Source organism: Thermobia domestica, chromosome 8, assembly GCF_964235325.1.
Source record: "Thermobia domestica chromosome 8, izTheDome1.hap1.1, whole genome shotgun sequence".
Taxonomy (NCBI): Eukaryota; Metazoa; Arthropoda; class Insecta; order Zygentoma; family Lepismatidae; genus Thermobia; species Thermobia domestica.
Genome location: NC_137461.1, coordinates 134,146,256 through 134,290,434, shown reverse-complemented (window position 1 = coordinate 134,290,434; position 144,179 = coordinate 134,146,256). Strand labels below are relative to the sequence as shown.

General features: G+C 35.4%; 2 protein-coding genes across 2 annotated transcripts; one reads left to right on the top strand and one right to left on the bottom strand.

Moving 5' to 3' along the window:
• Positions 1–33,234: 33,234 nt before the first annotated feature.
• LOC145693221 (uncharacterized) lies at positions 33,235–118,273 on the bottom strand. Its single transcript, XM_081769012.1, has 3 exons — positions 118,170–118,273; positions 72,314–72,378; positions 33,235–38,263 (listed from the first exon to the last, which is right to left on the bottom strand). Exons 2-3 carry the CDS (start codon positions 72,348–72,350, stop codon positions 33,408–33,410), a joined length of 4,893 nt encoding a protein of 1,630 aa, XP_081625138.1. The 5' UTR covers positions 72,351–72,378; positions 118,170–118,273; the 3' UTR covers positions 33,235–33,407.
• On the top strand, positions 106,945–121,327 carry LOC145692309 (uncharacterized). Its single transcript, XM_081767606.1, is given in 5 exon segments — positions 106,945–107,173; positions 120,612–120,745; positions 120,748–121,063; positions 121,066–121,164; positions 121,167–121,327. Coding segments are annotated over 5 exon segments (939 nt in total).
• Positions 121,328–144,179: the final 22,852 nt, after the last annotated feature.

The following is a 144,179-nucleotide window of genomic DNA, read 5'->3' as shown; positions in this document are numbered from 1 at the left end:
ACTGATTCGAAATATTATATTCGTGCTCAATAGACGTACAAATCCTATGAAGAGCATGTGCCAAACAACATACATGCTTTAACTTTTGAAACACTTGTTTCAGTTTAACTGACAAAACCATATACGGAACCTCTAGTCCGTAGCTTTGTACAGTATTTGTATTGTTTTTTTTTTTTTTCATTTATACACTTTTAATAACATTGGCTATATTTCTTACCTGAGAAAGAAAACATCATAACGCTAAATATATACAGGGTGGCCCAAAAGTAGGTATATAGTACCATATTGATCAGTTCATTGTATTGTATATAATTTCTTATTGTTATCCATCAGGTAGACTTAGTTTCTTTATTATTTGTTCTTAATGTGTTTTACTTATATCTTAAGCTCGGAGCAGCCGAAGCAAGTAAAACCATAAACTAGAATGTTATACTTGATCAATGCAGGGATGTATACCTACTTTTGGTTCACCCTGTATACACTATCTGTCTGTGGTTTCATTCAGTGAGATTCTCATACCCAACAGTTTCTGAGTACTTGTTTGTACAATTTCCAGGTAGATGGCTCAACACAATTCGTTGTCTGCTTAAAATACTCTCATTGGGCACCAGCATTCATGTTATTTTTTTTTTCAGAAATTCTTTGAAGATTGGATGGTTCACAGAACTGTAGCCAAGCGACGGGGGGCTCATCGGGGCCAGGCCCCCGAAATGATTTCCTGTCCCCCTTCCCCAAATGACCAGCTTTTAGAACATAATCGTAAGATTACCTCGCTTCAGTCATTTAAAAATAACAAAATTTATATATAATTAATAATTCACGGTAAAATAGTACGGAAAATACGATTTTATCATATTGGTCTAATAATAGTATGGTATCTCTTCCTTATACCGATCGGAAAATAGCATGGCATACTTTTTTGTGACAGCAGATTACACAATTTACTACGATTTATGTATATTTAACAGATTGAAGACAAACAAGGTACTATAAATACTACCATAAAACAATACTACTAAACTAATTTGTAAGTACATTATATCTTTATATGCTCTAACTAGTGTTTTAGAAAAACATATTTTTTATCAGATGGAAAATTTGGTGAAAAACAACTTTTTTACTCAGTTTTTTAGTTTGAATTTCATTCTGTTTTTTCTACTTCGTGTAAAACAGGATGTGAGATATAGCTGTTAATAAAATAATTATAATTTTTAGTCATGAATAGTAAATAAATATTTTTCAGGAAGTCTTAAAGAAATTAAGTGAAATTTCAAAGAAAGGTAAGTTCTGTGTACAAGGGCTTAAACTGAAATAGTTATGCACAAAGGTATGTATAACGTTTGGTCAGGGGCAGAGTTCTTGGTTAACCCTCGAAATGAGAAACTTATTTCATAATGAATAACCTTGCGATAGTTCATAATGACAAAGTGAGGCTATGAGGCATGTATGTAGTTTCATTTACTATGCACGCTGATACCTACAGGATTATAATTGTGCGCACGCACTTGTTAATAATCTATTCATGATTACCATTATTATAAATAGTGTTTACTCGTTTCTCTGATTATACTTCACTTTTAATAGTAAATTATAAAAGTTAGCAATATGTCACATAAAATATTGTATAATGGTTTGATATATACACAGGCCCGTAGCCAGCCCAAAAATGTAGAGGGGGCCCGGTAGAATTTAGGGGGGCCCGAGCCAACATAGTTCATCAAACAGTAACATCAGCAATTCATCATATCTGCTCTTGAATGTTTAAGTATTTTGCTTCTACTTAATTCTATTATCCCCTCTACACACACAAATTAACATTCTGTAATGTACATGAAAAAACGTGAACTTTATTGAATGGGTATTACTAACTACACGAACTAGAATTAAAATATAAATGTTTTAATAGTCCCACACGTAATACTAACATTAAGATCAAGAACGAGAGATGATCTACTGTGAAATAAGGAAATTCAACTTTACTTAGGGTCTTGTTTAGGGTTAACTTGCAAAGTTGCCCTTACGTTTTTATCAAAATTTTGAAAATTTACCTAGAATAATTTGATAATTTGATTGCTTGTGTGCTTGATTATATGTAAGTGAAGCGTAATTTATGTGTAATACCTTTTGATAAGCAGCTATAAAGACGGAACTAATTCGCAAGTAGAGGGAACTACTTGTTTCTAGGTTCAGGACGGTTGGATTGTGGATAATTTTCGTGTAAACATGCCTGCAAGTGTACAGGGTCTTTGCGCTGGATGTGAATTGACAGTACTAACATTTGTAAACATAATGTTGATAATGAGGTTAATCTTTTGAATATTCATGGCTTAATTAGTGAAAGAACAAAGGCCACCAACAATCGTTCACGAGTTTCTGCTTGAGATAGGAGAACTCTACAAACCTAAGTACGTACTAAGGTAAGTGCGAAGTAGACATAACCTAACCTAAGTAACCTAGTAGTGCGTTATCCCACCTTACTTCGGCTTCTCGCTTCGCTCGTTCTTCCCTCTCAACTCCGCACTCTCCATTAACTACCCACAACCGTGCTTCACGCGGGCCGCCAGTCTTCCCTTTAGGTTAATAATGGATTTCCATATGCAATCCATTATTATGCATTATTGTGGTTCCTCCCGTACTCACATCCTCGAGGTAACATAGCAGAACATAAAATGAGTAAAGTTTAAGTAGAAATTAATGATTGTAGATTTTATTATGTTTTTTGTTGAAAATTAGGTGGACGGGTAACTTTGAAGTAATTCCCTTGTTTACAATTACAGTTGTATTTTTTTTTAAAATATTTTTACTAAGTTCTTGTTTAAAATCTTAAATTAAACTCGTTTTATATAAATGAACCACCTGCACACTATACCAAGAAAACACATACCAAAACAGCTTAAAAAATACTATAATGTTACTCAAAGCTACACGGAGAAAAAAATGTATGCGGCATACGTAATATCGTAGATTACATTTGTAAATCCTGTAGTTTTTGGACTTAACGTACAACAAGCGTATAACTGAAAACATATGTTTTATAAGACTTTCTGTATAAGTGTTCCATCTATACATACTTTCCGTATGAAACAATATAGGCGGTCAGGATCTCACATACAAATGGACGTATATAACATATAGCTGACGAAGGTAACCTAAATATATGTATGTACTGTTAGACATCAAACATCCTGCAGCGGCATGATGTAACACCTAAGGGCAGTGCCTATGTAGCATACGGATAACGTATGATCCGTTCTGATTTTTGTACTAAGCAATAGGATGCCGTATATTTGTACAATATACCACTGTGTGAAGAACGGATTTTTCTCAATGTAAGTAAAACGCTACACCCATCTAGTATCGAGTAAAAGCATCACTGCTTCTTTCATGTTGAATTACAACATTATTACGCGTACGCGGCTAAGAAATAGTTCCAATTTACAACGTTTTTATATGAAAACTAACTACTTCCACGGGATCCCCCACCCCAAGTACAATACAAAACATTTTGCTACTTAATTTCTCCTCTAAATCTTGCAAACTTTTACTAGTCCTGGCTCCACAACCCGGAATTTAATCCTTAAACTTAAATGTTAAATATGTTCACTTGCTCAGTTACTAATCTAATTAAGGTAATTTTGCTTAACTTTATTCTTCTACGAGAACAAATATATGAAAGTCTTTGCAACCATTACTTTTTCAGTGAATGTGTCACCACAGTTCTTGTTTTACATATCACACCACAGTAATTTGGACCCTACTAGAATCAATCGCCTTTAACGGAACTCGGAACTCGTAATTCAATTCACAACTAGTTGTTCCACAGTTAATCTAAGGTTTGCTGTTGACGAGGATTTTGCAATGCATATATGTACTACAACTAGGCCCTACACAATAGAATAACAATAACCTACAGCCGTTACTGCAATCGACAAAAGATAAACGTTTCGTTCTTGCTCCTGTTTTTATGATTTGTCTTGCAGCAAGCACTTCACACTTCGTCTCATACCTTCCAGATCGCTATTACAACTGTGGCATGAAGTATTATGAACATTTTCCTTCTTTTCGTAAAAACTTGCTTCAATATGTATTGTGTCATTTCATATCGAGATTCAAGAAGACTGATAAACTTTACTTTAACTCCTTTAAAATATGTTTAGAAGTGTTCATCAAATAGTTAAAATGGAAAAATTCTTGGAATAATCTCTTCTATATTGCATTTTATTCTTAGTGTTTACACATAGAATTAATCGAGTTTTTTTTTGCAAGCCTTCCATTAAAATTTTAGGGGGGCCCGGCCCCCTCTTGCCCCCCGTGGATATGGGCCTATATATATATATATATATATATATATATATATATATATATATATATAGTTTAGAAGAACCTAAAGTTAATCACTCACAGAGAACGATTCACTTTTTTTGACAACATACACAAATTCTTCTCATCTTGCTGAGCTGTTTGCAGACATTTTTCTTAGATATTTGGAATGTTTGTTGTTGCATTCTTGATTTCTTTTTCGTATCACACACATGACACCTTCTATGCTTCTAAGTGATGAGCAAATGCAAGACCAAGATCAAGACCCGGGTGGTCTTTGGTTTTGGTCTTGCACTGAAACTTTTGGTCTTGGACTTGCACTTGAACCCATGGTGTTGGTCTTGGTCTTGCACGCCCAGTTTTGGTCTTGGTCTTGATCTTGCTTGCAAGAGTCTCGCAAGTCTTGCTTTTAAGAAATCTTATGCTTTTCATAGGTAAATTTTAGTCTGGATATAAGGGATAATAAATTCTATAATGCGTCAATAGTAACGGAAATATAATGTATGTTTCTAAATGTAATATGGTTTATTCGCGTAAGTATGATGATAGTGTACGATATAGGGGATGATTTTTTTTTTTTATAATGGGTGCCCACGCTTCACTACTTATAAGATAAATTACAGCGTTCTGTAATATTTTTATAATTTATTTGATCCAATACTCCACTGGTTCCCAAACTGGGGAGGCTACCCCTGAAATGCATGAAAGAAAATCAAGACGGCTACTGAAATACCATAAATTACAGAATTATTTTTACACTCCAAGAGCGTAAGATTTTTTTTTTCAACCAGGATTAGCTAATCTTTGTATTGAACAAACTTCCAATTAAAAATTGAGATTTTGTTTTACTGATTCCAATATGTACTCTATGGGGCAGAAACATGGACATTAAGCAAAAGTGCTAAAAAAAATGGACGCTTTCGAAATGTGGGCATGGAGAAAAAAGGACAGAATTAGCTGGGTTGAACGGAAAACGAATAAGGTGTTAGAAATAGTAGCAGTAGGGAAGAAAAGAAAAAGTTTAGATGCAATTAAGAACAGGAAGAGGAACTGGTTGGGATATTGGCTAAGAAGGAACTGTATGAGGGACGTGCTAGAGAGTATGGTGGAAGGAAAGAGATGGAGGAAACGAAAGAGACTAATTGAGGAAGGTATTAAAACAGAAAATTGCTACCTCAAGACGAAGAGACTAGCTGAGAACCACCGTATATCGAAGCTTCTCAATGCAGTAGCAATATTGGCCAAAAGAAAGAGAGAGAAAATTAAAATAATAATGATAGTAATCAAACCTCTTAATATTTTAGTATAATTTGAAACTGAAAAACGACTGAAAACTACTAATAAACTGAAAACGACTCAACCGTCTATGTTTTTTGTGTAAACTCAATTTATATAAATAATTTTGACCTATATTAGAAATACAAATTAACGGCATCGAATTCCAAGTTATTTGAAATAACTGTATAAAATCACCGTCACATGTGAATATGGATTTTCATTGTTGTATAATGTTATATCGTTCAATCCCGATGTGTCGTATACCTAAGGAGGCTAAAAGTTATATTGATAAACAATTATTCAACGTGTAAGCATCCTGTCATGAAACCAACCTTGCGGTCACATGCACTAAGTTTTTGTCGATGTCGTGAAAATGTAATGTCGATATTAATTTTATGAGCATACATTAAAAATTTCCAACGGATGCTTGATATTCGGAGCCAAAGCCATATTCATGTAGTCGGCACCTATGGTGTACGAAATTACCGATGTTCAATACTACATTTCACTTTGGTTTTGGAAGAAGAACACCACTAATATGTTTTGAAATGAAATGAAATATCTAGTTTAACATCCCACGATTATGTACCGAGGCTAATGGAGACAGTGATGATAAAAATGAATGAAATGGTGGAATGAAGAAAGTAGGAGGTAACAGAAATATCGAGAACGATGTTCGTCCATCAAAAAAAGCTCACATGACGCAAGCTGAGATCGAACCGGAGACCCCACGCACTATAGGTGAACGCTCTATCACCAATCCGGTATTTGTGCAAGACTCTTGCTCTTGCTCTTGCACTCCTTAGTCTTGGTCTTGGTCTTGCATCGGGATTCCTGATCTTGGTCTTGGTCTTGGTCTTGGTCTTGGTCTTGGTCTTGGTCCTGCACTCCTTAGTCTTGGTCTTGGTCTTGCATCGGGATTCCTGGTCTTGGTCTTGGTCTTGCACTCCTTAGTCTTGGTCTTGGTCTTGCATCGGGATTCCTGGTCTTGGTTTTGCTCTTGGTCTTGGTCTTGCTCTTGCACTCCTTAGTCTTGGTCTTGGTCTTGCATCGGGATTCCTGGTCTTGGTCTTGCTCTTGCTCTTGCTCTTGCACTCCTTAGTCTTGGTCTTGGTCTTGCATCGGGATTCCTGGTCTTGGTCTTGGTCTTGGTCTTGGTCTTGCACTCCTTAGTCTTGGTCTTGGTCTTGCATCGGGATTCCTGGTCTTGGTCTTGGTCTTGGTCTTGCACTCCTTAGTCTTGGTCTTGGTCTTGGTCTTGCACTCCTTAGTCTTGGTCTTAGTCTTGCATCGGGATTCCTGGTCTTGGTCTTGCTCTTGCTCTTGCTCTTGCTCTTGCACTCCTTAGTCTTGGTCTTGGTCTTGCATCGGGATTCCTGGTCTTGGTCTTGCTCTTGCACCCCTTACTCTTGGTCTTGGTCTTGCATCGGGATTCCTGGTCTTGCTCTTGCTCTTGCACTCCTTAGTCTTGGTCTTGGTCTTGCATCGGGATTCCTGGTCTTGGTCTTGGTCTTGGTCTTGGTCTTGCACTCCTTAGTCTTGGTCTTGGTCTTGCATCGGGATTCCTGGTCTTGGACTTGGTCTTGGTCTTGCACTCCTTAGTCTTGGTCTTGGTCTTGCATCGGGATTCCTGGTCTTTGTCTTGGTCTTGGTCTTGCTCTTGCACTCCTTAGTCTTGGTCTTGGTCTTGCATCGGGATTCCTGGTCTTGGTCTTGGTCTTGGTCTTGCACTCCTTAGTCTTGGTCTTGGTCTTGCATCGGGATTCCTGGTTTTGGTCTTGGTCTTGGTCTTGGTCTTGCATCGGGATTCCTGGTCTTGTTCTTGGTCTTGGTCTCGGTCTTGCACTCCTTACTCTTGGTCTTGGTCTTGCATCGGGATTCCTGGTCTTGGTCTTGCTCTTGGTCTTGCTCTTGGACTCCTTAGTCTTGGTCTTGGTCTTGGTCTTGCATGCAAGACTCTTGCACAAACTACAAGACCAAGACTTGCGCTTATCACTAGTGCTTCTTTACCTAAGCTTGATTGTCACATATCTGGACACTCCTGTAAATTACGGCAGACTTCCATAGCCAATTTTGTATCATTATGTAATCTAATGATCCTACGTCGATTGATCTAAGGTTTTATCATTGCTTTTGCTTCTAAAATCAAAAACAGACATCTTTAGTCGATGGTAGTTACATTCCAGTTTGGGTGGCTGTTAGTCCGTACGTATGCAGTCACTCCACAAACATTCAGAGGATTCATAAAATAAGCAAAATGATATCTATTCGTTTTCCTCCTGCATGTATATTTGTGAATCATCTAATCGAAGGAATCAACCAACCTTTTTGTTTCGTTGTAATATACAGGGTGTTTCAAAGTAACACAGACAACGCTCTGGAGGTGATTCCTGACACCAAGATAAGACGAAAAGTAAAGACCAACCTGGGTGCACAAATGCTTCCTTTCGGAGTTATATGCTGCCAAAAAGGTGAAAAAAATGAGCTTTAAGGGTCAATTGTTCCAATGCTATGGGATCTACCGTGGTCGAATCAAGATTTAATTTAGGAACTACTAGTGCCGTATCCAAATATCCATGTTTCAGATTTCTGCGGTATTTTCGCAACAATTTTTACAGACGTAGTTGGTAAAGTAATACCACATGAAACGTGCTGATTGAGTTTTATGCCAACGATTTAATGTTGAAAGATACTACTACATGTATTATGAACTATATAAATCCACAAGATAAAAGCTGGAACAAAATTAGATGTTGCAGAATATTCTAAATCTTAAAACTGTACCAAAAACACTGGATAAATGTTAAATGTCTGTGTGTGCATCCAACCAACTATGATCTTCCACTCACACTTCTTCTTCTTCTTCTGTTCTTTTTTTGTCAGTGTTGCCAGTCTTCGAATGCTAAACTAGTTACAACTAAAAGAAATTCCTAACAGTTGGTGAGTGCTTCAAATTATATGCCCGCAGCCAAACTACGTCTATAAAAATTGTTGCGTGAGTACCACAAGATTCTGAAATATGTATTTTTGGATAGCAAACATATTAGTTCGTAAGTCAAGTCTTGACCCGAATACGGTAGGTCCCATAGTTTTCGAGTTATGGACCTTTAAAATTCATTTTTTTTATATTTTCGGCAGCCTATAACTCCGAAAGAAAGCATTTGTGGACCCAGATTGGTCTATACTTTTTGTCTTATCTTGGTGTCAGGAATTACCTCGCAAACGTTGTCGGTATTGTTTTGAAACACCTTGTATAATAATATCTGGCTTATTATTCTTGTGTTGATGAAATTTATTGTCGTGATCAGTCGTTCTTTCAGAAAAAATGTTCCGGGGGCACACGTAGTATTCCAGGGGGGCACTGCTAGTACTATTGAATTTATTATTATATTATAGACGTATTATTTTGGTGTTGTCCGGGGGTCGCACTCTCAGAGCTCTGGGGGACAGTGTCCCTCAAAAACGTGTCTGGAAGAAACACTGGTCGTGATGCATACTGGATAAAAGTACAACTGTAGAGATTTCCTTCGAAACATAAGATACAAGTGTGAATTTGTCATTATACTTATACACGAATAAAGATGTGTGAGGCTCACTGTGTTGCATGAAATAAGGCCACAATCCCATAGGTGAGAAAAAATATACTAAACAGTAAACACTGAGATATAACCTGGATTTTAAATAACCTGTACATAAAAAATAAATTCACTGCAATAAGTTCACCTGCCAGTTCTGTCATCCAGTGACCACTAAACATTGTACTAATGAAAAATTTAAAAGAAAAGTACTGACCTTTCATTTTAGCCTCAGAGGCTCACTTTGTCATGATTAACTAGGAAAAACAAAAAAGAGCCGAAACAAGTAATTAAAATATCATTCAAGCTGAATGAGGCATATCACGGAGGAATATACAGAAGACGATGTGAAAATTCATTAAATATTTAAAATCTTCAACTTTCATTAAAGCAGCTTTTTAATAAAAATGGTGGTCATGTGCCTCAAATGCTCATTTTGTGATTCTAAGGTTAAACATAATAAAAACTATCTGGAATATAATTTATGGGGAAAAAGTAAAATAAATAAATTAATTAATTAATAATAATAATAAGGTAAAAAAACAGGAAACCAAAATTTTCCGTTTTTTTTTTTTTTCAGATCTCAAAACCACTAGCTGCAACACAATGTTATTGGCTTTGTACATTGTAGCTGCCCCAAACCCTCAAAAACGACGGGCACCTCCTACATAAACCTGCTGGCTACACCCCGATGGTTCACCATATTGAATGGAAGTCTAATTTGTTTTTGACACTTCGGACAGACAGACTTTTATGAATCACAATTAAACTAAAAATTACGAAAAAGAATCAATCCTTCACATTGCCAGAACCACTATTATTGCAGATACAAAAAGCAAGAGCAAAGCACGCTGGAAAAAAAAAAAGCAGGGAAGGAGGACAAGAAGTGCTTGTTACGCTCATTGGCGTAGACGCACGAGCATGTATGAATTTATGTATTTTTGAAATAAAAAATCTATATTTAAAATGTCAATTGTTGTCAGTAATAAATACTGTGTTCAAGTTAATTATTTATATCTTAGGAGCTCTTTTGATTGGTAAAATTTTAATTAATATCAAAATATTTAGTTCCCCATTATTATTATTATTATTATTATTATTATTATTATTATTATTATTATTATTATTATTATTATTATTATTATTATTATTATTATTATTATTATTAAGGACAGGTATGGCTATTAACGTTCGCTCCGAACCACGGTGGGAGCTTGAATTCAACACAGTTGGTGGATGCACGGATCACCATGTAACATGAACCCTCACAGTGTAGGTCGTTCCTCATGACAATGTCTCATCTACTACAAAAGAGTTGAATTACACGACCACGTAATACTCACGGATTAAAAAAAGTTAAATCAAATGAAATATTTCAATTAGTTTATCACAATTTTGTCTTTAATCTAAGGGAGACGTATAATTAAGGCAAGCGAACGATGCTGAAAAAACTGGTGGAATGAGATTGTTGGCGGAAATGAGAGTACTCCGAGTAAACCCACGGACACAATGTTGTCCTCACAAACTTACCTGGCCGAGGATGGAACCAGTGACCCCATGCACGAGAAGTGAGCGCTTAAACACTGTGCCACCGTGTCCCCAACTAACATTTCCGACTGAAAAAATACATTTTTTTCTTCTTCGAAACTTTAAAGTCATAACGCAAAACGCTTCAAATCAAGAATTATTCCTGAGTAACATTTACCTTTGTATCTTATGAGCATGCCCCGGCTTCCTCGTCTTGTGATTTAACCCTTTACTTTAATGTGTTTGGAGCTCTTACTTTAATGTATTTCGAACATTTACTTTAGTGTGTTTAGAGGCTTTACTTTAGTGTTCATGGAATCGTTACTTTAGAGCAGGGTTTCTCAAACTGGGGGTCGCAACCCCTAGGGGGGTCGCGAGAGTGTTTCATAGGAGTCGCGAAGATAAGCGGAAGAGAGAAATATAATTAGAATTTAATATCGGATAATATTTTTAATTATTTTGAATTTTGTTCTGATAGGCATATAGTGTATTTATTTTTATGCATGCTGTTAAGAATAACAAAACAGGTCTGCTAAACGTTTTCAACAGGTGCAGATTGTTTAAAAACCAATTTAAATAAAACAGATATGATATGAAACTAATGAGAACTGCATATTGAAGTACCAAAAAAAATACAAAAACAAGAAAACCTGCACATTAAAATACAATTAAAATTGAAAGCAAATGAGATATCTGAGTATGGTGTGATTTCACTTGTGCGGCAATGTCCAGTTCAATCTTCGTGACACATATTATATCAAGTCATTTAAAATACTTAATATTTTTTTTTAAAAAAAAAACAACTGTTTTTAACCAAAATTAGAAATTACTTTATTTTTTTTTTATCATATGACCCAAAATTAAGGGAGTTATGAAGTTTTAAAATTTTCAAACGGCCTCCATTTTGAAACAGTATGACGAATCGGTTTCGATATTTGTAATATGAAAGAAATGAACAAATTTGGTTTTAATCCATTCGCTTTAGGGAAGTTACTGTATTCATTATATACAAGAAATGGATTCTACTATTTTAGAAATAGATGGATATCTTGAGATCTTCGTACAAGGTATATTAAAAATTCCACACAAGCTTATTTCAAACCAGAAATTAAAAGGGAATCGCTGGCAGGAGGATGTGATAAAATGGGGTCGTGATAGGAATTAGGTTGAGAACCACTACTTTAGAGTATTTCGATCTTCGCATTAGTGTCCCTGGAGCCTTTCCTTCAGTATGTTTGGAGTCTACTTTGGTATGCTTTGTATACTTTATTAAATATTACATTTACTTTAGTGTCCACGGAGCCCTTACTTTAGTGAGCTTGGAGAGCCTTTAATTTAATGTGTTAGTTGTTTTTATTTAATGTGCTTGGAACCTTTACTTTCGTGTCCTTGAAACCTTTATTTTAGTGAACTTGGATCTGGGAATGGTTGGAAATAGGGTTCTACAATTATAATTTTGAGTATCTTCTTCTTCTGTAATTACAATTATTTTCAACTTATTAGGACTTTGAACTTAAAAATTCCATTTCATTTCATTTGAACTCAGTAAACATTCAAGAATAATAATACTGACATTTTAAATATATTGGGATTACATACCAATCTAGAATATGAAATTTATTGCCTTGGGTCATCATATTTCAGCTTTCTTCCACATTCAAGTATTAAAGATATGCTATGTATTCTCATTAGAAGAAAATTATTATTGCTTCCTTTCGAATGATGTGTTAAAAAAAATGCTGAAGTACTAATTTTATGCAGCGTTAGAACGTGGCGTAGTTATCGATATTACAGTATTTAAAAGTATCTATTAATTAATAAATTGCACTGACGCAATTTTGTTTTTTTAAAAAATGAGTACAACTAACATTGTAAAATTAAGAACATGTAATTTCGCTTTCAATAGTAATGAAATTGTAATTTCCGATAGAAAGTTTTTCATACTGTGATTCGACCTTTTCCGCTAATAAACATTTCAATCGGTGGCTCTGTGTAAAAGGCGCATTTAGAAATATTTTGGCATCAAAATGAGAAGGTTAATTAAAAGAAAAGAAGAAAAGAACGCGTCACAGTATATCATTCGTATATAAATATAAAACGACAAGGTGGAGTGAGTTAACTAACCTTGAGGATTTTATGACGGAATTGAGACAACACGTGTACGACATTGGCTTTGTTGTGTTCTACCGTTACAGTTAAGAGAAACCCCCGGTAACGAAAAGCAGTTTACTTCTTATTACATAGATGGAGATAGCGTTGCTTTGGCATTCAAACTTAAATCCCGATTTAATCTGTGCGAACAGCAAAACGATTATCCAGATTGTGTTCGAGAAACATTCAAGGATACGTTTCATAGAAAACAGACTATTTCTCTCTTTTTTTTCTAAATTATTTCTTCGTTTGAAACATTTTTTTGCTAATCAAGGTCAGGAATTGGAAGGAAGAAAAATGAAGGAAATATATTCAATGTTTACGATTTCGTAGGACAGTACAAGTTATAAAACTACGAAAAGGAAGTTCCGTGTAGGCGTGAAATGTCTTATCTCAAACATAAACCAGAGCGTCACGCTGCGAAGTTTTAATGAATCGTGTGTTACGGCGCCAGAAGTTCAACTATTTCCTCAAAGGAAACCCCAAGTTTCAAATACTTGGAATTCCTTTTTAAGATATTCAATATCTTACCGTTTAATTAATATCATCTTCATTACGTACCTGTTAATAAATTACAGAGTTCTTAAACTGAGTCAGTGTATATAACATCTCTTGCATACTTACATATATGCATATATTTATCTCAAGGTTAGCTACTTTAAAAATAATCAAACCTATTAAAGTTTTGATTGCGGCAATTAATTTCTGTTCCTATAAAAATAGCTTTAAAATAGCTTGAGTTTGTGTTTGCGTGAGAACCAGCAAGTAAAGCTGTTTTTTATATTGTTTGAAGTTATCGTGGTTGATACTAGATGATAACGATATTCAGTGATGATTACAGGAAGTGATTCGGGGGGATGAACTAACCCCAGGACCATATATCCTAACATGCTTAATGAAGATTCCCAGTATTTTCGTAATACTTTTTTTCACTCCCAGTATATTGGAATCCCCCTTCCCCCGAGAAAATTTTCTGAAATTATCACTGATGGTATTAGACATGCGGAACTGAGATACAATACTGGTACACAACGTATAATTCCCTATCCATCACAAGAATCATTCGTCACCATTACTCAAGAAGTATTGTTGAAACGTATCTTGGCGCACAGCAACAATTGTTCATGAATTGAACTGTATGAGCCACACAATCAGATCCATGAGTTCTATGATCAAGCTGTTGACAATATAATGAACGTATCGATTTTTTATTGTCTTTCCAATGAATGTTCCTTTCTAATCCGAACTAGTTGTTCCGCCCATGCCTTTGGCTTGCTGTGCACTATAGGTTAAAATCCAGATTTATAATCAATTCTAATGTATAGCTATATATAAAAATAAAATTGAAATGTTCGTGACTTCATAACTCATGAACAATCCGACCGATCTCGATCAAATTTTCAACATAGATGAGGTTCGGGCCTGCAATGGATTTTAGGCAATGGGTATCACTTTGACGATATAACTTAAGGGAGAGGGAGCGGGAAACATTTAAAAATGATCGAAAATGACTAGTGTCGAATTCATAATTTTCTGGGTCGCTCAAATGAATAGTAACACTTCCGATGCCGTTTAAATCAAAATTCAGTCCCACAATTTTGGGGATGTGGGGGTCTATTTTTTAACAACCGCTTCTATATGTATATAGGGTATGAACCCCAAATATGAGAATAGGCACCTAAATTGATACCCTTGCCAATCTTATGAAGCAAGAGCTGCAATCTAGTGGAAGCGAGCTAAAACAAAAGGAAATAGCCCACCACAGCACCGGAAGTCACGTGAGGTCGTTGTGTGGAGAGTTGTTAGTATAGTGGAGACTGGAAGAAATTGTGTCTCTACAAAACTTTTTAACGTGCACACATCAGGCGCTGAAAATGGAGAAGGGAAATTGATATTCATTTTATCTTTACCTTCTTTTATACTAGTGAATATGCGTATTGTAACATTTAATAAGTTACCGATTTTCTTCCAATTACATTTGAGATAACATTAATCATTTGTTTATCGGTCTTATTATGAGACCTTTAACGGGTTCAGCCAGGGCTGCTAAATATGCGATTCGAACTGGCATTAGTCGCTGGAAGTGTGACGTCACGCGGAAGACAGGAAATCGCGTCTTCTGCTTTTAGCATATACTTTTTGTATACTCCGAGCATATTCTAACTTCATTTGATCGTTGAAACTACATAAAGACAAAAATATTACTAATTCTAACACTACAAATACGCAGGGTAAATTGCTAAATTATAATAAATTTATATTAATGTTATCATCCACTCATTGTTGATGTTTTATGAATATTGATAGGAAATGTTAATGATAATTCTAATTGCAGCCCTCAGAAGTCACAGAGCCCGGAACACATTGATTGTTTTTTCCTTGCACTGTGTTTCTTCATTGTTTGGGATTTATTTTTTTAGGTTGAGATTGCTCAAATAAATGTTTTTGTTTTTACGTGTTTCTTTCTACTATATTTTGGGTTTAGTTCGCGGAAAATGTGCTCGAACGAAATTCGTAAGCGCGAGTGCCAGGAGGCTAATAACTGCAAGTCTCATTAAAGAATCTGAGCCAGAACTCACTAAGCACAAGCCTGAATGAAGGATGAGAGCCCAAGCAAAAATGAGTACAAGCTCTACTAACGCCAGTGAGCTCGAGTCCCACTGAGTGTTGAAGTCTGAGCCCAAGTAAGCGCTTGCCCGAAAGAGATCAGAGAGCACGAGCTCCAGGGAACCTAGTTAGTGCAAGCCTCATTGAAAGATATGAGCCCGGGGCCAAATTAGCACAAGTTTCAATGAGAATAATAAGCACGAGCACACTAAAGAAAATGAACCTGATCCCACATTAGTGAAAACTCTGGTATCAGAGAGCTCGAGTTATATTGATGGTACTGAGATCGAGCCCAGCTGACAGAAGTGAGCCAACACAAGTGAGCACGAATCCAATCCAGATTAGTGTGCCCGAATCCAAGCAAGTGCGTGACCGAAGAAGACTAGATAGCGCGAGTTCCAAGGAGCCTAGTGAGTTCGAACCTCATTAAAGAATGTGAGTCCTAGACCAAGAAAGCTCAAGCCTCAACGTGAATAAATAGCACGAACCACACTGAAAATATGGAACCCGAGCCCGCATTAATACACACTGCTGTCAGTGAATTTGAGCCCCATTGATGAGTGAGCTCGAGCCCAGTTGACGGAAGATAGCACGCGCAAGTTAGCAAGAGTCTAATTAAGATGAGTGACCCCGAACCTAACTAATCGTGTGCTCGTTCAAAATAGATTAGGGTGCGCGATCTCCAAGGACCCTAGTGAGAGTGAGCCTCACTGGAAGATGTGAGACCGAGACCGAGTAAACGCGAGCCTCATTGAAGGATATGAGCCCGAGTTTGAGTAAGAGAGAGCCTTAACTAGAATAATGAACGCTTTCCCCACTGAAAGTAATAAACTCATTGCAAGCCCCACTGACGTCATTGAGCACGAGGTCATTAATGGTAGTGACCCTTACTCTAGTTCAGATTACTAAGCCCGAGCTTTATTGACTGTAATGAGCCCAAACCCAATAAACGTGTACTCCAATGAAGTTAAAATGAAAATGAAATGAAATCTTTAAGTTTTACAGTCCCTTAGGCTAAAGGAGACGGTGATTATGAGAAATGAATGAAGAAAGTGGGAATAACCGGGAGAACCCCGAGAAACCCACGAGCACGATGTTTGTCCACCACAAAGTTCATACGGCGCGAGCTGGGGTCGAACCAGGGACCCCAAGTACCGGAGGTGAACGCTCTACCACTGAGCCACCACGCCTCCACCCCAAATGAAATTAGTGAGCACGAGCTCCCGGCAGTCTAGTGAGTGTGATCAGGGCCGGATTTAGGGGGTGCACCGGTGCGCGTGCACCCTTCTTCGTAAATACACACTATCTAAAATGAGAAGCTAGCAGTGAAAATAGCAACACTTTCTGAAACTTCTTGCCTTATTTTTCGGTTTGGGGCTTAAGAGAAAGCAGAGCTTTGCAAAAGCAATACATTAAGTCGATTTTCTGAAGGTTGAAGGGAAAGGATTCACAAAGTATAAACAATATAGGGTCTAACATTTGTCAAGTAGGACAAAAAACATGCAACCATCTTTAAAATAACCCCCCTCCGTCCCGTTCTATGTATCAGCGTTGTCAAGGGTAAAGAATATTGTCACATGTCACTTTGAAGAGTTTCAGTGTGATTGGTTAGTTTGGTTATTATTGGTGCACCCCCGCTCAGAAAATCCTGAATCCCACCCTGAGTGTGATCCTTATTGGAGGATGAGTCCTAGCCCAAGCGAGTACGAGCCTCAATGGAAATAAGAACGCGAGCCTCATTGAAGGTAACGAACACGAATCCATAAGCTGCACGGGTAGCCATTTTAAACGTTCAAGTGAATATTTAAATAAGAATAAACGCAATGAACACTACATATTGGCATACGGAAAACCTAGTTTTGAGCGAGCATTACTGGCGGAAAAGAGAGCAGCCAATCAGGTTTGTCTCGATTATTTATTTATTTTCTTATTTATTTATTTATTTATTTATTTATTTATTTATTTATTTATTTATTTATTTATTTATTTATTTATTTGGCTTCACCGAATTATGGGGACAAAATGGGCAAATCCTCTTTTCTAACATTTTTACTCGTCCTACAGGATCTGCATCCATGACTCTAGTTATTTAAATTTCTACAAGTTCTTCAACTTTATATGTTTGAAAAATAAATTATTTTCTCTTAACCTTTTACTTCTGTTCGTTCTTAACAATTCCATGAAAATTCGATATATGCACAGAAGAAATTGCATGAGGGCGGAACTTTTTTTCTTACAGGTAGCTTATGAAGTTAGTGTTGTATGTCTGACTCATAATAAATAGAATAAATATTAGCATTGTTATATCGATTATGTCTGCGCGTTTACACCGAGAAACTCACTGTCGCTGTGTGAACAACATTTTAGGAAAGGGGTGCTATGTTATACATGGAGTCATCCTTTCTCAATTCGGACATATTGAGATATTACGTCCCAAAAATGAGATATTACGTCCCAAAATAGACATCAAAATCACAAATTTCAACTTTCGGACCCACATACATCTACGATGTCAGTAGTATCATAGCTGTGGATATTTCTGTTGACTCTTTACATGCAATAGTATTCAGCACAAAATTTATGAACTCCCCACTATATGCTATTCCAAAATACAGCCCCTTTAAAAGTGTAATTTTCTGTACTTTTACTAGTGATTTCATGTATTGGTTTTCAGCCCTGTATATTTATTTAGAAGCAAGAGTGTATGTTCTTCGTGTACCTCAGTTTGTCCTCTAACTGTAGTTTTCGTAAATGCTTTCAAATGCAAAAAAATGGCACTCCATCGACAACAAAGATGGTCGCCATTCAGAAATATTTGTACATACGGCAACGTGAATGATGTTATTGACCTTCTCATACACAAGGTTCGTCACACTGAAAAGGCCGAGCAACCACATCTGGACCACTTCGTATGGATTGACCCACATGTAAAACGACTGTTTAAAAAATAACTAATCATTATAGTGCTCAAAATGGAGGGCTCAAAATGGAGGTCTCAAAATTGAAAAATCCGCAAAATATCGTCTCTCTATGACTTACGATTTCCGAGATATGGCTCCTTAAATCTCCCGAAATCGGAAATTTTTGACCAGTATCTCGGGAACAGTAAGGGTGATGCGAAAAATTTCATCACTTTCTCAAATATTTTTTGATGATTTATCGAATGAAGGGTTCAAAATTGAAAAAATCGCAAATAACAGACAGACAGATACAAACACATAAACAATTCAGTAACAAACTTTTTAAGATCGTTGATTGCTCTCACAACTACACTCATGTTATCCCAGTTCTCTTTCTTTTGTATCTGCGAATTTGAGATTAAGAAATAAACGCTTATATCTTGTTCTGTAAAATCATATGTTTAACCCCGTTGCTATAAGAATTTAAAAAAAATTAAATTTAATTTACTGTTTCTTGGTATAACTGGGTAAAATTTACTGTTATGTCTGAGTATAACAAACGGTTCTTCAAACTCAAAATATTTTAACAACCGGTTCTTGCGAACCGGCGAATAGCGCCACTGGATATTGTAAGGATCCCCACATCAGGACAAAAGCGCATGTCAATACAACACGGGTTATTGAGTGTAGCAGACGAAAATCCGACACGGAAGACACCGAGGAACGCCGAAAGAAGACGGACCTCACAAAAGGACCCGAAGAGGACAGATAAAAGTCCAACCACCGACGGACCTGGTATCAGTCGACCAACTGATTGCTTAAAAATTACCTTCCTATGTCGCAGTGTACTAGGAACACACCTCTTCCTTTACCCTATGACGCACTGGACTAGGGATCCCATCTTCAACTGAAAACCTTGCGAGGCCGCCCTGAGCTGAGGGAGTTATCCCAATCTCACCTACAACCTGCTAAGTGTTCTGGAAACTGCTATTAGTGAAAGGGACACCCAGCAAAACACTGATATTCCTTCACTTGGTCACTAAGGAAGAGACACTAAATCAAAACATTACTTTACTTTGTTATAAAATTTGGTGAAGGGAAATGTCGCCCGGACTATCATCTACCTATAAAATTCTTGCTATATATATATATATATATATATATATATATATATATATATATATATATATATATATATATATGTATGTATGTATATATATATATATATATATATATATAATGATTGAAAATGACTAACATTAGTGCCGAATCTGTAGTTTTTGGGGCCGCTGAAATGAATAGTGACACTTCCGATGCAGTCTAAATCTAAATTCGGTCCTTTATGTCCAAAATGAAACCTATTCTCCCCGTGCGAAAAACGAGTATTCTACTAGTTGTTTGTATTTAATAAATTTATTTCTTTTTAGTTTGCCCAACAACCACCCCTAATTTCATACCACATTCATTAATTTATTCAAGGACTTGTTGCATAGGCAAGCGATAGCGCAAGTAGTGACACCTAGTATGAATGGCTATTATTAAAATTTAGCGTGACACACAGACTGAGATGTTTGTCATTTATGATTAGGAACCTGCCTATTCTAGTCTTGGATCAACGTATAACTTAAATACAAATTAAATCTGACCAAAACAAACATTTATTAATACTACTCTGTATTATAGTTTAGGCAATGTATCAGACATGTTATAAAAGTACAATCTTTGGCTTCAGCTTATATATTTATGAAATATGTAAACTGTAGCATTAGAGTATACTTTCATAACGTGTGTGATGAAGGCAATGATAACTTGCAGAAGCTGTAATAGAAATGTTTCCTTTGATCAAATTTTATTTTTATCTAAGCCCATTTTTAAATATTTTCAAATTCTACACAAGTATTATTAGTTTATCAAAGGTACCAAAATTGATGAAACACGAAGCTCATTACTAAAGAAGAACTATAATTCAATCTCATTATGTATTCGCTTTTGGCAGAATGTTAAATTAACTGATTCTGGGGACAAAGACTACAATATATTCCTTCATCTACAAAACTAAATAGCATGTTTCATATATAACTTGCATCAAAATTATAATAATGTCTTCTATTAATGACTTTACATTCCAATTCTAAGTACAGTATATAAGGAATTTTTTTTCTTGGCCACCATATTTCAATGACGTGATTGCTCAAGGAGAATCTTGGTAATGACCTCTAACTCCATGCCCGCTGAAAAAGCCTAGAAAGAGGTCTGCATTACACAACGAAAAAAAATGGACCATAAACAAATTCCCTTGCTTCACTCCCTACACCAAATCATCTCCGTCACACTACAGCAAACATGATGTCAAAAGTTTACGGAACATTTATTCCGAAATGTTATCGAAAAATTATTAGTATGTGTTTCATATCCTTTCTGTAATCCACATCTGCTAGTAATATTTTTACAAGGAATGTGTCCTCTGGTCAATTTGTTTTATTAGTTTCTAAGTAAAATAAACGTGAATACTTTTCTTTTTCCATTACACATCAATAACATGCACTCTTTATTAAAAAATTATTGTACAGTTAAGGTTTATAGTGCCCAGAAGAAATGTGTAACTACAATATACGTACATGATCTTTTGCTAATAATTTTGATATTAAGGAATCATTTTGTGTATATATAGGATTACTGGAAGCCGTTTTCACATTCTTAAATTCGTATAGGGGCGAATCCCTGACTTCTGTTTTCCTATCTAGTTGACAAAAGTTATATTGCTTTGGTTAGTGAATCCTTTTCCTTTAAGCTTCAGAAAATCGACATAAACTATTGCTTTTGCAAAACTCCTCTTTTTGTTAAGCCCCAAACGGAAACATGATGGCCGAAAGTTTCGGAAAGTGTTGTTATTTTCACTGCTAGCTTCTCATTTTAGATAGTGTATATTTACAACGAAAGGGGGTGCACGCATCTTGCATCACCTAAATCCGGCTCTCACACACACACACACACACACACACACACATATATATATATATATATATATATATATATATATATATATATATATACATATAAAATGTAGACGTAGCCTATGATATTGAAATTGGCTATATAAAATATAAAGTCAATGACGGTATTGTTATCTGATGAACTTGGGTTAGGATTCTTAGGGGTAGGTTTTATACGAATAAAAAGAAGGGAAAAGGTGCTTCAAATAAAACATGGAAAAGAAAGAGAAAAGGTGTTGCAAATAAAAGGTGGAATGGAAAGGGAAAGACATATAAGTATCAAATTCATAAAATACACTCTATTTATTTATTTGCCATGAAGCAATGTTGCCCATAGACGAGTTTTAGGACGTAAGTTTCGTCCATGATTTTATTTAGAGGAAGTGGGACATAATCGTTTTTATTGAAAATTGGTACAATAAAAACTAGAGAATGGTAAATTTGGGAGGTAGGAAGTATATGTTTGGGGAGAAATAATAAATTTCAATGAGATGTGTAAATTTAGGAAGAGAATGGAAATTTGTGGCAAAAGACTTTTGCACCCAAGTCCTTGGGAAGATAGGCAATTAACTCTACCATAAAGATTTTAATAGAAGTTAACATCAATTTTAAGCCAGATTATACCAGGGAACACCTCCAATAGCAGTAACTGTGCTTAATTCTAAATAATAAGTGTATTACCATGTCATGAGCGTCCACTAAAATGTGTCGGCAATCAAAACCCAGTCAGTGGTATAATTTATAATTGTATGAGTGGATCAAGTGATAGTCATATGTATATTTCTAAAAATATATATTCTTTCAAAAATGTATAGTATATAAGCCTATACTTAATGTATGAGTATATGGGCTATATACTGGGCTCCGGATTCGATCCCTTATCGATGAACAGGGTTTTGATATACATTCAGCATTTCGGTGTAATATGCAAATTATTTTTATTAAATGGTAGTAAACTTTGATCTGAGAAAGTCAAAAAATAATGAGGTTGAAATCTAGTGAAATCTACCGGCATTATGTGTGTGTTAAATGTGTATCTTCGACTGATCATAATTTTTCGAAGGATGATGAAATGCTAGTTTTCTTTTATTTTCTTCTTGTGTAATTCTTAAAAATAGTTCCAACTTAATGAAAAATAATAATTGAATTTTGCTTATTATGTTTCTAAATAAGTAAAAAGAAATAAATATTTTTATGAAATTTGTTTATTATGTTTTCAGAATCAAGTAAATCTTATAATTTATAGGTGTCTATTTCTATACATGATATCTTAAAATTCATGTATGATGTCTTCAGATGTTCTTCTATTTCCCCTACATAATTAATGACTCAACAACAGAGATCATTTATCATAAAGATTTACTGGCAACAAACTGTATGTAACTTTCTCAATATCAAAAGCGTTACGCTATTAATTATTAAGTTATGAGACTATATCTTTTCCCCTTTCATCTTGCACTACGTTCGTACAATTGTCCCTTCTTATAATTGTTTCCTTATTTTTTGTTGTTGTAATTTGTTTTAACGAAAGTTATTCATTAAGTCTTTTTTTTTAATTTTACCAGCCGATCATTCGTTTTTTATTACTAATATTTACGTAATAACCAGACAATTTTCTGAAAGTTGACAACAGGTTATGGTTGAAATTTTGCATAGTCGAACGTGAGAAAGTCACACCTAGTGTGAAAGAGACAGACAGAAGAGGCAAAATACTGTAACGTACAACACCTCAAAGTCCAATAAGTTTCAACACTGAAGAGGATGTAGATGCCAGTTCAATTACTTTTTTCTTCGTCTCTGGGATAGACACGTTGATCTTGAAGATATCCACAGCTCTTTCCCAGAAACAGAGACTGAATAAACTACAGCTCCAAGGAAAAAAAGTTAAAATAATATCGAGATGCCTAGCCAATACATGCACCAAACAGTTTTCAGAGAATTTTAAATGACCTAACAACAGCACTTGTCTATCTTGCTTGATCTCGACAAACATCATGGAAACAAACCATTGGAACATTTGAAACACTTTAATGAATCAAAATTTAAAACGAAAAGATAAAAAAGTTGCATCATGAATATCATGTATTTGCGACTATTTTTACTCTGAAATGAAAATGAAATGAAATCTTTCAGTTATACGTACCACTATTATGCCCTATAGGCTAAGGAAGACTATGATTAAGGCAAATGAATGATTATGGAAGAATTGGTGGAATGAGAAATTGGAAGAAAACGGGAATACCCTGACAAAACTCATGGATACAATGTCGACCACCACAACTTACTTTGCCGAGGACCGAAGAAGAGATCCCATGCACCAGAGGTAAGCGATCTTCTACCGTGCCTACGTTATATTCAGAGTCTAGTCTGGTATAGCGAACAGACTATTCCAGAATATCCCGCAATTAATGTTGTTGTAGTTGAAATTCAGCTTCTCTTTGCAGCACCGAGGCTATATGAGACGTATATTTACAGTTTAAGGTGGAATCCAAACCAATGTGGTGCTTTCAAACCCTCTGGGATCGAATCCGAAACCACGTACATCAAAGGTTTGCACGCCAGTCACTAGACCAGTGAAGAAGGCTATCCTGTAATCACTAGTGTGTTTAATTAATAGTTCATACCTAACTGCTGTGGTCGGCTAAAGTTCTGGATATCAAAAGACATCACCGATATTCACAAAAGTTTAATCCTGCTTCCGTGCCGTATCTACTAGTATCAACGTTTTAAAACAATAACTGTACGATGTCCACGGTTTCGTGGAGGGTTCTTCCCTTTTGTCCCATAATGTTACCACCACCATTCCAATTCTTTCTAATAATTCGTTTTCATAAGTTTCCCTTAGCTTACCATAAAACTGGAACTTTATCTCAAATTTCCAGCTTATTTCAGAGAAAGAAATGAAATCTTTGAGTTTTACATCCCACGCTTATGCCGGTTAGGCTAAAGGAGACGGTGATGATGAGAAATGAATGAAATGATGGAATGAAGAAAGTGGGAGGAAACGGGAGAACAACGAGAAAACCCACGATCACGATGTTTGTCCACCGCAAAGTCCACACAACGCGAGCAGGGATCGAACCAGGAACCCCAAGCACGGAGGTGAACGCTCTACCACTGAGCCACCGCGCCCCTTATTTCAGAGAAAGAGAATTAGAATATGATTTTCTTTTATAAAACTCAGTTTTGATTAGTTACGCAATTAGTAAATTTTATTTCACATTTATGAAAGGAAACAAAACACACTACGAGTATTAAGTTCAAAGTACATAATTAAGACTTCGCTTCAGCTGTTATCAATTAATTAATTTTATTAATTATTCTGAGATATCTGTGTATTTGACCAAAACACGTAAAATATTTTTAATTGATGGCCTTTAAAGTGTAAAATAATTTATCAACACGCATCCTTAAAAGGTGTTTAGATTCTTAAGATTCTCCCCACGTGTCACTTCCCAGTGGAAGGCTTGTCTGTTCACTCTGAAACTTTTGGCTGTTGATGCTTCTTCATGCCACCACGTCTGAATTTGCCCGTTGGAGCTTACCGCTCTATGAATCACACATGTTCACAGCATCTGAGTGAGTTATATTTATAACTCTCCCCATCAGTTTATTTGATGCATCGCGTGTTTAAACATAAGGGTCGTAAAAAAAATATATGTATATGATCCATACCACGAGTCAATGCACCAACCGTCATTCAATAAAACTAATTCTTGTATAGACACACTCTTATACACATCCATTATTCCATATTTTTGTGATTGTTTCTTTATTTTTAAAAAGGAAAGAAAGAAGATATTACTAATGAAATTTAAAATGAAATTTTAAGGTTTGCGTCCCGCGTTTATGCCCATTAGGCAGAAAAAGACGGATCATTAATGAAAAGGATTTTTTATGTAATAGTTTATATAAAGAGAGTGCGGAACACGACGAGAAAACCCCGAGAAAACTCACGAAATTGATATTGTTTACCGCAAATTCACATGGCTTGGAATCTAACTCAAGGAACCCTTGCACCAAAGGTGAGGTCTCTATCACTCTTTACTTTTAATAGTAATATAAATTAACTATACGGTAACATGATTGCGTAATGCATTGCATAAAAATAATTAATGTTGAAGTAGTTATACAGTAGACTTAATTAATATCAGGCCCGAAACTAGCCACATAGATTTCGGGGGGGGGCATGAATATGTAAGGGGGGCAAGTCATTAAAAAGTCTCTCACAACTATCTAAATTATGATTTTTGCATTAATAATAGCGTTTTGTAATGACCTCTGGGGGGCACTGAAAGTTTAGAGGAGCCAGGCCCCCCTAGCCCCCCTCTGATTGCGGGCCTAATTAATATTGAAGAATAATGAAGGAAACTATAATAAGTATTGTTGCTCACGAGACGAGACGAGATTCCCCCCTCGTCTGCTAAGTTTTTGTAGAATTCTCGTCTCAATTTTTGAAGAATTCTTTCTAATCTCGTCTCGATTTTGGGAAAAATTTTCTCGTTTTGTAAATTTATGTACAAAATTTAAGCCCTGATTTAAAAAAAAAAATCATTTCAAAGCTATCAGAATTCTTCCACATCACGAGTGGTCCACGAACAGTGTGACGGAGTGGTATATCAACATTTAAACCATATTTATTATTGTAGTATGTCGTGTAATGGCTTGCGTTTCTTTATCAAAACGCACGACAGTGCGTCAAGCTAAGTTGTATGGCTGGAGTACACCATGTATATATTTACACAAAGCAATTTAGGTTTTTTTTTTTTTTTTTTTTTTGAACATCCATAATTTCGCTTCTCATAAAGATAGCGCACTAAAAATTGGCTGCGTCAGTAACCTGCATCAGACCATTTCCTATATAATATTTCAATGTTTTAACTCAAATCGTTTACGAGATAGAGAGCCATGAAATTTGCAAAAAAAAAAAAAAAAAAAAATCAAGTTTGGTCACTGGCTGACATCAAAACCTATAGGACACTTCCTGTAGCGAGAAAACTTGAAATTTGGCACAAGGTAGGGAGATTTGAGTTACAAGTAAAAGAAAAATTCAGAAAACTGGACATTTCCTCCACCATGAATAAAAGTTAGGGAGTAAGACCAAAATTACGTCACTTCTCCCTTGAGGAAATTTTCAGTCCATTTAAAACTTATAGGGTACTTTCTGTAGACATAAAAACTTGAAATTCGCAACAAATGTAGGATTTGAGTTACAAGTAAAGGAAATATTCGGATACTGGAAATGTCCCTCTTCAAGGGGGGAACTGTGTGGAAAGAGCAAAATTACGTCAGTAGATTCAAAACCTATAAGCTAATTCAGATAGATATTGAAACGAAATTTCGCAAAAATAAATAAATAAATAAATAAATAAGATTTGAGGTATAAGTAAAGGAAAAATTCCGAAAGCTCGAAATTTCCTCCTCCAATGATAAAAATTAGGGGGCAAGGGCAAAATTACGTCACGTATTTCTAAACCTTTAGGGTACTTTCTTTAGACATTAAAGCTTGAAATTCGGCACAAACGTAGAATTTATCACACAAATATAGGAAAAATTTAGAAAACTGGAGGAAAATTGAATGGGCAGGGGAAAACCTATAGAGCACTTCCATGGAAACTTGAAATTTGGCACAAATGTAGAATTTATAATATACGTAAAGGAAATATGCCGAAAACTAGAAATTTTATCCTTGGGAAAATTAGGGGGAAAGGAAAAGTAGCATATAGCTACTTCACCTCATTCAAAACCTGTAGGTACTTTCTGTAAACATGGAAACTCAAAGTTTGGCCCAAAAAAATGTAAGATTTGTGATTCAAATACGGAAAAAAAAAGTATGAAAACTGGAAATGTCTCCATCCAAAGAGGAAAATTAGGGGTAAAATAAGATTACAGTTACGTTATTTGCTTAAAAATCTATAACGCTCTTGTTGTAGACAATTAAGCTTGAAGTTTGACACAAATATACATAGTATCGTACTACTAAGAAAGGGAAAAATCCGAAAACTCGAAATGTCTCCGTCCATGGAGAAAGCTTAAGGATAAATGGCAAACCCTACAAATGACATCACTTAAGACAACGATTGGAAATCTAGTTCTTTCTGTAGGTATGTGTATAAATTTTTAATTTGACGCAAATGTAGGTTTTGTGGTACAAGTCCGAAAACTTTATTATTGTAGCGTACATGGCACTTGTTTTTTTTTTTTTTTTTCATGCCACAAATTGATTGTAAATATTTTACTGGATTTTTGCATTTGTACCCTTTTTGCTTGATCTTGTTATATTTCCAGAATAGTGACTACGGACATATCAGAATACTTCCACAATTATATATTCAGAAATCATTTCAGTGGGTTCAGAAGGTTAACTAAGAGTTGTGTTTGAAAGGTGTAATATAATTGAGTTATTAATCGTGATTGTAGGAAGTTTGTTCAATTCAGTTCCGTATATATTGTAATACTACTGACTTTTGTTAAATAATATTTATAACCTTGTTTTAGAACTATGAGGGAATATACGTTTTATTCTGTAAGTAGTTTTTTGATTAAAAACCTCAAAAGATAGAGTACCAGGTTGGTGTAGGATTTGGGATTGACTTACGATTAGAACTTTTTAATTTTTAGTCTCGACACATGGTACGTAGCTTAGCTTCAGGAACGGAATGAATCCGAACCCACGCGCGGGAAGATCGAAGTAATTTTCCTTTCCAAACAATTAAAAGGATTTGAATACATTTCGGGTTTACTCGTGACAGCATATTTTTATTATCATTAATTGTAAAAGTCGGCGAGTGTTCGAAACCCCTCTTATTGTTGCACATTCCATCCTTAGTCAGAAAGAAAAGTGGTAGTGTCTTGAGGTTAGAGTGGAAGTAAATCTATATGAATTGAATTAATGTTAAAAAGAATATATTGTGTAATTTTTGTGTAGATGGCAAGCTATATGCTGTACTCAAATTTGAGGATAATTGTAAAACGTTATATACGTGTTCCACTGTATATAATTTATGTAATCATCATTCTGGAGATGTTATTATCAAAATCATGATATTTTGAGATTTCCATAGATGCTATGGATTTAAATCAAAAGTCAAAGCTCGAGTCACCCTCGTTTGTCGAAGTGGAAGAGGAGCTGTGTGCGGCCATTGGATTTTCAAGTAGAAAATGGTCGCACTTTTAATATTAAACAGGCCTCAGTCAAAGTTGGTGAATTATAAGAGCATAGTCCAATAAATGATCTGACTAGTGCATTGCACAATATTTCCCTTAACTCAGCTATAGACTTTACAACATTAAGAAAAAACTTAGAGAAAGAAAAGAAACCAATATTTTAAATTCAGTCTTGATGACTTGCAATCCTCAGAAAATGGGAACAACCTATTATGAAATGTTATTAGAACGTCAACACAGGTAGGTCAGGTAAAGAGATTACGCAATGTGTGTTCCTGTGATCGAGGAGAATCACGTGAACGCACAGCCATACAACTGCTGTGATGTTAGCCCGCAGAGATCTAGTTATGTAACTTCTGTACCTGTTGTTGAGAAAGGTCAGTGGTAGTCGTTGGAAAAAAATATATAAACTAATAAGGCAAGCAGTTGTTGAATCTTTTAACGAGCTTGTCAAAGAAATTCCATTTTGCGACGGTATTATCGAAATAAAGATGTTTAAATTTTTATTACAAATTTATGTACGAGAATGATAAAAGCAAAGATGTTTCCTTTTGAAGGCTTGTTGATCGGGTCGATGGAAAGGACTACCGAATGACTACATAAAGAATTATTCAAATTAGTGTAAGGTCATATAGATTAGAACTGTGTCAATAGTCATCTCAAATAGGCATGTGCACTGTAAGATAATTTAACTGAAAATCAAACAGACATTTTTCTTAGAGTTAGAAATTAGCGAAATAAAGATACACTACATCGAACGAATAAAGAACCATGGAGAGAGTATAGTAGAATATTTGGAAAGTGAATTTCAATGTAAATGTTCACTAGGAATCAAATATACATTTCCGTAAATTTGATTAGATGTGCTTATCCCCTCCTATGGGTAAAAAATGGTCAAAAATATAAACGTAAACAATATGTCGTACCATGAGGTAGGTTATTGACGTAATATATCTTCTTTAATGAGGTTTTATCGCGCTATGTTGTTATATGGTTGAACACAATGGTATGTATTCTCTTTTATAGAACATGGATGAGGCGCGATGGCTCAGTGGTAGAGCGTTCACCTCTGGTGCTTGGGGTCCCGGGTTCGATCCCAGCCTCCGCCAAGTGAACTTTGTGGTGGACAAACACCGTGCTCGTGGGTTTTCTCGGGGTTCTCCCGTTTCCTCCCACTTTCTTCATTCCACCATTTCACTCATCTCTCATCATCACCGTCTCCTTTAGCCTAACCGGCATAACCGTGGGACGTAAAACTTAAGATTCCATTTCATTTTCATTTTCATGGATACATTGGTGTTCCAGTCACAAAATTTGGGAGGATGCATAGAACTTCCCCTTAAATCTAGAAATTGTCAAAAAAAAAAAAATAAGACTTGGTAAATGTTCTCTAGGACACTAATATATAATTCTGTAAATTCAGGTGGTCCTGCTTAACTCTTCTAGGAGTAAACAACCACCAAATATTAGTATTGTCACATGATTAGTTGTTGATCTATCTTTTTAAATGATGCTTTACTACAATACACAATTATATGCTTAAGTATAGGGTCTATCATTTTGCTTCTTTACAAATATCTATCTATCTAGATAGATAGATACAGAAAAATATAAATATACAGGGCAAGGGGTGCAAAGGTGCACGTGCACCCCTCCTCCCCCCTTCGTTGTAAATATACACTATCCAAAATGAGAGGCTAGTAGTGAAAGTAGCAACACATTACCAAACTTTCTGCCATCATGTTTCCGTTTGGAGCTTAAAAGAAAGCAGAGCTTTGCAAAAGCAATAGTTTAAGTTGATTTTCTGAAGATTGAAGGAAAAGGATTCACCAACCAAAATAATATAGCAATTGTCAAGTAGGGAAGAAAACAGAAGGCAGGAGGAGAGAAGAACATTTTTGTCCTGCATTCCAATTGCGACCCTCTCCTTCGTTCTATGCATCAGTGTTGTCAGGGGTAAAGAATATTGTCACATGTTACTTTGAAGAGTTTAAGCATGATTGGTTATTTTGATAGTTATTGGTGCATCTCCCTCAGACAATCGTGGATCCGGCCACACACGCACACACACACACACACACACACATATATATATATATATATATATATATATATATATATATATATATATATATATATATATATATATATATATATATAATCCTAGAGAATATTTACCAAATTTTGTTTTTTTACAATTCCCAAATTTAAGCGGTGAGCGAATGTACGGTACATTTCCCAAAATTTAAGAGAAATACATCAGCGTAACTATGTCTTATGAAAAAGAGGATTGAACCTGTACTCAACCATACAACCAATTGTTGTAGTAAAATCTCATCTAAAAAGATAAATTAAGTCAATAGCCACCCATATGATAATATGAATACTAGGCAATTTTTTACCCATAGAACTGGATAAGAATGACTACCCAAATTTACAAGGTTATAAATTTGAGACCTAGAAAACGTTTACCAAACTTTGATTTATGAAAATTCCTAAATTTAAGGGATGATCCAATTTATTCTTCCTGAATATTGAAAAGTAGCATTATTGTATATACCTTTGTCTTATGAAAGAGAATTGATCCCTGTATCCACCTATATAAGCACATAGAACATTAAAGTCTAATCAAACGTGATATAATAAATCAAAAACCTCCAAATTTTGAATTTTTTAACAATTTTTTTTATCCGCAAAAGGAGATTAGCTGGACCATCCAAATTTACAGAAAAATATATTCGAGTCTTAAAGAACATTAACGAAAATTTTGTTTTTTCACAATTCCTAATTTTAAAAGTGGGCTTATGTACCCTCCCAAAAGTTACGATGAATACATCAATATATCTATGCCCTGTGAAAGAGAATAGACCTTGTACTCAAGCATAATATAATTATGTGTTATAGTAAAACATCATCAAAAACCACGTGGCAATACTACTATTTGAAAATTTTTTACCCAGGACTACCCGAATTTACAAAATTATATATAAATATCCCAGAGAATATTTACCAAGTTTCATTTTTTAACAATTTCGGAATTTAATGGATGGTTCTACGTATCCTCCCTAATTTTGAGAATGGAGCCTTGTATTCAGAAGAGAATAGAAGAGAAGAGAATAGACCCTTGTATTCAAGCATATAACAACATAACGTGATTAAGCCTCATCAAAGAAGACATAATTTATATTAGGTCAATAACCTACACGTGGTACGATGTATCGTTTTCTTTATGTTTTTGGCAATTTTTACCCATAGTAGCACGGCTAATCAAATTTACAGAAATGTATATTTGGGTAACATTTACCAAATTTCGTTTTGTTGACAATTCGCAAATTTAAGGGGTTTAACAGTCGTTAATCTTGAGAAAAAATCATGAAAGTACCCATGTTTTATGAAAGCGAATATACACCTGTACTCAACGGTGTAACCACATAACCTGTTAAAAACTCATTAAAGAAGATAAATTAGATTAGTAACCGAACAAATGGCAATACTAATACTTGACAATTTTGCAGTGGGTCCTAGAGAGCATTTATCAAATTTTATTTTTTTAATAATTCTCAAATTTAAAGGGTGGACCAATCTACCCTTCTAAAAATAAAAGGAATATATCAATATACTCATGCCTTATTTAAAAAAAGAATGGACTCCTATACTCAACTATATAGCCGTATAACGTGATAAGCCTACATCACAGAGGAAAAATTCGCTCAAAAACCTCTTAATTTTGAATTTTTGGCAATTTATACCCATGAAAGGGAATCAGATTGACCAACCAAACTTACAGTAGTATATATTAGGGTCCTAGAGAATATTTATCAATTACTGTTTTTCAACAATTCCGAAACTTAAGGAGTGGTTTTATGTACCCCTCCCATAATTTAAGAAGGATGTGTCAATGTCCCCATGTTCTATTAAAGAGAATTGACCCCTATACACTCCCATACAACCATATAATGTAATTAAACCTTATCAAAGAGGATAAAATAGTTTTAAAACCTGTATTTATGGCAATTTTTACCCATGAAGGGGAACAAGATGGACCATCGAAACTTAAATAGGTATATACCCGGTCCCATATTACCATGCCATATCTTTTAAATTTGACAATTCTCAAAATTTAAGGGAATGGTTCTCAGTCTCCTTTCCAAATTTAGAGGTTAGTCAAGGTACTTCTGACAAAATCAAGAGTGCATTGCCTCCTATGACTTCATACCACGTTATCAGGTCATGTGACGTCCCTCAGCCAATCACACAAAAGTTTGCCCAACTGGTGTCCTTACTACTGCATTCAATTGGAAATGACTATTGTAGGTTAAGAATGGTCAAAAAACATCTTTGCAATATAAGTACGGCTTGATGAGATGTCGCTGATGAAACAGCACCCTCTTTCTCATGATTCGTAAACTAAGCCACTCAAGCCTGTCTTGTAGAAAAAGTGTGCCAGTAACAACTCTTAGATAACATTTTGAATCCCATTAGCGAAGGATAGCTGTAGATATGAACAGTGGTGTACGCAAAGGTATTCCATATTTTAAACCACTCTGTCTTTTAACAAAATATTATGGAAAAATATACATTTACTATATTAAGATATATTTTAGAAAGTCCTGAAATGATATGAATTTGGGAGCTTGAACTTTCCTCTTGGTAATATTTTGTGTACATCACTGGATATGTAAACAAATTGGTGCTTCAAATGTATTACAATTTACCTAGGTACAAAAAACTTTATTTATCAAACTATATTAAAAGACTTTTACAGAAAACAAAATGTAAACTACACAATAGAATTAATGAATTCCTCATAGCAATACGCGAACATGTGTGCTAAAAATATATAACGATTATAAAATACATGATATTTACGTTAAGAAAATTGTACAGTGTCATAAACGATTCAAAACTTTTCCTTCTCCCACTCTGGTCCACTGTCTTCCTGCGTTTTCTTTAATCGGTTTGTTAATTACTTTTATGGTACAACAACTATCAGTAAAACAAAAATCTTTCTGTACTGCTGGCTTCTCAGAAAATCGTTTCATTGCACGGAGACGGCTTTTCCTCAAGTGTTCCAAATATTCCGGTGGCAAAGATGGTTTTCCAAGACAGTTTTCGTTTTTCGTTATACCCGGTTTAGCCAATAAATCAAATGCAGAACCATTAACTGAATGATTTGTTGATGGTTGGACACTATTAGTGTACCCATCTGTATTAAGCATGGTGGCAGTTTTCTTAGCAGCAGTTTCGTTCTTCTCCAAAATACTTCGCGCTAGGCTACTGTCACTTTCTCGGGTGTGCACAATTGTTTTGTAAATGCATTTATCTGTGAACAATGAACCACAAGAATTGCACGGAGCAGTTTTACGGATCGCATTCTTATCTTCATTAGAAGCATTATGTCCGTTTACAGTTGTGTGAGAACCTCTTTGGAGTTCTTCCTCTTTTGTTTTAGTATATTTATTAAACAAATTATCAATATGCTTTGTTTCCTCACTGGACATCCAACTTGGTTTCCGTGGAGTGATTTTATCTTCTACTTTGCGGTAGCAAAGATGATCGCCATTGGCACTTGAACTTCGTTCAACTTTGCAAGAATTAATATTTTTCGTATTTTTTGTGGCGAAGGAAACACGGTTTTCCTCTCTTTTTTCAATCACATTCTTTCTTTTAGGAGGGAAAAATACTGGCGGCATTTCTACACCTTTAGGAGGACCTGCCTTGAGGAGTTGCATAAGCTTTTGTCCAAAAAATGGAAAGGGCAATGATTCTTTTCTTGAATCATTGTCAATTTTAAGTTCTTTATTTGAGCAACACTGGTTGTGAGATGTGTTATCTTCTGTTACCATCGTCTCGTTTACATTACGGTGACTACAAACTCTAGATGATGTAGTGTCTTTCCTGGTATTGTTTAGGCATTCTGAAGGAGAGTTCGTATTGTTTGTATTAGTCTTATGAGATGTACTCCAGTTTTGTTGTAGATTTTCAGCTGAATGCAGGCTTGTGAACTGACACTGTTCTTTTGCTTTCACTTCTATTACATTATTTCCTTGTTCAGTTTCTTTAGATCGTTTTGCTGACATTTCCTGTTCCATCCCCATCACTACTTCATTTTCAACGTTTGTTCTGTCTCCCACATAATTTTCACTTTTATTTAGGCATTTTTGGTCAGATACCTTTGAGTTTTCAGTGGTACCGAGTCGTTCTGTGTCCAATGATTTGGACATAGCGGAATGTACATTATCCTTGTCTTTGTTTGAAATTCCATCATTTGTACCATTGCTGTTCTGATAAAATGATTCCCCATTAAACATATTATCTTGTTTTGCACTCAAACTTGTCTTGCTTATGTTAACTTCCAATTCAATCCGGTCTAATGGTCTATTGACTTTTATTAATTTCAAAGAATTTTCTTCAAGAAATTCAATCATTCTATTTACACATTTACAATTTTCCTGAAAGAAATCAAAAACTATTTTACTTAAACTCCTGTCTCCAATAAACAATGTCATAAATCTTTTATAATCGACCTGACTCTTTGAGCTTTTATCTTTCTCAAAGGATTCGGTTTCTTCAATTTTTACCATTGGAAGATAATTAGTTAATTCCTTTTGAGGGCTATTTTTATCACAATTATTGTTATGCTTTTCAAAATGTTTATTCTCTCTATCGTCTTTAGCACTACAATAATGTTTACAATATGTTTCCTTCTCATTTGAAGTATTAACACTGCTTACATAATTTTCATCTTCTCTTTTTTGGATACTATTCTCGGTATTGTTTTCTACTTGTTGGTCTGTGTAATTGTTGCTGTCAAGACAGATTGGTGTTTTTGGTATAGCCTCGCGTGTTCTAAGTGATGAACAGCCGATGTTTTTCTGCAGAACTTGTTGTTTGGTATCATGAGAGCGCATTTTATCACCACAATTATTACAAGAAGCACTTGGCATTGTTTTTTCTTCTGTACTGGGAGATTGAGTTGTACTGTCATAATTGTTGTCAGAAGCACTTTGTATTAGTTGTCCAGTCGTACAATGAGTATGTTTTTTAAAACCACAATTGTTACCAGGAGCACTTGGCACTAATTGTTTATTTACACCATGAGTATGGACTTCATTACCGTAATAGCTATTTAGCATTAATTGTTTACGAGTTACCTCACACGTATTACTTGGAAATGCTTTTGAATGAATGATCATATTGCTTGTATTACTAACTGAAGATTTTGCTACTATTTTGTTAGGAGATATCGTAAAACTTTTATCGTTTTCATCTTCAGGCTTATTATAACATGTAGTATTGTCAGGTGATTCCATAATAAAATCCATGTTAATATTATTATTCTGATAAGTAGCTTCAATTGGGTTAATAATTTTTGACCTAACTTTATAACAAGATTTCTCTACATTTCCTTTTTTAATTACATTCCTAACATTTACGTTGCATGTATTATAAACTGTTTTCTTTACTGTGTTGCTATTGGGCTTTAACATTTCCATATTGTTAGCATGATCCACTGCTGAACAAGTACCTTCTATTTTGTCAGAAGAATTTGTTGGTAATGTGCAATTACCCCAATAATCTGTACATTGTGTTTTCACATTAGATGTGCAAGTTGGCATTGTATCTTCAGTAAGAATAGAGTTTTCCGTTTCTTTATAACCGTGTGATTTTTCTTTGTAATCATTACTATCCGTATTATCTTTTATTTCTGTTTGTACCGCATTGGTATTTCCCTTGACATGTTCAACAACAGATTTGCTGTCATCGAATTCATATTTTGCACAATTCTCTTTAGTTTGATTATCTTGCATATTCATGAACTTTAAGTATACCTTTGAACTACTGCTAAAACTTTTACTCTTATTGACTCCATTTCCCTGTCCATCAGAACTGCTAATACTTTCAACATCAGAGCATGGTCTTCTAGCAAATAAATACCTTCCTTTAGGACCTCTTGTGCGAATATATGTTGGAATTTTCTTAACTGGAGCTCTATTATCAAGTTGCTGTATAATCTTGCTGTCAGCTTCCTTGAATTTGCTTTGACTTCCAGTTTCAAAAGCAACTGCAGTTGTATTCTCCTCACAGCTAATTTGGATTAGATTGTCGGTAGATGAACCACTACAAACTGTTGCATTTATATTTTGTACTTTTCCGATTGTTTCCCCATGTGTTGTTGTAACATTGTTTATAGTTTCTTTGTAAATACTTATATTTCCTTCATCCATGATTTCACATTCTTCTCTCGTTGCATCTCTCACTTTATTACCCTCAGACATTACTTTAGATGGACTATCCTCAGCAGTGGCTTCCTTCAACTCCTTTGGCCTGTTTTCTACTCCATTCCTTCTTCCGCACGAAACATTATTACAATTTACATTTAAAGCACTTACTACGTCTGCTTTCGAATGATCTCCTGTATCATGTGAATTGGAATTAGTGTAAAATTTCTCAGCATAATCTTCAACAACCTCTGGTTTTTCTTTAAATGACTGATTTTGTACATCTATAAATTGCTTTCCTATGCTTTTTCTTTCCAAAATCTCTGCTAGGAAAATTTCACCATTTGTATTCATTTCCTCATTACTAAAATTTTCTTGAAACTTTTCGTTAAAAACATTTGTACTGTTCTTGTCATCAGTTTCATATGAATTTTCCTTATCGTTACAGCTTCTTTCCTTATTATTGTCTAGAGTAGATCCATTGTTTTCGTTATTAATTTGTTGTAACGAGACCTCTGAAAGATTTTGCACACTATCTACATAATTTGCAGATGTCATTACATTACTCGTAGCTTCCAATGATTTAATGTTATTTATTTCTGTGTACTTTTGGTCAATACTGAGTGTTTCTTGACAAGGGTCACACTGCAAACATTTGAAAGTATTATTACAACTCACAAGTTGCATCTTCTGCTCAATGTTCTTCATAACAGTAATGGTGTCTTCACCATCTTCATCATCCTCTCCTTCATCTTCAACATCTCCATCATTTATATCTTCTTCATGAATACTTTCTTCATCTGTGGTGTAACCATCTAGCGATGAATCGTTCCCGCTATCTACTTCAGACTCCTCAAAGCTCGACAAGTCATTCAGTGAGGGCACTTCTTCTTCATCCCACTTAAGAGTGACTGCCCCCAGTTGAGGAACATTTTGGTTTAATTGTTGCTTTTCCTCTAATATAAGTTTCTCTGATTTTGTTTTTCTTCGATTTTTGAAAACAGATTTCACATCTTTTATAAAATTTTCTTCGTCACTGTTACTATTTTCACTGTCGTTATTGTTAAGTATGTCCCGTTTGTTAAATTCCGCACTTAGTTTCTCTCTGTATACTTTCGTTGGTTTCTCAGAATTTATATTTGAACAATCGCCACTAGCTTTCAGGTTTTCTGCTTCTCCTGTGGTTTCTCTATTAGCTATTGATGGGTACGATTTATGTACCGCTAGTCTCCTTCGAGATAGAATTTTCTTCTCAAGAAATTTCCAGTGCCAGAAATTAAGAATATCCAGTGCCATCCCTTCCTCCAAGGAACTTTTATTAGGTTTATTCATTGTATACCAAGATGGGATATTTCTATCGGAAAATAAATCACTTCCGCTGAGAGCCTGTCGTGTAGCAAAGCCATCTGTCTCAAGACCATTCAGCAATTTACGTTCATCGACTAAAAGATTTCTTGATGATTTATCTGTAGTCTCTACCATTGTAGAGTAGTGACCAGTAGAAACACCACAATGCAACACATCTACAAAAGATATTTTTTTAAAAAATTAGTAAATATTTAAACCTCACATGTTAACATTTAAAATAATAATCAAAACGTCTGTGTATATATGTGAGTGTGTGGGTGGGTGCTTGTCAGTTGTCACAAGTCAAATTACATTTTTTAAAACTTTCTGATTTAATTTAATTCATAAATGTTATCGTATAATAGTTAATTCCTTAGATGTTCACCTGAGTCACTTAGACTTGGATATATAGGGAAGAGCCGGACAGGAAGTTAAAATTTGATCAATTTCTATAAATCTGTAATATTTGTCAAGCATCGAATATTTTCGAAACAAAACACAATATGTTAATCTTACTTGCACAGGGATTAATTTGGTCAATGATATTTACCATTTCATTTTTGAGTAGTACCTGATGTGGCTGCATTCCTATATATGTAAGTTTGCCATATTTTGTCTCGTTTCTAAAATGTTTGTGGTGAGCGTTAAATGAAAATCTTGTGTGTTCATAATTATATTACAAAATATGTCAATATATAAACATTACATTGTCTCAAAACTAGAAAAGCAAGTTCTTGTGAAAATGAGCCAAGCTAATGTGTACTTTATACACTATATCCTAGAAGGTAATAAACAAAACTTGCATTAATCTTTAGCGGAAGGTTTACCCGTGTATCACAATATCAATTCCCGTATAGTACGCACACACTGTCAGTTACGTATGATAAACGTTGCAATCTTTGAGAATCATAATGTTACTGAAATATGATTAGATGTAGCCTATACTATACAAAAGAGTTAGGCTTCAACAACCTGAGGAAATGCGATTCAGTACCGTCATTTCAGATTTTGCTTCGGGGGAGACTTTCACTACAAGTAGTTTCACGTTTTTCGTTAGTATATTATTATACAGGGTCCGGCAGAAAAACCTGGTGGTGTTTCAAATTGAGACTGTAACAAGACTGATTATTTTACACATGGCCTTTTATTTCATAATTGATCTGCAACTCAAAGCGTTTTGCTCATAATAATTAGTTACGAAATATACCGCACTTATCCTTTGAAAATTACATTTGTGCATTTATTAGTTGTTTTCTCATGTCTGAGAGCCATATTCACGACTAGCGTAACTGAAAACTTTGTTCTTCCTTTTCTTTCTTTTCCTCAGGCCAATTCTGCGTAGGTAGGATTGTTGACGTTGACCGTTGAGCAAACTCTTTCTGACATTTTAGTCGCCAAGGAGTGTTAGTGCGTTGGTCAGCAGAACATCAAACATTCATCTTGGAGATGTTTGAAAAAAGCAATTGTCAATTATTTTTACTTAGCTTGGATTTTGCCGGCAATTCAACATTCATCACAATCACAGTGTTCCAAGCCGCAATACCATAGTATTTTTGAGTTAGAAAATCCAGGAAATAGCTTGAATCGCAAAGAAGATACCTTAGGGAAATCAGTGTATCGTTCGGACTCTAGAGAATATTGAACATGTGTGTCGCTCTGTTCTGCAAAATCCATGATGATCTGTAGTAAAGCATGCTAGTACCTAAGGAACTCCTGACCAATCCACACACAGAATATTTCATATGGACCTTAATTTCATCCCATAACAAACGGGTGTAGTTAAATTTACATCACAGTTGCACCATTCTATCTTAACGTAATTTCCAGTGATAGTTATTTCACTTTGCACACACAACTGTATTGATTTTTAAAAATTGGTTTACGTAGGTTACGAACATAACTGAGCAAGCGTTAGCGAGCGAAGGAGTTTAGAACTCCGCAGAGCTCGTTTAATTCTATCTTTGCCCCCTTGATGATACCACGTGACATAATGTCACGCTTGGGTGATGCAACTTCGATCTAAATCTAACCTTACCCTATACAGACTTGTGGTGCAACAATTGAGTGCCGAGGATAAGAGAAATCACACTATATGTTACAATGGCATTTGGAATATTTTTACTGGGAAAATAATTTGAAAGATGTAATTTTCCAAAAATAAGAAGAATTTGTTTCATACCTGAATGTTGTAAACAAAATATTCTACTGAGTTATAATTCAATTTGAAAATTTGAAAGAAATAGTCATTCTAGTCACAACTTCAATTTGAAAATCATCAGTTTCTTCTACCGGACCCTGAACTATTGATATATATACATATACATATATATATATATATATATATATATATATATATATATATATATATATATATATATATATATATATATATATATGCTATCCAGAATTTTCGGGACTGGTGCTGCCATCTGGAAAGTAGTAGTAGTAGAGCTTTGAACCGATAGGTGGCAAGACTAGCATGTCTGATGAGTGAGTCAGCACAGTTTCATGCAGCTGGGTTGATGTGTTGAGTTATCACAGTGCTTTTCATGATACTCTGTGTGTATATGGCAATTTTACGATGGATCAGAGAATAGAACAGTGCGTGTGTATCAAATTCTGTGCGAATCTCGGGAAAAGTGCTACGGAGAGCTTTGCAATGATTCAACAAGTGTTTGGGGAACACATCATGAGCCGTACGCGTGTGTTTGAGTGGTATGCTCGATTCAGGGCCGGCCGTACAGACATCGAAGACGATGCCCATACTGGAAGGCCCGTTAGCCGCACAACGCCAGACATTGTTGCCAAACTTCAACAATTGGTTCGTGAGTATCGACGTTGAACCATTCACGACCTTGCTGATGAAGTGGGAATTGGTTATGGGACATGCCAACGAATCTTGACTGTTGAATTGGACATGCATCGTGTCGAATCAAAATTTGTGCCAAGGATCTTGACTGCTGATCGGAAGGCACAGCGTGTGGCAGTTTGCACGGAACTTCGTCAGACCGCATCTGTTGATCCAATCTTCTTGTCAGGGGTTATCACCTGCGACGAGAGCTGAAAAGCAAGTTGAAAGGCCGTCGGTTCGACACACTTGAGAGGATTCAATAAGCATCGCTGCTAGTGCTAAACACCCTCAAAGAACAGGACTTTCAGGATACGTTTGTTGAAGTTTGGCAACAATGTTTGCCAAACTTCAATGGCGCTCTTATTTCCCCCTCTAGAGAACCAAATGATTCTCCTGATGTGATCATATTTGATTCTAGCAAGTTTTGGATTCTATGTATTTAACAAATTTCTAAGATTCTGTAGCTGCAGCTTTGACATTGTAGTTGACTAAAACTTTATAGCAATATTAGTCACGTTTTAGGCAATGACTCAAGTAAGTTTGCCGGAAATGACTCGAGCAAAAAAAAAAACGTAAAATAGTATGAAGTTTGACTGTTAAGATATCAGATATCTTGTTAAGAATATAAATATAAAATAAATGTCTTTTATTCACCAGTTTGAATATTCACTGAAGACGCAACAGGAACACTAGTCTTCTGAGCACGTTTTCTAAGCTTAGTCCTAGATTGTTTCTGTTGAAAACAATTTCATGTTCAATATGAATTTCTTAGAAATTCACGTGAGAAATTTCTTTTGTTTTGCTTCTCGTACAACAAGATTACAAAAGACTTCCCGTCTTTTGCTTCTGTTCATCACTACGGTATGTTTTCGGTTTCTTTTCTTTTCTTTTTTTTTAAATCTCGAGTGGTGTCTTTGATATCACATGGGCCTATACTGCTTCCTGACATTGTGTTGTTTTCCACAAAATATATACTACCCACATACTAATATCTGCATTATAAACAAATAAGTTTCGAAGTTTTCAAATGTTCTTTTCCCGTGAACGTATTTGAGTAACGAAGGGATTTCAAGAATCGTGCTTTGCTTAGATGATATTAATGCTCAAGGCTGCCTTATGACTCTTGCAGGTTTTAGGGCGCAAGTTTACTTGGCGAGATTATTTGGCTTAGAAAATTTTTCATTGAAAATGATACAATCAAACTGGAAAATAGTAAATTTGGAACGAAATGGTAAATTTTACGGCAGAATTGTAAATTTTGGGGAAGAATGGTAAATTTCGAAAAGGGAAATAGTAAATTTGGAAGATTGCGGCCAAGGGGATTTCGAAAAGGGAAATAGTAAATTTAGGAGATTGGGAAGAATAGGGTACTCTGCTCATGACTAAATAATAAGTATTCTGTCTTTAGGGTAGGAAATTTGTGCTCGATTCCAGTTAGATTCCACTATAAATAGTATTAATATATGTTAATAGAAAGTTAAATTCCAAACAAATAGCTATATTTTAGAGCCTCTTTCCGATTTTATTTTTTAAAACCTTGAAGGTGATATTAAGTTTGTCTCTCTCTCAATTAAGAGGCCTAATCACTGCGAAATTAAAATACCGCTAATTTTACAGTAATTATGTGATATCTTCAAACAGATAGAAGATAATCGAAATGTAGAACAAGAGCGACCTAGATAATATTATTTCACATGAGGTACCGTTATCACGAGTCACCTAGTAGCTTTCCGTTTGCAGCTATTTAGAAACGCTAAAATAAATTCCGATTTTCTAAATGGCTTGGAAATCGAAAGCGGACAAGTGAGATGTGATGACGGTATCTTATGTAAAATAATATTGTCTAGGGAGGTCTTGTTCCACTTTTCGATTATATTTTATCTATTTGAAAATATAACATAATTACTGTAAAACTAGCGGTATCTTAATTTTGCCGTGATGGGACCTCTTAAAGAGATAGTTCAGAGTTTCGTATGCATACCCGAAGTAATCCTTACTTGTATCAATAGGGGAATAACGGCGGAGATTAAATATGTTCTTAGGAAGCTGAATCAATATTTAAAAACTCACTTCTTTCTATCTCTTACCATTTTTACTTTGTGCTTATTCAGTATTGAAACCCAAGGTGGTAAATCTCCACAATTTCAGATTTTCAATCGAAGAATAAATGGGGTGATGGAATCTATTCTTTCGACGCAAAGTCCATATCAAAAATCATTTATCGCTATCTTTGCCTTTCGATAAACGGGCATTCGGACGAATGGAAAGAATTATTTTTGAACAATTCCCACAATTATTCATAATGTAATTTGAAAGTCCTAAAAAATTACATTTCTAACATAACTTTTAAAAGAGGGTAACTTCTAATTACGAGCACTTTATCCAAAAGAGTTGTTTGTGAATGGAAAGAAGATTTTTGTTGTTAAAAGAAGAAAAAAAAGCCTGGAGTGTAGCCATAGCCAAAGAGAGACGACGAAACATAAACGAATATAAATCTTGCAGCGCAACAGCTGTTTTGAGTTTCTGTTGCACCCACGAAAATCGGAAGTCAAAATGATAAATTAACAAATTCCATTCTCTGACATTAATCTTAATCGCTTACAATTACACATTCTCCAGTCATGAATTAAGCACCCAAGCTCCGTCTGGGTGACACCACTTGGCAAAAGATACTAATTGGAAAACTGATTATAAGAGAGGTTGGACAAAGAGAAACATGACATATGAACACTCACATCCATATCTGTATTTGAGAATAGAAATAGGAGAATAACATTTTCTACAGTGGAATACCCTTATTATAAATTAGGCATCATGCTTATTGTGATGTTTTGAATTATTATTTTTTTACCTCTGACATGCATGTAATATTTTAAACATACTGCGGTGTAAGCTCTAATGCTTGAAATACATGAACTAAGGGCAAGTAGCATTTCTTTATATCATCGTTGCGTTATGTAACTTAGGTTAAGTTAGGTAAATAAATATTACTATACATCAAAGAAATTTTAGAAGTAATATGTGTGTCACTGTTAGGAGTATGTGCATCACTGTTAAGTCTGTGTGTGTCACTGTTAGGAGTATGTGCGTCACTGTTAGGTCTATATGTGTCACTGTTAAGCGTATGTGCATCACTATTGTCTATGTGTGTCACTGTTAAGGTAAGTATGTCACTGTTAGGAGTATGTATATCACTGTTAAGTCTATGTGTGTCCCTGTTAGGAGTGTATCACTGTTAAATCTATGTGTGTCACTGTAAGGAGTAAGTGGATCACTGTTAGGAGTAAGTGGGTCACTTTTAGGAGTATGTATGTCACTGTTAGGTCTATGTATATCACTGTTAGGGGTAAGTGTGTCAATCTTAAGAGTATGTGCATCACTATTAAGTCTATGTGTGTCACTGTTAATGTTATGTGTTACCATTAGGAGAAATCAAACAACGATAAATACAATCTAACTATATATTTTTTCATATGTAATACATAAACAACTAAATAACCTATTCCAGCAGAATAAAATGTATCAGCTAAATCAGATTATGAACGAACGACATACTTTTTAATGGCATAAAAATTCGTTTTTCCTCAATTTTCTCGAAAACTACTCATTGGAACTTAACCTGAGATACCATTTTGTATAGTTTGATGTGGTCTAATGGTTGATGTGTGTCTACAATATCGTAGTTGAACAAAAACAAAATAAAGTTTAAAATTTAATCGTAATTTTGGTCTACCTCTCATCAACTATACGACATACTATCGCCTGGCTAGTAATCGTATTGTGAAGCTTGATTAGTGTACTCTCCAGTACCAGTTTCATCTTAGGCAGTGTAGTTATCATATAGCATCCACTTACAAGAAATTAGTTTTCCTCGTAAACTGCACATTCACCCATATCATTCTCTTCAGCTTAATAAAATCTATTGATTAATATATAGAGAAAAATTTCATATCTACCTATGGCGAAAAGTGCATAGTTTCAGAACTAGGGCTTTCCAAAATCACAAAAAAGCCAAATTTTCAGAAGCCCTAGTTCGAATTCCAGAAGCTGGGGATGGTGGTCCTTATCAGCGTAAAGGAAGTCACGCATACACAATCCAAAAGTGTATATTTCATTCATTTTCAATAGGTGTACAGAATATTCCCCACAGGATGTAATTCTCAGATGTGCCCTCAATAGAGTTTTCAGATATACCCTGATTTCAAGGGGGGTTCAAAGTAGGCAGGAGATAATCCCTAACAACAAAGGACACCCAAAGCTTGGGAAGGAAGTCGGAAATGTTCGGAACCGGCAGCTCCATGTTTCTTTGTGTTCGGAATAATGTGTACTGCGATGTATTTCGTCACGGTATATTTCACGTTTTCTTCACTAATAAGCGTGAAAGAAAACATCGCAACATGCGTTTTTGCAAGTACAACTTTGTCGGTATAGTTCATTAACATCCTGTATATACCATCTTTGTTCATTTGTTGTTGTTGTTGTTGTTGTTAAACGCTAGTAATATTGTAACATTACATAATTTAAAAAAAAATGTACGTAAAATCTATCAAATATTTCCTATTGGAGTACTAATAGTTTTTGGTAGAGAAGAAAGATGGAAGATGAAGATGGACATTGATTGGACATGGAGTGAGAGAAGATGTACGGTGAAGCGAAGAGTGTCACAAATATTTGGAGTGTTGTCAGCGAAGTGTCCCGTCACCGTGGAGTGTCTAATTTCTATAAAAAGAAGTCCCAAGTGAAAGAGTGACTGACTGATCAACATCCAAGCCAAACTACTCAACTCAAGCTATGTACTTGAAATTTGGACATGGCATAAGATTTGTAATGTAAGGTACTACTAAGGAACTGTTTTTCCTGGAAATTCGACTGCAAAGAAGGAAAATGCGGCTGGCAATTATTTATCTCCGAATTCCTGAGGATGAATTAGATATATGGTCTTCTCATTTAAAATAATAAGATTTGTGTTTCTATGTTCTTTTTATTTGTCCTTGAAGAGAACCAAATAGGAAAGAATAATTTACAATTAGGCCTATTATAGTAATATGTCTATATCTCGCAATCTCTTAAGGTTAGAGAAATGAATTTGAAATTTAGACTTCTAATTTAAAATAATAAGACACGTTTTTCATTTTTTTTTCAAAATTAACCTAGAACGAAAGAAAATGTTGTGAGAAGAAAATTGATGCGCATATATAATTATTATGATAAGAGCCTATAATTTGGAATCTCTTAAGATTAGGAACATGAAATTTGGTATTTGGAGTTCTCAACGAAAATATATAGTCACGTGTTTAATCGTTTTGGCTATTTAACCTAAAAGGGAAGAAAATGGGGTAAGAAGGACATTTGTTGAATGTCAAACAAATGTTAATTCTGATCTATTTCATACAATAAATAAAATTGAGGATTCTTGTTGGCCGTATAGAAACAGTTTCCCGTTAATGTCTGCATTTTGACATAACTGTACTCTTCTTTTATATTTCCCATTAGTAGCAATTACTTTCTCCTTCTAAATTTTCCTTCTGGTCAAAATCAGTCTGGTAAGTTGTTACAAATAGCTAGTCTACATTTTACAAGCTCCCTCATTAGCTTATCTTCCAGTTTTATATGTTCTTCTATATTGATGACTTTTCCTTCTATTTTTCAATATTCATCACTACTTTCCTTTCTCACCGAATTATTTTTGGATTAAAAGATCCAATATATTTCAGGCAAAAATTTTCTTGTAGGTCTTATATCTCGAGAACTACATATAGTGTACCCAAACCAAAACTAACAATTTACTCAGTATGATGTGGTCATTCCGTGAAAAAAAATGCGAAAACTCGATTTAGGGACAATTCAAATATTTTATAGTCCCTGATCCACAAAATTCAATATATTTCATAAAATCAAACGTTTTCTTGTACGCCTCATATTTTGAGAACTACATATAGTGTAGCCAAACCAAAACTATCACTTAACTCAGTATGGGGTGCTTATTCCGTAAAAAAAAAAAAAAAAATGAAAATTGGATTTATGGGACGTTTAAAAATGTTGTGGCTCCTGATCCAAAAAATTCAATATATTTCATTCAGTCAAACAGTTTCTTGTACGCGTTATATCTGGAGAAATACATATAGTGTAGCCAAAACCAAACAATCACTTAACTCAGTATGGGGTGCTTATTCCGTAAAAAGTACGAAAACAAAATTTAGGAGCCGTTCCAAATTTTTGTGACCCCTGATACAAAAACTAATTATTGGCCAAGATCGCAATCTTTTGATGCAATTTTTGGATCATTTCTAAAATTCTTGTTCTCTATTCTAACTTGTTGAGACTAGCCATCCTGAGTGATGTTTTCCTCATTCACACCAGGCAAATGCCGGGATGACACCAAATATACAGCCCCAGCCGCTTCCTTCCTTCTCATTCCTCCGATAGTGTGATCACCGACGGACGTTATCCCTCATACGTGAGGGGCAAACATGGCCATAGATGCCGAAAGCCCAGAAATCTAAAAATCCTAATTCTAATCCACATTCACTTTTAAAAAGCTATCAGATGTGTTCCATAAGTGTTCCATTTTTCCTGAAGAGTTAAATATAGTACTTGAGTAAATTTTCTCTTTCCTCATTAAGTAGTGATTTCCGTACTAGGAAAGCGTAGTTTAGAGGGGCACGGAAGATCGTTTTAAAAAAAAATGTGAACCGTATAGGTTAAAGAAAGAGAACGAGTGAGATATGAATATTTCGATCACCATCAACTGAAATCAACTTCGATATAACATGCACCAAGTCACGTATGATACGTACCAGACCAGGGATAACCTACATAACCCACACGTACTATTAGTGGCATACTTCCTGACACATTTTAAAACTATTTTATTATTGAAAGTAGAACATTTACTTGAAGTTATTGAAAAGTTAAGATGACAATGTCTACAAGCTTAAGATACTTGAGTTAAGTTTGACCTCAATCTTCACTTTTTTTTTTTTTTTTTTTATATATATATATATAACAACGATACAGTTATGAGTGCCTTTGCCAAGTTGGAAAGTTTCGTAAAACCTTTACTCATGTTAAGCATCCTGTGCAATTTAAGATGCACCTACTTTACTTTATTAAAGTGGCCATCCAGCTTGAGCTTAATCTACGGGAAAAAGGAAAAGTTATAGAAAGGCGATTCCGACGAGTAAGATAGGTGAGGGCAGCCGAAGTACATTCTAATATTATCTCCTGTTTCTTACTTCTGACCTAGTCTTGCAAGTTTTCGTGCCACTTCGAATTGCTAAGCAAAACTACAGAGCAAGAAGTAGCAAAATGAAACCATATAACCTAACTAGATACACATATACTGTTCTTCTTTCTTTTTCTTGTCTAAGACGCATTCGCTTATCGTCAGTTTCGTAAAAGTAAAAGGAACCATAAATTCAAAAGTTCATTTGTTACATTTATAGAAAATGTGGCACATGTTATACTGAACATAGGCTACCATTGTATAAACCCAACAATGAAAGCAAGTAGTTTGCAAAATTTTACAAACGAGCTACCAGATATACGTAAAAAGACTGGAAACCTTTTGTCCTAAAGGCTTAATCATTCCTGTTAATACATTTTTGTTTCTGTTTTGCATTCCTTAATTTCACTAATGATACCAACTATGTACGAAAAGTGGCCCCGTGTGGCGTTATCGCTAACTCTCTCTCTTTTGGTGGGAGCGGTCCAGAGTTCGATTCCGGTGGGGATACATCGCTCGAAAAAGTGTAACAGCTTTTTCAGGCCAGCCATCTTGAGTGAGGTTTTTCCTGGGTTTCTTTCATTCACAATAGGTAAATGCCTAACATAATGGTCCCAGGCTGCTTCCTTCCTTTCCCAGTCCTTTCTTCCTTTTCTTCCATCGTATAGTGTGCTCGCTAAGGGACGTCATCCCTCATATACGTAACGAGTTAAATGGCCTTAGGTGCCGACTGCCCAGAAATCTAATTCCCAATCCTATATAAGAAACTGGTCATCTGCAGACTAATTTGTTGCAATTGCCATTGCTTATGTCCTTTCCACGTTTATCGTTGATCCATATTCCGTTCTTTTATTTATTTATTTATTTATTTAGAGTACCTGCATAATGTCATGTTCGTTATCGGTTCAGACCTTGCAAAAAAAAAAAAAAGAGCTATGTTGTCTGTAAAACGAAACTGTTCGCAAATACACGTTCAACCCAATCTTCTATCATTTACCAAAGTATTATCTTTCCTACATATAGTTTTTTTACTATTTCTTGTAAACAGATATATTAAATAGTGATTTTTTATCCTAACTCTTATATTTGTTGATTGCCTCATATGCTTCTGATGGGTCTCCGAGCGTTCAATTCTACCTCAATACTTCCATTAAAATATTGCACTTCACTTCTCTGAAGCCTGCTATACACTAATAAACCCTTAGCACACCTACTTTCAATATATATATCTCAATGACTATTTTCCTTGCCAATTGTTATTTTTTTTAAAAATATGGTACCTCACCGTGCTTATATATTAAAGAAATCTGACGGTACAGTTCTGACTGACATGGATAGCATCTTAAATAGATGGAAAGATTTCTTTGACGATTTGCTTAACACGCAAACAAAAACTAGTGTGCGTGGAGAAAAGGAGATAGGCACCGCAGAACCGTATATTCCAGAACCCAACCGAATAGAAGTAGAAACCGCTATAAAGAAATTAAAGAAATACAAATCTCCGAGTGTAAATGAAATTCCGGCTGAGTTAATTTTAGCTGGAGGCCAAAACTTGTGGAACAAAATACACAAACTCATTCTCCTTATATGGAACAAGGAAGAATTGCCACAAGAGTGGAAAGAATCAATCATTGTTCCAATTCACAAAAAAGGCGACAAAACTGACTGTAATAATTATCGAGGAATTTCTCTTCTGTCAACATCCTATAAAATCCTTTCAAATATTCTATTAGCAAGACTGACCCCATACGCAGATGAAATTATTGGAGATTATCAGTGCGGATTTAGACGAAATCGATCAACTATCGATCAAATATTTACCATTCGCCAAATACTCGAAAAAAAAGTGGGAATACAGTAGCCCGGTACATCAACTATTTATTGATTTTAGAAAGGCGTATGACTCGGTTAGGAGAGAAACATTATACAACGTTCTTACAGAACTTGGAATACCGAGAAAGCTAATTAGATATGTTTAAATGAATCCCAAAGTAAAGTCCGAGTAGGAAAATTTTTGTCCACGAGCTTTCACGTCGAAAATGGCCTGAAACAAGGAGATGCGTTGTCACCATTATTATTTAACTTCGTTCTGGAATACGCTATAAGGAAAATCAAAGATAGCAACCAGGGCCTAAGAGTTGAACGGTATTCACCAGCTTATGGCATATGCTGATTATATAAATTTAATAGGGAATGATAGGAGAACAATAGAAAGAAATGCAGAGATCTTATTAAACGCTTGCAGGGACATGGGTTTAGAAGTAAATGCAGAGAAAACTAAATACATGGAAGTGCGTCGGGACCGGAATACAGCAAATTATGGATGCATTAAAATATTAAATAATACTTTTGATAAAGTGGATAGTTTTAAATATCTAGGATCAATATTAACAGAGGAAAATCATATTCACGGAGAAATTAAATGTCGACTGAAAGCAGGGAATTCGTGTTACTATTCGGTTCAAAATCTCTTGTCATCGCGAATTCTGTCGAGGAATTTGAAGCTTAAAATATACAAAACGATAATCATATCTGTTGTTCTGTATGGCTGCGAAACATGGTCACTTACTCTGAGGGAAGAATATAGACTGAAACTATTTGAGAACAAGATCCTGAGACGAATATTCGGACCTAAGAGGAACGGGAATGGGGAATGGCGGAAACTTCATAACGAGGAACTACATAATTTATATGGTTTACCCAACATTGTCAGGGTCGGCAAGTCTAGGAGGCTTAGGTGGGCGGGTCATGTAGCTAGAATGGAAGAAAGTAGAAATGCTTTCAAAGTCTTGACTGGAAGACCAATCGGAAAACGACCATTAGGAAGACCTAGGCGCAGATGGGAGGACAATATTAAGATGAATCTCGCAGAGATTGGAATACAAAGTAGAAACTGGATGCAGTTAGCTAAGGATAGAAGTCAGTGGAGAGCTTTTGTGAACGCGGCATTGAACCTCCGGGTTCCATAGGCCATAGAGTTAGTTAGTAAGTTATGGTACCTCACATTTTGGTGCACTCTTTAAAAAAAATCTACAATATTATTAGCGCTAACCGGGGGAGGGGGATGTTCGAAGATGAAACATATATCGATAGACTTTACTGATCTCAACAAAATTATATGGATAAATGTAAATCCTCTTATGTTGTTTCCGAGAAATCAAAGATTTTGTTATTTTATTTATTTATTTTATAAACCTAAATATGATGTATGATAGCTACGCAATACACCGTATATTTTTGAATGTAATACAACTCCAAATCTAAGACAACCCCCACTTTTTAAAAAATAAAATATTGCAGTACAAAAAAGAAATACATTTACAGAACTCACTATAGACCTAAGTAACTATTTAGGAAGTCTAATGTCCTCGGACGGAAGAAGTTAAAAAGACGTAAATTCAAGAATAGCGCAGGCTAAACAAGAATTCAATAGGAAAAGAGGACTGCTAACATCAAGAAATGTGTTGTTCGACGTTCGAAAACGATTTATTAAGACTCTGGTATGGAGCATGGTGGTTTATGGGCCGGAGTCATGGACATTGAGAAAAGCTGGAAGCATTTGAAATGTGGTATTGGCACAGAATATTGCGCACATCATGGACCAAAAGGAAAAGGAATGAAGACGTAATAAAGGAAGCTAATGAAGGACGGCAGACCATGAAAATAATAAGAAAAAGAAGAAACAGCATGCTTGGCCACCTTATTCAGCACTCCGATTGCATCTCCGTGTTGATAGAGGGAAAGGTAGAAGGAAAATCAGGAAGAGAAAGACTAAGGATAGAATATCTAGATGCAGAAGTTACGAAGAAAATACCTTATCCAAGTATAATACAGCTCTCCCAAGGGAAAGAAAAGTTTTAAAATGTCCATATTGCTCACCAACCTATGGTTGAGATGAGAAGGAAGGGAAGGACTATAGAACTACACTAAAAATGAAATTAGATACAGGTCTCTCTTAGTTTTCCGCACTATTGAATCTGCGAACGTTCAAGGCAAAAGCGGTAGGCAAGGAAGAAAGTAAACTTAGAGCTTAAAACAGGATGGCACACCCACGGTGGTGAATCCTCCTAACATCTTAACTCGACATATATCATATTTCTAAACTTTCTTAAGAGAACTATTGTCGCTCTAGAGGATAAATGGTTAATGTACCTTAAGGATTTGATCTTACACATCATCTGTATTCTTTCTTTTCTTATAAAAACAATTTAGTTTTATTACTTTCTCAGAATATAGGTGGCAGCACTTTAAATTTACTTATCGTCTTATCAGGTGTAGAATAATACCAGTTCAATATTACTTAGACGTAGTGACTACTAGTGTTCGACTCCCCCCCCCCAACTCCCCCCCCTACACAAATTTTTGAGTGTGCGCCTGGCTTAAAGGAAGCTCGTGATTTTATTCAGTAAAGAAAAAATGCATACCCTCGTATGTCGCAAAAGCAAGGTGACCCCATATTTTTGGGCACGAACTTCAGGCGAAAAAAAAAACTCTTTGTGCTCAGAAATATACTGTATTAAGACATGTATTAAGACCAAATTGACACTGAAATATACCTTCATCAAGAGTTATTAGGGAATTAGGAATTAGATTTCTAGACTGTCGGCATCAAAGGCCATGTAGCCCATCACGTATGTGAGAGATGACGTCCTTCGCCTAGCACACTATCCGAAGAAAGGATTGAGAAGAAAGGAGTTACATCATGTGTTATATTATGAGACTTGTGAGACAACAGTAAACAGACTATGATTAATGATATATAAGCTAAAATCATTATTAACTTTTAAACTTCATTCTTGTTTAACAATTATATTGCCCAGATAAAACATTTATGAATCCATAGGTAATATTGAGCTGAACAAAATGAGGTACTTGAAGGTAAATTCTCATTTGTATTTTTTTTTTTTTTTTTTTTTTTTTTTGAAAAAGGATTTTTATATTGATATGAAGTGTGTCGTTAGTTAATAGTTGAGAGTTTCTATTCTGCTAAAATAATTGTTTTTTTCTATTTATGTACTGTACAGTCATGTCCAAAATGATTGTCGCATATCTATTACTGTCTTCTTGTAAGAATATAATTTGATAATGACTTTGCAGGGTACTTTTAATACTGATACTATGTGTATAATCGGGAAATGTATATTTGTGGTAAATTTCATAGGAAAAGAATTATAAATACGAAAATTGGAATAAGTAAAACAAAGTGTTGCTAAATGGACAAGAAAGTTTTATTTTCTTTTTATTGTTCTTATTTACTGCTCTTTAGACATGAAATTTGCTACATGCATGCCTTTGCCGATTATACACATAGTAACATTATAAGAAATACCGGGCGAATTCATTATCAAATTATATTCGTACAACAACATAATTACATGCATACGACAATAATTTTGGACATGAGTGTACATATGAAAAAAGAAAAAGTAAACTCTGTTAAGAAGCAGATTATATCTATTGTAGCTTCTCTTCTTGTAACGCTGACTCATACTTTTAACAATGACACACATACTCTGGAGTAGTCGGTCGTATGCCGTTCCGATCGTTTGACGGTTTTACCTTATAAATCTTCAAGAAAATGATTGTTACTTAATACTGCGTGATTATAAGATAATGTATTTTTTATTATTATTATTTCAATCGTATGCAGGTAATTGTTTTCGATCCTATGCCGTGTCGGTCCTGTGCATATAACCCCCCATCTTTCCCATGGGATGAGCGCTAACGGGCCAAATTTACCATTCATCCTCCCCGAAGTTAACATACTCCCGACATTTATCATTCTGGCACCAAATATACCATTCTCCAGTTGGATTGAACCAAAGATTCATCCACAGGGGATTCACCGGGTCCGAGCCTCTCATTCCGCCCCCCCCCCCCCATCAAAAAACTTCCTAACTCAATATACGGTTGTACACTTTCCCGATAAAACTCACTTATTTAACAAGGAAATGATTGATGTAGCATAAAAATTTGATCTTACACTTTATCTGTACTCTTTCTCTTATAAAAACAATCTAGTTATATCGTTTCTTTCTGAAAATATGGAATAGGTTGGAGTATTTTACAATTACTTATCGTCTTTTCGGGAGCAGAATAATACCCGTTCAATACTACATTGATGTAGTATTGGAGCCCCCCTCCCCAAAGTTTGGGTACCTCCCAACAAAAATTTCTAGGTGCGCACCTGGATTGAACTATTTTCCTGAAACAATCTCATAGGTGCAATCTGCACCCTAAAACAAAACAAAAAAATATGCCGCCTGAGGTCAGTACTGCGCATACTACTTCTAAATACAGTAATTGATTTTTTATGCTATTTTCGACATAAACATGACCAAATTCTTATGCTAAACTTGGACTTTAGACTTTAGACTTTATATATTCCTTTTTTTAAAAAAAGAAAGAAAGAAACAAATAAAGAAAAATATATATACCAGTACTTTGAAAAAAGATAAATATACAACAACCTTGAACGAAGATAACGTATGTTTTTCTTCCCTGTCTGTCTGTAAATTTTTAATTCGACGTCTCTCATGAGTCAAAACAACGCAAAAACCAACCTATAATTAAATTTCTCAGTTTGTGCTTGTTTAAATAGAGGTAATAATAATAATAATAATTGTAGTAGTAGAAAGGGCTTCGTTTTTTCTCCTTTCTTTCCGTTAATTAATTACCTGCTTCCGTCCGCGGCAAGTCAAGTCAATGAAATCAGTCTATCAATGACGTTAAATGAACGAGGATCACATTTCCTGGACGTAATCAAATTTTATTTAATACTTTATGTATTTTATCAACAGAAAATAAATTTTGGGAAAGAAAACAAAACAAAAACCGGATTGAACATTCACTGCCATGCAATTGTTCACGTGATCACTGGGACTTTATATATATATATATATATATATATATATATATATATATATATATATATATATATATATATATATATATATATATATATATATATATATATATATTTGTCTACTTACTTTGAATCATCTTTGTTTGTATTCTAAAAATTGCCTAACGAAGTTGGTTAAAAATAGAGGAAAGTACTTAGATACATATTTACCGACTAATTCGTTTAATATTGTTTTACACCAACCAGAAGACTTTCTTCTTGCTGGTAGACCAACGAAGACACTTTTTGCAAGAAAATAATAGTAAAAGAAAGAAATTAGAATTTGATATTTGTTGTTTACAATTCTATTCTAAGATTGTTATTCCGATGGTATAATATGACATAAACGAGAACTTCGTACTTTTCTCTCTCCCTTTTAAAACGTAGGCTATATTGGGTTCCAGTTAGTCTTTCTCCGAAATAGATGACGTTTGACGTCATAAGTTCATTATCTTTTTTCTTTCTTTTATCGACGCCACTACACTTTGATGTCATCAGTTCTTCACGATCATCATATCCACCAATGACAGATACCTTTTTTTTTTTCAATGAAACAAGGACAAGCTCTCATCGATTTTTAACTTCTATCCAATTTAGTGGTAAACGACACAAAATACGAGATTTTTTTCTTTACTTACCATCTACAATGGTTATGTATTTGGATTCATTCGACAACATTATTAGCATTTAATGGGGGGGGGATATCCCAAGATTAGATTCATATCAATTTATAGATTTTACGAGCTAAATGAAATTATATGAATGAGTTAGTCTAAATATTCATGCGTAGATTTCGAGAAAATACATAAAAACAAGCTTAACTGTGAATCTTAAACTTGATGATACACTATAATCACGCTATCTATTAAGATAAATCTGATTCCGGAGTATCTCTTCATCAAACCTTTTATTATGACATTAGCAAGATGACCGTGTACATTATGATTATAATGAGATATAGCTCAAAACTTTTAAATTTTAAGTTTTGTATTTAACTATAACAGAGGTCTCCGAACTTTTTTAGCCTAAGGACTACATTGACTTCTCTATTAAGTCCCAAGAGCCAAGACATAGCTTGCCCATACTGTTACGCCAGCGCTATCTTGTGGAGAGCGACGGAACCCAAAATGTCAAGTATGTTCAGTTTCGAAGTATATAGCGCCAGCTTGTAGTGAGTAGAACAACTAGAGCATGTTCTGGAAACGTTCTGCTGCGTGGTTGCTTGTCTGAAAGATTCGAATGCTTTCTGTTTTCGAATATGTTCTACGCACCAAGGACGAGTGGTATAAATAAGGGAAACAACCGAAGGTTGGGCAGTTCCAAAGTTTGAGTTCGGAGCGACAATGATGTGAAAAGCGAAATATAGTGTGACTAGTGTATTTTGTGACTATAGTTTCTTAGTGAAAATACAGTGTGTTCAATTGTATGTAGATGAAACGAGTACGTTCTACTTAATCAGAACCCCTACTTGTAATTGTATTAATTAGTAGATTTTTTTATTTGAAGTTACGTGCATTTCTGTGGATTTCTATAAATATGGAAGGAACATTTAAAGAACAATGACAATATCAATATTTCGTGATTAAAAATAAAGTAATGTGACTAATTTGTAATGAAATAATATGTTTTCAAAAAAATACAATATAAAACAGGATCATTATGAGACTAAACATTTTCAGAATTACTCCAAATTTTAAAAAATATGGTTATGGTTACGCTTATGGTTAGAAAAATATGAACATTTGAACAGCAGATTGAAATCTCAGCAATTAGTGTTTAAGAAAGTCAATGCTTAGCGAGAAGCTGGCAACTAGTGCTGGTTTCCGCGTAGTTCATTCAGTAGTGAGACAATGGAACCATTTACTAAGCAGCAGCAAAAGAAATGTGTCCAGAAAAAGATAATTTATATAAAAATTTCAGTTTGTCAGGAAATATTGTGGCCCGAAGAGTAGATGATATTGCAGATCTCAATTGTCTAAAAAACACTGGCACTTAGGGTGATTCTCTTTGGCCCTGAATGAGTTGTTGTTTTAAGTTGAGTTTAACTTCCCGTTCAGCAGCGAGGCTACATGAGACGTGGATCTACTGATTAACGTGGAATCCGAACCACATGAGCTTCCGCCGGAATCCCAAAGGCGCGTATGCTAACCGTTTCGCTACGAAGGAGTTCTCTTTGGCCCTGAATGAGTCAATAAATGTTCCAAATACTGCTCAGGTGTTACATTTATTCGAGCGATGAATAAAAATTATGAAATGTATGAAGATCTTGACATTCATAGCATTCACGGCACAACCACTGGAGAAGTTATTTTAAAGGAGTTGAAAATGCTGTCTAGAAAAACAATCTTCAATGGAAAAAAAAGTAAAGTGGGTCACTACTGGCCAAAACCTATTTGGAAAAACCAAAAGTATCACCGTAGATTGCATCATTCATCAACAATCTTTGTGCAGAAAAGGCTTGGATATGTCGGAAGTTTTAAAGCTAGTCATGTCAACTGTTAAATATATATCAGTTCACATGCACTTCAGCAAGTTTAATGGATAAATTGGAGAAAGTGATATGCCATATTATATTGTACTACTCTGCCTTAGCTGAGGAATAGTTCTAATGCGATTGCGTTTTGTTATCTTTCAATCCCAATTGAAAACAGTTTCACTCATTTTAATCCATGCCAAACATTCAGTCAGAAAACTGATACTTCATTTCCGGTAGATTTTGCAATTGAAGCTTTGACTGGTTTATAAATAAATGTTGAGTCTCGTTTTAAGATTTTGATGTAACTGTAAACGACATCAAGATATTTTAAAATCCTTTTAACGCTGACAAAGAAACCTTTGCAACAGAGCTTCAGATGGAAATTATTGTTCTGTAGTGTAGCGATATTTTAAAGAAATATATATAAAACTCATCATTGCTGGAATTTTACAAGTTTTCGACTCACATAGTTTGATTAGCTGTATAAATTTGCTCGTGGAATTCTTTCCATTTTTGGAACTACTTATCTGTGTTAAAACACATTCTTCAAAATGAAATATAAACAAGAAAATATTTGCAGATCCAAGTTAAATGATGAGCATTTGAAGTCACAGCTGATTATTTCCACTAGTAAGCTTGATCCATAACTGCAAACAATTAAGTGGAAAGTTACAGATAAATACCTCTCAATAATCAAAATTACAACCTTTAGTTTCATTATGTAAATTACTTATGTGTGTCACTTATTGTAAATTTTTAGAAAAAAAAATCTTATATCTTTCGTTACATTTAAAATGTTCCATTTCATTATGTATGTCAGTTATTGTGTTTCCTTATTGGTCGTATAAAAACATCCGATTATTATTTTGTATCATTTACTTAGTAAATTTTACAATTTAATCAAAATAAACTCTGGTGGGATGTAGTTTGAAGACGCCTGAACTATAATATTGACCTAAGGTTCAATATTCCTAATAGTTCAGATAGACCACATCAAACTGAATCAAATGATATGCTTGTAAAAAGTTTTCTTGACGACTATTAGCTTGGCGCGAAATGAAGTATTCACCACAAGTGCATCATTTACAATAGTCAAAAAAATTAATAAAATTACAAAACTTGGTTCGACAAAATAAACGCTGTATTCAACCACATACTTTTGATTTGATTCATTGATTTAGAGCTAATGAGAACGTCAGCATCGAGGCTATTATGTTCTGACACATACTTTTGCCATCGCACACTTAATGATTGGATTTCGTGACCAAATAAATCTGGAGTAATGATGCGAAAATGTCCTCAACCATGGCTTACACCTTCCGATTATCAGGGAAGGTCTTTCCTCCCAGATAGTGCTCGAAATACAAGAACAAAATAACATTACAGTACTGATCTAGATTACAAACTATTCCCCATTTTCTGTATATCAAAATACAGTACATTTATTTTCTGTGGTGAGACCAAAACGAATTGGTGAACGCTTTTTCAAGAGTAACATTGTACTAGCATCTTACCACCAAGTCCGTTCTGACTATTTGATAAATTTTATCTTCAATACATAATTGTCTGTTATATTAAAACATATTCTTCTACTCGAAAATGGGGTCAAGTTGGTTGTGATAGAGCGATCATCTCAAGTACGAGGAGATCCTGGTTCGATTCAAAGCCAGATGAATTTGTAGTGTGCTTTCTTGAGATTATGCCATTCCATTTCACATTCTCAATTCAGCAATACTTTTCATAGTCATTTAATTATTCATTCGTCTCCTTTAGCATGCAGAGTATAAGCATGGGATGACATAAAACTGAATAATTTCATTTCAGTTTTCTTCTACTCAGTGCAAGTGTGATGTATTTATATATTCATCAGTCCATAGCTCCTGGAAGTTCCTGTTCATGTAAGAAATCTAGGTTGTTGACGGTAGAACGAGTGCACAAGTATAAGATCGCACACAAATATACGAAAATAATGAGCATCCCTTGAAAAGTTTTGAAAGAGTACTCAAAAGAATTAGGAGCATAGCATAAACAAGGAAAAGCCAAAGTTCAACGACCCTTGATTTGTTTTATCTTTTCTTCAAAGGAAAACAAGATGGCGTCAGTCACTCTTTTACCACGGTATCATCATCCAAGTCATTCTTCCGCCTTCCAACTATGTCTTACGCATTGGCACCAAAACCATCCTCCTTGGAATGATGTCCTATCTATGTGCGTAAAGCTGCTGCGATTTTGCCAAATCTTTGGTCATTCTCTGTGATACTGACTTTGTGTGAAGCTCATGGGTTTTAATCTCACTCCCTCTTTCTCTCTTTCTTTTAAGAAAGAAAACTTTTTTCTTGTTTCATAAGTAAAACTTTGTCAAACAGGAAGAAGAAACATGTCTCCGTTTTACGTGTGATTAGTTTGTTCACACTAGAACACACGTGTGTTCTTTTCATGTCTCCTGGCTACTGCGGACAATCAAACCATGACAAATTAGGCGTTTCTCTTGAACGTTACATTAGCGAATTATAACTGAATTCAATAGTAATATTAATTATAACAACATCAATAACAATAACTTTATCATAGGTATTTTATTACAGTGAAACCTTCCTTACGGACACTTCTAAAACCTTTCTTACGGACACTCCATAATACGGGCAGTTTTTTTGCCCCGGCCGAAATATAATATTAATAGATAAGTGATAGATAGATAGATAGATAGATAGATAGATAGATAGATAGATAGATAGATAGATAGATAGATAGATAGATAGATAGATAGATAGATAGATAGATAGATAGATAATTACAGTATTGAATCCTAATTTTTACGAACACCGACCGTCCTCTTTATTTTCCATCATTTTAGTAACCTAACGAATAGGAATTATTCTCAGTTGATATGTATTAAGCACAGAAAACAATTTCTACAATTTGAAAATAAATTTGCCATACAGTACAGTAGACAGAAAATTTCTTTCAAAACCATAATGGTTGGTAAGTTATACCTACATTTTGATATTTAACAATAATTTCGCATGTTCTTCCAACTACGACTTACTGTTTTTTTTTTGTTTTGTTTTGTTTTGTTTTGTTCTTTTTTTTTACTTTTAGTACAATCAGTATGCGAATTAAGGGGGTTTTACACAGGTGGCTGCAACTTAAGATCAGTTGTCTAGCAAATTTGTTAAAATTTGCAAAATTACACGAAATGTGAAAACCTGGTCAAAATTATCTTAATGTCAATTTCCACAGCAACGAATGCAACATTTATTTATCTAAAATGTTTTTGAACAGATGCACAAAGAATGCGTGGAAAGGAAGGCATGTGCGTAATAATTTATGATCATAAATAAATAAATATGACATGGCACATCGTTTTGACCTGATCTTGGCATTTCGATGGTTAAGTGGGCATCCGAAACATCTGACGTTGGGGACGATAAGACCTGTTAATTTAAAAATATTTTCATTTCATTGATAACAAAGCGAGCAAGGAAATGAAATCTAAACAAAAAAGAAAAATGATCATGTCAAACGGTATTATTAGAAAACAGTATATTCACGAAATGATAGAAATGAGTATCTAATTAACTGTAATGATAACAATTATAAAACATTTTGCACTTGATTTGTACAGAAAACAGTATATACAAAATTAATTTTAGATTCTGTATACTGTGTGTATTTTATACCACTGTTCTGACTAACACTGCATCATTTTTTTAAAAAATTGGCACGACCTACGAAATATTTTCTGTTTATCCATCTTTCCTCCTATCTCAGTTTATACGACTCGTAAACTATTTATAATTTAGAAAAATTTCTCTCAACTGATTGTTATTTTTCGTTCCAGGTTAATTGAAAGAACCAGACACCGACTGGTCGGAAACTTAAAATTTTGTTCGTGGATCATAACTCTTGTCAATATGTCCATCAAAATTGTTCGCCGCATGAACGATAATGAAGATAGTTCTTCAAACACCAAGGATAACCCTAGTTTATCACGAATTTCTTAAGATTACTGGAAGTTCCATGGTGACATACTATTTTAGAGCTACATTGCAAGTCTTGTAAAGGAAGATCAGACATAAATCAAGTTTGAGTCCTAGAACGTGCTGACAAGGGACACTTGTAGTTTTAGAATGGCTACAGACTAGACGTACTTTTAGGGTAGTTGCAGTCGAAGTCTAGCAAAAGAAATTAAAATTATTTAAGAATTCATTATTCGTATTATTGTACTCTGGTCGAAAAAAAATGTTCGAATAATTGAAGTGAGCAAAGCCATCTTCTGCTTTCTGATATATACAAGTACAATTACTACGTAATTTGAATGTATCTGCGGTAATATTGGTAAAAATTTCCTGATGTCTATTAAATGTAGCGAGTACTCTTCTTTGAGACTTCGTTATTACTTGGTGTTGAAATCAATCAAGAACGGTGGGATGAGTTCAGCCCAATTTGGTGTCGGTGAAGAGGCTAAGTGGAGTATCTTCACATTTATAATTTCACAAGAGAGTAATTTAAAATGTCTCTTTAAAGTTATACCGTACTACACATTTTAAAATACACTATTTGCAGGAAGTGTATCTCTTCTTTATTTCAGGAATTCAACTAAGATTTTTTTTACGGTTGATGGAATAGGTTAAATAAGGATGAATGATAGTCATAACTCAAAATTGTGTTTTCGAGTTAATCCACTTCATCCCTTCACTGACGGTTTGAGCATAAGGCTGAGGAAGAAACTCGATTTATTTTACAAAATTAAAAGTTTTAAGCCTTGATACACTATTTTTGTATGTTAGTAACTATTTAGCAACTTCAACCAGTGGTAAGTGGTAAAGCAACGCAAATAGTGGTGGCTCTAGAGGAAACACTGGGGGCAGCCATTGCATTGTATATGATATGCTGTTCTGCTGTCCATAATCTAAATTCTCTTTCCTCTTTTGCCTTCCAACCAGGGGAAAGAGGAAATTTCCCCTCGCATATAGACGTTTTATCCCTGGAAGGAATAGTATAAGGAAGGGAACATTGTTTCATAATGAAAGTCTATTTTACATCTATAAAGGTAGCCAAGAAAGTTCAGTCTCTTTATCACCCACCACCTTCGAATATCGATATGTCACCTAAGACGTATCTGGAAGATAAAAAATAGTCCCCGTCAGCATCGACAATATTTTGCCAACGTTCTGGAAAGCCATGGATTCTATAGCGGCAGAACTTGGTGGGCAGTGAAGCGAAGAAGGTATCAAGTAAATTTTACACCTCTACTAAAGATTTGAACTGGCGTCCTCTAAGTTGATTGTCCAACGAATGGAACAGGTGTCAATAGGATAGTGCAATGATCGGGGAGTATGGCGAATGCAACAGTGTTTCACATCCAAGGCGTAGAATGGTGTCTTGGGTCATCCTAGCCACGTGAGGGTTAGCGTTGTCCTGTAACAGGAGGACCCCTTTGCGTTTCAGAAGTGCCGGCTCCAGAATTCTGAGTTGAATACGGCTCAACTGCTGACAGTACAGAGTTACATTGATGCTCTGACCAGCTGGTAACAGTTCCCGATGCACGATGCCGCGAACATTCCATCAAACACCAGGAGAACCTTCTTGTAGTGCAGTGCTGGTTTCGGTTGTTTTGGAACCGATTCATAGGATGCTAACCAATGAATCGGCGCCGTGGAGCTTCGTAGAGGACACACTTCTCATCATATGTCAACACTGTCCAGAAATGGCTCCTTCCTCAGACGAGACATCAAAGAAACACAGATGTCTGCTCGCATTGCCTTCTGACCCGGAGTCGAATCATGTGCGACCCATCGACCCAACTTGTAGTGTTTCCCAAGTTGATGGAGGTGCTGCCGAATGGTTTCTCCACTCACACTGAATTGTAGTCCCAGTTCGTGACGTGTCTGGCCACTGTTCGCCTCAATTGCTGACTTGAGATCTTCGTTTTGTACATCTGGTCTTCCGGCACGTGGTGCGTCTTCGAGTGTTTCGTCACCGTCCTTAAACTTGTTAAACCACCGCTACACTGTTCGTGTAGTCACGACACCCTCACCAAAGTCCTGACATATCTTTCGTACCGCTACAGCGATTTTTCACCCATTTGAACTCATACAGCATACACGCCCTTATGACGCTCTGTGGAGGTCCCATGTTCACTCTGTCCTCACGCAAGTTCATGGTATAACTGAACTACCGCAACCAGGTAGTATGTTGGATATACCCACACCAACAACTGAGCTTCGCCTTATCTCCATTTGCATTCAACTCACGGTGTGAGGGTTAATTGAACACAGACCTCCACATAAAGCAACAGAACTTTCTTGATTATCTTTTTTATTATTATTTTATTTTATTTATTTATTATTTTTTGTACCGAAGTCTATCGCCCTAACCATCAGGCTGCAGAGAAGTTCATCAGTGCATCGAAGTTATGGAATTTACAGACGGAAACTTACAGTTAAATGCCAAATTTACACTGTATAAAATGACTTGATTGGATTTTGCACTATATAAAACGGTACTATGAGTCCCTCCCTTTACACACACACTTAAAAATCTATAAATATTACATTGGATATATCCTACAATTCAAAATACGGTGATTTCAAAAGAAAAAAGTGGCAACAAAAATTTCTATTTTTTATTTGTATCAAACTAGAATTTCTTGTATACTTTTATAGTATGAAGTTGGACAACGATTAGCGTTCTATCGTTTTCGGTATAAGCTACTACTGGTGGCTTAATTTCGAAATAACACCGCATTGCCTATAAACAATAAATTAAATGTTAGATTATGTGGTCTTCCCTTTGTTACAACGTTGTTGATAGTGAAAAACTTCTAAAAGGTTTTGAAAACAAAAGTACTGTGTTACATAACCAATAAACAATAAAATAACTACTCGTAACTTGTTCTAAGTGATTAAAAATTGTTTAAAACTCGACAAAATGTAATTTCTAACATACACTGTATCTCCTTCTCCCACTCCATGTTTATAGAATAAGCTTATGATGGTACACTTCATACTTATTAGTTTATCTTCACTGCAAAAACTTTGGGGGCCCAAGACCCCCCGGCGTAGAACCACCACTGAACGCAAATACTGGTTATGCTAGCTATATAGATTTAAAGGCTGTCCCAGCAAGAACGTTGAATTTAACAAGACGAATAAATTACTTTAAGTGGCATATATGTTTACAACACAATTACAAAAGGTGCGTGTCGTCATTTAAGCATGAGAAACTTTATCTGGCTGATGTGTTCCACGACTTGCTCTAGGTAAGTTGCTCTCTGTCTATGAAATTCGTGATGCCTTTTACGAAGACTTGCTCCTCGATTTGGCCGATGACATGTCAAGTTTCCTCCTTGAATTCTGGTAAGGCTTTGGAATTGTTTTCTTGAAGTTACATATTATATGATCTTACATTCTTCAAATGAATAAATCGTCAGGATATAAGAATTCAAATGATTAGTGTTCCAAGAGAAAATTAGGGCTCAAAATTTCTCGTTCAGCAAGTGAATAATTGTCTCGTGTAAGATGTTGCAAGTAGCGCCATCTTGCTAGAACCACATATATTCAATAATCACTCAATTTAGATAAGGTCACAAAAAGTGCGTAACCATATTGCGGTAATGTTGAATATTCATTTTCATTCGCTGAACAGAGATTTTTCGTAATACTCAACCTTTGTGATCGATTTTGTTGGACTCACAGCTGATCGATTTTGTTGAACCGTTGTGATGTTCCAAAGAAATGAGCTAGAACAAGATTGCATGGATATTTCAGTTTTGGCAATCAACCATATTGCTTCGAATTCTTGGTATCCAACTAACCAGGTACATTATTACGGTTAAAATGCACCTTAAACTTCCGCACAGCCTCTGCGTGACAGTCACTGTACTTAGAATGTGCTGTTGACACTCAAAATTCTTCGTTGTATTGTATAACGTTGCATAGCCTAGCAACTAGCTGCAACAAAGTAGATAACAGACCCTACTAGGACAGTGTCTCAAAGCCAACAATATAATTGGCGCGCAAATAAAATTCGATATGCTTTTTAAAGCATATTTTCGCATTAAATTGCATCTATCTTAAGGTCCATTATAAATATTGCATTCATAAAATAATGGACTAGCATAGCATTCTTACTGAAAGACTTCATTTCGTAAGAGTGTTCAGCACTGGCGCAAATCACGGGGGAATGAGGGTGACATGTCCCCTCCAATTTTGGAACTGGGGAAACGGTCCCCCAATAAACCAATTTGGAATTTTTTTTTGAAAAAAAAAAATGTGATGATTTGTGTCCGATTGCCACAAAGGAAAGTGATATGAAATTGATATCCTCTCCCCCAAATAAGCCTCAAACCTGCCAGCGTTCCAATGTTGAAGACAATTCAGCTCCCTGATTATCCACAGGATTGTTTTTCAACTTCAAAATTATTTTGAGCATCGCTTAACAAAAAGAAAGAAAAAAGGGTCTTACTTGCCCCCCCTCCCCAAGGTTGAAGACAGATTGGCGCCGCTGGTGTTCAGATATCGACAATAACATTTCCGACAACTTTACCAGTACGCTAACTTGCTATTACATATCACTTTAAGTTCTGAACTGAATGTAAGCGTATTTCAAAGTAGGCTTTGTCACTGACACCAATATGTATGTCTTTTGGTCAGGTGTGCATCCAGAAATTTTCCTTAGTAGGGGTCCAAGCTTGTGGGGGGTTCAATACTATAAGCCAATACGTCTATTTCGTATTGAACGGGTATTATTCCTCACTCTAATAAGTAATTGTAAAATACTTCCACCTAGACCTATATTCTTAAAAAAATGATAGAACTAGATTATTTTTTATAAGAGAAAGAGTGCTGATGGAGTATAAGATCAAATTTTAATGCTACATCAATCATTTCCGTGTTAAACAAGTAACATTTTATTGAGAAAGTACAAATCTTTGTTGGATTTGGAATTGGTGCGCTCCTGCTTTTGGTTTATTGTAAGTTCATTTCCCTCATACCTCGTCTAGTAGTTAAAGAACGTGTCATTGGTGCACGAGATCCGAGGTCTCGAGTTCGATTCTCGTTGCGAGGCCATAGATGTTATGATCTTATTTCTACATTTTTCACTCGCATTATTTCCACTCTTTTTATCCTATGCACTCATACTTTCTCTGTAAGAAATAGTAATTTAACACGTTATGTTTTATATTCTGTTTTATAAAAAAAAAAAATAATAAACATAACACAGACACAAAACTAAGGCTTGTGCTAATCTCACCCCGACATGCGAGTACAATTCGATATGCACACTGTCGAGGCTGCCGCGATAGTCGAGCGAAAGTGGTTAAACTGTTGATCTTGTCTTACACAGTCTCACATTGTGAAATAGTGTGCAGTAATAAAAGACAGAAATGTAAACCTACAAGAAAGGAATAAGAAATGACAACTGGAAACATTCGAAATGTGGTAGTCAAAAAGAATGGAGAAAATGTGCAAGGTAGAACGAGAAACCCAATGAAAAAATGAAAGCAAAAATTGAAGGAGAAAACAGTAGACTTGAGACAGTTAAATATCCGAAATTAAATTGATTATAGCATTACAAGGTGTGATCAAAAAGTGCGGTGATTAGTTGCATAGTGCCATCTATCGATGTTGCATTCATTTCAACTAGTAAGTCTGGTAGCCTAAACCTTTTGTACAGCTAGTGTTGGGTTTGAACGAGTTAGTTGGCTTCCAGAGGCCGAAGAGTGAGGACGTGTTAAAAGTATCTGTCACGCGCTAATATTAAGTTTTGTTCTGAGCTGGAAAAATAAAGTACCAAAGAAGCTTACGAAATGTCAAAAATCAGTGTGTGGTGATGAAACAGTGACATTGAAGACTGTTTACAGATGGTATGAAAGATACAAAAGCAATAAGGAGTCCGTTGAAAAGGAACAACGATCGAGACGTCCTTAAACGTTAAAAGCAGATGTAAACGTGCAAAAAAGTGGCACAAATGATTTGTTCAAATAGGCAAATGATTATTCGAGAGCTTTCCGAAGAACTAAACATTTCGTATGGGTTCGTGAAAAGCATTTTAACCGCCGATTAAATCGGCAAATGGCTTCCTTCTTCACCACGAAATACTGCCGTGCCACACCTTGCGTTTGATTCGCGAGTTTTTGGCCGAAAAAATATTCCTGCATGTCCACATTGGCTGTACTCTCCAGATATAGCACCACGCGACTTCTGGCTCTTCCGAAAAATTAAAACCGTGCTTGAAGGAAAAAATTTTGACACCATTCCTGACATTAAGAGGACCATGACAGAGCAGCTGAACGCCCTTCCAAAAGAAGCCTTCAAGAAATGCTTCCAGTCATGGATTCAGCGTTGGGATAAGTGCATTGCTAGCCAAGGGCTTGAAGGAGGTTAAGGAAGCTAGTAGTTTGAAGAAGATTAAATCAAATTCCATGTAAGCTTACTTTGTTTCTAATAAAATCACTCACAATATTTTTTAATCACACCTCGTATTTAAGAAAACATTTTATTAGAGATGTGGTAAAAAGCTTAGTTGATAGAAACTGCGGTAGAAGATGAAGTATAGAGAAGGAGAATAAGGTTGCGATTGATGATATCCTAACATCAAAACAAAGTAATTTGCGAAGGGTTATAGACCTTGGTAGCTTCTAAATTTGTTTAAATGGCCTACTATTGATGTTAGAAAACGTACGATAACTATGAATAGGATAACTAACAATACAAATTCGCCACTTTCAGAAGCAGAGCTCCCCACAAGGCGAGATAAGAAAGAATTTTCGTGAAGAGATAGGAGCACAAAGAAACACATATACTTTCCGAGACGAGATGTCACTTTCACTACACCTTTTTGAGACGAGTCAGACCCATGTTTTGTATGTAACCCTATTCAGAAGCGCATTTGCAGTTTCAGATAGGTATAATAAATTCTTTGACAAAAATTAATTTCAATTCAAGCCATTAGAATATGAAATTTCTCAGTAAAGGTTGCCTAACAAGGGAGGGTCCCACAAGTTGTCGCTAAAATCTCATTGCCACATAGCACATCTGATAGATCATCATGAGAAATGAAAATGAGCAAAATTTAAGATCAGAAGGATAGAAGCCACGGGGCTTCAAAATTTGAATATTCAAAAAATTATATAATGGAATGACGTGCGTTTAAAATAAATATATTGAAAACCGTTAAAGCAATCAAAACAAAAGTTGCGCAATATAATGAGAACAAAATGCCCTATCGAAAAACACAAACAAGGGTTGCCATAGGTGAAGCAGTGTTTCCAACTCAGCATAAAAATATTTTTATTGAAATAGCACCATATACAAATGTACACAGATTTAAAATGCACTAGTATTACTAAACGTAATAGTGAAGTGTAGTGTTACAGTGTTGCACACTGTTGGAGCTACGTGTGTTGAAAATGTACAATGGAGAAGTCTGATATGTGGTAAGAGATGGTAATAAAGGCATCTGGATCTCATACTATGAGTTTAGTTCAAATGCATAACACCGATAGTATAACATAGTAAAATGTCACAAAATATTGCTGCATTTGAAAAACGAAGTTGAGTGATGCCACTTTTAAGTCCTGTGTCAGCTGCGAAGCTACTACGACGGGACCAATAGTGTAAAGTGGGATCCGAACTACTATGAAAGAGACGAATAACAATGAAATGTAAGGTGAAAAGTACAACAAAAACATGTCCTAGGCTTGATTTGAACCTGCGATCCCTAATCCGATGGTTATCTATCCTTCTAGACCACACGGCTATCCGGGCCGACTAAAAACGAAATGAGGTAGTAATAAAATAATTATATTTTCAATGTGAATGTGATAATATTACAGTGGACAAACATAATCATATGGTATGTAGGAGAGGAAGTAAAAGAATACGTCACTTAACACGAAAGACACAAACCAAGGAAGTACCGTTCCAAAGGTGGGGTGCTGACTGGCACGGGTGCTGACTGCCACAGCCAATTATTGGTGCTGATTGCCACGACTGGCGCTAATTGCCAATATCAAGGTGCTGACTGCCACGATGGCGTGCTGACTGACACGAGCCTGAGAGAAAGTTGCTAGGCGTAACATTACCGGACGCCAAGAAGCATGAAAGAAACTAGATCCTTAGGATCGTGTTGTTCAGACCAACACCTAACATTGGTAAACAGGTCTCTGTATGTACACTCATGTCCAAAATTATTGTCACACGATTATAAATATGTTGTTCTAGTAATATAATTTGATAACGAATTCGCCCGGTATTTCTTATAATGTTAGTATGTGTATAGTCAGCAAGACATGTATGTGGTAAATTTCATGTCAAAAGAGCAGTAAATAAAAACAATAAAACGAAAATAAAATTTTCTTGTCCATTTAGTTACATTTTATTTTACTCATTATGATTTTCGTATTTATAATTCTTTTCCTATGAAATTTATCACAAATATAAATTTCCTGATTATACACATAATATAAGTATTAAAAGTACTCTGCAAAATTATCAAATTATATTCTTACAAGAAGATAGTTATAGATATGCGACAATAATTTTGGACATGAGTGTACTTTCAGTTTTGTCAGGGAGCGGTACGTACAAAATTGTCAGCATGAACTGTGTACAGCTGCGCAAATTGTTTCGAGCAGGTCTTGAAAGTTCTATCAAGAAAGCACTGCTGGCTGTACCTCACAAGGGAAATTCAGGAGAAAGCACTCGCCTGCAGAGAAACTAAGCATGCCATTTGAAGTCCCAATTTATGCTGATTATAACAAGCTGATAAAATTCCTGTACGGTTGAGAACGGTTCGAGATATTCAACTTGGAAGTTTATATGAGAAAATGAGGATATACGCATTTATACGCGTTAAGTACAACATAATTAGTAACGAATATTGACATACGAATTGAAAGCTATCGGAAGTAACAGAAAAAAAGTGTTTCGCAATAACTAACGGGTTTGTTAGATACAATTAGTCATTACATTGTTCACAATAATCATAGGTTAGAGATGAAAATTGATCACTGTTCTTCTTCTGTTTCATGAATAAATGACGCAGGCAAAATACTCCCTTGCACCATGAACATTTTATATGTGCAATTGTGTTGCATCCGGCAAGAGAACAGTTCGCAGAACTAAAGCAAAAAGCAAATTCGACAAGTGATTCAAAAGTTATAGGCCTATAATTTGTTCGTAACCTGCCTTGCAGAACGCAAACTGAAACAATCCTATGTATCGCGGTGATCGGAAGTGATTCGTATGGACACGAACTTTATTTGATTGTTTCGTTGGTACATTATAACGTCCAGATGAAGAAGATTCATATTATGTACAAATCTCCTGCTATAATCTTTGATCGGAATCAAAACACATCAAATGGTTGCATAAATCGTGTGCAATTCTTTGGTATCTTCTCAACCATTAGGTCTTTGCCATCCGTCATGCAACTTGTAATGGACAATTTGTCTGTGAATGGACCCCAGTGATCAAGCAATAGCAATTCCAAACCATCAGGCTTCGCCATGGGTGAGAATACTTAACGTATTGAAACGTGCATCCACTCATTTTCTCATATAAATTTCCAAGCTGAATATCTCGAACAGTTCTCAACGTACAGGAGTTTTATTACCTGTTGTAATCAGCATGAATTGGTCCTTCAAATGACATGCCTATTTCTCTGCAGGCGAGTGCTTCTCCCAAACTTCCCTTGTCAGCTGGCTTCAGACCATCATATCTATTAAATAATACAATAAAACAATTAATATAAACAATGAAATGTGCAAATTGTACATATAACAGAAAAGACAATCCCTTTATAAACATCCAAGTGTATGTCGTTCCACTTAGTGAGCAACTTTGTAACTTATAGGATGCCACATAGATTTGCTGTGATGATTACTAAATTAATCCCTACTAAATTAATTAATAATCATAAATTTAGTATGAGGGATTAATTCCTCTCTTTCCAAATACAGTTCCTCCCAGGCTCGTGGCAGTCAGCACGCCGTCGTGGCAGTCAGCACCTTCATATCTGCAATCAGCGACAGTCGTGGCAGTCAGCACCAATAATTGGCTGTGGCAGTCAGCACCGTGGCAGTCAGCACCTATCCGTTCCAAATATTGATAAGATAACCTATAGAACCAGTTTACAGAATTAGAGAACACGTATTTCTTTCCTCGCGTGTATCATTTTGTTTTCGCAAGTTGTCTGCTTATTAACCGGGGCTACAGAAGTATAATGCAAAACTCTCACATTTTTCTAACTCATTCCTTTATTACCATCTGTCGCCACATATCAACCTTCTCCATTGTGCATTTTCAGCACACAGCTCCAACAGTGTGCAACAATGTACCACTATACTTCACTGATTTTTAGAGATAATAGTGCATTTTAAATCTGTGCACATTTTTATATGGCGCTATTTCAATAAAAATATTTTATGCTGAGTTGGCAACACTGCTTCATCTACGGCAACACTTGTTTGTGGTTTTCGATAGGGAATTTTGTTCTCATTATATTGTGCAACTTTTGTTTTAATTGCTTTAACGGTTTTCAATATATTTACTTTAAACGTACATAATTCCATTAAATAATTTTTTGAACATTCAAATTTCTAAGCCCCGTGGCTTCTATCCTTCTGATCTTAAATTTTGCTCATTTTCATTTCTCATGATGCTCTATCAGATGTGCTATGTGGCAAACAGATTTTAGCGACAACTTGTGGGACCCTCCAGTGTAAGTTATATCATCTTCGTAAAAGTAACATATTACTCACCTGGTGAATAATTGTTGTGATCAAGGTTATGGTCCATCACCAGACACAAGCACTGATGATTGCCTCTGTAACGAAAACAATACCACAAAATGTTATATATATATATATATATATATATATATATATATATATATATATATATATATATATATATATATATAGTATGTAGACGTGGATCTAAGAGGCTATAAATATAGAGATAGGAGCTATGGACTGCCTTTTAATCCAAATTTACTATGAATGATAAAATGACATATCGATTTGTTTAGCTTTCTCTTGACTCAATTCTGGATACGCGTCTGTATAAACTACATATAATTTTAGACAATCAATTACAAGCTCTATGTATGATTCTTTTAGTCATTTCAGCTTCCAATTATTCACTATAGAGTTTAAGGTATCTTTCAGAGTATTTACAAGACATAAAAATAATGTATGATTTTAATATTTGCGGTAAAGAATTAAGAACTCACTTGTATGTAAGTACAAAGATTTAGTTGTAATATTTGCAAATGATCAATTTGTAATTTATGAGATTGTGTCAATATGAGATGGGATCTGAACCACTGTAAAGCCTTTGATGCATTCCTACTTGGAACGGAACTCGTAATCTCGTGCATCAAGGCACGACACCTGGCCAATAGACCAGTAAGGAGGCATAACATAAAAAGTGTTACACTCAGTATACAGTGTTATAAATTCAACGAAACGGATGTCACAAATAACAAAATTATCACTTACATCTTTTCCTTATTCTGTTCGTCAACATCCAAAGCAGGAAGTTGCAATCTGTTTTTTAATAATAGAACAATCGTCTGCTGACGTAGATCAATTTTAAGAAAATAAAATAAAATAAAATTTTGCGTAAGATATCAGATGGTTGGCGAAAAGTGTATATATATAGGGGAAGTCAGTATAATAAGAGCAGTCCGAAAATATGAGCAGCACGAAGCTTAAACTCACATAGCACATATATACCTTGCGCAAGAGGAAAACAACGAAGTTCGCAGCATTGTTTGGAGTTTCATGAATTTGCAGAGAGTAGCCCAAATTCGTTCGCTGCAGTTGTTGTGAAATAATAGCCAAGTTTATAGGTATGCAGAATAAAAAAGTGTAGCTTTTTGGAGCTATAGTTAAATCAGGGTAATGAATAATAAGCTGAAACTTGGTATCTATGCGTTATATATAATTTGTCAGTGGATTTATAGTCAGATCTGTCTAGGAGCACAACTCCAGTCTTTTGTTCACTTCTTTTCTATTAAAAGAGTTGTCAACCACAACACGTTAAAATATCATTAGCAGTCTGTGAAATATGAGCTTTTGAATTCAGTTTAATACGGGCACATATTTTTTTGAAAGTAATGAGAGAAATGGACGTGAGGAGCTTTTGCAGATGTTCCGTAGTAACATAATTTGTAATAACATGGATAATATAAATTCTACACTATTCATCAGCTTGGATACATTTCGCATATTTTCAGTCTATCACTCCAGTTCTGTGTGGAATGGGTGTTGTCACAGTTTATGTGTGCGGAGAAGGTGAACAAGCAGGCATCAATAAATAAATAAATCTAAATATCACAGACATCCATAAATAAATCTAAAACTCAAGTGGATAATAATAATTTCACTGAAGAAAACGCCAGAAATGTTACACCAAGTAAGAGGACAGTCTCATCCACACAATGTTAGGAGAATGAAAGTATTTGCCATATTTATGAAGGAAAGTTTAGTAAAGACTCCAAAGAGGAAGAATGGATAAAGTGTGATATGTGCCAAGACTGGTATCATGTCCTTTCTGTGAACGTGCACTGCCCTGAGTTCTTTGTTTATGATTATTGTAGCAGATTTAATGCGTAGTTATTTACGTTACACCAATAGACAGGACTCTTGAAATGAACAATGTATGTGCAACTATCTTTTGCTCGTTATTGTAATCATTTACGTTGTATTTCTTCTTCTGTACATTTTTGTATCTGCTTTGTATTTTATGTGAAAATGTGAGAAAATAAATACTGCTCATATTTGCTCTACGAAGTGCTCATATTACCCTTGTACTACGGAAAATATGAGCACTGCGCACCTACCTTATTAACCTGTTCATTACTCACGAACAAAAGTAAGTATAACCTTGTAATTTTTAGCGTTTGTAGACGAAAGATCAGGCTTTCTTTTGGTGAGACTTTCTACTTTCTGTAATATATCAATTTTTTGATATATTAGCATTTTCATTCACAATGCTCATATTCAACTGACTTTCCCTCTCTCTCTCTATATATATATATATATATAATGGCAGTTTGATCCCAATAACAAAATAAATAAGTGAATAAATCATCTTATAAATCATCTTATGAAAGCAAACAGAGGAAGGATAGGATTAACCAGTTACTTTGCCCTATGTTTCAAAAGAGTACCATATAGAAAAAATCTGATAATCATGTACAGCGAAGATTTTCTTTAATTGGATTATTCGAACTATTGGATAAATGAAACATAAGTTCATTCCTCTTGAAAACTGTATTGTAAACAACGATTTAAAAAATCGTGAATAAATCGAATTTTTGAACCTCTTGTTTGGATAATTCGAAGTACTAGAATTCTTAGAGTTCGCAAAGTTCAGATCCAGATCAACTGGTGTTCGTTTATTCAGAGGCATCCGTAGGGATGAGCGAACAAAAAAAAGTCCATCTATTGATAATAAAGATGATGAAGGCCAAATAGATGACAAAGTAAATAAATAGCATCTGCCAAACTTATCTGAAACTTCAAAAATGTTTGAAAATATTGAATGTAAACCAAACGTTACCAATCATGTATTTCACACAATGAATGAAATTGGAGATTTTGTTGACGGTGCAGAATCAATCTAATCAAAGCGAGCGAAGATAATGAACTACTTAAAATGAGAACATATAATTAAGGTTGTTACTTGTGTACGTGGTTTTGTGTATTAATTAAGTGTATGTGTAACTGTGCTTCAATGTGTTTTCCATGGTAGGTGTGACATAATATTTGTGTGTGAGTAAATGTTGTTTATTTTTGGTACTGGATCACGGAAATAGTAATCCTGAGATGTAGACTAATGCATGTTCACTGTTACATGCAATACGTTTGTTTGCTAGATTTAAGTATTTTTCTTAATGTTTTGTTCAACGTCCCACAATTATGTCCTTTAGGCTAAAGGATACGGATGAATAAGGGAAGTGAATGATATTGTGAAAAATTAAATTGGACTTTTAAAAATGCGTTTGTGGATATTTCGAATTTTGGATAATTCTATTTTTTTTGTGTTTTCTTGGACTTCGAAGTAAAAAACAGTTTTCTGAAATGGATTGATGGATAGATTGACGCACTTAGATATAATTTGTATACCAGAACTGAGAATTTATGACTAGATAATCCAGGTTTTACTTTACAACTGAATTCAAATGTATAGATGAATATTTGTTTGTAGTTTTTCCAATATACAAATCGACATAGTTGAATCATTTAAAATGAATGTTTTCATATGGTATATATCTGAAACTTTTAAAAAGAAAAAAACTATAAAACTTTGATTAAAATGCGTCTCGTAAGAGGAGAGAGGGGATTCAAAATATTATGAACTATCTCAGGAGCCTCTCAAGTTATGGAGATGGTCAAAATTAATTGGACACGTGTTCCAACGTTTTCCGAAAATTCTGCTTGTGAAGAGTGTAAGAGTCAATATAACTTCCCATTTTGTATTCATAAAATAGTATGAAAATAAAGAAACGGTTGAATCATCTTGAAATAGTCAGCATTTGGATCGAACTGGTTTTTTTATCCATACTTTTTGATTGAAACGCGATTTCTAAAGGGAGAAGGGGGTTTACATTTTTCACAAAGAAAATGACTGTACCGTTCGAAATTATTTTTGAACATATTTAGCACTTCAATGGAGATAGGTTTTTATCACCGATTTAAATAAGCATCCTGAAGAGGGAAAAGGGGATCGAAATGTTCATTTCAAATATTTTCCACAAATCGATTCTTCCCGTGCAAAGAATGGGCATTTCAGCTAGTACTGTGTGTGATATAAAGAACTCTTGACTACATATACTGACCAGAAATCAGATCTTTGACAAACACACTGTTGTGAATAGACGATCTTTAAAAGAGAACTGAGTGTCCAGGGTCTTAAAACATAACTGCACATTAAGATTTTTAACGAGACACACCTACGTCTATATTTTGAGGAAATGAATGTTTTATTGATTTCCTTTGTAGCAACAACGGAAAACATTGTAAATATTACGAGTATATATAAATCGCATGAGATTCGACACAATATTTCAATTTTGTTGTTTACGTCTAACTGGTTGACATTTCGAAAGAATACTTTCACAGAAATAAAAAACACGAAAATTATCACTAAAAAATCTTTTCCTTATTCTGTCCGGCGACATCCAAACGAGGAAGTTGCAACTTTCTTTTTAATGGTAGAACTATCATCTGTTGACATCTGTCGCTTTTAATAGCGTCAGCAGAACAACTCTCTCAGGAGAAAAATAATGGCCATTGAGACGTTTATCTAGAAGCTTTCCAACATGATTGATCGAATCGCTTTCGCTCAATTTATGAAATAATAAATAGTATATATATATATATATATATATATATATATATATATATATATATATATATATATATATATATATATATATATATATATATATATATATATATATATATATATATATATATATAATGGAGGAATCTTTGCTACGAAGAATAATAAGAGCTGTGTACTTCCTTGTTCCTATCAATCCCTCAATAACATTTCTTATTTTCTTCTTACAATGTTTTACAGTATACGGAAACAGTAACAGAAAATTACAAGTTGCAGCAAAACATCATCGTCAAAGTTTAGGAGCTTATAACATTACACAATTCTAACACATATACACGACGAGAAACAATTGTTTTCAATCATTAACTGGCAGAAGATCGAAATTTTATTTTTAAGCAGTTTTAGTTCCAAAACTCTTTTATATTAGGAATGGCTATTTTGGGGAAAATAGTTTTCCGGTTTCCAGAAATCACATTTCCATTTTTCCCTTTTCCGTCTTTCGCTTTTCCGGAAATTTTTTTGTTTCCCGCTTTTCCGGAAAATTTTCCCATTTCCGCTTTTCTGGAAAATTTTCCGTCTTTTGTTTTCCAGAAAATTTTCCGTCTTTTGTTTTCCAGAAAATTTTCCGTCTTCCGTTTTCAATTTTCCCATTAAAGGGGAAAAGTTTTCCGTTTTCTATTTTTCCGGAGAATGTTGCCATCTTTACTTTATCGTATTTACCTTATCTGTCCTTTCGTTCATCCACGAAACAAAAAATGTGTGTCTGTCCGTCCGGGAGAGAAGTGATATCTAGAACTACCTGATGGTTCACCATCAATTTCGGTTATGATGTACAGGGTCAAAATTTACGAATCGAGTTCGTTAATGAAGGTGATATTTAATTCGGAAGTAGAAGAAATCAGCCATTTCCGGTTTTAACGGTGATCACTATAAAGCAGAAACTATAACAGGTAGTGAAAAATTGATTTTTGCAGTTGAATAAGCGACCCAAGAATACATTTCATCTCCACTCTATAATTTCCTACTAAACCAGAAGAGCTAAAAAATCTGAAATCTCCTATCACTTCCGGTCTCACTATGGATTGAGAAAATATCATGCCATACAAATCAAAACTTTTTACGTGGTGTACACGTGAAACTGCTACTTGTTATATATAGGGGAACGTGGGGCATAATGGGGAAGCTAAGATATTTGCCTTTCTAAATTGGTAACCAATATCTCAATTGCAGTAATTTTTCTGTGGTAGACACGTTGGACATTCATTGTGATATTTCAACCAGCAAATCCTTTCAAAAATATTGTTTTGCACCTTTTTGCTTAGCTTATTCCAAAAATGGCTCTTTTCCCCATTATGCCCCCTACGTGGGGCATAATGGAACATTGGATTCAGTCAACCCCATTATGCCCCTACCCCATACTGCCCCGTACACTATTACATCTATAATATCCAGATCTAATATAGACTTATCATAAAACAACAATATATGATTACTATTATACAACACAACTTGAATTTTATGAAATATTTATTAGACTCAATAATCAAATATAACAAAAGATGAGTACTCTTTTTTTTTAAAAAAAAAATGTTGATAATTACTTCAAAAGGTACATTCTGAATTAGGCATTATTAAGAAAAAGAAAAAAAATGTGATCATTGGGAATTGTACTACAAAGTTTATGCAGATTACATCGAATTATTGTCAGTTAAATCTTAATATTTCCTGGTATCAAATCAACATAACCAAATTTTGAAAATTCAGCATGAAGAACTTAAACAAAACTGCGCAAATGCAATCCCAGCATTAACAAGAAATGTTTCGAGCTGGATAGTAAACTACACAATCGATACTCTTACGGGGCATAATGGGGTAATGGGGCAATATGGGGTGATTACAATACCGTTTTGCCCCACCCCGTTTTGCCCCAGATGAGTTGTAGTGTTAAATCAACGAGTATCTCTGTTATAACTTACAATCCGTAAACCTCAAAAACACACAACAAACACAGAAGAAATATTCTTTCAACATATCAATAGTTTAAAAGTGTGTAATAAATAACTTGCCTTACCTTGACCGAAGTAAAATCCCAATCGTTATATGCCATAGCGCGAAAACAAAGAACTGACACACAACACTGTTCCTTTTCAACTGATAAGAACGCTGCTCAAGCGCAACAGCCCTTCGTCCTTGAGAATTTTGTTTAGGTACTTATCGCTAGATTGCAGTTAATTACAGTTCAAAAAATACCGATACCCCGTTATGCCCCCCTACCCCGTTATGCCCCACGTTCCCCTACTTATTTGAAAACTTACGGGACTGCTCTCAAGTAGGAAAAAATACAGAAAATCTTTAAAAATAAGTTTGCAAATCGTACATCACCTACAAACTGATAGCAGAATGAGTAACCTTTGGAATTCATCTCGATGTTCGGCTCTATCATCTGATATAGTCAGTGGTGGATTAAGCTTCGTCGGTGCCCTAGGCATAAACTTAATGTGCGCCCTTCTCAAAACAAAAATAGTATTTGCAGTATTTTAAAGCTAATATAAAATTAGTGAACATACTGAAATAAGAAGCGAAGTATAAAAATCAATAATAAAAGTAATAGGCCCGGTACAAACAATTCATTTTATGTATACCCTATGTGCTATATATAAAATTATGTAGTGTATTGAGAAATAAAATTCACCAGTCATAAAGAAGGTGCTTCCGCCTCACTTTGATTATTGTAAACTCGTATATAAGTTCTTCAAAGTTGATGTGTCCATCAGTCAAGAAGTCTGCTTCGATGAGGAGAATAGATAACTCATTCAGTCTTTTATTACACATAGTTGAACGGAGATAAGTCTTCAGTCTTTTTAGAGCCAAAAACGAACGTTCAGCTTATACAAAAATATTCTTAATGGAATCTCCATATTTGGAAACACAGACTGCGACTTTTTCCGTATAAATGCTAACAATCCTGCTGGTGAGTCACAGATTTCTCTGGTTTTCAAAAGTCCCGCAAAATGTACACATTCATTTGAAAATGTTGATTTTCATATGTAGCCTGAAGGTTGGCTGCGCGCTCCGAAATGACAAGAACTTTGCAGAAACTTACTTAAAAACATAAAGTTATTAGACATTATTTTATAGTTTTCATTTCTTCTAATTAATTCAACGTGCAATTTATCAACAATAGGAAGAAACACCTCAACTTTAAATTTTTTTCTTCCTGTTAGAACAATCTCATTGTCTCTTACTTCATCGGCTTGAATGTTACGTTTTCTAAACCTTTTATAACTACATTCGTAATCTATATGTTTTCTCCATGGGTTTTTTGCTCATAAGAGTCGAACATGTCACGAAGAGAAGTTATAAAGTTCACAAGTTATTCAACATGTACTATTGTTAAATCTATTTTGACACTTTATAATTTCACGGTGACATTCTGGAATCTCTGTAGTATATAATTCCAAAAAGTGATTATGAAAGCTGTTTCCAGCCTGCTTAGTTGATTCAAGAGGGATAAGGCCTCATTTCGCACTAGAGGTTTCTCAAAAGGATCATCGCTTACATGAGTAAGGGTCTGAATTACAATATCCCAGTTTTCACATATACATGTACAAGCCTCCTTTCGTGCTGACCAAGGTGTCTGTGATAATGATTTTAGTGTTTTCGTTCACACGAAAGAAGCAAGTAAGTTCCAGCGTTTTGTTGAACTGAAAAAAAAAATGTAAATATTTTGAAGCATATTGAAAAACGCACATGCTTCCCTACAACTGCTTGCTGCACTACTTCCGACCAAATTCAAAGAATGAGCTGCGCAGGGCACATAATACGCTTTAGAATTTATTCCTTTAATTCGAGCCTGTAAACCTGTATATGCCTCCGACATATTGCTGGCATTGTCGTACGAATGACCTCTGCAATTAGTAAGGTCCATAGAATGTCTGGTCAAAATATCTATTACAGCTTCGGCTAGATTTTCAGACTTGTAACCTGAATTTGACAGAAACGAAAGAAACCTTTTAACAGCTTTACCCTCTTCATTCACATATCTTAACACAAAAACTAACTGATCAGTATGCGAAATATCTAGAGTTGAATCAACTATTATGGAGAAATATTTGCTTTGTTTTATGTCATTAATAATTTCTTTTCTCACTCTATCAGCAAGTAGTTCAATAACTTCATCAAAAATTGTAGAAGACAAGTAGCTTGTATGACCTTTCCCCCGGATTTACATACCGTTCAATGTGTTCAGCAAGAAATGGATAAACTCGGCAATAAGCTCTAAAGACACCATGTATTGCCGAGAATTGTGCAGAGAATTGAATTTTTCTTCGTGGCCACGTAAAGGAAGCCCACGACTTGTCAACCTCCTTACGACAGAAAAAACTCTTCTTAAGACACTGACACAGTACGTACGTTCTGTCTGAATATGTGATTGAAAATGGTTCTCCAAAGTTCAGGCTGATTGATTGATTGATTGATTAATTAGAATTTGAATGTGAGAGGAAACGGGAAAATATTAAGAAGTCCCATGAACACGAAGGGTGGTCCATTATAAACTCACATGACCTGGAATGAAATGAAATCTTTCAGTTTTACGTCCCACGGTTATGCCGGTTAGGCTAAAGGAGACGGTGATGATGAGAAATAAATGAAATGGTGGAATGAAGAAAGTGAGAAGAAACGGGAAAACCCCAAGAAAACTCAGGAGCACGGTGTTTGTCAACCACAAAGTCCACACGGCGCGAGCTGGGATCGAACAGGTACCAACCACTTTTACTCTCTACCCCAGAGCCACCTTGTGAATTGGTTTATTTAATTTACGTTGATTCACAGCCTTCCTTAAATCAATGCTCAGGCCGTTCTGAAATACGACGTATATAAAATTGAATAACTCATTTGCAATAAAACCGGTGTGTCTGAACAGAACCCTAAGCATGTAAATAAATCAGGATTTGGTTTTATAACATATGCGTAGTGTAATAAAAAAAAATTAAAAATTCATTTAACAGTGAGTTTAAGAAATGTTATGTGCCTAACTTAATTTATTCCCGAAGAGTATTGTCTTGTCTGAGCACTCTTTCCGAAGAGAAGTTGTAAATTAGCTAAGGCAGGGCCATTAAACCATTAGAGCAGGGACATAGATGCCAAATCCAAATGCTAGACAGAAATTGTCAGACATAAACATCACATTTAAACCGAAATACGTATTACTAACTAGCAGAATTGTAAGTTCTTCATACGGGAAAAGAAATAATTACAGTAAAATATTTGAAAAACATTGGTTTCAGGACACTTGTTATAGCAAAATTCAGATTTATCGTTGATTCATAGTCTTCTTTAAAATATATTTCCTAAGCGATCTTTCTAAAATCGATTTCTTGCACTCAAAACCAGTAGAATCTCTTCATTCCATGGAAATCATTAGTCTTCACAAAATGATTTTTTTTCTTCCGCATCATCCCTAAATAACCTTCCTCAAAGTCGAAGTCTAGTTGCATAATTTTCCCTCATCTCCCCAACACTTTTCCTCAGAAAGATTGATATTATCCTACAGTATTTGCGGGAACTTCTAGTTAAAATTCTTTGTCCCCAGAGAATTATTTTCCAGTCACTTTCAAATAAGTTTAAACAAGTCAATACCTAGTTAAATCGTTTTCTTGTGTGTTTAAAGCGTGAATACTTCTCATTAGTGGAAAAAGTTAAGCAATTGCTAGCCTATTTCGAAATAGATTTTTTCAAATGCTTCTAAGTAATTTTACCGTACTTGACACTTAACTAAACTACTATCTTATACTCAAAAACGGTATATTTACCCAATTTCATGGAAATCGTTAGGCAAATCTTTAGTCCATCTACTTCCTACGCTAAGGTATGTTGGTATTAATTATGCAATTAATCCTTAATAGCGTTAATTATTTTTACCTGTTCTTCTTGAACGATTAGATCAAGTCGCTAAAATTGGTACATTTTTTTAACAGAGTAGAACGGCGCACCTAAATGAGTTTTCTCAAAACTAAGAGAAAGTTAATTGCTTTCTTGCACGTTAATGACTCTTCCTGGATCAAAATTTAGTCAAATTGACTTCTCACATTCGAAAATGGTGGATTCGTCGTATTCCATTTTAATGGCCTACAAGGCCTTGGTTAAAATATTCCGTTTTAATGGATGAAGCATTCTGCTATCCTTGTAGGAAGTTTTTAAGGAACAGTCTACGGGGTTAGGCTTTTACTGTGACAGAGTTTTGCAATTGGAAGTAGTATTGGAGCGGGGAAAAGGATTTGATAAGCATTCTTCCTCTAAAAGCCACATAGAAGCAATTCAAATTTAGAAATAACCTAAATTAAGACAGTACGGTAGGATAGATGTTAATATAATTCTAGGTGCGGAACAGATACCATTTTAAGTGTGTAGCTGAGGTAATGTAGTGCCTCACAGTAAATTAGCTACCATATCGTGGGAATTGAGCAGGTGAACTCAAAGATCTGCATTAAATCTTTATGCATTAAATTCTACTGGAATATTTACAGCACTGTTCAAGTACACAATGGAAAAGGACTCAAAACTGAAGTTCATAGTTATGCATATTCCTCAAAATGCTCGATATACGTCACACGAAGTTCAGAACGAAGTAATAGATGTTGTAGCAGAGATAGTACTGGATAAAATAAGAACAGAATATGATGAAAGTGAATCAGAGTTTCTTTGCTTAAAAGCATATGAAAGACGAGACTCCTCTGATGTAGAGAGTTTGTCATTGGTTGTGACATTTGTGAAAGAAGGAAATGTGCACGAAGATTTATTTGATCTTTTTCTCAATTAACGCTTATATAATCTAAAAGCATACTAAAAAAAGGCTTTGAAGCTCTTTCTAAAGTAGGATTTCGAAAAGAAGAAATAATTTGCCAGTGTACGTGCTTGTGTGATAGCTGATGTAAGGGAAGCTTTCAAAAACTATTACGAGAAGAACTTCAAAATCTAGTCTTACATTCATTACTATAATCATCAACTTCATATTGTAATAATTCATATTTGTTCAGCGACCTCTAATAGGAAAGAATATTTTGCATTAGCCAAATTACTGCACCGGTTTTTCAGAAAATATCGAGTGGCACAGATGTACAAAGGCCAAAAGCATAAGAAGAATATGGATCAATGATGGACTGGACATTTGGAAACCGTGAAACTATTCAAGAATATTTTGATGATATAGTATCTGTTCTGGAGTTTTTTTCTCAAAGAAAATTACGTAGGTCATGTAGATACTGAGTTATCTATTAAAACTATGGGATTGTTAAGAAACTGTTGCATATTAGAATCATGTTTCACTACCGTCTAATGTTACAAATCCTATCAACATTTGAGCTATATATATTCCTAGTAAAGTTATCTTAGTGCAAATACCTGTGTAAATTTCAAACAAATGAGTTTCGTTTCATAGTATGAAACTACGATAGACTTCCAAACTATGGAAATTCAAACTTAAAGTAGTAAATCTATAACTACTGATTGCAATAGATAAATAAGATCAATGATAGAATTTGTTCCTCGGACGCTGAATTCATATCAAAAGATTATTACTCGCTATTCTTTACTATTTTTGTTCTATGGCGATAAATGTTGAAACTGTAATTTGAACCATTTTCGGATTGAATGACTGTTTAAGGAAGGATATAGAACCCACTCTTGGGAAGATGAATCGATTCCAAAGATCTGCACTTTGATATCTCTTACCATTTTTTCTCTACAGAAATCAGCATTGAAATCGGAAGTAATAATAAGTTTTGAGCCATTTTTGTTTTCAATAGAATGTTGTGAATAGTCTTGATATATTCCCTTCAATACGCTAAATCGTTTGCAAAAAATCGCTTCTCGCTATCTGTTACCGTTTTCGTTCTATGGTGATAAACGTTAAAACCGAGAATGACTCATTTGAACTCTTCTGCGTTCGAATAAAAAGATAACGGAGGAGATGGAACCTATCCTTTGGACAGTGAATTGATTGGGGAAAAAATGAATCTCGATATGTCTTATCATTTTTGTTCTGATCCTGTTGACAGACGGACGGACAAAGACGTTCTATAAGACTTCCGACACTTATGCATAATATAGTTTCGAATTCTATAAAAAAAATTACCAACGTAATTAATAAGTAAGTTATTTTTATTATTTTTAAATTCTTTTATGATAAAGGTTATATTAATTACCTACAAATATCATACAATACTCGTATGCCAGACTAGTGAATATTTCACAAACAATGTTATGAAAACTGACAATCTACATAAAATTGACCTATTTTGTATTTTACTGTAAAGATGATTTTGTATTCTTGGACTCGGTTGCGACCTTGTAAGGCTCTCTGCGTTATCCAATTACTCAAGTAAGCTTGTGACGTTTAGTTATACTAACTTAATTTAAACTGTGACACACACAAAACACTATGTCCTTTCCTAACATGGTTTCCTTGAATTAAATTTTCTTATATAATGTTATATCATATTCTAACTTATAAAAAATGCGGACAAGATATTTTTCTCTATATGTTCATATCCCATCTTATATAATTGTTTGTGATTTGGTTTCAGGTACTTTGCGTATTTTATTTGTTTCGGCAATAGAAAATGCCATTATCGGCGCAGAGGCCAATGTGGTATGACAGAAAATTTGGTTTAAGCTTTAAGATAAAGAACAGTTTTTCGCTGGTGCTATATATATAAGGTCAATCATATAACATCTTGGGTAACGAGGAAGTTTAAACACTTACATGTAAACTTTTTACGTATAAGACATTCCTTCATCTAGGAAATGAGTCTCGACACATCACACTTTGTTGAATCGAAAAATTAAGTCGTCGTCTTACGTTAACGTAACAAGGAAAATGGCCAATTAAGCTGAAGAAGAAAACATCATACCATCGATATAGGAAGAGAAGATTCGTGGACCGACACATATAGAATTAGAATAAGCCGGTTTAAGATTGTGGTTAGATTATCATTGAATTGCCCATATTACGAAGATAGTGGTGAGCAGGGCCGTACTGGCCAGGCGAGAAACCGAGAAATTTCCCGGTGGGCGCTGAACAGTGAACATTGTAGTGTGCCCTCCACCTCATATCGTAAGTAGCGGTATATGTACAAAAAGGAACACGTCACGCATTCTTCGCATATGGAAATAACAGAACGGACGACGATAACACGTCGAGTACCGGCAATATAGTCAGCTAAAGCCTGTGACAAACATCTTGGCATTTCAGCTAAACGAATAAAACGCAAGCTCTGCTGCGACGTTGCCAAGTGGTAAAGGGGTGTGGCTGTGGCTACGCAGACAGGGATAGACGGGGATATGTACAAAATAAACGTGGATATGTACAAAATAATATCGCTGGCCTTTCATTTGCTAGCAGCATTTGAAGGGAACTTGGAGCGCTACCTTCAAATGCCAAGATATTTGTCACGCCGTTTAATTCCAGAACAGCATTGCTAGCCCATGATGTTACGAAAGCAGCCTTTCACATTTTTCATAATTCAACCCTTGAAAGATTCCTGATTTCCCACTCTGCTTTATAACTTTGATAATACTGAACTATTCAGGTAAATTGAAATCTCAAATGATACCATAACATAAAATAATACAGTACCGTAATATAATATAGTATTTTCCAATACCGTTGTTTTACATATAGAAGATATACAGGATCGGATTATGACCATTAGGTGCCCTGTAGTGGGAAAATACAGAGGCCCGTCACAAACTTTTATCATGGGTCCTCTGTCAACATGTTCAAAAAGGTCCATGAACTATATAGGAGAGACTCATGTCATGTTTTTTAAACTTATGGTGAAAATGTTTTCAGTAATTTTTATAATTTTGGGCCCGTCTTGGTTACGGCATTTTGAAGAAAAAAATGAAAACTCAAATCAAGTTTTCCTTTTTCTGAAAAAGAGGAAAATATGTATTTAGAGGAAACTTACAGAAGCAATCACTACGTTGCAGGTAAATAGCTTTTTAAATGATGTACCTGGGGAACTTTGCACAAAATATGAAAAGAGCTGCACAGTCCTCTGTCGGTAAAACCATGAACTTCAAAGAGAAAGTTTCAACTGTCGCCGTAAGGTAGAACATCTAACTGTATTTGGATATAATTTTGGCGGTTAACAAAAGTTCAAATTACCCGGAGGGCTTGTTGTTGTAAAGGTGTGGAAAGACCGATGAAATTTGAAAGATATCACCTATAAGAATTTCCGTCAAAGTTAGGGCTTAAATCAATTTTGTAGAATACTTGTGTCTATAATGGGACTTTAAAGCAAGAGTTGAAACTGAAGTGTGAAACGTTTTAGTCATTAAAAAAAATAAATAAATAAAACTGGGAGTAGGCGGTTTCAGCCTCCAATCGGGGTTATTTTGCATCAGTCTAAAATACCGCTTAGATAGAAAATTATTACTACTGGAACCTCCTACATTCTAAATTTAGGTAAATTTCCTATTTACGTAGATACCGGAATGAATTTCTTGTTGGAAAATAAATTACGAACAGTGGCAGATCCAGAAAAAAGTTTGAGAGGGTCTTCATTCAGAGAGGCTTCGTTTTTTAAAGAAATCATTAGAATTTCGGGGGGGGGGATTGAAACTTATACACATAGGAATGACTCACATTTAGATTTTTTTTTAAATCATTCAACTTGGGTGAGTTTCAGCCTGAAAGCCCCAAACCCCGTAAATATTCCACTGATTACGTTTGGAACGATATTCTTGGACATAAAGACTAACCAAGGTAAATCAGTTCACGAGGATTTTTTCTGTTCCTGAGTTGGCATTTTTGTGGGGCATATGCTAAACTATCAGAATGTGGTTCCTGTGCCAGTACCAGAAAGTACATAATTTTCTTTACAAATATTGATAATTCGTACTAAGTAATGATACCGGTACCATAATTCTAATATCAATATTTGTAGACTGCATACAGTTTTGTGTAAGAAGTGAAATGTATAAGTACTGAAGGGAAAACATTGCACAGAAATATTATGTTCGTATGTTGAACTTACTTTTTTTGTATGTTGTGCAAAGTATCCCCACCTATAGGGTAGCTTTGCACCAAAGTTTATATTCAATAAATATGGTCATACTAAATGTTTACTAATGCTCTTGCACGAATGTTTTCCTTATATGTCTAGCTATTATATGTTTAAACTACAGTGTTCTAAATCATTACGTCTGTAAGTTACATGCGATTTTCTTTAAAATTCTTTAAATCTGGTGCAAAGTAACCCCGTCTTATGGCATTTTAAAACACGTGTTAAGAGCATCGTAAGGGGGCTTGTGCAGATACAAATTTGAGTCAGTTTTCTTCACGTTCCACCAAAAATGCTTGAAGTAAATAAATACTTCACTTTAAAATGACCAACCTACGTATGGATTTTTCTAAGGACTGTGTGGTTCAGTGTAAAATAAGTCCTTTGTGGGTTTGTGGTCGTGGCTTGTGCGAAATAAGTACAACATACTATACATTTGCTTTGAGTTGTGCATACTGCCAGTACGCAGTAAGTACATGTTTAGGGAGGGGGCAGTATGTACATGTGCATGGGCCCCCAAGAAAGTAGGTCCCGGTGGGCCCTTGGCTTGCAGTATGGCCCTGGTGGTGAGTATAAAACATTAAATTTGACTAGCATCAATGCAGAAGTGAATAACCCGACTCGTATCATTACAGTGATTTTTTCAATCAAAACAGCTTTTAAAATTTATAGACATGTATAATTTCAGAATAACGAAAGACCTAAGCACCAGTTTGGATTGTAATATAATCTAATATTCCTTGTTTTATTTATTTTTTCTCGCTTTTATGCTCAAATATTTTCAATGGTACTGGATTTAACAATTTCAAATTCAAAGCAAATATGCCCTATCTGCCCCTATGTGATAAGTAATTAACACAAACTATCTAAGCTACGAACAGGTAATATAGCAATATAATCCGATGCTATGAATGTTAACAATTATTTTGACAGAAACAAATCATAAAAGTATTGCTAGGAGTTGTTTAATAGTGTATCATTTGCCTAAGAATTCGAATTAGTTCAGAAAATAAATATTATGCCAAATTTCAATATGCATAATGAATCACCACAAAATATTCAGTGAAAATTTGAAACTGTAATATGAAAGGGAACGGTGTATTGATTATTAAATATCATATGAACAGTAAGACTAACGTAAGGAACGTATGCTTATTTCTCAAAAGAAAGAAGAAAAAAAAAACATTTATAATATTCCTAACTTTAACAGGCACAATATACAATTGAAATAACGCCCTTTAATAAATACCTGTTATGAACTTTCTGGCAACAAACTTTAAGTTGCTTTTGTTATTCAATATGAATGCGCCCTATTACGATTTAATTGAAAATTAATTTTTAAAAGGAAGAAAACTGAGAGAAGAAGTAGGACCAATAATGCTTAGCATTTACTAAACATTTTACATTTTCAGAACTTTCTACGCAGATTCATTTGTCCTGCTTTTTCTCAAAAGAAATAACCTTCTTTACACATGTTCTAATTAATTTGAAGTGTGTACGTAGGGAAAGAATACAACAAAAGTACATGAAACCTTTCGAGTACTGTTTAACTACACTACAATTTGTGTGTTTGAAACCTTTTTGGAAGTTTTATCCTTTACGTCTCTTACCTATACTGTACAACAGCTTGTTGTTAGTTACGTAATATCGTTTTTTCATAATTTTTTCTGTACAATAGTACGTGCATTCAAATATCAATGTTTCGTTCGCTGTATACATGGCGAAAGATACGCAACTTGCAGAAGTTTCTTACTAGAAGTCAACAATAGAGTATATTATTCTAACTTCAAGAAGTGATTGCATAAAAGTTTAACGTAAAAATGAAAATACAAAATACACAATTACAGTCTGAGGAATGTTATTTAAGTATGGTCATGTACTTAATGCTTTGCAGAAAAAATAAATAAATAAATAAAATGAAGCTAAAATTAATTCAGTTGAAATGAACTATGTGTCCAACAAGTCGCAAGATTAGTTAAACATAGAACAAAACCGAGTGTCTATATATATACAGTATATTATATATAGAACTAAGTTTTTCAATACTATTATTGCTACTTCTTACTGAACTTTCAAGAAGTACATAAAGACTTTTTTGTTCCTTTTTTTTAAATTAAGTCTTAACTTTAAAAATAGCATTAGCTAAATAACTAGCTATTGTAAACTTCGTTCAAGGTTCCCGGCTTCATTCTTTTTAAGTAATCATACGTAACATATATTTTCAAGTACAGCAGACTCCCGATTGTCCGTCCTAGACCCTTTCTATTTCAATTGTGCCTCTCCTGGTGCTGCTGTCGATGTGTGCTTTCCCGTACCTCCCTCGAAAGAGGAGGAACAAGTTGTTGCAGCCTACATCTTTCAATTATTGGATGCGAAAACGTTACTACAATGAATTATTTTACGGACTTCGCTCTGCACTGTCTTGTTAGCCATTCTAAGTAGCCTACGATCTTCACTCGTCGAGACCAAACGACTGAATGACAATTTGGCAATACAGCTGAGGTCATTCACTTCTTTTCTGTAAGCAAAGGGAGGGTTTCATCCATCAGAGGGTGGCGGGACTTGGGCCGAAGTATATTTCGCATATTTTCCGAGGGCACACCTGAGATAGGCAGGCTCTAATATAATGGAAGATGTCAAGCCAGATAGGCCGGAGTATAAAACTATGGATCTAACCGGAGTACAGAATTATTTTCATTTTCTGTCCCACCCATACCATTAAAAACATACTTTTTATAACAACAACTCGCTATTATTCATGTTTTCTGACCTCTTAATCCAGTACTTTTTAAATATTTGTTATCTACTGTACTCTACGTTTTATAAATTTACTACACGAAAAGAAAGCTCAAGAATAAAAATATTGTGCATATTTTGCGATAAGCTTTATAATGTCTAACTTACTAATTGTAGGAAACATAAAATGATGTACATTATGCATACAGGGTAACGCAAAAGTCGTCACCCTATTGTAAAATGCTTTCATGTTGGCAAACAGTTTCTGTGTATTAATCAATTTATTTTTATTCTTCACAGATCCAAACTACACGTGGATAAGCCTTGAATCAGAACACTCCCCAACAACGCGGAATAATTTGTCAACGTTTTTGATAAACAATAGGTCGGTGATTTTGGCTCAGCGTGAATTTCGTCGTCGATTTTTTGGTGTGCAGCACCAACTATCAAACACTGCGACATCTAGCCGCTCGCTTCGAGGAAACTGGCTCAACAAGGGACAGGAGCAACAGAAGTGGGCGGCCCCGCAGCGTCCGCACGTCTGAGAACACCGCTTCTGTGGCTGCAGATGTCCAAGAGGACACTCAAAATCAACCAGACGACGGACTATGCAATTGGACATCAATAGACGGTCGTTACAGAATTTTGGTGCAAGACTTACAGGTGTTTCCCTGCAAAGTAAAAACAATAAACCAGTTATTGTTTGCAGACCGCCAGGCATGTGAGTTTAGCCTAGCCCTGCGTTGCCAATACTGTGATTGTTACTAGTGCGCTTTACAGAACAATGATCAATGACTTTTTGCTGCCACAAATTGGGCTTGAGAAACATGTCGTTCCAGCAGGACGATGCAACTGCGCATACAGCATGATTAATAATAGACATTCTGAAGCAAGCGTTTTCCGATCACTTTCCATGAGATCGCCCGATTTGGGAACTCCAGACTTGCTTCTTTAGGGGGTTTTGAACCCAATGGTCTACAGCAGCGTTTCCCAACCGGTGTGCCGCGAGGAAATCGAAACAAAATTAATAATTCTATAGCAACCAAATTGCAAGACATAGGAAAAAATTATATTTGTATTTCACATTACTATGAACATCTACAATGGAAAAAATTGCTGTAATTGTAATATATTATTGAGCATATATTACTGTGTAGCAGATAGTATTTCGGAAACAGAATTTTATACACATTTCCACGGTTAGCTCCTGTGTTACGCTTCATTTGAAAGTTCATACTAACACCGAGAAATGGAAACACTTGTACGGTACGCGTCAAGCGAACACTCGTAGGTAGAACACTCATTCGCACGTGAATGACAGAACAACATACGTGGATTGCTAGAAAAGTATCCGATCTTATTTTTTTTTCGAAAATCTGATGGAGTTGAAGCAGGCACGCTTGCGTAAGCCGACCTTGAACCTTCGTGTGCATGCGTGAATTTTTTCTCGCCTGTCGAAAGCGTCAGTTGTTGGCAAGTAGCATCTCAGTGAGGTAATGTGTAGTGCTGCTGCATATAAGTGAAATAACGGAACGACTGGAGCAGCACTACTTGCATCAAAGTTTGCCGAAAACTGAGCGACAGCCAGGTGGAAACCATTTGAAAGATTCAGACGGCTTTCGGGGACGATGCTATGGGCGTCACACAGATTAAGGAATGGTACAACCGGTTTAAAGACGGCCGAACATCGGTGAAGAGCGAGCCACGCTCAGGTCACCCAACAACTTGCCGAAATAACCAGGTCATTTCCAACGTGAACGCTGTGGTGATGCGGGACTGTCGTGTGACTATCCGAGAAATAGTGGAAGAGGTAGGCATAAGCACTTTTTCTGTACATTCCATTTTGACCCAAGATTCGGCCATGAAGAGAGTGGCGGCAAAATTCGTGCCGAAGCTGCTAGCGACCTAGCAAAAGCAACTTGGTGTTGAAGTCGCACAGGACATGCTGGATTCCGCAAACACTGACTCTGACTTCATGAATACCATCATCACTGGTGACGAGTCCTGGGTGTACGAGTACGACCCGGAAATCAAATTCCAGTCGTCACAGTGGAAGCATTCCTCGTCACCAAGACCAAAGAAGGCCCAGAGTTAAAGTGATGCTGACTGCTTTCTTTGACTCCCGCGGTGTGGTACATATGGGTACACACCACAGGGTCAAACAATCACCAAAGAGCACTATAGGGATGTCCTTCGTTGCCTACGTGATGTTGTCCGGCGCAAGAGACCGGACTTGTGGTCAACAGGTGTTTGGTGCCTCCATCACGACAATGCTCCAGCACATTCCTCGCACTTGATTCAGACATTTTTGGCGCAACACCAGACTCCTGTGCTTCGACAGGCTCCTCACTTTCTTGATATGGCCCCCTGCGACTTCTGGCTGTTCCCTAAACTCAAGAGGCCATTGAAAGGAACGCGATTTCAGACCAGAGAGGACATTATGGCAGCAACGACAACCGAAATCAACTTCATCCGAAAGAGGCGTTTTCCGCATGCTTCCAACAATGGCGGCACGACTGGATAAAGTGTGTGGAGACCCAAGGGACCTACTTTGAGGGTTATTAGGTGTCCAGTGCTCCAGGTAAGCCAGTTTTTTTTTTTTCCCCAAAGATCTGATACTTTTCTAACAGACCACGTATTGTTTAACAGCTATGTTTTGACTTTGACGCATTACAAGCGGTTGATTGCAATAAATATGGACCAGTTTGTGGTTAAAAAAAACAAAGTTAAAAATACAAGAGATTTGTTTGTTCAATCGTTATTTAGTGATCTTCCTTCTTAGTGAAAGATTGGATACAGTTTTCAAAAAACAAAGTGTAGTTTTAAAACTCCGAGTCCTATATTTCAATTCTTGCAATTGTTTTCTATTTTAAAATTGGAATGAAGAATAAGCATAATGATTTACCACGGGGGTAAATCAGTGATCGAGCTTTTCTGTCTGTGAGAAGGAGATCAATAATCACAGAAAAAAATTACCACCGTATTTTATATTTACAAATAATAATAATATCTATGAATGTGCCGCGAGAATTCAAGTTACACCCGTAGTGTGCCGCGAGTTGAAAAAGGTTGGGAAACGCTGGTCTACAGGAACAAGCCCAACCTTTAGAGCTCTAAAGGAGAATATCCAACATGAGGTGGAGAATTTATCACCAAATGTTTTAAGGAAAATAATGGAAAATGCTGTGAGAAAGAAACTTTGATTCTTATAATTCATAAAATCACATTTTTTTCTTTAGAATATGGATTTTTCGTTCATTTGTTTCTCCAATTCCAACCTTGCATATGCGAATGTGTCATTTTTTGTCCACAAATTTTAATCTCTCTCTCTCTCTTTCTCTTTCTCTCTCTCTCTCTCTTTCTTTCTTTCTTTCTTTCTTTCTTTCTTTTCTCTTTCTTTCTTTCTCAAATTGTCCGTCACAAACCCATATCCACTGAGAAAAAAATTGTAGGTGGCGTACTTCAAAAGGTAGGTTACATGCGTAATTCCTGTAGTTTTTGGATCTAACGTACAGCAAACGTATAACTGAAAACTCATGTTTCATAATACTTTCCGTATAAGTGTTCCACCTGTACGTACTTTCCGTATGAAACAATATAGACGATCAGGATCTCACATACAAATGAACATATATAACATATAGCTGAGGAATGTAACATAAGGGACATTCCATGTGAAATCAACCAATGAAATGGCAAAATCTGACCTGACGATCTTACATTTTTGTAAAAATTGGTGCACAGCTTTATTACAGTGGGAGATGAAAAAATCCCAAATATTACCTCTGTCCTCCTGAAAGTATCCCCATACAGGGTGTTCAAAAATACCAAAAAAACGGCCTTTTTTCAGTTACAGTGATTATTAAAAATTATTATAAAATGGTTAATATGTGCACTAGAGACGTGAAACAAACACCATTGGAAAGCCCAAAGATTGCTCTATAAGTTGTACTATATTGAGAAAACCTGTAAAATAAAAAATAACACATCAAAAATTGAAATTAAGATTTGAATTTTGAATTTCGTATAGAAATGTCCCTCTATTTGTTTGAAATTGTCCAGATTGTAGTCTCATATGTGTACTAAAACACCACGAAGTTGCATTTTGGGCAAAATTCCGATTCAAAATTCAACATAACCAAGCATTGCATGATATTGGCCATGTGAATATATGGGTTCAGATCGATAACCATTTGCCTGGAGCTATTTACCTGCAGCATCAAAGGAATTTATGTTCAATTTCATTTGTTTCTTGATGTATTCATTACACAATTATCCCCCTTTTGAGTTATTTAGAGAGGTATTACGTTTCCAAACAGTACTTAATACAGGTCATTATTCTTGTTAGTATGGATGTTTCTAAATTTATGTTGGCTACATTGCTACATATTATTTTCATTCCTTTGTTTCAGGATTGCTATTACAGAACATATTATGAAAGGGAGGGATATATTTTCCTCCTTTTCACAATATTTGTATCAAATGTGTTACGAAACACAGTGACACTGCTCACAATCACTTCATACACTTTCAGCACAAACAATTAGTCAATAAATTCTTTTTCCTATTTCAATTATCCACTTCCACATATCTGTGACAATGAATTTTAGTATTAGTTAAGAACCTTACGAAACTAACACTAGTATTATAGTTAAGACGATTTTATTACTTCATTATAATTGTTGAGAGAAAGTCTTAAACAGGGTACACTGAGTTAATGTGTGCACTTCTTTAATATTCGAAAATAAAAGCCAAAAATATGTGGGCCAGATTTTCATGTATAAAAACTTAGTATAACAATGAATCGTTACTGTGCAGTCCAAAGTTCAATTCTCGTCCACCCATCGTAAGCGAGAGCCTGTCTAGATTAGACACTGTGTGACTTCCTTGGAGGCTAAATGGGAGGCAACGTGGTTCGAATTCCACGTTAAGCTGGAGGTCCATGTCTCATATAGCATCTATCCTGAACATGATACTAAACCAAAACAACAACATATCATTTAGACACAGTAATCTTCTAGCACAAACACTTCCACTTACTTGATTTATCTATATCTTACTACCATCTTTGTCGCACCTTGATCAGCAGCAGAAACAATGGTTCCGCATATCGCGTGATACAGGAGAGAAAATTTAGGGGACCCTCAAGCTATAAAACTCGATACACATAAAGCTTGTTTTCTTAGTTTTAAGAAAGGGATGCAGAGCCGGTTTCGACTCCAGTGATCTTGACCATAGCTAATTTTGATTCGAAGGAATGATAACAAAGATGATGTTATTGCTCTTGACAATTCATTTCTGTTATATCGAGTTAAAATACTGTCTGACTTCTATCAGGACGAGTTACATGTTTAAAGAAGAAGTGGATCAGATTGATGTTATTTAAGTACCCAACCAAATAGTGTTACCTGCATTTTCTAAGCATTTGAGAATATTTTATTTCGAAAATTTCAACTCAGTTGTCGAAAGTTTTTTTGTATTATTTATTTATTTATTTATTCGATTGAACAATTGTATTCAATAAGTAAGATCAGTAAAGACCTGCCAAGCATCAAGTACACTGCCGCCAGTCCTTTGGGATTCGAACCACTCCTTCCCCCTCTCTAAGTTTGCTTAGGGTCCCTAGGATCTGAATAACTTTGCTTCGATACTTGACAACGAAAAAATATACCTGAATGCCTCTCTCCTCCCCTCCAAAACAACTAACTATACGTAAATCGGTACCTCTGATCAAATACGTCGTTTTGTTCTAAATATCTTTCCACAACCCAATTAAATGCCTTCTCTGAACGCAAATGCACACAAATAATTTCCTGCATTAGCATTTAAGAAAATACATTTCCATTACATTGGAATGTTTGCAATAGGATCAGCATAAGAAGATTAGTCTGCCCTCTGTAGTTGCAGATTGATATCACAGTGCAATTATAATACCTATTAAAAGAATAACACGCTATTCTGGGTTCAATGTTTATTTGATGTGGGCTAAATTTGCAGTGGTAGAACGATATATTTAGTATATACGTTAATTTTGTTTTGCGTAGAGCCATCCTGTCTCAGAGTCCAACAATATTCTTCTCTGACGTCACAAGGCCAAGTGCAATGGCAAAACATAGTTGAAAAAGTGCAGAGTGACAATAATGGCATCTGTTTAATCAACGCTATCGGCCATCTGGATACAACTTCCTTGAATAAGATTTACAGGTACGTCAAACGATGATGCCATCAACTGACTTCTTCACGTAACTTATATACACGGATTGTATTTCCTATTACGGGAAAGCTTTAACTACAGACATTGTGGTACTATTATCAACGTAGGGCAAGAAAAAATATAAAATGAAGCATTCAACTACAATTGATGAGTAATATCTTTTTTAAAAACTTATTATACTGTATATACATATATGATATATACAGGGTGTATCAAAAATCCGGTGCCATAGGAAATTTCCGTAATAAATAAAGATACGAATAAATGGAAAGAGAATAAAATTGTTGGAAATAGAGAGTTTTCAACCTAAAATGGTTGATTGTGTCCAATTGCATGGAAAGTTTGGATTCCACACTCATAAGGCTCCATGTGTTGCCATTCAGCAGCTTGTTCGAACGGAACGAAGAGACAAGCAAAAATGACACGGAAAACATACATTGTTGTGAGAGGTAATCTAGAAAACCTCGAATCCGTTTCCCAACAATATCTTATTGTTGGTATGATTAGAGCTAAAGAACCCAACACCACATATAATTATAATAGATTAAGCGAAAAATAAAGTGCAAACTACGCAATAAAACACTTTGCTTAAAACGAACGCAGATACACATACATGCATTAAAATATTAAGGGACACTTCATGTATTCCAGACCCACTTCATAGCAATGAATGGATGAGCAATGAATTCATAACTATTCAATTGTTTGTAATAAACGAAGGTGTGCCGAAATTATCAAATACGAGAGAAAGTCAAAAATTATCAACAATTTCGACATAACTCTCTCTAAATTGTTCACACTGTCGTCTGTACTCAAAAGGTATTATCACAAGTAAAATTTCATTCACACTTCCAATTTTTCACATCCTGTAACGTTTGACAACCAACAATGCAGCTAAAGTTGGTTGGTTGAGAACTAAGTAAGGCGCTCTACAAATGCTCTGGTTTGTTCGAAAAAATATCAGTGTAGCAAATGGCAAAAAACTAGAATAGTATCCATGCCTCTGCAACAAATAAAAAATTGAGTGGAAAACACCGTTTTGTATTTACAGACGATTTATATCATGAGAAAGTCACACAGATATCTTACTTAACCTTAGGCATACCAAGGAAAAATCAATGTTGGTCAAACATTCATTTTATTTCACGAGTTACAGTATTTTGTGAAATCTGAATGTTTTACATTATTCGTTTCAGTGTTGCCTTCACTTTTGTTAGTTTTCAATTTTAATATATCGACTGAAACTTCATGAAAAAATATCTTTTCGTGCGATGTTATTTTACTCTCATATTTGTTTTGCAAGAATTTCTTTTATCCGCAAAACCATCATAGTTTTCATTTTTCAATGTATTATTATGTGGCATTTAATAAATAAAGCTAACAAGAATATTTGCCGGTGTTACATTATTGGTTTCCACTGTGTTTGGAAAATGCAATCAAAAAAAGAAAAAAGGACAATTTAAGAAAGTAAAAACAAGATGTTCAGTGTGTGAATTTAATTTGTGAAAACTATTGCATCAATAGAAAACGTCATATGTTTCAAATATGACAAATAATAAAAATGTACATCTTTGACACCCATTGCATACTCTAAATAAGTGAGAACTGTAATTTCATAAAGAGGAATAGACAAAAATGAAGTAAAACATAAACAAATGCGAATATGGATGAATGTTCCTAATAATATTTCAATCAGATCTATTTCCACCCTCTCGGCTAATATGTGCATGATTCTTCCATCTCATCTCTAGATGGATAACTTTGACCAAAGATAATTTATCATTCACCTTATAATAAGAAATAAAACTTAACAGTATTATTTTAGAGTAGAGTAGATTTGAACTGAATACCTTAAGATGACTAGACCAGTGCCTAGAGCACCATGTCTATTCTTCCATACTGGAGAAATCTCCTAACTTGATAGTTGTGTTCATGAAATAAAGATCGGAGAGAAAAAGAACGAAAAAAGTTTAAATTAAAAATAGAAATAAACACAGAAACTTTCAGCTTGCCGAAAGAAGAATAAAGTAGTCAAGTCTCGGTTAGGAAACCCTTTTGAAATCTTGTGGGGTACTAGTAACCAAGCAGTAGTTAGTTAAATCATACTTCCCTATTTTAACCTATATTTGGGATACTAGTTAGCGAGAAAATTGAGAAAAATGTTTTCACCAACTTTCTTGGTTACTTTATTCAAGAAGAATCAGGCGTTAATTCATTTTTAAAATGCTCGGTTAAAATATATTTCGTCATCCACACAGTGAAATTAGCAAAATAACTTTTGCCACATAGAGTTCGGCAGCTAGAGAGCATATACTTGGTGCCATGGCTGACAGGAGAAATATTGGTCTAGCTACACGAGCAAGAATAATAGGCCTAAAACAAAGCGGTAAAACTATATCCAAAGTATCTAGAGATGGGTATCTCAAGACACACTGTGTATTTATAGACACAACGTTTTGAAGAGGGAAGAGGGGAAAGTTTGGTAACAAGAAGAAGATCTTGGCGACCATTTTATATATATATATATATATATATATATATATATATATATATATATATATATATATATATTTCTGTTCAGAAAAGGCTGGAAGCTCTTTCAGAGACTAAGTCAAAAAAAGTGAAGCTAAATCCACAATTCCCATAGATCTGTACAGAGGATTTACATTTTCCCTACGTTCTTATTTAAACATTAGCTGCAAGAAGTACGTGTGTCAACGGTAGTCGAGTGTGGTGAGGCACTGAGTCTTCGGGAAAACGTGCTAAACTTGAAGGCCGAGGGTTCGAAATTCTGTCTCGGACATTTTTATTATTTATTTTTAAACATGAAGATATGATGGAATAATTAAAAATGTAATTTTTCTTACACACGTAAATTTCAAATTTAATGCATTGGTGTTATAATAATTGTTTATTGACTATATTGCATTTTCTTAACTTTTAGTTCCAAAACAAATACAGTATAAGTCTTCTCAGTTTAAAATATCTACAATATTCAGTGACACTTGGGTGGGTGTGAAATTAGACTTAAAATATCAACATAACATATAAATAATCCTAATGATCTTACCCAACGAAAGGGCGTTACTGTGTATCTTGATGAAGACAACAAATGCCATGTATTTCATTATGAGCATGACTATAACCTTACTATCATCATCATTGTTCTGCCACATTGACAGGTCCTTGCAGCAAATCAATCTTTCTCCATTGTTAAGGAATCAAAGTTTTCGATCTGCATATCGTCCAGAAGCTGACACTTTCTTCTTCCCCTGTTTCTTCTTCCTGAAACTAATCCTTCCGAACAGGGCCGGCCTTAAGTATATATATATATATATATATATATATATATATATATATATATATATATATATATATATATATAACGCTCTCCCTGCTAGTCTAGTGGTTATACCCATTTCCCTTTTTAATGTTTTTCCATCTGCAAAACGTTCTGGTGAAAACGCTCACTCTGTTCATTCATTTTAGCAGCTAATTTTCATAGAAGTAACTCAAATGGAAATGCAGACAGTGAATGAATTTTAAAACACATATTTCACTTTTGTGCCTCGCAATTTTTTAAGAAGGTTCAGTACGAGTATTTCATAGTTTTCTTCTCTTACAAGTAAACCTATCGATGTCGAAATCTAGTTTCTTGATAAAACTTGGCAGAGAAGTGCGGAATATTAAGAAACGAGCATAAGCAAAATTTAAAGTGCTTCCGTCCATAAAGACGGCCGCAATGGCAAAAAATGATTGATCAGAATAAATCATAACAATTTGTTTCAAGTTTGAAAATTTTATTTTATTTGTAAAACGGGTAAAGGGATGAAAACTAAAAACACATTAACCGACACCGGGAGGAAGTAGACATCTATTTGAGGGTATGCTTATCATGGTTGTCATCTTAAAGTCGGCCATCTGTATCTCGCTCGACTTTTTTTAAAATAGGATGGGACCATGTAACATATCAAAAAGAAATACAGTGGTTAAGTCTGTTTCCAGAAGTTTATATTTGTAAGACAATGAAGTGCACATTGATATGGATTCGTTGGTTCAAAGATAAGTTAACAGCTGTATCTTTTTGAATAGAAATCAAGTCAGGAAAACTTGATGAGAACATCGTGCGTATAATCTGTTCTTCTTATAAAAGGTATAATCTGTTTGAAATTGTTATCGACTGCAGACAAAACGAAATGATAATTACACCATCACAAACCTTAAGGAACTGATGGAAGATGGAAGACATATTTTTATTTGATTATTTCAGTTAAAAGACAAACCTTCATAAGTAGCCGCCTATTCAGTACGCACTGGTATATATTCCGCTTTCCTGATTTGATTTTTAAAAATACACCCATGGGATTTTTAGCACGAGATGGCAAAGTTTGTCTTTTGATTTTGTATTTTTCATATATCTATAATAAGTGAAAGAATATGCAAGAAAGTCGCACTGAGGTTGATTTATTTGATACCATCTCGGTATTCACGGTAGTATCATATGACCTAATCAGTAAGAATGCCAGGTACTTTTACTTAATGGGGTGTTTAAAATAAATAAGGGTGTGCACCCAGAATAATGATATATATTTTTACACAAAGTCAAAGAAAATAATATTTTTACGCCCAGGGATGTATGTAAGGAAATTAGAGGGAGTGTTAGAGAAGTGCAGAATACTCCCTGAACATAATATATATTTTTACAACAGAAGTTGTAAAAAAATAAAACAACTACTACAGCATTAAATACTGAAAATATTTACTTATGCCAGGAAAATTAATATAATACAAACTATTCATTTACTTGTTAGGGAGAGGCCATACCCTCCCTTGAGGAGTCCACGGATGTACCTATATGTTGTGTGTATTTGACAACCGAGAGTACCAGAGCTATCTTAACGGTGTAATAGCCACTTGGTTAGGTGCCCCGCGAGAAGAATGACATGTATTAATTACATGTATTAGGAGCAAAATTTAGTCATAGGGACCACAACACACTTGTTTGCTCTTGGGCCTAATATGCTGCTAGAACAGCACTGAAGAATAAATTAGACTGGAGACTGGACAGTAGAGTAGACGACACTAGTGCGGGGTCTCCATAGGCGTGGGGCTCAATTGGGAGCAATCAGTCTAATCGGCTTAAGGCTGGCCCTGCTTCCGAAGTATCTTGTAAGGTAATTCATTTCTAGACTGTGTCCTAACTAATTTCTTTTCCTTTTTGCTATCAACTTCAGTATTCTTCTTTCTTCACTCACTCTTCTCAGAACTTCTTCCTTTCTTATTTTCTCTTTCCAGCTGATTTTTTCCATCCTCCTCCATATCTACATATCGAACCTTATTACCAGGTATAATGGATATAATTATAATTGTAGGAAAAACATGGGTGAAAGTATGACTATATGTGAATATGACTGTCGAGCTCTACATTATAACAGTGAATGGAAGACTCAGAGCCCGTTCTTATAGCTACTTTTCCAGAGTTGGTATTTATTGAATATGTCGTGATAACTGTGTGAATAGTTATCTTTATTTCATTCATGATGATAATTGAGTTTACAATAGCAATAGAACACGTTTGGTGTGGGGCGTGTTTCCCCTATTAGTTCTCACCCTGCCCGGAAACAAGCTATTTCAAAACGGGATTGCCTAGTTCGTATACCATACAATATTTACAACTTACGAAAAACTTAATTTCATTCCCCCTTTGCTAACACATAATTAACCCAGACAAGTACAGCTAACATTTCGATTCTATAAGGTTGCTTACTAGAATAGTTTAATAATAAATATACCCCATTTAATTTTCTTGAGTTCTTCAATTTCCATGACCTCTCTTCAAGGAAGAGTGAGTGAAAGTAGAGAATCTCAACGTAAAAGATTTGAGATTCATTTTTTGGCAGCTGTTCTTTTCGGAAAAACAGCAAATAACAATTATTGACTGAATGTCGGATGATCAGTTTATATCCTTAACGGTTGTCTCAAATTTTCATTCACACGTTACACAGAGCAGACACCTATTGTTTTCTAGTTGTGGACTTTGCGTACCCTTTTTCATTAGCAAATTACCAAATATTTTAAAAATTCATATCGCACGATTATTTACTAAAAGCGACAAGGATATGGAAATTCTTCATAAAGCCGAGCACAACTCTTCGTTTTACAGCAAGTGGTGGATATCTATATTTGTGGTGATAAAGAAAATAAAGCGATCTCTTCATTGCAGTGAGTGAACTTTATCTATAATATAATTTTTCAATTTGTCTGTATTGTGATTAATTGGTTATCAAATATGTTTGATGTAGAAAATTATTTTATCAGATATAAACTTTGTTTGGCGTATAAATTTCTAATTACATGCTATTTTTCGTTTATTTCAGTCTAATTTCAGACCCAACCAAGTGTCACTGATTACTGTAGAGATTTTAAAGTGAGAAGTACTTGTTTTGGAACTAAAAGTTAAGAAAATGCAATATAGGCAATAAACAATTTTAACACCAAAGCATTAAATTTGAAATTTACGTGTGTAACAAATATTACACTTTTAATTATCTTATCATATTTTCATGCTTAAAAAATAATAAAAACGTCAGAGACAGAGTTTCGAACATTCGGCCTTCAAGTTCAGCAAGTGTTTTCCCCGAAGACTCAGTGCTTCACCACGCTCGGCTGCCGTTGACACAAGTACTTCTTGCAGCTAGTGTCTATGTAAGAACATAGGGAAAATGTAATTCCTCTTTACAGATCTGTGGGAATTATAGATGCAGGCTCACTTTTTTGAACTTAGTTTTTGAAAGAGTTTTCAACTTTATCTGAACAGAAGTGTATATCTTGGTCGCCAAGATCTTTTTGTTACTAATTTTTCACCTCTTCTCTCTTCAGAACGTCGTAGAATAGCCATAAATGCACAGCGTGCCTTGAGATAGCCACCTCTTTACACATTTCGGATATAGTTTTACCGCTTTGTTTCTGGCCTATTATCCTTGGTCGTGTAGCTAAATCAATATTCCTTTTCACAGATTAAATAAGATCTCTTTGTGACTTTCTCATGATTATCAATCGCTCTGTAGATACTGAACACTCTGTGTCTTCTGCCCGTTTTTTATTCGTTACAGTGGCATGGATATTTTTCTACTTACCTAATCTATGGTGTGTCAGAGACTGAAATTCATCGGAGAGGTCCAACGCAATACGGGGACAGTGCTCTAACGAGCAGAAGTGTGTACAAGTGAACAGATAAGTTTAAAAGTGGCCAAACAAACGTGACAATAAAGTCGAAGCAGGGTGTAGGACGTGCGTCAACTTCCATATTTACTCCACCGCACAGTGGTTCAGAGACCCTCAAAACCTGGCCAAAATTACATGACGCAAATCTTGGAACTAGTAGTAGTGCTGGATAGGCATTGACCTTGGGCAGTCATATCGACATGGATGTTTCAAATAATAGCGACCCGCAGTCTGTGGCTGGCTTCCAATGTAAGAGGTTGCCTGTGCACAAAACAGCAGTTGTGTATCAGCTAGAGACAACAAAGTTGCCAGTGTTGTGTTATGTATGTCCTTCGTCAACTGAACAAGAGTGTCAGGATATATTATATATGCAAAGCTTATACTTGCTGTTGGTGTGCGTAGATGTGTGACGTGATTGCAGTGTCCTGTTGGAATGAGCGTTAAAGGTAAGCGTAGCAAAGGAAACAAAAGTATGCGTGTATTTTTGTGTTTCTAGACTTTTCTTTTGAGTGAAGCCAAGTGAAGCTCAGATGTTTCTCGTACATATGAGCCCAATATCCTCGGACACTACAAACAAACCTTGCTCCATTTTGCTCGGTTGTATAAAATCGAGGGATGTTTGTGGGAAGCTGATAATAAACAAAAATGTACGAAGTGACTGAACAACAAGGGTAAACTGTCATATATATGGAAATATGTTGTTCTAAAGCATTATGTCATGAGAAGTGTAAATCTGAAACCAGAAACATGCTAAGAGGGTCAGTTTGCAGTTGAAGTAATGAAAATAAACGAAAGTAAGGGGCGGCCGGACCCTCTGGAAGGCAAACGTTTGATATTCATTCGTTTGCTATTGTCTCATAAACGAATAGAGATAATGAACAGTAACGTACCATGACCATAGATAATGTTAGTCGACACAAAGGGGATGGAAAAAGCACCTTCAGTATTGCCATCTGTAGATATTCAGTGTTGCTAGACTAAAGGTTAGCAAGGAAAGCTGGAGTAAGGTATTGAGTAGACAAATGAAACCAACGGCATTTCATAACATAGTATATTATACGTCGAATATGTGTTCCACTTTGCAAATAATGCTCTCATTGTGTTTGTAATAAAATAGTTGTGACATAAAAGCTATTTAAACTAACTAAAAGCATGTACAATTGAAACGATTGGAAATTGAAACCCTAATGACGAGAAATTGTGCATGAAGGAATAAATAGAAGACTATATACGATGTCAGCACATACACTGCCATACAAATCACAATGACAGACTTCAGCAATACAACAACAGTGTGTTGTGTGTATAACGGAGTTATGACTTACAGTATCAGTAATTATGATAATCGTAATGTGACGAACAACATAGGTCATTAATGCTGAATGGGCATTTTCTTTTCGTTTCAGACATGGCGTATCACATATCAAGACGAAAACTTGTCCATGTTTTACGAGCCACTGCAGGACGCAGGTCTGCAAAAAAGAAGCACATTGTCGCGTTCCTGAGGGGGAAAACAGCAGCGGGACTAGCAGAAGAAGCGAAGCGAACTGTGAATGAGTTTGGTAGATCAGTGCTACAGAAATTATGAAAGATTAGAAGCGGAACATGGGGAGTGGTTGAACGATGCGTTAGTGCTTCGACCGGACAATGCAGCTGAGCCTGAAACTTCTTCGTCAATGGAAGGAAGGGGAAGGACGCATACAGGCTTCGCGGCGAGCAGCGAGCGCTCGAAGCGAAGAAAGACGGAGTCATTACGATCGTCGACAGAAAGTGGTGAGTGTCTCGTATATGCGGCTGCTATGAAATACAGAGAAGAGGGTGAGTTGGAAAAGACCAAACTGCTGCATGAAATGGAAAAATCACCAACCAGGGCTGCCAAAACGAGGAGGGCTTGGAAGCAGTCTCAACAGACAACTGCAAAGTGTTATACTGCGGACGAAGCTCTGGCGTTGCTCCTTGAAGGAAATCTGACATGCCATCATTACCAGCTGCTGCGAAACGGCGCAAAGAACTTATCATGTGATATATATCTTGCATGTAATCGTGTGCTTGACGCAAAAAAACGTGCTGCCTGGAACTGATCGACGTTACCGAGTCCCAGGCGGAGGTGTCCCTGCTATCGCTGCTAGACCACACAGCTGCACGAATTGTACAAACACACGAGCCTGTGGTAGAAAGAATTACAGCAAAATATAGTATGTCACTTCAGCTCATCATCAAATGGGGATGCGATGGTACTACTGGACACGCCGAATACAAACAAGTTCCAGAAGAGGAGGGCTCTACAAACACTGACATTGTGTTCACGTCAATTGTACCAATTCAACTGTTCTATGAAAGGAAGGGATTACGAGTCGTAGTGTTGCAGAATCAGCGGCCATCATCCCCGAGATTCTGAGGGCCCATAAGGTTGCAGTTTAAGAAGGAAGCAACTGAACTGATACGACAAGAATTTTAATGTATGCAGGGACAAATAGGGGAACTGACGCCTAGCCAAATCACCATCGCAGGAAAGGTATTTGAGGTCACACACAGCCTGCATTTCACAATGGTTGACGGCAAATTCTGTAACGCGATTACGCACACAAAATCAGCACAGACCTGTTATGTGTGTGGCGCAACGCCAAAGGAGAGGAACACATTGACAAAGGGCCCTAAGCCAGTAAAACCTGACAATCTTGGATTCGGACTGTCCCCTCTTCATACATGGATCCATTTTATGTAGTGGCTGTTTCATGTTGCATACCGCTTGGATCTTCGAAGATGGCAAATTCGTAAAGAACACAAACCGATAATGAAGAAGAAGCAAGCTGACATCCAAAAGGCCATGAAGGCACAGCTAGGGCTGATCATCGATGAACCAAGGCAAGGCGGAAGCGGTACTTCAAATGACGGAAACACTGCCTGTCGTTTCTTTCAGTATGTCGATAAGGTTGCATTCATAACAGGTCTGAACCGGGATCTTATCGAGAAGTGTGCTGTGTTGCTTCACGCCCTATCTTGTGGGCTGGAGATAGATACACGTAAATTTTAAGCTTGGCCAAATGATATACTGAACTGTACCTTTAACACTATTCGTAGTTCTACATGCCCGCTTCAGTGCATAAAGTTCTTGTTCATGGATCCGCAATTATCAGTCATTGCATATTACCGATTGGGCAGATGTCCGAAGAGGCCCAGGAGGCTCGAAACAAGCATATCAAACAGTACAGGGAACATCATTCTCGTAAGTGTACGCAAGGGGACACGTTGCGAGATGTATTTCTGCGCGACTCCTGGTCACAAGTGATCCCAAAATCTCGACGCTTCGCGAACCCATGGCACAGAAGCATAGGAAAAAGCAACTGTCTCCAGCTGTACTCATGCTTTTGAAAGATATAGAGGCTCCGCACGCACAGTCTTCTGATGATCAATCCGAATAACTGTGTTAAAGACTATTAACTGCCTATCTGTCACGTTGGTTATTGTTCTGAACAAAATACTTGTTTTGTATGTACAATGCAACACGGACTGAGGAGTGTGCACATTTTGCAACCAACGTGGTACATATTTCAGTTAGAAAATATATATTTGTTTACTTTATATATATATATATATATATATATTGCATATTATACACATTTGGTGACAACATGTCTTATCTGTTTCCACAATCCGCCATATTGCATCCGCCATATTGGATCTGCAATTTTGCATTTTTTCATTTGGATAGCAGATTCATATTCAGCGACCCCCAAAAACCTTTATTTACCCAATTTCAGATCAACGGCTTGATTTTTCTTTTTTCTGACCGGCATATTGGATCCGCCATTTTGAAGTTTTTAATTCGGATATCAGAATCGTACTCAGCGTCCTCACAAACCTTTATCTGTCAAGTTTCATGGACATGGAACCACATCTTCCTATTTTGGCCACGTTTTCAGGGTTTCTGGACCACTGTGCACCGCTACAACAATGAAGGGGACGAAGTTTTGAACAGAATAGTCAGAGGAATTGGAACGTGGATCTCTTATTATGAGCCATAATCCAAGAGAAAGTATGGAATTGAAATACTCAGGACCACCAAGGCCGGTGCAAGCCTTATGAGATGGATGAGGCTGCATCAGGTGGCAAAGTTAAGAGGCGCCGGCGAAACCGTCAATGAATAAGAAAGACCACTGGCCAAACTGGCGCTCGCCACTCGCATCCTTATACTTGAGAAAACAATGCTTTATTAAATATTTTATTTTAATATTTGTCTTTTGTTGTAAATATAGGCTTACAATATATGTTAACTAATATTCCTGTAATAACCTCAGTAAAATGGCAATACGTAATACAGAATCCTCGATTCAGTATATTAAATATAAATATATTCACTCTAAAAGTATGCAGTCAACTCAGCTTAATGGACCAGATTACGTCAACGATAATGATGAAACTATCCACCTTCTATCACTTCGCAAAACAATTGAATCACCCATCACCACTACCCTTCGCGCCATAACATGACTCACTCAGCTACTGTATTTTTATGTAGAAACAACATCAGTTGCGCTGTCATATTAGTATTTACGTTCATATTAGTGACGGATATGTTAATTCTGGATCTCCTTATACTTCCGTAATGGTTTAATCTTTGATGTTTTAAATAAATACCCATTTTGAATTATGTCTGGAAGAAAGAAATAATTAGGTGCATTTTGTGGAAAACGTAAAACCGAATTAGAACAAGGAAGTATAAAACAGGCGAAGTTATTAAAAATTTTTTATGTCTCTGATAAAAATCAGTCTAGGCATAGTGACGACGATGATGCGAATGAAGACAAAGACAAATCAGTTTTCAAGAAGGTTTTGGTTGTTTGACCTATACCTAGGTACACAAATGTAAGTAAAGGGCTCCGAAAGGAAACAGAATTTACAAATAGCCTTAGATCTGATTGGCAATGTGAAAAATATATTGGAAAGTATGAAATCGATGAAAGGTCTAACTAGTATTAAGTGATTGAACGAAAGTGGCAGAGAAATTGGAAATCAGTCCAGAATTATGAGATATGAGACTAACATCAGGGTTTGAAAAGTCGAGAATTCTATTTTCCATACGAATGTGATGATAAACCTGTTGAAGCAGGATCAGGAACGACTTTTTTCGAAGTTAACATCTTTATGTGGTTTTAGACACTGAAATCAGTTCGATGTCAGACATTTAAACAAATTTAAAAACACAATGATAACTTTAAATTTCTATGTGAATCCATAGCCTTCAAAAGTTGGGGAGAAGTGAACTTACAAAGTGTTGCATCAATCTCCAATCGCTTTTGATCCACGAAAAGGAGTGTGATATTGACGTAAATGAAAGAGTTCTTACTTTCGTCGGCAATGCTGCCCCCTCAAATTTATTTATTGACACTTTCACAAATATTTTTGTTAAGAATCTTAGCCATTATTCCAGTGTCAGTTGATAGCAAGGAAATAAGTTTTTTTTTTAACTTAAACTATTAAATAATGGAATTTTGATGTTTTGTATTTAACCTGAAACTCTAAGAAAATTTTCATCTACTCTCAAATATGATTTTCAGCATTGAGCTGGGTATTGTATACACAATCATTTTATATATATTGTCATTTGTTTGAATTTTTGTTATTTATATTTGAATAAGTACAACTATTTTTGTTTATTCTTTACAAGTGCCCTTCCACAAATTTCAATAAAGTTGGAATTACTACAGTAAAATAAAACAGCCTATCTATTGCTGTGGGCAACAAACCAATGTCTTCGCGCGGTTAGCACTAAGAGTAGCAACACTTCACACACAAACAAATGTTAGCTCTATTCCTTACGAGAAACGGGGAGCCAAGTCATAGATTCGCGTCTACCAGGGCCGGCCCTGAGGATTACTAACGAAAAAGGAACTCCAGACCAGTGCCGTGAAACGCAACAATTTACGCTAGTTCGATTCTATGGCCAGGTAGCCAACTCGAAACGTTATTACTTTAACTTGTATCCGTAGCTGACATTAAGGGAAAGGAAAGAAAAGGAAGAAAAAAGAAAAAATTGGGTCGCCGATATTATTCCTTTCTTACGCTATAATTATAGACCAGTAAGCACAACGCTATTTAACTCCAGCCTCTTGCACACTAATGGCATCGTCGGTACGGAGAAAGTCAAAAAAATCATTTCAGAACAACACCACATATATTGCAATCATATTTATTTAACTCCCTTGCAAACAACGTATAATATTGGAATTATCATTAACATTAGTAATCATGGACAGCTAAACTCAATTGTCAGAAAAAAATCATATGTATTTAGTCTTAAAATATTTCAGAGAACTTCTAGCGCCAACACAACTCAAAGATAAGTAACAACAATATTTAAACAGTATCTTTAATAACAGTAAGAGAGTTGTTTACATTCCTCGACTGAATATTAGGACATAATCTTCGGTAGGTTACTTCACAAAGAGAAATTACCAATTACATTACTGTTCACAAAACATCTCATCGCAGAGGGAGTAAACATATGGCTGTGTCGATTAACCTTCCTCCCTAGGCACATAACTTCTCCACTACTTCCGCAACCAACTGTTAAGAGGGCATTTCCCTCGACATAACTTACAATTAACAGCGGCGGTAATAACAATACATATTGCAGAAACATTATAGGAAGTACAAGACCAGCCAGTAAATTAGACTCTACCCCTGACACTATCACATCAAAGTGCGAGTGGTATTGTATACCCACCGTCTTCGGCGCGCCTTACTGAACTAGTGAAACAGCGTTATAAGATATAACATACAGACAACTCGAGGATTTACATAGATTTTCTGTGTGGCGACTTAATACTTGGATTGTAAACTATATATATATATATATATATTATAATAGACAATACGGAGTGCCCGCTACTGGACAGACATGAGCTAGCCATCGCTAATCAATCTTTACTTTATCAAACGTAGTACTTGAGGAAATAGATAATACGGAATGCCTGCTACTGGACGAACATGGGCTAGATGGTAGCAAGTGATACATTATACATTTACACAACTCGGGGAAATGATTCCATTCAAAGCAAGAGAGAAACGGTGTTGATATCAGACTACCCCGCAGGCGTATGATTCGACTTACTGGATAGAGACTCACTTTCGCTTACTCGGACATGTTACGAACAGGATTTACTTTAGACGACATTTTAGACATTATAAAATTGATACACATGTAGTATGTAAATACACTGAGGAACCAATGATTAATAAATGTATGTATATTATTTGCTTTATAGACAATTTGAGACAATAGAGTAAACTCACGACGGTAATAATATAGCACTAGATATTGTAAACAGAGACAACTTGGACGAATTATATGAACAGTGGACAAATTTCTTCACAGTTTCCTGGACGACATTACTTCTTTCGCAGAATGGAATAGAGAATAATGAAACATAGTTACCTGGGACGGTGACCAAAGCTCACCCAACCTTTTTCCCGCTTTACGAGTAGACAACATTGGCACCACAGGTCAGTGCAAAGGGCTCCATTCGGGGCAGCATCCTAGGGTGGCGACCGGTTCCGATGACTTCTTAGGCATTTCACCACGTAGCAGCCGCAACCTTAACCTTGGCGCAGGTTGATCAAACGGTAACCTTCTTGGTTAATAGCAAGCAAGTACGCTTCCCGACTACTCTCACCAGGTAGACAAGATTTTTACTGCAAAGCTGCTGCAACGCTCACGTTCACAACAACGACCGCAGTCAGGAACATTTAAGTCCCACAGAAGCAGGTGGAATCAGACGACGAGTAACAAAGGACGGAGTCCCATATTAAGGAAAACAGAGGACGGGGAATCACTACTTCAAGAGGACGAGGCCATACACAATCGAATGTGGTCCCAGAGACAAGTTTAGAGAAGGACTATCGAACTTCAGCTTTCATCACGGCAGTGATTAGCGAGTGCCACACCAATTCCAGCAATATTCTGAACACGCACAAGCTGAGTGTTTATGGGTGAATTATTGTAATTCACTGCACGTACACTAATCCAACCTCACTGTTCGACCACGGCAGCTCTTAGAAAGACATTTGTAATAGAAAACGATCACTTACTGCACAATTCGCAGTAATTTCGTGTCTAAGGACATGAACAGAAACTACGCCTCCATCCCAACCTCCGCCACGTTTCAGTACAAAGAGCTGAGACAAAGGGGAGCACGCTTCCGCAGCCCGCTCGCTTTTGATTGGTCGCTCCTTACTACGCATCAGAGCGTAATACCGAAACAACAACGTTAATAATAAAATATATATGACTAAATAAAAATAAAAATTATATAAATAAACGTTTATATATGTATGTTTATAATTAGTCCCTCTGTTTAAACGAAACACAAAATTTCAAAATTATTTCAAACAGTCAGCGCTATTCTCAGAAGCCGCTCAACGCAAGACATAGGCATACAAAGAAAAATAGCATATTCTGATTACATACAATAGTCCAATTGTCGACCATCTTGAATCCTTCACGAGAGTCGAGAATTAAGAAAATATAAAAGAAAATAGCATTTACTAAGAGCTAATTGGACATTTCTACGAATAATCTCTTTGAGAAAATGTAACGCTCAAAGAGGAACGTTACAGCCGGACAGGCCATGTTGGCTACTTGGCGATCACCAGGGGCCCGAGGGGCCCCGTAGGGATCACGAAGCCCAGGACCTGTAGTCCTGGTCGAATTTTCACGATAGCAAATGCTTTCTTGAGTCTTCCTACCAAAAACGTTGCGAAAACCTAACTTTGTCTTCCCGAAAGAAGACTTCCCACTTGCTGGTATGACTGTGGCCCCATGAGCCAGTAAAACTTCGTACTTAGCAAAGGCCCCCTCTAATCGGTAATGACCCCTTGCGCCTCTTCGGTTTCACATGTTGTCTCATGCGTACACAGATAAGTAAAAACCATTTCTCTCCTTTACTTTTTATGTTTACAGAAAAAGATCTATTCCAGATTGTAGACAAAGAAAACGAAATTCAGGGATATAGAAGCAAAATCTATTAAACCCATTTTTCAATTTTGTCAGGAAACGAAACAAAACTGACTCTCTTGTGTCTCAGAATTGTTGAACGATAGATTTTACTCATCTATACTAAGTAATGATCACTATGCAAGGAATACCAGTATTCTATTTCTGTTGACCATCTTAAAAATAAAACTAAAATAATTGGTTGCAGACAAGGATCTAAGAAGGCATATATGAGGATTTTAAGACAAATTGAATTCAAATTATGTCGAATATTGTACACTCATAAAAAATACATATAACAATAAAAAATACGTAATCATAAAAGTACATGGGAGCTCACATGAGCATTGGGGCCAGGTTCCCCAGGATCGGCGCTCTTGTATATGTATATATATGGGGTTCTTTAAGGACCGACGCCAAGGACCCTCAACTTTGCTCTCAACTCCGACACTGTTCCAAATTTCCGCGGAAAATCATTGGCATTTGCAACACACATTTCTTTCATAGTAAATAAAACTGGGATGGATTATAAGAGTTGGTAAGGATTTCAGAAAAATTGAACATCTCAAAGTACAGTACTTGGTTTCGCGTACATCAGGTCGAAACTGGGATATGCTTCTCGAATATGGAATCCGGACTATATCAAATATACTAACAAAATCGAAAACACAATTCATTTTTTTTTTTTTTAATTCTCACTTTCAATAAGACTCACAAGGGAGGGTCACGCAATGGCTCCGCTGAGATCCGAACGAGACAATTGTGTTTGCATTTGATATAACTAGACAAATCCCAAAGTTATACGTGCCACCGGGTGGAATATCGTGGGTTACAACATATTTTGTAATGTAAAAGCTAAAAAAAAAAAAAAAAAAAAAAAACTGGCAGAATAGTTTGAACCGTCATTTGTTCAAAAACAGTTGGGTAGATGGAAATGTTGAAGAACACGTATCCCATCATTTTCAAGGACAAAATTTTTGGGGTAAAAAATTTGCCCAATGGTCCCCTACAGATTCCCAGACGGGGCCCAACTCAAAATTTTCAAATGGCAAGGGGGTTAAATAGCACATCGTTTAAAAGTTGTTGTAAAATGAAAGAAAATGGATTAAGTCTCGACTCTCTACGACAATCCCGTGCAAAACGGCGGGAGGTTAGTCCTGGGACTGACAATACTTCTGTATGCAAGTCCGTGCATGGAGGAAATTATTACTGAAATATATTCTTGTGGCCAGAAGGAAGTAAAAAAAAGTTGGGTGTTTGCCCCTCACCCCCCAAACTTTTTTGCAATGGTGGCTTCAAGATGGCGGCCATGGAAAATCACCTGTAACAATTTTAACACTTTGTAACTTGTTAATAAATAAAAATTGAAACACCGTTTTACGCCTGATGAAGGAAAATGGATATAAAATTATTTTTAATTGAAATTAGTTATCATGTGTGGCCGCCATATTTAATAATGGCGCCCTAAATGGCAAAAATACTGTTTCGTTTATGTATTTTTTGTCTCCAGCATCAAATAATATAGTATGCTACCAAGATATTGAATATTTGTGAAGTATACAAAAGAGTTTACATTAAGAGCTTTCGAACGGTATCAGAATCATTGTTCTATCTTTTAAAATAACGAAAATATTCCACTTTGTATGGAGCAAAGCGCAGAGGCTTGTGACCTGTCAATGGCTGTAATTGGCGCAGCACTTGAATGCCTTGAAAATTCCTTATGCATTTTATTTTCATACGGGTATGTAAGTAAACGAACTTTGTAAAGCACGTTTATTCCTCTACCACTTTTTGTAATGTAATAAAAGTTTAATAATAATAATAATAATAATAATAATAATAATAATAATAATAATAATAATAATAATAATAATAATAATAATAATAATAATAATAATAATAATAATAATAATACCATTTATTGCGTATTTTCCTTGCTGTTCATTTAGTCTCGAGCTAAAATATAACTTACAATAGTATTAACTCAAAATAATTTAGGTATATGGATTTTACAATCAATTTTGTCTTTTGCGATACTTCTTCACTTACAGAACAAGCAGCACTCGATTCGTGACGAACGTGCATTAGAAACAAAACATATATGTCTTGTTACGGAACGAAAGGACAGTTGAAGTGAATCGAAATTCAATTGTTCTTTAGTCTTCCTATTGCTTCTAAATGCATAATAGAGAAAAATAGAGATTTAGATTTGTACTGTTATGAATGACATAGGTTTTAAGCGGTCATCTTGGATTCAAGGTGGCCATAGACTTTTCAATTAAGCTTTTCTTTACATTTTGACCCACCGCCATTTTGCACAGGGTTATCGTAGAGAGTCTAGACTTAATCCATTTTCTTTCATTTTACAACAGCTTTCAAACGATGTGCTACTTAACTCCCCTTGTCAATTGAAAGTTTTGAGTTAGACCCCGTCCGGGACCCTGCGGAGGACCCTGGGGCAAACTTTTTTATCCCAAAAGGTGTGTCCTTGAAAATGATGGAATACGTGTTTGCCGAATTTTCCATTTACCCAATCGTTTCCGAACAAATGACTCGGTTCAAACTATTCTGCCAGCTTTGTAGCTTTCTCATATACAAAATATGTTGTAACTCACGATATTCCTCCCGGTGGCACGTATAACTTTGGGATTCGTTTAGTTTTAGCATATAAAATGCAAACACAATTATCTCGTTCGGATTTCAGCGGAGCCACTACATGACCCTCCCTTGTCAGAACTATCCCAAACATGATTCATCCTCCCAACTAAACGCTAATTTTCATTTACCATACTTGGAAAGAAGATCCTTTTACTAATGACCCTGTTTTTCTTTTTTTAAATAAAATACACAATAGAATCGATGGTATTGACTTGTTAGAAAAGATCAATTTTGGGATCCCTCATCCAAACAAGCGAGATCGAAATAACGTTCTGTTTTTTTGCAATAAAACTAAAACAAAAATCTTAAAGAAGTCTGCTACATGGTGGATGTGTGTTTCCTACCACAGTGTTCACTACTTTAGATCGGCAATAGATATCCTTAATGGCAATGAGATTAATTAAAAATACAACTTGATAAGTTATGTTTAGAAACGTTATAATCAGTATCTTGTGCGTATGTTATATTTTAATAACATACATGAACAGTTTTAATACTATTATGTTACTTTGTTATAGAATATTAATAGATAATAGCATGAATAATTACTATAACCTAGAATACTATAATTAGGTAGTAGCCTGTTGTATTCTTCTTCTTTAAATAAATAAATACAGTGCTAAGTGGAAACAGTGGACAACAAATCTTGTGCAGCACGTTGATAACTTTTAGCGTCACGTAATTTTCTCTGATGAACCCATATTTTCCCAATTTTCCTCCAGCAGATGCACATAGGTCTGAAGACAACTTCCTCAAGAATTCCACTTGGATTGCCCGTAAACAAAGTTAAACATGGAGGGTTTTTACTTTTGGTCTGGAGAGTCATTTGGAGCCCTGGGTGTTCCGAGTTGCTGGAATGTGTTGGAGCGCACAACAGCGATGGATACATCGATTTTTTTTTTTTTTTTCAGAGTCTGCTACTGCTATCGACATTTTCCACTGAGTTGCTAGCAAAAACAACTCTGTTTATAGAGGATGGTATCCTTTGCCATACTGTCAAAAACACTCAAACATGACAGACACAAAATAGCATCCAAAAATTGGCATTAGCTGGTCAGTCTCTAGATATGAACCCAATTAAAAATGACTGGACTATCATCGGTAGATCGTGCCGTCAGACGGCGTCCCTAAAAATCCACTTCCCGTGGAGAACTTCACTAATGTTAGCGTGAAAAATGGACAAAAATACTCCAGGCCAAATTCACGGAACTCAATATTTCCATGCCCCAACGGATTTAGACTTTGCTTTAAGCTATACATGTCAATTAATAAGATATTAATCTGTATCCTTTGGTTACTATTTGGTTTCTGTATCAAGTGGGTACAGGTCAACAAACGGGAAAGCTTATAAATAGAAATCTCTATTTACTTATGATATGTCTATATTTTTTCTTTAATATAATATTAGAACTTAGAAGAAGAAGCTGAAAATTGAGAAACCTGGAATAAACATTTCCAGACCCGAAACTAAGGAAAAAGATTTTATTTTAATCTCAAAACCTACAAATAGCAGAATGCTTAATAATAATAATAATAATAATAATAATAATAATAATAATAATAATAATAATAATAATAATGTATCTGTATATATTCTGCTAGATGTTGCCAAACCTACAGCATAGTTGCATAAACAAACCAACGCAAATATAGTAAACACACTATTAACACCGTACAACGTATAGAAAGTAATTACTTTCAAAAACATGGAGACACGATGGGCCTCACAAGCATGCTGTCAATAGTGGGCCGAGTCATTACGCAGTCAATTGTAAATTAAGGAAAGACTAGAATAGTTCTTTCAAATTCGTTCACTCTGAAACATACTCTCAAATAATATTTATTGTTTTTGGCTAGTTTAAAGTAAACGTTGAAAAGTGTATGCAAATAATAATAATAATAATAATAATAATAATAATAATAATAATAATAATAATAATAATAATAATAATAATAATAATAATAATATAAAAAGAAACGGAAGTATATGTCGAGGACATTCTACCTAATTTAAAGATGGCTTTTGGGGAAATTTTGATGAAACTTGTAGTTCTAAAGAAGAATGAAATAGAACGAAAGGATCAACGACATAAGAAATGTGTTAATTTGCTGGTGAATTAGAAAATAGAACAGGAGGAAACACGATGTTATTGTAGGATAAAAGTGTGTATAGTGTACGATTTTAACGACGTAATTCCATAGATATAGTTAATGTACTCTAAATCCTGGAAGGCTTGTACTACTACATAAAAATAGTGCCATTTTTTATTAATACAGTAAAAATACACAGATATTAATATAATAAAAATAAACAGAACGACGTAACAACTTTCTACAACTACTAAAATATTAAGCATTACACATACCAGATAGAAATGAGGCCAATATGCAATTAATACAAGAAGACAGCTTCCAGCAGAATTTTGCGGCAAGAAGAAAATAATACCCACCCTATTTGTTCTCATCAAATATAAAAGAAGACTGAATAATTTTAAAACGTAATTGTTGATTATGTTAACGGTTAATTTTGAATAAAACAAAAAATACTAGTTTATTATTAGCAAGCTCTTTAAATTAGCATTCAAATTTAATGATACACGAATTCAATTACAAATTAAAGGTATGGGCCACCGCATAGGCGTCTCTGGTATGTAAAAATTGAGGGGGACGACTAGAAGAAAGAATGTTTGCATACCCTGACTAAATTTCCATCAAAATCGTGAGCTACTTGAGTTAGCGGGTTAGAGTTTCTACCTCTACCAGTATAATTAATCATAGTCTTCCATCTCTGGACAGTCCCTTGCTACATATTAGAAGTTTCTGTATAGGGAACGTTAGGGTCCCTTTATGTCTATTGTATAGTTCTGTCTTTGTTGAATTTCACTACTCAATTCCCAGTTCAACTTTATACACATTATGTCCATGCTTTCTTTTCCTAGTTTTGTAAAGTTTCGTCTGCAGTCCATATTTCTTTGCTGTGCTACCTTCATAATATCGTATCCCTATTCTCGATGTTCAAAATGTTCCCACAACTAGTTTGTTCCTAGTATCTACTCCCTTTCAAGTGATAATTTCTTCTATATTCCAAACAAATCTCTTTTCTTCCCCATCTTTAAACTGTTCAATAACTAACTTGTCTCCTGCTTTTCATTAGATATATTTTTTTCAGTGGGAATCCATCACAGTCATCTCAGGATTGTGATATGACAACTTTTGCAATTTTTTAAAACCATTATATTCATTATCTTTGTCTTGATATAGCAATTATATGCTTTAGTGCTATCCATTACTTGTACTCTATCTCTTGTTTTGATCCGATCATACTACGGTATTCAGAAAGGAATTCCTTCTCAGAAGTTAAATTTCATACAAATACAGATGGTGATCAGAAAAATGGAAACACCTGTAGTTGGCAACACGTCAGATGTATGGGTTAGCAGTGGTGTCGGCGCCCGCAGCGCCGGACCGCTGGTGGTGGTGTGTTAGGTCGGTCTCCATACTACGTCAGGCGCAGTGGAACAGCAGTGTCCAGTGGCTGCAGCAGACGGAGGTAGTGTAAAATGGGAGACCTCTCAGAGTTTCAAAGAGGGCAAATTGTTGGTGCGCGGTTATGTGGAGTGAGTGTGACGGCAGTGGCTACTGTGTTAGGTGTGTCGCGTGGGACAGTGTCGAAGGTGATGACGGCCTACACAACACACGGGAAAACCACATCGGGGAAGCAGAACAGTGGGCTTAAGAAAATCATGAGTGACAGGTCACACCGGGTATTAAAGCGCATTGTCACGCAGAATCGTCGTGCCACTGCGGAGCAAGTGACGGAGGAACTCAATCAGCACCCCCCCCCCCCCCTGTTTCGACAATCACAGTCCGCCGCGAATTACATGACATGAACTTACGGGGTCGTGTTGCACGGGCCAAACCGCTCATCAGGGTTCATAACGCTTTCGCACGCCGCAAATGGTGCCGCAACCATGCAACTTGGACCGTTGAGGACTGCAAACGTGTGATATGGTCGGATGAGTCATCCTTCATCATATTCCCAACCACGGGCCGTGTTTATGTGTGGAGAACGCCCAAAGAAGCTTATGATCTGCAGTGTCTTCGCACAACTGTGAAACATGGCGGCGGCTCGGTGATACTGTGGGCGGCCATATCATGATTTTCATTGGGTCCTGTGGTCACACTTAGCGGACGAATCACTGCCAACCATTATGTCGCAATTTTAGGAGACCACTTGCATCCTATGCTCCGGATGTTGTTCCCGGACAATGACGCCATCTTCCAGGATGACAATGCACCCATTCACACAGCTGGCGTTGTTGCAGCGTGGTTTGAGGAACATCGGGATGAAGTTCCAACACCTCCCCTGGCCCGCCCAATCCCCAGATCTCAACATAATTGAACATCTGTGGTCCGACTTGGAAACGCGACTCCGGCGACGATTTCCACCTCCATCCTCTCTCACAGAACTGGCCGATGCCCTGCACGAGGAATGGTGTAAAATTTCACTTGCTACCATTCACGACCTCTATGCCTCCATCCCACATCGCATCAAGGCTGTTCTGAAGGCGAAAGGTGGCCCGACACCATATTAATCTGGTAAGTTGCAATTTCGTTCAGGTGTTTCCATTTTTCTGATCACCATCTGTATATACATAGTGTAATACTACTACTTAAGAACAAATATAACATTCATGTATTTCTCTTTTCTTTACTTCTTCGGCATACATGGTCCATTACGCATAATTTTATTATGACGCGACTATCCATGGCAGCGCGGTAAATATGGTGGGGGTCGGGCAATGTAGTGGGGAACTGCCTTTCCAAAGCAGCCGGTCGCCAGCTTGCTCCAAGCAGTGTGAGCGGAAAGACGTGTCTCCGCTTCAAGTGTTGTTTTCGACTTTGTAACACAGCGCGATGGAGTGTTCGCTTGAACAGCGATACATCATCAAGTTTTGCTTGAAGTTTGGAAAGAATGCAACCGAAACATTACAGATGCTTCAAGAGGCCTTCAAGGACGATTGCATTTCAGGGTCACAGCCTGGGAGGTGGCACAAGGCGAAAGCACCAATGAGCAAGTCTCGCATCAAAACGATGCTCATTGTCTTCTTTGACGTCCGACGAATCGTCCATTTTGAGTTTGTACCGCAGGGGCAAACTGTCAACTCAGCTTTTTACCTGGAGGTGCTTAAAAGATTGAAACTCCGGGTCACCCGCGTGAAGGCTGACATCAAAGACACGGTCAAGCTTCACTATGACAATGCCCACAGCCACACCTTCTTCATCGTTACCAACTTCCTGGCCCGGAGCAACACCCCGGTGGTCCCTCATCCCCCTTCCAGTCCCGACTTGGCTCCGTGCGACTTTTTTTGTTTCCCCGACTGAAGAGAGAGCTGAAAGAACAGCATTGGGAGACCGTGGAAAACATCTAAAAGCATGTTACAACGTTCCTGAGAGGCATTCTCGTCGAAGACTTTCAAGGTACCTTCCAGGCGTGGCAGACACATCTCCGCAAGTGTACTGATGCAGGGGAGAGTATTTTGAAGAATTTTAAGCATTTGTACAGGTACGATCAATAAATCTTTTTTTTTTTTTAGAAAATGCGTATTACTTTTATAATGGACTCTGTAAGTACTTCAGCCTTCTTCAATTTCCTTTTATACACAGAATTTTTGGGATACACGTCTCCCTGTCCCCCCGCCAGAGACGCTCGTGGACCACCGCACTAAAATTTCTCCCTTTCACTTCTTAAATTGAATCATATTATGTTGTAGTTATTACAAAATCGTTATTTTGTGATATATAAAATGTGAACATTCCATAAATAAATATTTTATTACAAAGGTAACCAAGAAAGTTCTGTCGCTTTTTTTCACCCACCACCTTCGAATATCCATATGTTACCTAAGACGTACCTGGAAGATTAAAAATAGTCCCCATCAGCATCGACGACCTTCTGCCAATGTTCTGGAAGGTCATAGATTCTATCGCGGTAGAACTTGGTGGAACATGAAACGAAGAAGGTATCAAGTGCATTTTGCACCTTTATTAGGGATTTGAACTGGCGTCTTCCAAGGAATGGAACAGGCGATAATCGGACGGTACAATGTCCGGGGAGCATGGCGGATGCAATAGTGTTTCCTACCCAAGGCGTAGAATATTGTCATCCAAGCCACGTGGGATTAGCATTGCTAGCTCCAAAGTTTTGAGTTTTTCTTGAACACGACTCAACTGCTGACAGTACATAGTTGCACTAATGCTCTGACCAGCTGATAGCAGTTTCCGACGCACAATGTCGCGAGCAGTCCACCAAACACACAGGAGGACCTTCTGGTGCAGTGCTGATTTCGGTTGTTTTGGAATCGGTTCATGGGATACTAACTAATGATGCTCGCTTCGTACAGGACTCACTTGTCATTACGTGTCAACACCCTGTCCAGAAATGGCTAGTTCCTCACACGAGACAGCAAAGAAACACAGGTGTGTGCTCGCGTTACCTTCTGGCCCGGAGTCAAATCATGTGGGAGCCATCGACCCAACTTGTAGTGCTTCCCAAATTGATGGAGGTGCTGTCGAATGGTTTCTCCATTCACACTGATTGCAGTTCCAGTTCGTCACATGTGTGGTCACTGTTCGCCTCAATTGCTGCCTGAAGATCTTATTTTGTATATGTGTTGGTCTTCCGGCATGTGGTTTCGTCACCGTTCTTAAACTTGTTAAACTACCGCTGCACTGTGCGTGTAGTCACGACACTCTCACCAAAGGCCTGGCACATTTTCCTACCCGCTGCAGAGGTGTTTGACCTCAGTTTGAACTCGTACAGCATACACGCCCTTATGACGCTCTGTGGAGGTCCCATGTTCATTCTGTTCTTACGCAAGTTCACGGTATAACTGAACTGCCACAAGCAGGTTATAATTATGTTGGATATACCCACACCAACAACTGACCGCCTTATCTCCATTCGCATTCAACTCACGGTGTGAGGGCCAATGAAACACAGACCTCCACAAAAGGCGACAGAACTTTATAATAACAGTACAGTCTAGGATAAGTAATTTCTTATGAAAAATCCGAAGGGGTAGTTTAGTTTTGGGAGTGTTTCTTTCCAGATGATTTTCTGAAAAACGACTCGAGTTATTTTTGTTGATATTTCATAAATAAATACTTCATTACTCACTTTACAATGTTCCGTAAATTACTTTTCATGAAAATATCCACAAACACCAATGTAGTAATTTTTTTACAGTTCTTTTTAACATGATCCAGTTTATTTTATAATATTTCATAAACAAAGTTTTATTAATGACTCTAATATGCGGTATAAATCATTTCTCATGAAAAAGTCCACAAGAATTAGTTTACTTTTTAGGTGTGAGTTTACATCGGCCAAAGTTTTCCCTTTATGATTTTGTTCATATTTGACAAATTCAACGATATTATTAGCACCACACGGGAAAAACATGTCTAAACATAAGACTTATACCAATTGATTGAAGTTCAATGAGCTGAATGAAATTATATGGATGAATGTAAATCCTCATGCGTATTTTTCGAGAAAATTGAGAAAAATAATTATTTTTGAAATTCAAAAAAAATTGATGGTGTACCTCAATTATGCCACCTATTAAGACGAAATTGATGTTAGAATATACTATTACCAGTCTCTTCAATATGATACTCTTAAGATGACGTACAAGCCATGGTTAATGAGATATGGCCCAAAATTCTTACCTCTAAAACTTTGTTTTTCTCTATAATATTGTCCAAAGAGCAACACATACGTATGTCAATTGATAGATTGTATTGAGATAAAAATAATGCCATGCTTGGGAGTAAAATTGCATGCATAGTTTTCGAGAAAATGAAAAAAAAAGTTTATATGGCACTAAAAATGTGTCTTTCTTTGCAAAAATTGTATCTTTTGTTGTTTGTGTCTTTCTAACTGGCACACAAGATGCGAAATAGGTTTTTTTTTTTCAGAGGGGGAATAAAGTAAGAAAAAAGCACCCCGTTTAAATCAGCTTGCTATAACCGTGCCAAACCTGCTGGCAACGACGATTAAACTTAACACACTTGGCTTAGTTTTGTGGGAAAGTACACCATTATTATACTATTCTTATCCTAAACTACAACCTCAGATCTCACTAAAATTTCTTTATCAAATAACATACACACGCAGCTCCCAACACCCACCAATATTAACCTAAAATAACCAAATTACTTTTTACAATGAATTTTATCTTAACAATACTCAAACGGATTTACGTTTAGCGCATTAAATTGAAGAATTTGAATGATCTAAGAAATGTAACTGAGGATAAGAGAGGAAAATAGCATTCTCCTGGGAATTTTTTCTGCCTTCCAGCCAGGGATAAAACCTTTCCAGAGGGGAATTTTCCCCTCCATCCCTGGCCATAATTCGCACCCTGGTGGCACACATACTTCTAATAATCACACAGAAAATATATCAACAAGAAAGCATCAGGATATTTAATGGCAAAATACTAAATGCGTAAAAAGAAAGTAACATATGAATAAGATACTAGAAAGAGAAGATAAATAAACTGCTAATTCACATTTGACCAAAAACATAGAAAATACATTCGAAGTCTAATATACAGGTAATGTTTTATGAACACAGGAACAGTGAAATACTTCTAAAGTAGTTTTATGAAACGATTAGTAAAGGGGCATAACAGAGTTCATAAATTAACTAATCAAAAACAATTATTCATAGATACAATATTGTTACTAAGCAAGATTGAAAATAGTATCATTAGAAGGGTTGTTGAAATATTTATAACTTACATTGTTATCATATTAGAATTAAATTGCATTGTATAATAAATAAGGCATAACATTACAAATATCATAATCAATTACTTATCAATTGAAATATCTATACTATAGATCATCTAAACGTGGTAAAATTATTATAACTGATCTTATGTAGGCAGTAAGTGGCGTAGAAAAATCAATTTCAATGTTATTTTGTATTAACTTGTCACATAATCTACACATACTTATCAATGGTACATTCAAATGTGCAATTGTTTTAGACTTTTTACAAACAAAAGACGATCTTGTCCTCAAGCAGTTATATGTAATATTAAAATTGAATAAATGATAAACACTCAGGACTATCAACAATTCCATTTACTAACGTAAAAAGAAATATAAGTTGAAAATACTTGCATCTAGCCGATAATATTTCAACATCAAATAACCTTAGAAGAGTTCCATACGGTATTTTATTTTCATAACAGTTTATTCTATAAGGTTTGTAATATAAGTATATCAGAAACTTATCCTGAATCCGTTCAATTTTTGCAATATGCTGTTTACAATACGGTGTTCAAACTATACTATAATCAAGTTTGCTTCATACTAGAAAATCAAATAACGTAATATTAACATATGGGCTATTAAAATCTCTGGTACTTCTTATCACAAAACCTAGAAATCTGAAAGCTTCATTGACAATCTTTTCTAATGTGCAATTTGGTATTTACAATGACATCCAAATCATTTATTTCCTAAACTCTACTAAGAATAGTGTTTGTTAAAGTATAATTATAGTGAATAGGGTTTCTATTTTCAGAAAATGTAATTACATTACATTTATTTATATTAAAATGTAACTTATTTTTAACACTCCATAAATGGCAGTTATTCAGATCTTTCTGAAGTTTTGAAACATCAACAATTTCTCTTATTTCCTTATATAATTTCATATCACCCGCATATAATAAACAGTGTAAGTGTTCAAGTACAGATGGCAAATCATTAATTACAGCAAGAAAAATAGAGGTCCAAGATTAGAGCCTTGTGGTATACCCGAATTAACATCAAACAACGGAGAATTATGATTATTATACACTATATATTGTTTTCGACCATTTAAGTAAGAAAAAATTAATAATAGTAGTTGCTTTTAAAAACCGTAATTAGATAATTTGCAAAGTAATACTGCACGATCTAGCTTATCAAAGGCCTTCGCAAACTCTGTATAAATTACATCCACAAAAGAGTCGTTATTATGGAAATCTGCAATAAACTGTATAAATATAAAGAAATTAGTAACAGTCGATCTCCATGGATAAAATGTATATTGAAAATTTGAGATGTAAAGTTTTACATGATGAAATATTCTATTATAGAGAATATGCTCGAATATTTTAGCTGCCGTAGAAATTAGATACATTGGTCTATAATTTTCAATAATCATAGCATTATCTTTCTTAAGTATGGGATGAACTTTACTAATCTTCCAGATTTCTGGAAACACTGAAGTTTTTAATATTAGATTATAAATGTAGTGTAATGGTTTTATTAAATCCTCTCCATATCCTTTTAATAAATAAGTTGGCAATAGATCAGGCCCTCTAGATTTGGAAGATTTTAACTTTTTAATAGCCTCTTTAAGTTCACGTTCAAAAATTAAATTCACCATCAAACAATACGGTATGATTAACTTGTTATGAGAGATAGTATCGAAAACAGAGCTAGGGAGAATAAACATTTCTGAAATATTGAGCAAAGTTGTAAACTATGTCCACTTCTGTTGTAACTAATTTACCTTTGTAAGTCATATGACTTATTTCTAAATTTTGATTCTTCTTATTTTTTATATAATTCCAGAAAGTTTTTGGATTATCCTTCAATGCGATTTCTGATGTTTTACATATAATGAGTAAGCCCTCTTAATCAATGTTTTTGATTTTCTACGCAATACCTTAAATTTATTTAAATTATAATTGTAGTTTTTTGTGTTCCCTATAATAATAATTTTCTTTCAATGTATTAATTTCTGATGTAAACCAACATGGATATTGACATTTCTTATATATTTTTCTTTTCGGCACATTTCCTTCAATAATACTATTAAGAACATTGTAAAAATAATTGACAGTTTTATCAAAATCATTTACATTACATAGATGGATCCAATCTTGTAGTTTAAGTTGTTTATAAAGGTTATAAAAATTGACCTTGCTAAAATTAAACATAGTACTTGAACTATGATTTACGCCTGGCGTAAAATTTTTAAGATTAATATTAAAATTAAGACATGGATGATGATTATCTTCTGCCAATAATGGAGATGTATTTCAAGTTAGATTAATATCATCTCCAAAATTAGACAAAACCAAGTCTAAAGTTCTCCATATTAAATATTTCATATTAAATTATGTGATGTAAAGTTATATAAAGAAATGAAATTTGCCAACGAATTACAAACAGATCCACCTTGCAATAAATCAAAATCAGCATCTGTAATATATGATATATTAAAATCACCAACAACAAGCAAATTTTGATAATGCATGTCATCAATTTCCTCCAATATTTAAAAAAAATCACTATAGGTTCCTACTTTACTATTCGATGGAAAGTATACCAATACTATATAAAATCTTCTAAATATTGTAACTTTTAAACAGAGAGCTTCAATACAATTTACGGTTATGGATACCTCAGATACACAATAATCCCTTAAAATAGCTATGAGAACACCATCACTATTTTTATGAGTCCTATCACACCGAAAAACATTATACCTTTGGTCAATAAATTAACCATTGTACATACCCTCACACAGCCAAGTTTCAGTTAGTAATATTATGTGAAGCTGCAATATTTGTATACAATTCTGTAGGTTTACTACGTATAACTCTAACATTCTGAAAATGTAAATGTATCAAATTATGGTTTTCACTCATTTATCTATGTCAGATGTCTTACTTTCTCAACTGTGTATATACAAAAGTATCTTCAACCTTCTTCTTTAGTCGGATATTACCAGCATAGTCTATCTATAAATAGTCGAGATTTTTTTTCTCTCTTAACTTTTCTACCTCCACTAAAAACTATTCGCCTATACAATGTCAGACTATGGTTAATATAGACAGGGCCTCCAATAGATGAACTAAGATCTTTACAGGACAAATTTCTTTTGACCTTATTTTTAATAAACCTATCCTATCAGAATGCTTAAAATTTTTTAGGATAATACCTGGATTTGGCTGATTAGGTGATTTTTATCAATCATATTCTCAGTAACATCAATATTGAGTGCACAATCACCTTTCTGATTATGCCATTAACATATTTATGTAGGAGGGGAACTCCATGAATTTCGGTTGTGTTTCTTCTATTGTATTGATCTATTTCATCTAATTCAACTCTTAATTTATCTATTTGTTTTTAACAATAAATTTTCGTTTTTCAACACGTCGATGTCGCCCTTGCATTTATTCAGCTCTTCAGTTTGACTTCTTATGACTTAAAGTTTTCGTCTAACTTCGCGTGTACAAACTTTAAAGATTTGTCTAACTCTTCTTCAAGTTTTTACTGGTACCATTAATATCGTTTATTTCATTTTTAATGCTTAGTAACAATTGACACAATTAGTTAATGTAGAGATTTTTTCACTCACTTCAGGTGAATTATCACTAACCAAAGATTTTCGTCGCACTCTGCTACAATCTTCACAACGCCAAATCTGGTCACTGACTTTCAGAAATTTAACATCCTCCTCCTTAATATTAACCCAAATCCCATGAAAGAGGTTCTTGCATTCCCCACATTGTATCTTTAAATTAGTATCTTGCCTAGAAATAGACTTAAAACACTTACCACAAATCCCCATTATGTATCTCTGAAGACGGAAAAACGTTAGATGTTTCCAACGCTGGCATCGGCAGAAGTATATTTCACAGTAGGAGTAATAAAGCAATTCAGTCTCCTTTTGATCAGTACAATTTTTATGATAAAACATTATCTCATCAAAGTATCCACTTGAGATTCACTATGACACTTCTTTTACAATCAATAATTATATTTTAAATCATTGCTCAATACTTTTTGAATTAAAAGTACAGTTGCTCAGTTTCGCTCACTTATAAAACCGAATGTTACACTACACCATCACTGCAAATAAATGTAGAGTTTCCAATGCTGATTCATGTTTCCTACATCCGGGAGAGTAGATTGTAAACAAAGCCTTCCTCGATGGAGCAAAATACTAAGAAAATCACATAAATAATCATTATTCTACAGATAGATGAGGAAACTCTTAATGCAGATTATACGCAATATATACACGCAACTGTACAACTACATTTTACAAGTTATCAGTGATTTTAAACTTTTTTTTTCTCCAGCGCTTTAAACGGAGCCACTTCCACAACATAACTGCACCAGACACCATGACACTTTATCACTCTTAACTGTGATATATATACTACTTGTAAACGTTTCAGTAATAATTGCACCGCTGTAGTCGGCCGCTGCGCCGCTGTGATCGGCCTCCCGCGCTGCTTTCTACTTTCGTCTATTAGCAAGCCACAAACGTCATTACGAAAACATTCGACAGTGTTTACGTTTGCTTGTAAGTAGTTAATATATCTCCGTCGATTGAGAATCCAGCCGCTGTGCTAAAGCGTGAAAGCGGGTGAAATTCATCGCCAGATTAGTGAAGTGTGAAATGGGCTAGAGCTTTTAAAGATGGTCGCATGAATGTTCATGATGAGGAACGAAGTGGACGACCTCTTGTTATCACTGAAGACTTGGTGCAGAAAGTTGACGAAAAAGTGAAAGAGAAGAGACGGTTTACAATTTCGTCGTTATCTGATAAATTTCCTCTAGTTTCAAGAAGTGTTCTCTATGAAATTGTGACTCAACTCTTAAATTATCAAAAAGTTCTGTTCACGCTAGTCGGCAACACCGACAACGTTTGGGAGTGATTCCTGATACCAAGATAAGACAAAAAGTATAAACAAAAGTATATATTATATACACTCTCCATAAATTATCAATTGATCTACAGTATGTCTATACTTGCTATCGGTCTCGAGCTGTCATCTTGGTTAACAGGCGACGTCGCATCTCAAATATGTTAGTGTCTACAGGCCAATGGCTGGTATTTTCAATAGTTAATGTACTCAGTAATCAACTCCTAAACCAATGTGAATCCACGTATTTTTCTTTAAAAAAAAGAAAAGTTATGGTGGACAACAATTAGACTGATACCGAGTGGGACACACTGTATAAACAAAGATAGAACAACTATTGAAGGAATAAAATTGTGGATAAATAATTACACTCATATAGTGTCCCCATAGCGCAAAGTATTTCAAATAGTAAACTATTGTAAATGAAATGAAATGAATGAGTTGTACGTACGACGGTTATGCCGGTTAAGCTAAAGGAGACGGTGATGATGAGAAATGAATGAAATGGTGGAATGAAGAAAGTGGAGAGGAAACGAGAGAACCCCGAGGAAACCCACGAACACGGTGTTTGTCCACCACAAAGTTCAATTGGCGCGAGTTGGGATCGAACCAGGGACCCCAAGCACCTAGTAAACTATTGTATGGCTTTAATTTTAGAAAGTATTGTTTTATAATTTTATACATTTTTTAAAAAGCACACACTAAAAAGAAGTATGTTCTAAGAACTAGTAAATAAAGATACAAGTTATTAACACTATAAGGACAAAGAAACTTCTTTCGAAGTAGTAACTGTTGTGGTGCTCTCTTATTCTCCGTTCTTTTATTTACGGATTTATTTATTTGATACCATTCTATCTCTCACTCTCCTAAAAGTAAATATATGATAAAATACAAAAATTAATTATTATTTTTTTATTAACTTATTACCGACAATTGGAAAATACCCAGAGTTGGAACACACTAACTATCGCCTGCTTCATCCAGTTGTTAGCAGCTTCATACGATGTTTAACTAAGCTACAAGACAATTACCAGGGAAGCAAGAAAGTTCGTGCTCTTTTGAACCACTCCCGCTTCCATTTGGCTGCTGCGGCGACATCTGTCCCCGTAGCATGAAAGTTTTGACTGTTTGGGAAAGCTTATTCATTGACGCATCAGCCACGGTGAATATAACAACGCATTTGTCAGTGTAGGGTGTAAAAATCGCTCGTGATCATGTCAGTGTCAAATGAAGTTTTTAGAGCTTGTTTGCTTTACGAGTTTAAATTGGGGACAAATGGTGCAGAAGCAGCTAGAAAAATATGTGTTGCGCTCGGAGAGGGTGTAATAAGTAAATGTACAGCACAAAAATAGTTCCAGACCTTTTCAACTGGTGACGAGACCTTTCAAGATAAGCCTCGCTCTGGGAGGAATAAATCAGTGGATATGGACCACCTGAAGGCCTCTATTGAAGATTATTCCAGTCAAACATGCGAGGAACTTGCTCACCGATTCGAGGTAAGCAGGAAAATTATTCGGGTAAGTCTGCATCAGTTGGGGAAGACCTGAAAACTGGGTCAGTAGGTCTCTCACGAGCTGACAGCCATGAGCCAAGTTCTAAGACTGAATATCTGTTCATTTTTGTTGACGAGACACAAAATCTATCCAATTTTGGACCGTATAATAACTTGTGACGAGAAGTGGGTCATGTATGACAATAAAAAACGGTCATACCATTGGCTATCACCGAATGATCCGAAGCCTTTTACTGCAAAACCGAACATCCATCAACACAAGGTTTTGCTCTGTGTTTGGTGGACTACAAACGGTATCGTGCACTACGAATTCTTGGAACGTGGTAAGACAATTACCAAAGATGTGTACTCATCACAACTGAGAACGGTAGCCACCAAACTGACCCAGAAACAGCCAGCACTAGTAAACAAAAGAGGTGTGCTCTATAACCAGGACAACGCGCGCCCTCACACCGCAAAACAGGTGCTGGAAGTAATCTCAGAACTTGGTTGGGGGCTTGTATCTCATCCTCCCTACTCCCCAGATGTCGCCCCTTCGGATTGCCATTTATTCTTGGCCACAGACAACTTTATGCGTGGCAGGCAGTTCAAGACTGAACAAGACGTCAAAAATGCAGTTGCTGAGTTTTCCGAGTCTCGGGAACAAATATTCTACAAAACTGGCATTTACAAGCTTGTTGAGCGCTGGGAGAAGGTTGTAGAAGCAAATGGAGGCTATTTTGCCGAATAAACAAACCGTTAAAACCCTGTAATTGACAGTTTTCTTCCATAGTATAAAAGCGCACGAACTTTCTTGCTTCCCTGGTATTTTCAAAATGTTTTTCCAGTGAATATCATTGTTAAAAGTTTTTTTTTTTTTTTTAAATTAAACGCTACATTCTATAATACTTTCTCAAATTTAGTTTCACTGCGTTTTATCAAAGTAATAACTTTCTTTAAAAAGAAAGAAAAAACTTCTCGTTGAAATTAATTTCTTACTTGAATTTAGAGAAACTGTAACACTGAATCTTTTAACTGAAACTGCTTTCCTGTTTGAAAATGTAACCTTTGATAAGAATTGTCAGAAACATCAAGTGCGAATTAAGTGTCTAGTATGGGAAATGAACGAAACGTTCTTTGGTATGTTAAACATATTAGTTATTTTATAATGATCACACTGGATATTCAATACATTCCAAGATTAGACTTCACAGTCAATATTATTTATATGTGTCTTGATCATTTTACAATTCATATTAGTCTCCGTTGCTAATATTGTGTACTTTCATTGTAAATCCTGTTTGGCGTTTTGCCACTTGAATATCCTTTGTAGACAGTGAAATAGTTCTTGAAGGTGTATACCATTTTGATACGTTGAAAATGCATTTTCCTAGCAATCTCACTGCTGTGAACAAGTGAGTGTTTAGTAGTAGTGAGCATTGATGTATGTCATTATGCTTCAAATATATTATAATAAATCTGATTTTGCAATGCTATTTTTTACTAATAATCCCTGTAAATTACTTTGTTTCGTCTCTGAACTTGTAGAATCCACATTTGAGCATGCAACATAGTCAGAAACATTGTGAAAAGTAATATAATGGGAGTTTGATTTATTAATGATTATAATATTTCTGTCCTGGATCGAACACTAATTAATGGATTAAAAAATCTTAGAATACTTAACACTGCGACTAATGGATTATTTCTTCTTTGTGCAAAAGATTGTGGAGTCATGTAGGTGGAAAGCATCAAGAGGCTGAGTTGTCGGCTCTATTATAGTATTGACAGAAGGGTATCTAGCGAAAGTTAACCGATATTGAAATAATTGAGGGGGTGGGATTTGTTTAATTACCGTTTGTCTATGAGGCCAAAGACAGTGGAAGTTAGCCTTTGTATGAATGCTATCCACTAGGTGAGAATATCCTAATTAATGTTTCATTAGTTTGCACTCACAACAGCTTAATGTTCCATGTGTTCATGTTCAGGTGGAACAAAATAAACTGTTATTGTTGATAACTGAATTTATTTTATGGCATCTTCAATGATGTTTTATCTGTTTGTCTTCGCAATCCTTCAGTTGTTTGTGTTGAGGTTACTGTTAATAATTCAATTTACCTTATGGCGTTTGCCATTCTATACAATCATTTCAGTACATTTTACTTGTGAAGAGAGTACTAGAAGGTTGAGTGGATGATAGGGATCACCGGTTGGAGGAGTCATTTGGTTTGGGCATTGTTCAGGATCTAGTCGAGAAGTAGGAAGTTGTTCTTTCATTTCATATGGTGAGTGTTGATTAAAGTGAGATAAAGAAAAATGAAAAAGTGAAAAAATTAAAAACTTCATGAAAGATTGTGATACAAATTAATTGGAAGTTTGTTCAAATTTGATACTAATATGTGCCCTGGCTTTTAAACTGTTTTAGAAAGTCCTGTTTATTTACTGTATTATTTAATTGTTGTTAAAATGGCAGTAAATGTTACAGATAGTAACGAGTGTAGATAATTCCCAGCAGAATTGGCTTTTATGAATAGTGAGAATAGATGGATTTTAGGAATTCTGCTTGAACAGTTTGAGTGTTTGATTCATAATGTTTTTATTTTATGACAAACGTGATTTGTATAAACATTTAGAGACGGTACATATTTTTTGTTATGTATTCTTGTAGGTGTATACCATGTTGATACGTTGAAAATGCATTTTCCTAGCAATCTCACTGCCTGTGAACAAGTGAGTGTTTAGTAGTAGTGAGCTCGTATAAATCCTGTGGCAGTATATTTAAGAAGTCCCACATTTCTAAGGTGTATTGTCACCTTCTAAGGTGTACAGGACCCAAATCTCAGGGAGATTTTAATTGTCCTTGACGTGGCCTGATCTTTGAGAAGTCAGTAGTGCTGGCCATACATAGGGCAGAAAAACATCATAAGGAGTGGTAAGAAATAAAATTAGAGAGAGAAAAAAGAAGAGAATAAGAAGTGAACGGATGAGAAGATAGGGTATTTAATAACATTAGCGTTGGAAAATAAAAGAAAAACAAATATTAATGAAATCCTGCACTCCTGAATTCCTAAATAAATCTCTGGAGAAAGTTCGAAATAAAAGAGCTAGATTGGTCCAACCGGGAAGCTCCCAAGGAACGGGCTTTCGCAGAGGAAGGAATAAGTCAGTTTGGTGGAATAAAAAACCGATGATACTGCAATAGGGTTAACAGATAATAGGATAGTCAAGAGACAATTGAATGGGTGAGTTGAAAAAGGTACACATTCCAAAAATATCACAAATTAAACTGAGATAGCCATTTTCTTCTTTGGACGTATCTACATCCATTGAGCAAAAAAGAAACATATTTCACTATTGCAAATGAGCTTGCCAAAATATGTAGATGCGATTGAGTTGAAGAAGGAACAGATTCCAGGAATATCTTCCTGGAACAGATTCCAGTCCCTTCTTCAACTCATAGTCTCCTCGCTAGTAGCGGAGGCACCCACCACAGTGCTAGTGCTCAGTCATGCATTATGACTTAGCAGGTGAGCTGTTGTTTAAGGTCATGTAAGGTCATGTTGGTTATGTTTAAAGTGGAAAGTGAAGATCATTGCGAAAAGTAGTGTCGTGAAGTTTATTAGTGTTTCTTTGCTTTAACCTAGTAACAATGTCAGAAACAGACAGTGACAGTGGTGAACCAAGCCGTAAAAAGAGTAGACTTAACAAAGAAAAACATATACCGGAGATGAAAAAGTTAGCAAGGCGTCAAGGTGAAGAGTTTATAACTTCAACAGGCGCTCTTGTTCCAGCCAAAACAACCGGCACAAACTGCAAGTGTAGGGGAAAATGCATGGATAGTTTCTCTATTGAAGAGAAAGAGAACATTATTAAAACCCTATATAGTGGCAGACCTAAGAACGAGCAGGACACATTAATAATGAACCTAATTGAGAGGCATAAGGTTGCAAGGCACAGGCCAACAAATGAAAACTCAAAGCAACACGAGTCTTCTTTCAAGTACTTTGCCATGAAAGGTACAAGAGAGTTGAAGTATGCGTAATGCTTACATAAGTCTTCATACGGTGTTACAGAAAGTTGTCATTAGGTTGACAAAGATGTTGGCTTCTGGGAAATTCCCCATTGACATGAGAGGTAAACACGAACACCGTTCTAATGCTATTCCAGCCTCACATTTAGTTAAAATACATGAACATATTGATTAATTTTATAAATATGTTGCACATTATACGTCTAAATCAACCATATATCTCGATGCTCAGCCTAATGCATGAACTTTTCATAGAAAAATGTCCTGACTTGAAGAATGTAATTAAGTATGAGTTTTATTTGGAATATTTCAAGAAAAACTTTGGTTACCGATTTTGCAGACCTCAGGTCGATGTCTGCAGTACCCGTGAAGACCTCAAGATTAAAATTAAATCAAACATGCTTAATGACAATGCAAAACGTATAAAATTTATATTCTGTTTTTTTTTTTAATATTTTGTAAATCAGTTTAGACTATTTTCACTTAATCTGAACTTATCTATCCTAACTACAGTCTGAATGTAACACGAAACTTCATAATACAATCTAACCTAACCTAAGTATTTCTATCTTTATTACAGACATGTTTTATGGTATGTTATGACATTGGACCCTGTATGTAACAAAAAAAGAAGAATTTGCAATGGCAAAGTAAAATAAATCATTTTAATACTATTATCCCAACACTTTTTCGCAGCTCGGTGTGGTTCAATCACATAAAAAAAGACTACTAATGGTGGTAAAACAAAAAAGAACATGTTTTTATAATGTTTTTCGATCAAGGCTTTTCTTTTTCAGCTGCTGATCTACTAGATCAAGATGATTGACTATTGTCTACTCTGAAAAATCCAACTTGTTTTATCGGAAAATTGTTATTTCTTTCAATATGTGCAGCTAACAGTTTTGAAATATATTTGTTTTCCTTTATACAAAGACTGAAAAAATTTTACTCACTTATTTCTGAAACCTGTTTAAAATAATCCACTAATTGGGATAAAGTATTGTGCATTTAAAAACGTTGAGTTGAAAAAGGAACATATTCCTGAACATCTTTACATAATTATATGATATATAAAAAATATTTATGTACAGGTACCACGTGCAATGGGTTTGCTACACTGAACGGTACAAATTGACAATAGTAAGTATTTTGGTAAAACAATTAGTTTTCTCACAAAACAGTTTTTCTTAGTTTTCCAAAAGTTTATGTTTTTGGAATGTGTACCTTTTTCAACTCACCCATTCAGTTATAGATAGTCATGGAGACAAAGGATTAGCAGTTATAGGTAGTAGCGAGTTGTGCGATTAGTTGGAGGTCAAAGAAGAAATAGTCAAAGAGTTGATTGAGGTAAAAGAGAAAGAAGAAATAGATGTAAATAAGTCGATTCTGGAACTTATCAGGAACTGCTTGATGCTATTCAAACTGAAATGTTAATTTTAAAGAATCAGAATGAGAAGGAAGAGAAGATGATTTTAGATGCGAAAATTAAATTACGCTAACTGCAGTAAAAGATTAATGAATTACAAGTTTGAAAAGATGTAATTAACAGAAGAAACAGTTATAAAGGAAGAATTATTAATTAAAGAAAGACATTGGATGGCGGGAAAATTATCAGCATCAATGAGGCTTTGGAGAAAGAAATTAGGCTAATAGGGAGAATGAAATTTTTATGTTAAAAATTCAACAACAAAAATTAAAGGCAAAATTATACAATACTAAGGTAGAATTGATGAATGTAAAGATAAATGGCATGAAAATGTTAAAGGATTTGCTTCAGGTGAATTAACTGAGCAAAAGTTGTTAGTTCGAATTTCAGAATTAGAATCATTAGTTAAAGAATATAAAGATAAGATAATTACTTAAAGGTATTGTTGAGAAGACAGGGAAAAGAACTGATATGATCGACGTTGGTGTATTAACCGAGATAAATTTTCCAATTAGTGAAGAATTTGTTGTTCAAAAGAAAAGTAGAGTTGTTATTAACGATGAAATGGAGATTATTAAAACACAGCAGTTGGAGGCTGTGGTGAAGGGGTTTTCGGAAAAATTGGATACCTCTAATTGTAATAATTCGATGATGGATCCAGTGATTGAGAAAAGTCTTGTTGATAATGAATTCTATGAATATTGTGATATTTTGTGTGTACATGACAAGACACAGGTAGGTGAAACTTTCAGATGGAGGGATCGTATGTTGGATCAATTCGGTAAGAGAAGATTGGAATTTATGGTATAACAAGTTGTTGCAGTTGTCGGATGCTAAGATTGCTTCGTTGGCGAAGAATAATAGAAAAATATGGTTAAAAAATATATACAAGTAAAAATATGCGGATGTGCAATAAATGTTCACCTCCAACCCGGAGAAGTTGGCAAGGTTTATTTTGAGGACTGGAAATTGAAATTAAAACGTGTTATATGATGTATTAATTGACATTAGAAAGGCATTCGCTTCAGTGTCACATTAGGCCATAATTGGATCTATAGAAAGGAGATCTCTTCCGCAACAAAACGTACAAGTCATAAAAGCATGTATTAGAGTAATGTAATAATGTTTCCTTGAACCAATGTTGTGTTACAAGTGAGGAGGAGAGTGCATCAGAAAGATTCCCTTTCACCTGCGCTTGATACTATTATTAGGCAACTACTTGAGTTGAAGCAAGGTTATAGGATAATTATATTGGTTATAGCAAGGTTATAGGTTATAGGATATTATTGGCAGAAGATTTAAACTGCAAAAGAGCTTCAAAGTTTGGTAAATTTTTCAAAATGAAACATTGAGTGCTGCAGGAATGAGTATCTCAACGGAGAAATGTGTGAGTCTTAACTTAAAGAGATATCGTAGGTCGTGGACATCAATACAATTTGTGTTGACGATTAATGGATATACAATGATGAGGATTGAAGTTGATGAATTATTTGATTATCTTGGTTACGTCTATACCATACAGAAAGTATAGAAAATAAATTTTATTTAGAAAATCTAAAGAGAATGTTGTGTATAATTTCAAAATTAGAACTTAAAACTTGGGAGAAAATGATATTATTTCAAATGCGTGTCTTTTTTTTTTTTTTTTTTTTTTTTACGTGTAGATTTCTAATTTTTTCTCACCTCCTTCTTAAAGCAAATTGATGATTTAATTAAAGGATACACTAAAAAATGGTTCGTAATGGCATTATCTACTATGGTTGTGACGTTATAAAATATCACGGAATAAATTAGCAATAGTAAAATCTTAATATTGCTGCAAGAAATTTTCATTTCGATTTACGTAGTTTTATTCTAAATTTATGTGTATATCCAGTTCTTATTGTAATAGCAATTGTAGTATATGAATATGCAACAACCATAAAGCCAGATTCAGCAACAGCCACAGTTTTATTTAAAGGAAACATCTACGTACAAAGAATTTAATAATTTTTCACTTAATCAGTGCCGTAGATTCAAGAAGTCCGAGTTTATAATCCATTCGTTACAATGTACTAACCTCCGTTTCCACGGTAATTTTCAAAACGACACAATAAGGACATAACACTACCTCATAGTAACAGACTATGAATAACTGACTGCGGCTCGACTTCTAGGCTGATAAAATTGGAAACTATTGAAAGATGAAAGCAAATATACATGAGTGATTCAACAATTGCAAAACCACGGGATCTTATTACAGAGGCGACTGCTCGATGCCATGATATTATAAATCTTGAAAGTGAGCTCTGATCTCTTTCTGTTGGGTTTCAAATTGTTATTTTTCCTGGGCCAAGAAACTAAACTCTCAAGAATTTTATTATCAGGCCACCATACTTTGGACTTCCATTTATATTCCACGGCAGAAAGTGTGTTGGACTTCATTATTTTTTTTACTTGCACCGATATGACTCTGAAGCTGGTATGACCCATTCTTACATTACAGGAGACGTGAGTCGCAACAAAATTTTAATAAAACAATCAAAGAGCTTGATGTATGTAGATTGCCACCGTTACTGTTCACAAAAATTTAGTTGTCGCACATGTTTTCCACATTTTTGTCTCTTTCTCCTGACCTCCTTTCTCTATTAAAATTTTCATTTGGCTCTGTTTTGATCTGGCCCCTGTCTGGGTCGGTCCGGGCCTGATGGCTTCATTTGCATCCATCAGCCGTGAAAACAATATTATATTATTTTTTAAAAAATGGTGGGTTGGATTTTCCATGTGTTCAAAATATAATTTTATTGGATTAAATAAAATGTATTTGCTCGTTATTAGCTCAGCAGACAACATACGTCTCTAAAAGTCTTAGTATAGGATAGTAATATGAAGGAAGTTTTAAACAAGATCGTTAATAAATTAGAGATTAGATCATAGACTTGAATGGGGGTTCGAGACAAGATGGTGCCAGGATTAGACGAGTGTCTTGAACCACTATTTCGTGCAAACATTTTATTTATTACAAATTATATTTTGAATTTACTTTATTTTGTATGCAAATTTTATAATGTGTGGGCTGGCGTCAATACATTTATTATCTTCAACTTATTTACTTTGTAACAATTTATTGCTTAGTGCAAGCTAATTCCAGCTTAGGCCCGCGCCATTTTGTTTGCGACTTGTGCTATGACTAAAGAATATTTACTGCACCGTAATTTAATACAATATTTCAACTTCGGGACAACAATAGTGCAATAGTCGACTTGGTCAAAGTTCTGCGAGTATAATATTAAAACTACATTGTTTTTAATGAATGAAAAGTACAACTTGAATGTATTATTAAAACATAAGACATTATTGAAAGAGAGATTGTTTCTGTAATGGGTTGGTAAAGGAAGTCCAGGTTGAGTACTTTAAACACAGTCCAGTAGCAAGTAATTTTTTATTTAATGAAACAGCCTCCCCTGACAATAGATTTACAGATGTATGGAAAATGGGGCCAAATACTTAGGGGTCGATGGCAGAAGTAACACCGGATATTAATAAAGAATGTCGTGTTTGTGCAGAACTTTTGGAGACAATTGGTTACGTATTATAGTGCTCCCAAAATGTCTTGAGCCGTGGCAAAAATGCGAACTAAAACTCTCACCCTCACACGCCCAAGCGTTTAGCCAATGAGGGTTCAGCTGTTGCTAAGCGAGAGAGCGGATGACGAAAGGGAGTGGAATTCCTTCAGCCGATAGCAGCGCTTAGAACGGAAGACTAGGTGTCAAGTCAATGTGGTATGTCTTTAGGGTGCTGTCAAGTGCATGCTCAGCGTCGTATTAACAGGCATTACAGAATTATTGACATCTCAACCCATTTCCTAATAATGGGATATCAGCTCACAATAGAACATAACTTTGTTGTGGATAGCAATAGGCTTAAACCAGATTTAGTAATTGAAAGATAATAAAAGATTTATAAGTGATATCACCTTGCGTTTTGAAGGAAGTAATCACTGGAAGAAAAAAAGTACTAAAATATGGTACGCTGAAGAATGCTTTTATAAACGGTAAATACTTCGATAGAATCAAGAGCGATTGTGACAAAGTAATTTTCCAGGTTTTTACGAAATCGTCTCATTTAAATTTTGAACGGCTATTTATATTATCGTAACTAAATGAGTTTTATAATTAGTATATCGTCATGGTAATTGTTATTAGGTTGTGAGTAATGGAGAATGTATTTTATTGTTTAAATATTATATGGATTGGAAAAATTTGGTTGTAACAGTTATTGTTACTGAGGTTTTATGTTATTGGATTATGTATTGAACAGTCCGTATAAGTGTTCGTGATATTTTATGTACGAAGTGCTAACATTTGTCATGCCCTGGTTACCTTGGTACGACACAGACCGTTTTATGTGTTGTGTATTACTGATTTATAAAACCAAACGAAGAAGAAGAAGGTGATGAAAATCTAAACTATCACCCATAAAGGGAACGCCAGGGGCCCTTGTACTCTGTATAGAAAAGGTACAAATAAGATGACACTCCAAGTCAGAAGGTACACAACAAAAAATTGGGTGTGGAACAGATGTTAAAAACAACTCCCTGAGGTTACTTCTTGCCTGTGTTACTTTTGCACCCATATCAGAAATATCGTAGTAACTGACGGTAGGAATTTGTATTGGTTTTTATTTTTTACTGTTAAGTAAAGCTTTACGCGATATATTTGACACTTATACCAAGTAACGTACAACGTATTACATTTCATGTAATCCTTCTTGAAAAAAAAGTGTTGTGAGTGTAAACTTTCTCACAGACTTTCCATAAATACCAGTGCTACTATCTCTTTTCATTTGTACTAGGAACATACGTATAAATACAGGATCTTGGAGGATTACAAGAAATATAGTATGTTGTACGTTACTTGCTAAATATGCTCTATATACCGTGTAAAGCTTTGCTTATAATAAAAAGTAAAAACACAATTTCTGTCAGTTACTAGATATTTCTGATATGGGTACAAGAGTATTAAAATAACACAGTCAAATAGTAACCTTACGGAGTTATTTTAACATCACAATTTTCTATTACTTTCTACTGTGCACTGATTTGTTTTCTTGAGTCACAAAGGCGCTAGCTGTTCTCACTATAGAAATGGACGTGGCCATCTGTATATGCTTCTTCCCTTTCATATGTCTTGTTACCGCTTGCCGTCCCATATTACCCAGCAGAAAGATGCCCCGGTAAATGTTGCAGTAAACAGAAAATTTATCACCTGGTACTTCCCGGATACATATTTCACAATCAGCGATGTAACACGTAAAAGTGAACCGTTAGTAAGAAAGAACTTACTCCCTTTGCAAGAAAGAACTTGTTTGCTTTAGTTCCAAAATCCAAGAATTTTGATAAAGAAAGAAAAAAATAGAGAACAGCAACACACATGAACATGAAGATCCCATTTACGATTTTTTTTTTTTTTTTTTTTCATATTAAAAGTATGAAAACGTCAATATTAGAACACGAATTGTATATCATGAAACTTTGTTACCTCCACAGTGTACTGGAAACAAATTAATACTATTTTACGATAATTTGAATCGAGAGAGGGAAAGAGAGAACGGAACTTCATTAGAACTCATGTACCATAAATCGTTCGCAAACTGCTGCATCATTTATAATGTAAGAATACTGTAATTTTAAAGTAAGAATAAATAATATTTTTTTAACATGAGATGCACCATCATTAATAAATCATTACAAACATAGAACTACTGATGGAGAATGATTAAATACGTAAGTACAAATGTATAATTAATGAATATTGCATTAGAAGCACAAAGTAGAAGGTACACTTTGGTATCTGTAGACGCATTCCATATTTAAGGATCCAGAGTTCGACGAAATTAGTCCAGCCATTCACTGGGTATTGAACCAATGAATACGCTGATGTGCAAGTTTATCAACAATTTTTGTAAATTTGTAAGCACTTCAGAAATAAACTTCTACGAATTAAAATACACTACAATGAAAACACAGAAGTTCAAGCTCAAACAACCGTATTCCAAAACTCCTTCATTTCTGTGATAAGCTACCCTCATTTAATACACAACAGGGAACTCCGATAAAATCGAAACTAGAGGGAACAAAATCGATGAAAAGATTGGATCTACACATGCGTCGAAAATGAATTTACCATTGCATCGTTGATCCAACTGCATTTTGTGGGTAATTTACCAATATGATATTCCACTGCCCAAGCGAAAAACAAAAAATAATGCGCACAGCTGCGGGCCATAAGTTTCTTATACATCAATTGTGGAAAACACAGATACTTTCTAAGTTTGAAATTGTCAAATAAAACACAAGTACTCAACCATATCTGAAGTTATCTTTAAAAAATTTTCATTTTTAGTCTTTAACATATTATTCTTAGCAAATCGAAATTCCCTGACTCATTGTCAAATTCCCTAATATTTTTCGGTTTTCAAGATTTGTCGCCACCCTGGTTCTACATGATAATGAACCATCAGCAAGAAGGAACCTATTTTCCTTCCTTAGTTCCTAAGTCCAAGAATTTCTACGAAAAACCAGATATACGTACATAGAAAGAATCAAAAGTAGTGGTAACAGTTTTCACATCGGAAGGCCGTGTCTCAGCACTAGAAGAGTTCCATAGGTGATAAGGAACGTGAGATGATGACATGTGGCGAGTAATAACAACTGTGCATTATTCAGTCAAAAGCAAGTGCCGTAACGTAAAGGAGGGGAGGGGAATAGAAGCGCCATAAAAGTACATTTCGAAAAGACAACATTCGTGGGTCGAGATTAAAGTGGCACGAGGACACAGTTCACAATAATGGCCTCAGGTTCTTCGAGACTACCTTTTCGTCAAAATAAAGGAACTACTTCGCAGGAAGCATTACGACACACGAGAAGCCATTACACGTGCCCTATGGCGATCCCTGTGAAATATCGACAAATATTGATGCACTAACAGGTACGATTTGTAACAACGTTGCCATTACTTTTTATCCAACCCTTGTCGAACATAAGAACATGACGGAGATCCCATTTACATTTTTTTCTATAGAAAATATATGAAGATGTCAACATGAAAACAGGAATTGCACATTACGAAGCTTCCACAATGTACTGGAAGCAAATGAATGCTATTCTACGATTATTTGAATCACAAATTCTAACCGTCCCCTTTTCTTTTCTTCCATTTCACTGAGAATTGCTTAATAAAGAAATATATTCTTTGTTATGCATTTTTGGAAAGGGGTGCTAGCAGAGATGCTCCCATGGAACATTCTCAAACTCCCAGAATTGTTTTTGTGCCCCTTCTCAAAAGCTGCATTCCAGTTACAAAAGTCTTTTCTGAAATGATCTTTTTTATAATATTCTGCATATTTCGTATGACACTGAAAAAAGCATACAAAAATTTAGGTCAAGGAATGATTAAAGAGAAAGAAAGTGAAATTTTATTTGAATTTACGTACTTAAATATTGTTCGCAAATTGCTGCATCATTTTTAATGTTAGAATAATCTTAAAATGAGAATACACAAAATTAAAAGAAGGAAGAAGAAGAAGAAAAACCTTATGAGACGCATCATCATTATTATATCATCCCAAATCTATAATTGTTGATGGAAAATCATTAAATACGTAGCTATAAATGTTTAACAATTTATAAATATTGCATTATAAGCACAA

What these genes read in the sequence shown, in the direction of transcription:
- LOC145693221 (XM_081769012.1), bottom strand. Translation starts at nt 72,350, where the DNA reads ATGGACCATAACCTTGATCACAACAATTATTCACCAG. An exon ending in TCACAACAATTATTCACCAG is followed by an intron (nt 38,264 to 72,313) that starts GTGAGTAATATG and finishes TATCTTTTGTAG; the next exon opens with ATGTGTTGCATTGTGGTGTT.